This window comes from Ixodes scapularis, unplaced genomic scaffold, assembly GCF_016920785.2.
Source record: "Ixodes scapularis isolate PalLabHiFi unplaced genomic scaffold, ASM1692078v2 PGA_scaffold1__304_contigs__length_218370807, whole genome shotgun sequence".
Taxonomy (NCBI): Eukaryota; Metazoa; Arthropoda; class Arachnida; order Ixodida; family Ixodidae; genus Ixodes; species Ixodes scapularis.
In genome coordinates this window covers 205,968,482-206,112,158 of record NW_024609846.1, presented here as the reverse complement: position 1 = coordinate 206,112,158, position 143,677 = coordinate 205,968,482, and the positions used below count along the sequence as shown (strand labels likewise).

The following is a 143,677-nucleotide window of genomic DNA, read 5'->3' as shown; positions in this document are numbered from 1 at the left end:
CGAAGAAAGCCGCTCGCTCGCGCGTTATAGACAAGTGTGATTAGGACTGTACGTTACTGCGATGTCAGTATGATCTGGAAGAAGTCGATTGTGCACATGCAAATCTGACGCTATACTAAAACTAAAGGAAAAAAAACGCTCGTTGGACAGTCGTGCACCTCCTTCCATTTTTCAGTCTTTCTTTTTATGTTTGACGCGACGCTACACCGCCGCAGTCTTTCTTCCTCCTGCGTTTATGTTTTTTGTTTCCTTTTTTTCTTGTTTACTTGACGTTCGAGCCATCGCGTATTTTACTTTGCCTTGTTCGGCTTAGTTTTTACTTTTTTTCCTTCAATTCGCCGCTTACTACCACCGGTTCGTCTGCTACGTTATGCCCGGACATTTGGAGAGCCGTCTGCAACTTTGTTGTTGTTGTTGTTGTTTGTGTTTCTTTTTTTTTTTTTTTTTTTTTTTTTGCCGTCTGAGATATTTTTTTATGTTCGCCTTCGATTGAGTTTGTGATCCGAAGTCTTTATATGTACTTTTAGATACTTAATAAATATATTAAAAAGTGTAAGCTCGTTATACACTTCTATTCTGATTTTATTTGACTATACGCGGTCACGTCTGCTATGGGTCATCGTTGGTTGATCAACCGGCCGCCTTTCGGCATACTCCAGCGCATAGTTGGAGATTGCAGGCTTAGGCTTGCCATCTCCACTGCGAAAACAAGTTTTTGGGGTGTGGTGGAAAATCCTTCTTCCGCTTCCCGAAGACCGAAAAAATGTGAGTAATTAAGTTAATTCAAATTAAACTGGAAGAGCTATCCAAGTCTGGCTTCAAAATCGTCACTGACGCCTCAACAGACGAATATTTCGCCAAACAAGAGTTCAGCTGAAAACGCACTTGAGGCTGTTGATCGACGCTCGAAACAAGGGCACGGTGTGCAAGGATTGCCTGGGCATGTACGTCAACAAGTACTGGAATGTGAACTGCTGCGCCAAGCCAGCAAACAAACAACCTGCCAAAGTCACTGGGAAAAGAAATGCGAAAGCAGAAAAAGGTCACACACTGCTAGCACGTAGCTGATTGCAGCGTGCGACTCTTATTTACCGGGCAGTGTGAGCTGGACTACGTTTTTCGTCTCCTCTGTTTTGTTCTTAGTTCCCACCAACACCGCGAAAGCAAATAAACAAACGTGTAACGTGCAGCTAAAAAAAAAAGTGAAGCTTTTTTTTTTTTTTAATAGCTTCGTCCTGTTGCTTCCGCTTTTTTTTTTTTTTTTTTTTTTGTGTGTGGACTTAACATTAACGGCAAGCACCGCATGCTAAGTTACAATGCTCCTACCGACGCCCCGTGCGGCGCGATCGTCGTCGTTGAAGGAGATCTTTGCTGGGTGAATTGTATCTTTGTATCATCTGCTAACTTCTTTGTTTCATTCGCCGTTGTTCGCGACTGTGCCAAATTTATTTTTATTTTCGTCTGGGATGGGGACCCCATCTTTTCTGGAAAGTTCGGAAAGTGTTTCACGGTCATTTTTCTCGTTTCTTTTTGTTTTCGTAATGCTGCAGAGGCTGGTGCGCTTCACTTGCTCTGATCATTTTAACATGTTTGCGCACGTTTTAATAATCACTTATTCAGGCAAGAAATTGTGACAACGCAGTTTGTAACGGATAACCAGTAACTTCTTACGAAGTAGTTTGAGTAGCTAAACGCCTTTTTTTTTCCGCTTCCCAGATGCGCTTCAAAGGCGCGTGATACCCCTGAGTGTCGTTTGAGACCTCTAAACAAACTGGTCTGTCTTTGTCTATGCGCGCGTTGTTATTTGCTTGTCGTTGCAGTTGCGATCAGTGGCTTCCGCTTTGCAAGCGGACTGACCATAATGAATTTTTTTGCTGTTGGGGTGACGAAACGGGGCACGCAAAGCTCGACGACGTCGAAGATCCATTGCGTCGTCTGCTTCCGTAGGCTCCGAGTCCGCCAGAGGCGCCACTGTCACGTTCGCCGCCGCGCGTGGTTAAAGATCCAGTACAATTGAAACGCGCACTCGATGTCATCGAGTGCGCGTGCAATTGCACTGGATCTTTATACAACCGCGTTCGCAACCGCTTTGCGAATTCGGATCCGCTTCCAGTGTGAATGGGCAGTTAGTGCCAGCGTAGCAGAGGCTACAAGAGTGAGCTGCGAGCTTTCAGCGTCTCTGTCAAGCACGCGCGCTCGTGCAGTGCGAGCATCGTTCAGGAGAACGCGCTTTTGCGAATAGCTTCGGCTTCGCTATCACGTAAAGTGAAATATACGTGCTCGTGCAAGCTATGAAATACAGCAAAAATAAAAGGAACGTTTAATGGGACGCTTCGGCCGCGAGCTGCATAATTTTTTTTTTTAGACGTTTTGTTACCGCGTATAGACCCGTTGCTCTGGGGCACGTGGCGCGAACGAGTCCGGAAGCGGAAGACTTGCGCAAAACGCGACCATGTTACAGAGTACTAGAATACTTGGGTAGTGTTGGGACCGGAGCGGCTCGGCAACGGCAGCTCGTGAGGGCGCGTGTATTGACAGTTCGTGGCGGCGCTGTAGTCGAGTTATCCGGAAAACCTCGCGCAGCCCGCTTTTTTTTCTTTTTTTTTTTTACTTTGAGCGGTGCACCTGTCGGTACCACGATTTTATACACTCCGTTTCACCTTATGTTGTTCCGCAGCGGAGGCTAGAAGCGCGAGCTCATAGCGTTGGGAGCTACTCTTACCGCACGAGAGCTCGTGCCGCCGAGATGTGCCCTAGAGCAAGGAGCTCGCGCTTGTAGCCTTTCCTGCGGTACAACACAAGGTGAAACAGAGTATAGGGAGTATTCACTGGCGGCCATAGCTGTGTGCGCGAATGCTGAGCGCGTGCTGATGGCGAGCTTCCACAGTTCTTTTGCAACGTGCATTCCGCACCATCAAGAGCGCCGGTCTTAACAGCCTATTGATGTGAGCTCGTTCTGAGCATGTGCTCCAAACAGCACCCACAAATATGGCGTCCAGTGAATACTCCCTATAGGGCACATAAAAAGAGTTGGCATTTTCAAATATATATTTTTTTTTTTTAGGTAAGCAAAGGGTTGAGGAACGGTTTAATGGGCCATGTTGCAGTTGCAGCTTTAAAGGGAGCCATTATTGAAGGCCAACCCAATTTAGAAACTTCGCGAACAAACAACGAGCTTTGAGCGAAAGCAACAAGGCGCTCGTTTTTGTTGTGTTTGTCCGTCCCTTCTCGTTTTCTTTCTCAAGCTTAATTATCTCTAGCAACCCGCTGGTTCTGTCCTTAGACATTCATCGCTAAAATTTTGCCTTTCTTCGCTTACTTAAAAAACCGCGCACTGAAAGCGCGAATGAGGTTGTGCTGATATTGATGCGTAAAAGAATGACACAGTGGTTTCTGTCCCCTCGTCACTAACTCGACAGCGTGTCTTCGGTCGACTTGCCGGCGCCACACATCAAGACGACTAAGTCACTATCCTACGTATTATTTTCATAACGCGGTTTCTGAATCAAGCGAAGAAAGGTAAACTTTTACAATAAATTTCGCGAACCTCGTTGCTTTTTCGCGGATTGTCGAAATTGTGTTTGCCTTTAATAACGACTAGTTTTAAAACTGCAATTGCACCATGGCCAATTAAGCCGTTAATAAACAAGTTAACTAACAGATTTTGGTTAATTATTAAACATTGCAACGGTTATTCACCCATTTATTGTCCACCGAGCCCTACAGATATAACGAAAGACGGCATATCTGCCACACCTTTTTTTTTGTAAGCTATGTAAAGTTCGGTAAAGAATAAAACAAAAACACCCTGTATGCCTGCGTGAACCAGATACGCCCCCTGTGGAACCATGGGTCTTTCCCTTCGAATACCCTGCTCAGGCGAGACTTACCTGGTTGTCAGAAAGCAGCTGTCGGTTAAATGTATTGTTATGGGCGTGTAGGTCTCAGATGGTTTACCCTCAAGAGGATAATGCGCTGCATATTGTAACCATGTTTCAATGCCGTGCTGTAAACTATTACAACTTTTTCCTTGCCTGATCTACGTGTGCTCATGATTTCTGCTCAAAATGATGTAAAATAGTTGCTTGTTTTCTTTGAATCTTATAAAGCCTTACTTGTTCAGCCCCCGTTTTCTCAGTTTTTGGACTTAAGTTCAATGTTAAAACAAGTGATAAAAATTGTCACGGCTTATAAGCCATTTCTTACAAGTGAACCTCGGGTGGTCCTCGGATGGTTGTGGCAGCCACGAAGAAATAAAAGATTCTCACTTCTTTGCGACCGTCGGTTGGGTGGTTCGTCTCATAAATGAACACAAGAATGAGTGACAAGTGAAGCGAGCTAATAAAGGTCAAGAAAAAAAAAAAAGACGGGCAGAAAAGAAGACAGAGAAGTTAACCTGGGGTATTAAAAGATACTAAAACAATATCGGACTTCAGTATAGGCCGTTTCGTTTCATTATAAAATAAGGTAGAAAAAAAAAAAAACTGCTTCTGAGTTTTAGATATCCCTTTCAAATATCTAATGTTCGACCTTTGCGACCAAGGAAATGGGCATTTCATTTAAAATGCTCACCATCCGACAAACGGAAAGTCGCAGCTAATTCTACGCTGAAACAACTTGCTATCCGCTTCTTTAAAGTCGCATTTTTTTTTATGTAAAGGAAGGGCAATGTAGCTTGTACCGTGCAATACATTGAAGCATAATGTTGCTAACGATCGTGCCGCAGCGTAATTCATGCCGCGGTACGACCACTGGCAGGTCGTAGCTGTATCAGAAATCTTATGTGCACTCCACCAAAGCGGCACCAAAGATTCATATTTTCGCACGCACACACCTTCTGGAAAAGGCGCCGGTGTCGACACCTGTCGCGATCAATACCACGCGCTTCAGACGAGCCCCTCCGGTTCCAACACTACCCAAGCATTCTAGTACACTGTAACCATGTTACGCTGGCTGCATCATCCGTGTGGCGCTGTAACGTTCGATTTTGCACGCGCCAAATTTGAATACAAGCACCTGTCAGCACCTGTAAATGCGCGGTAACAAAACATCTAGAAAAGTAAAAACAAAAAGTAAAAAAAGAACAGAATTATGCAGCTCGCGGCCGCAGCGTCCCATTAAACATTCCTTTCATCTTTGCTTTCTTTCATAGCTTGCGGGAGCACGTATATTTCACTTTACGTGATAGCGAAGCCGAAGCTACTCGCAAAAGCGCGTCCTCCTGAACGATGCTCGTACTGCACGAGCGCGCGTGCTTGGCAGGGACGCTGAAAACTCGGAGCTCGCTCTTGTAGCCTCTGCTACGCTGACACATAAAATGGAAAAGAGTAGAAGCAACTCCAGGGGGGAGCGGATTGATCCATATTATAAACGCGAGCCAAATATTTTATTTTGCTCGCCTGGAGCGCTGCTCAAAACGTGAGAGCTACGGGCCTATCTAGAGATGCTGGCAGATGCTCGTATTCGAACGTGGCAAGTGCAAAATCGAACGTTACAGCGGCACACGGATGGTGCAGCCAGCATAACATGGTCGCGTTTTGCGTAAGTCTTCCGAACGCGCTCGCGCCCACTGCCCCAGAACAACTCGTGTAGACTGACCCCGCGCCATGTGGAGTCAGTGATGTCAAATCTAACATAAACATTAAAAAATAATATAATAGCCGCGTTTGATTTACCTACACCTTCTGCACCGGTGCAGAAAAGTGACGGGCGGTGTACTTCCGGTCGTATCTAAATACACATACCGGAAGTATAGACTGCCCTACACGTTTTTGCACCGGTGCAAGCGGTGCAAGTAAACCGAACGTGGTTAATGCCATACTAATATTATCGCGAAAACTGGCGAAAACTCTTGCCGTTGTTGATCTATGTTGGTATATTTAGAACAAAATGAGAAATTACTTTTGCTGAAATTTTTTTTTCAAATGTGTCCAAACTTTTTGGAAAAATAACTGGTTTTCATTCTTTTTTTTTTCTATTTTTGCTTTGGAAACTTTCGAAAATTTTGCATCCCTAGAGTCGGTGACAGTTTTAAGGGTTGTTTATATTCCGACGTTGAGCGCCGTGAACGCAGCGTAGCGCAGAACGCGCGCCTTTCATTGGCCGGCGACCAGGAAACTTTCATTGGCCGCGACCAATCAGTAACAGTGCGCGCTACGCTACGCCGCGCCCGTCAACGTTACGTTGAAGTATAAACATACCTTAAGAGTAAAATGGAGCTAGCACTGTACTCTGAATCTGACTCTAGTGACACTGTGCCGTTATCGAGGCTACATGCCACGGATGGTGCATTGTGAGGATAAATCGTGTTTGTGTTCGTCTTGAAAATACTGCCGAATGCGCTAATGAATAGGTATATGCCCCGTTCCATCTCTGGAAGCAAACGGCGGCGGTAGCAGCGAAGCACTCGCTTATGGAATGTGTCTTACGCGTCCGGCGTGACGTTGTCGGTACATGAACCAAACGCGAAGCAGTGAATTTGATCAAGGGTCTTTAGGTTGGGATGCTAAATCTCTCTCTTTAACAGACACACGCACGCACGTACATACACAGAAACGCAAAGTCACACAGGCACGTACACGCACGCGCAAGCGCAAGCGCATACACGCACACACATATGTTCAAAGACGTGTTGAGAGTTTAGTATACTATATTGTGAAGTAGTACCCAGCCATGGATGTCCCTTCATACGTTGGTTCAATATGTTCCAGAGGCCGAACACGTTGGAAACTTTGAAAGGCTTTGCGTCCATTTAGTCCAATGTATCTTGTAGAGCTTATAGTTTGGTCTACAGTGAAAACTGAATAAACAAGAACACGACCTGGCTGCCGAAATGTGAAAATGAGAAACCGCGAAACAAGCCGTTGAGGTTGTGAATAGAAGCCTACCTTGAATCGCGCGCTCAGGAAGCAATACCGACGCTATCGGACCTTCGAAAACACTCGCTACAAGTCCGCACTTGCCGAATCTAAACCGCACGGTGTTTCACTCCCACATTCCAACACTTTCAGTACGTCGGACGTCAGGCGTAAGTGTTGGTAGCCTTCGGATGCCGATATATTTGTCGCGCCGTGGTCGACGTAGAAATCCAGAGCAGGCTTGTTCCAGTTGAGCACCTCCCAGTTGAGCACGTCACAATCCTCGCGCAGTCCGTGCTCGGCGACGGATTTCCAGAGCGCGCGGCCGATGCCCTTGCGTCGATGCTGGGGACGCACGTAGAGGTCTTCCATGTAGGCCACGCGTTCCAGAGTGTGCACTTTAAAGATGAAGAAGTAGAGCACGTACCCGACTACCTGCTCCACGTTATCTGAGGTCGTTATCGTCGCCAGGTTGACGCAAGCCCAAGGCTGTTCGTCGCTTCGGGCTTCATCGAACAGGTCGTTTGCCAGGTCCGAAGCCCCGATCTTGACCGAGTCGATCATTCGTTCGTAGTCGGCAAGTTCGCGGATCAAGTCCATTATCGAATCGCAGTCCGTGCGCTGAGCGGGTCGAATCTTGAAGGTCATTGTGGTTATGCCGACGTCTGACAAAACGTCCGCTGAAATATTAAAAAAAAAAAAAAATGCTTCAATGTGGCTACAAGGCACTGGCACGCCAACCGACCTAAAGGTTACAATCACGAACGGAAATGTCTGCCACGTATCTCATACCAGAGCTCCTATCAGTTTCCTTCCCTTATCGCGCTTTCAGTCCACTTGAGCGCTTCTCGAGCACTTGTCGCAAGCAAAAAAGCGCCGAAAAAAATTTTTCAATAAACATCAGTAGAGAGTGCGCCTTGTCCTGTTTCCCTTCGTCTGTGTCCCTGTATTTTTTCGGCGCTTTTTTGCTTGCAATGAACCAACTGGCCCAAATCTCCACTTCACTTGTCGCACCCGCGTTAGTATTGTGGATTGAAAGGGGGAGGGGGGCGATCTCTCGCTTCTCCCAGCGGCGGAGAGCGGTATCACGCTCGCCTCCGTGTCTTTCTCACTCACTATGGGTGAAGATTTTCGATTGTCAGTAACAAATTTGATTGTGTGTCTAAAAACACGGCGAGAGCTTGTAGTCATCGCTCTCTAATCCAACACATTCAAAGTTGGCACTGATACATTCATCTTATTTCTATTAATGAATGTAGGATTCATGATTGTCTAGACTCCATACCGAGCGTTTGTCCAGTCCTGGAAGGCCGACGACAGTGACGCCTTAGGTCGCGTATGGCGCCAATGGTATCGTCTCAAAGTCGACAGCAGCGCCACAACTGCATTGCTGCTTCTGCGTGCTCCATCCGCTATTCCCAGCGCTAATATCTGCTGTAGGAGGCTGGATCGCGGATCGAGGCTGGTCTTGTTATGTTCGAGCGAGATCACCAGCAGCCATCGCTCTGGGAAAAACGGGGAAAGCTGCTATTTCTTACCTTAGTAGGTTGTTCTCGACGATGCAACTTTTTTGTGCTTTCCCAGAATGGCAGTGAATATTCTGGGCACAAAAAGGAAAAGCGGTAGAATACCAGTATTTTTTTTAATAAATGTTTTGTGGTTGAAGGTCGAACGTTGCCACTTTGTCGGACGTAAACTGTGATGCGGTTCAATGAGACAAGGGTTGCCGTGAGCCAATGCGGTGTCGTTCGTGATCTCGAAGTCATCAGATCTTAGCAGATGATAAGCTAGAAGGTCTTTACTGGGAATCCTAATGATGGAAGTTTAAGGAGCAATAAGGAGTGTGGCAGAGTATCAAAAGTTTTTTGCAAGTCTAACACAATACAGTCAACCTGATCCCCAGAGTCAAATGAAGAAAAAACATCATAGGATAACTCGACCAACTGAGTGATACAACAAAAGCCTGTTTTAAATACATGTTGATATCTCACGAAAAAAGTGCTCGATTGTAAGTCGCGAAATATATTACAATATATTATATTCTCAAGTGTTTTATAACACAACCTGGTTGGAAAAATGGCTCAATAGTTCAAAGCCTGTGAACGAGGACTATTTTATTAACTGGGACACCATTCACCGTTTTTCATTCTAAAGGCAGTTTCTCGAATGATAAAGAAAAACTGAACGGGACCACAAGATATTTAGCGATAATGGGTGCACCAGGTTTTAAGGTATAAGAAGGACAGCATGCAGTCTGGCCCGGTGGCGAAGTTTGCTCTCAGTTCGGACAGAAGTTACAGGAAGCCCTCATAGAAAACTAGAACGTCTGGCATTGCTTCAAGAATACAAAACTTTGCTTCAGGAAGTGCGGTTCTTGCGGGTGCGGAGAAAACAGACTGAAAGTAACTATACTGAAACAGTCAGCTTTTTCAGGTTAACGACGTTTCGCGAAAGAGGTGTTTTCGCGGCAACCAACTCTTTGCTGCTTTAATTTTCTTTAGAAGCGAATAGACATAAACAAACAGAATAATTGCCCTTAAACGTTATTGTAAGAACTGAAGGGACCCGCCAAAAGGCATAACAAAAACAATAAAGTAGGTGCTGCTTGCACATGTGTGGTTACTGAATTCGTTCGTGCAGCTAATTAAAAGTGCGGTATTGAAAAAGTGTGTACTGTTGCTATGTTGAAATATGAAAAAATGAAGTGCGTTGAAATGTAATTTTTAGAAGTTAACAATTATTTTAAAAATAAACTGCAGGCGATCTGGGGAATGTTTATCATAAAATGATAAATCCGAGACTGGGGCACAAAAAAAAATGCAAAAAATACAGTACACGAAGGCACAGCTACCGTCTAAATCAAAGTGTACAAGCTTTTAATCGTGGATTTTCGTAGCAGAAAGTTTTGTTTGTTTCGCCGACCAAATTTAATGCTGAGTTTGGTAACAAATGTGACGACGTGCAGAAAACAGGGTGCAAACGTTTTTCTTCGGAAAAAGCTCATGCGAAGCGTAAATATCCTCACACGTACACTTTGTTGCCTGTCGCCTTTTACAGAGGCTTGTGCCTCTGTAAGTGTACTTTGCACTCTAGCATGCAAAGTTTGGTTCTAATAGACCGATCTCACCAAGCGTTCGGCGCATGCGTGACGCCGCCATAACTTTAGTTCACAGGAGGCAGGCAGCAGTGCACAAGACGGCTCGTGCCGCCTCATGCTCCACACGCGCATAGCTCCAGCGAGGTTGTCGCACGTGCAGAAAGACTAAAGCTCCCTCGATGCCTTGCGGCAGCGGGAGATCGGTCTATTGCCCACATTGTATTCTAGTGTGTAGGGCGTCGGGGAAGAAGAGGACGGCCGAGCGAGGCGCGAGCGGGGGCCAGCCGGCGAAGAAAGAGGAATAGCGTGCTGCACGAGGCTGGGGACGGGCAGGAACGATAGATCCGTTCTGGCCGGTCTGGCCCATGGCGAACCCCGGAGATTTCCACCAGCGAAGTTCTAATCAGAACCGGCGGAAGCGGTGAACCCTGATCATATCAGCCTAGTCCATGGCGATCCCGAAGTGGTTCCGCAGCGAGACTCTGGCTGTGATAGCCCGGAACAGCTAGCCTACGCAGCACTGGCGTGGGAAGGACGATCCGCCGGCCTAGACACGGACTCCGACTGTGAGCTCTGAACGACGGGCGACAACTAGGAACGGGACTGACGGCTCTCGAAGACGGGCAACCGGAATGTACAATAAACCCATTCGCTGCCTTCTCGTTGTGTTGTGTCACTTCCTGGGAGACGAGCGAAGCACAGACCGATCGGGCGGCCACAAGTAGTGAAGACAACTCAAACTGGTGTCCAAATGACGACTCTAGAATATTCTCTAAACACTTGAACCTATCAAGGCTCCCGATGGTCTTAAAAAACCGCATAAAAGAACGAGGGACATGGCACGCAGGGAGAGAGAGAGAGATGTTTTTATTTGATGAGGGGTTCGCCCGCTATGGAGTTGTGCTCCTGAGACGGGAGGGGAAGGGTTGTGAAGGGTGAGGGGGTGAGGGAGGTTTCATGATGATGGTAGTGACGTCTTAGATGAGGCTATGTACACCGGGCCCGACTCCCTGATATACTGTATCAAGGAGTCGAAGATGGCTTTCCTGTGCTGAGGAGTGCCCGTTGGATTGGTCCACTCCTCGAGCGTCGTAGGCTTGTCTACGCCCTGGATCTTGTCCAGAGCATCATTTCTATGATGCTGGAGGCCCTTACAGGCCCAGAGCAGATACTGCAATGTTGCCTCGGCTCCTTCCGAGCAGCTCGTGCACGTTGGGTCCATATCTTTTTTCAGTCCAAAAAATACTAGTTTGGATGGTGTAAGTGCAGTATTCGTTCTTATTCTTCGAATCCTGACGGTTTCCCACCGACTGTATCCTACCAGTATGTTGCTGTCTGTCGGCGGAAGCTGGCTGCGGAGGTAGGCCTTTCTCTCCAGTTTGGCGAGTTCGGCCCGTTCCTCCGGGTCCATTGCTTCCGCCTTCATCTTCTCCCGAGAGGTTGAGCCTGGTGCGGAGTGAGTGCTACAGGCTGTCTCCGCTGCGGCTCGGTGTGCCCTCTCGTTCCCGGGTATGCCACTGTGTCCGGGTAGCCACTCGATTGTAAGTATGGTGCCCATTGTGCGGAGCTCCACTGCCACTTTCTTTATTTGCTTTACCGTGCGACTCTTTGTTCTGCTGCATCGGCACGCACGAATTGATTCTTGTGAGTCCGTAAACATTCGTGCCTTGCCTGGCTGGGTCTCTTTCTTGAGCACGTCTTTCACCGCCGCCAAGATAGCCCTCAGTTCTGCCTCTCCGATAGAAGTCCCTTCGGAAAGTATTTCGGTGCTCTCTTCATTTCTTCGTGGATCGTACCACGACGTAGTCGTGGCGTCCTCTGTCTTGGCGGCGTCCGTGTACCGTAACTCATCTTCTGTCGCGTGCGTTTCGCACCAGCTTGCGTGTAGTCTGGCCGCTCGAGCCCGCTTCCCTTGGTTGAGAGTCTTCGGCATGGGTTTGTGGTCGGTGATGGTGTTATCTTGCCATGGAGGCTGCGGTTCCTCTAGCGGGGGCCTGTCTCGCATGTCGTATCCTAGAATTGCTAGGAGCTTGCGTCCGTGCTCTGTTCTCTCGAGCCGTTGAAATTGGGCAATGTTCTGAACCTCGGCACGCTCTTCGATAGTGTTCATCTGGGCTTCTTTCCTCAGGTCTTCTATAGCTGTGTATTTTGGAAGGCCTGTGACTGCCCTCATCAATTGGTAGTTCAACCTTTCAAGTTGCTTCCAGTGTTGCCTGGTCAGATTGAGCCAGTTGCAGCAGTACAATGCTTTGGGTGTGAGTACTGCCTCCGTTAAGATCCTGAGAGTTTTCTCGTCAGCGCCCCAGGACTTACTCGTGATCTTTCGGATGAGCTTGAGACCTTGTGCCCACCACTTCTGTAGCTCGGGTATCCACCTTGTGGTGCGCGCCGTCTCCTCGAAGGTGACTCCCAGTATCTTGATGTGTGGGCGTCTACTTATTTCCTGTCCATTGAACTCTAGTCGTATCAAGTCAGCTATTCCTTTCCTATGATCCCTTGGTCTGGCCACAACCATGTACTGTGTTTTATCCGGTGATGGCTCCATCCCAACTTCAAAGAGATATCGAGCACGCAGGGAGGCAGGTGCACACGGGGACTGCTGAAATCGGGGTCGCCGCCGCTCGCAACGGCCCGACGGGCAGACTGGCCGCCCAATTAACAGAGACGCCGCCGCTTGTGGTGCTGAATGCAGTACTCTCGTGGCGCCGCCTGGCAATTTACCTTTTCCGAGAAGAGTTCTGCGCACGCGCGAGCGCCCGATGCCAAGCGGCGGAAGTCGGAACGAAAAATCGAGGAAATTCGGAAGTAGGCTGTGGATCAGCGAGTAGAACACGTAACTGCAGCATATATATAATTGTGTTACACAAAAAGATAAAATGGACGGAAAGAAAAACACGACGTTTAGGTGGACGCCACGGATGCCCCTCTTTAATGTCGCGTTGGGCAGGCGCCGCTGCTCAGAGAGCGAAGAAACTGGTAGCGTAGCTCCCCTTATCGATTGGTAGCGCAGGTAGGTCACTTCCTCAATTTTTAGTTCGTGCAGCCACCGCCTGGTGCCGTCGGTATGTGGAAAAGGTCCATTGCCGGCTGCCTTATGCGACGCAAAAGCCCCCAAGCATATCGCGCTTGCGACGCCACCAAGATACAGTAACAATTTATTTCACGCACGAAATGCTGTAATTTTAGAAAAAAGCAAGTTTTTTGGTTCAGAGTAGCTTTTTAGATTTGTTTAAACATGAGAATGCGACGCCTGCGGTTGACCGGTCGTGTCCGCTTGCGCCGCCTCGGCAAGAGAGGTCTCGTGCACTTCGCCGAGAAGTGTTCGCGCGTCGCAAGCATCAAGTTGGCGGTGATCGTTGCCAAACCGAGTACAATGTCGTCCCGTATTGAAAATCGCAATCGCGAGGATGGCGCCGACGTCGCACTCACGACGCCGCCAAAGCAGTCGCCGACCTACAAGCCGCCATTTCTCTTTTTAACTCTGCTCGTCTTGGCTTTGGCCAACTTGTCATCCCGAATCCTCCTTGCAGAAGCTCAAAGACTCTTTGCGTACGCACGCTATTTCCGAGAAATAGCGCACTCTAAAATTGCGTACGCAAAGCGCAAAACCTGATTTGCGTTCGGAGCATGCGCAGTGGCGACGACGCTATTCTTTGCGTACGCCAAGCTTTAGCGTGCACTATTCTAAAACTTCCTATTTAGGCTCTCGGAGTTTCGTCTTGCGACGCACCGCGATGGATACTACGAGCTAGACGAGTCAATCTACGGATCGTAGCTTTTTTCTCACAAATATGAGGGGAAAAAAAGACAGCATGTGTTGCAGAAAGGCTGTCCTCTCAGGTCGGCCCACTCGTGTGAATCTGACGTCACAACTCGGAGCGCTGCGGCCTTCATAGAGTTATTATAATGTACGCTGGAAATTTAACTGGCGCTAGGCGCTAGTGTTCTGACACAAATTGTAGCAGACGACAGCCAATCGAGAATTGACTTCCGCTAAAGCATTTCGATGGGAAAAAGTGAGTGCATGCTCTCCCTGCGCTCGATTATAAGAGCAAATATCCCGAATAATTCGTGCGTACTAGATAGCTTGGAACATTTCTCAGTCATGCAGACGAAAGAATAGGTCAGTTACGTTGTTTTTCTTTCAAATTCATTGCATTATAAACAGTGCTAAAATGGCTTCGTGCATGTATGTGCACTATTGGACACTGTTAGCGCGAACACGACGTCGGCGATTTTCAGCATGAGGGATATACGTGCCAAACAAACGAAGGACATCTGGAAACCAAGAAAGACGGCATGAACTACGCAGTAACACTGGATCAGTAACTACCCGTGCATGTACGATGTACGATCAAAATAAATTGAATGCCCCGTAATATATTCTGATATTCAATAAGTAAGTACCGCTTTATTCTTTCTGCTCTATGTGAAGATGTTTGTCCTACGTTCAAAACATCACCCGCACGCTCGAAATCTTCCAAAACAATTGCCCGATAAGATCTCCCCGGCCTAAAAAACAATTAAAAGAGACACCTTTCATAGCCCACTTACTTCATTCTTTGCGTTTTGAACGGTTTTATCTATTCATAAAGGTGCACGACGGGGTCATTTTTATATAGAGGCAGGACTGGCATATTATCAATATATAAGCGTCACCGGAATGCTGGCGAACCTTGAACACACTCGATATTCCTTTCGATTGTTCTATTGCTTAGAACCCTCGCTTGTTTCTACACACCTGTTGTGGAGCAGAGGTTTGGGTCTGAAATAGAGAAAAGTTAAACACAGTTCACTGATGAAATAAAAATGCGTTAACTAAAGCAATTCCACTTTTACAATGCTAATAAAGGTACATACTATTCGGTACAACCCAAATACACAAAGTGTTCTATGTTATTTTCCGGCGGAGGGACAAAATGCACGCGCCTGTTCCCATAGGAATGCACAGGAGCACCGCAAAAGTAGACTGGTTGCTGTCTGCTTGAATCGGCGTCATTAAAGTCGCATAGACACTTAAAAAAAAAAAGTGCTAGTTGAACCTTTGGCGTACATTTTAATTAATAACTCTATGGCGGCCTTAGCTCAGGTGGTGTTGCCACAGCTGCACTGCTGTATCTATAATGGTTTTACATGAATGAAAAAAAAATTGCATAAAAACATTTATTTTTGAACCGCAGCGGCTATCTTCACTTTGGGCATCCACTTTATGTGTATTTTGTCTTTTCAGAAGACATGACCTCACGTAGAGGCCTAACACCACCAGTAAACATCATTAAATGTGGAAATAGTTTATTAATATTTGTCTCGAACATCACAACGCAAGAACTCTTTAAACGTGGTCACAGTGGATACTTAACATGTACAGTGTTTTCATCAATACAAACACGATAAAGTTATTCACGTACAAAATGCTACAAAATAGCAAATAATACAGTATAAATAAACTTTAACAAAAATCAATATTTGAAAACACCCATATCGTGAATGTGACTAAGAAGGACGACACTGAATGAAAAACCGTTCCTGACAGATTTTTTTTTATTCACAAAATAATAAGCATTGTCGAGTATACATGATGGGGAAAACAGCTCAGAAAACACGGACTACGAAGAAGAACACACACGACAGGACACGACAGGCATTGTCCTGTCATGTGTGTTCCTCTTCGTAGTCCGTGTTTTCTGAGCTGTTTTCCCCATCATGTATAATGTCAACCAACTGGCCCAGTTCTCCACCTTATTATTGTCGAGTATAACATATGCGCACAGTCGCACATTCTACCTGAGTACTTTTCTTTCTTTCTTTTTTTTTTCTTTTTTTTTTAATAATGCGGGTTTTTTTTTTTTCTGTTTTTTTTATCCTGATACCGCTGCTTTGTGCTCAGCATACGGGCTCTTGCCTCCAAGTTATCAAACAGAGGTTGCAATGAATTGACAAATCCCTCCAAAGAGATCAGCAAGTCTACAGCTGTTGAAATATCCAAGCCTCGCCTCTGGAGCGCTATGCTGGTTTTGTCAAAACGTCCCAAGATCGCACTCCAGAAAGTTTCCATAAAATCTGTTTCGAGTTTCGCCAGTTTCTTGAAAAAAGAACGCGCTTCGTTTCTATTGTTCCCATTTTCTTTCTCGTTGTTCGATATCGACTCAAGGCAACGCTGCTTTTAACCTAAGAGGCAGAAAGGAAAATGTTGAAGGGAAGAATGCAGGAAAAATCAGCTCTGACAATGTACAGCTAGGTCACAAAAACAGGACATAAGAAAGGAAAATGTGTTTGACAGTTCACTGGGAAGTTCTTTACTGTTCGAGACGAGAACGGGAGTTTTGAGGAAGAGGACGTATAAGGGCTAAAATTCAGGAGACAGACAGCAAGTCAAGAAGGTAAGAGAAACTCCCCCCAGAAGCGTGATACGCCCATTTCAAATCTCTCCGCAGTCGAAATAATAGTTCACTGAAAACGCCCTTTGTTCCGCTTCAATGGATAGATATTGGCTACAGAGTGATGCCCCAACTTGTCTCCGACCCCCACTTTTTAAAAAAGCGACCTTTGTATATTCATCGCAGAGGGAACCGAGCCCCTGAAAGTCGTATTCGTTTCTACCGGAGGGGGAAAACTTTAATTTCCCTCTCGTGGCTTCCACAACGCTAGGTCAAAGTCAAAAGATAAGGCAAATATTTACAGGAAAGCAAGACCCTCCTCTCGCGTTGGCCGCGACATCACGGAAACGATGGGACGCTAATGGATGCGGAGGTGGCGGAGGGATATATGAATCCCATTGAGGGGCCTTTGCCGCCACCGTCTTCACCTGTAACTTACTATGGATCACTTGGTTTTGAGATGCACGGGACTTCGCCCCGCGCGCGCCCCCCCCCCCCCCCCCCCCCTTTCCCCCCTTCCCCCGAAGGGGAAACAGATTTGGCCGGGGCTTTCAGTTTCGCGGGCGACGATGAAAGGACGGAGGAGAAAAGGATTACAGTCACAAAGAGAAGATTAGAAGATTGGTAGAAATTATCGAGGATCAATTGAATGATGTGCAACTAACCAGCACAGCTGGGGACAAGCGAAACAGAAGAAAATTGGGACTCCCTCCCGCGTGGCTCCGGCCCAGAGTCTCAACCAGCAGCGTAGACTTTCCATTTTCCCTGAGGGGGCAGGCTGAGAAGTTCTCCGGTTTGGGAGGGGGGAGCTTTTTCGCGCAATTGTTTTTACACCGGCAGTTATCAGTAGCTTATTTTAGGGGGTACATATATTTTACAGCGTATGTATATCGCCATGTGTCCGTCGCTGTGTGCGTTATTTTGTTTACATTCCACAACTAAGCTCGTTACATGTACGTAAACAGCGTCTCGGTAGGGATCATGGCCCGGGGAGGCTCTGCCACCCCCCGGATCTCACCAAGGGGGGGGGGGGGGGGGGGGGGCACGAGCCCTGATACCCCTCCGTAGTCTACGCCTATGGTCTCAACCCTGTCCCCCAATGGGTCCGGTGCTGGGGTAACGCCGACAATGTTTGACCAGAGGAAAATTGGTGACTCCCTCGCCGGGGGAAAGAGGCGGGGGTTGACGTTTTTAGTTTTTTTGCCCGATCCCCCCGAAGGTCATCCTGGTGATATCCCACACTGGCTGCCTATTGGTCTTAAAGGGATACCACAACGAAATTTCGGCGCTCATTTTTTTGTTCCATAGACCTTTTTTGCGTACTCTCGTCCCCAGCAACCTAATTGGCGTATCCGGTATGGGCGACGAAAAAATAATCCAACGTTTCAAACTGCAAATAGTAGAAAAATTAAGGGGAGGCAAAACGAGAAAGTGTGACGGTTAAGCTTAGATCCTAAATGCCTTCCATTGGCGTGGCAAAGGCAAAACAATGTTTTCGCCCATACTGGAAGTGACGTCAATTCAAGATGGCGGCGCACTTGCAGAAAAGGTCTATATGTGTTCAAAAGAGCAGTATCACATGGAACATACCAATATCTTGGTAAAAAAGTCTCGAAAAGGAATTTTAAAACGAATTAAACGATTAGCAAAGAGCACCTGGTGGATGTCGCTAACGCCTCGTTTGTAATGCTCGTCTAGGAACCTTGACAGCTAGTGACGGAGGTTGTCTCGTCTTCGGCCACGACGAGAGAAGGGGGGAAGGGGGAACTCCCCTCTTCCCGAGAATCCCTTTTGTGTGTCGCAGAAGTCGCTATTGTCCCCCTAGAAGATTATAGAAGATTAACCCGTCACTCAAAATTCGTACAAAAGCAGCCGCTTCGGTGGCTGGAACGACTAGGCCATCCTCTCGACGTCAGCCTCGCCGTAGCTTTGCTCGTCTTGAGTCGACCTACGTCACGATTGCGTTGGATGTCACGTGCTCTAAGCTGGGCCTTCTCCGAGCGCTTGCCAGAGTGGGCCGTTTATAACGAAAAATACAGCCACCAGGATCAAAATAAAAAAAAAAAAAACGTTCGATTGTCAGTTACGGATATTGTGGATCATATTCAACCTATTTTTGAACACGACGGGAATATTTCAAATTTCGTTGAAGTATCCCTTTAAAAGGGTGGGATGAATCATATATGTTTGTCAGTTAGTTAGTTAGTTGGCGGTACCTAACCCCTCTGGAGACAGGGGAGTCTGCAAAAGTTAAGATTGCCGACACAGGTAAAAGTTTTAGTTTCTTGTTTTGTTCTAGCTTTTCCCACTTTTGGGACACTTTCACTGATTGGCGATCGCGCGCAGCTCCTTTCCCATCCGAAGGGAATGCGCTTGGTTGCTATCGTACCGTGGGCCCCTTCCCCGAATCCCAGCATTTCGAGAATCCTCTCTGGTCACCCAGGGCGGTCGACAATGGTTTAGAGCAGTGCACCACAGCAGCACATGGGGGACGTCCTCGCTTGACTGCCCGCACAGAGGACAGGCCGTGTCGTTATTTCCGAAGAGTTGGGCGAGTCGGCAGTTTGTCATCAGCGCTGCTACCCGTGCCTGAAGCAGTAGCCCGCCTTCATGGTCCCCTCTGTAGTGTGTGCAGGAGACGCCTCTAACTTGTGATGCGCGTAGATGCTCTGGAGGCTCTGCTTTTTTATCACCGCCTGTCTCCAGGCTTCAAGTTCAATCGCGTTCACCTCCTGCGTCACAGCTTTGAACCATCCTTTCTCCGATGTGGCCTTATGTCGCTTTGCCCCTTTGCTGTAGACAGAGTCGAGCCTGGCGTCTGGCGATGGTGTTTGACCAGTTCGTCCTCTTCAGACTGGTCTCTTCAGACTAGGCTAGGTGGCGCAAGCTACCGCCTGTTACAAAGGGTATAGCCATTAACATCTATCTATCTACTCATCCACTCAGCAGCGCGCTGGGCGCGCTGCGATCGTATTCGATGTCCTAATTCGATGTGAGTGGCGGCAAGAAACGGATGCATATCGGTTCTCAAAATTAGCGGTCGCTTTTCGCTGTTCCATTATGCACCGTCGCTCAAAATCGCCCAAGTGAGTTGCTGAAATCAACCGCTTTCTTCAGGCCGTATTTACCCCGGGATTGAGAGGCGCGATGCGCTTACTTGATCCCTCGATCTTTCCGACGAATGAATAGAGTTTGTGGTAACGATTCCGTGTTTGAAATAACCGTGGTATTTCAGAAAAATGACGGAACGTACGCTAACCAAGACCGATATTCATAAGATGGTACAGCGAATTCGTTCCAATAAAACGAGAGAATCGCTGCGGAAATTGGAGGGTGCAACCGCATCGAAAGAAGCAAGCACTGAGGCAAGCGATCTTCGAAATTCTGTGTTACGGAATGGAATATCCGCGTTGGATGCATTGAAACGTTGCTTTCGCTTACTTTCGTTGTTAGGATCTGGACAACGGGGAAGCCAGCAGCGGCGTGAGCGTGTGTATCTTTCCCTGCAACAATCCCATCGAACAAGTGATCGCGGAATGTTTCAAGCACGCCAAGCACGCTCGAACTGCAGCGTCCCCCGAGACATCGCAGTGTACCGCATCCGAAGAAGTAACTGACGTCTCGTTATCGGCGTGCGAAACCCTTCTGGTGAGTTTCGCGTTGTTTTTTCGTGCAACCACCGGTATGTCCCGCGAACAGAACGGACCAAATATAATGCCGGAAGATCCGCGATATTCAATTGAACTCTTTCCATTTCAGAATCAGATTTCTAAAAAGATCGAAGAACTTCAAAATGAGATGAAGTTGTACCAGACGCAGAACGAGAACCTGAAAACTTTGCAACAGCAGTATCACCAGGCAAGTGTGCATTCACCCCAAAGCTAACAGTGCGGTGGGAGCTATCTGCTTGTCGGACCTCCCTTTTATCACCTGACACTGCCCCGTGTTTGGGTAGAGCCACAGCTTCCACTGCACTACCAACTAGGGGTTGAACGAAGTGTAGTTTGATAGTCGCTATTTGGATGCCGCTTCCTAATTGACATGAAAATGGCTGTTTTATTATTTCGATGCCTCTGGTCAACCCAGCAAATATATATTACGTTGAATGGCATAAAGTTCCCTGTCAAAAGAAATAGCTTTAGGTGTTTTAGTTTGGTGGACATTGCACCATCCACTAAAAAATGGTAAGGGCATGTGCCAAGACAAATGGGATTGGAACAGTTTGAGCCACCACAATGTTATTTCGATTTCCCCTAATTGTTTTGCGATATCTGGCACAATTCAGAGGGTCTCTGCTAGCTCTGTGGCAATTTTCAAAAGCAGCTGCTTTCTGTTTGTCCAAATGGCAGAGGACTCCTCTTTCGGAGAAGGTTACTGATGGTGTTTATTGTGGTGACCTTGAGTGTTAATTTTGATGTATGAAATAAATTTGACAAATAAGATCCTAAAACCTCAATCGCACCAAGATGCGTTGCATTCCTTAAAGCAAATGTTTTACCACTTTCTCTGAGCAGACTGCATTGTCACAGGGGACACTTCCGTGCTGGTCTTATGGTCCTCTAGCTACTCAACCTATGTCAATGCTGATCCCTGTATGACTGGACAGATACCGAGTATGCCAAAGCTGAAAATATCTCAACACCTGTTAGAGAGTCAGCTCTAAATGTTGTACGCATAATGATGGCAGGCAGTTAGGCAGTAAACATAAGCATCGGAGGATAGTTTACAAAAAAGAAATGCAAGAGACACGGCGAACCGTGACGAAAAACACGACTAAGACACATTCGCCACGTGTGGAAGGCCGAGAGGAGCAAAAAGTGATGCTACCCAATGGCATTGACGTCGCACGATTTCAGAATGGTGCCGTCCATGTTGTAATGTTGCAACTCAGAAATAGTATCTTGGTTTCATTTTCCAGATGCTAGGTGACCTCCAAAAGGAGAAGGACGCGTTTGAAGCACACAAGCAAAAAGAAATGCAGAAACTGAAGGCCGAAATTGACGAGGAAAAACGAAAAATGAGGTAGGTAGACACGTGCGGCCTTTGTAAGGCGTCCTTTCATTTTCCTATACTGCCGCGCAGTGCTGCTAGACTCGAAATTTATGGCGTTATCTTTCTCTCCGCTGCTCAGACTTCAGAAGATGCACAAGGAAGCTCGCCAAGTTGTTGTCAGGGCCAAGCCAAAAGCAGCTGCACCTGAACTCCCCAAGAAGGTTGGCGATTCCCTCGCAGCTTTTGGGGTGTCAGCTTTTGGGTTGTCCGCACAGGACACACTTTTTGCCATGGACAGCATCTGTTAGACTAAGGCGGAGGCTTTTCTTCCGGTTCCGGTCTCTTCGGGACGTTTTTTGCCAAAGGGAAAGTCACCCTCCGCTAGCGTCCTTGGACGGAGCCTTGGAGCGTGCTCATGACGTAGGGCAGGTTGATTGAAGTGAGTGAAACGGGGTACCTCCTTCCGTGGGAGTTCCACAACTGAGGTAATCTAGTAACGTTGGTTGTCAGTCCTCACCCTCCCAAAAACAAGAAAGGGAAGGAGACGACAACAAGTATGCGAGGAGGAAAGCCATGCTGTTTGTGTGGTTGATATTCTCACTGAAAACATACATGCGCACTGCAACGTTCCCACTTTTTGAGATGCGTGCATGCTTTTTCTGCCATGCTCGTCATAAACTGTGTCCTGTTTTGGACAGCCCTTTATCGGCGGGGTTGTTATTCTTAAACAAATGATTATCGCTTTTATAGAGAATTTTAGTTAATTAATTTATATATATTGCTTTTTGTCAGTGCTAGTGGTTAGAAATAGCAGTTTAGTAGTGAACGGTAAAAAGAAAATGATCACCAACCTTTCTGTCCAAAGTGCTATACTGTAATTTCGGGGAGTGGAGAAGAGGATATTGTTTACTGATTTCCTAGCTGGTAAATTGATGTCACGTGGCCCGACGTTAGGGTGCCAAGTTCAGGGACGTCGGGCCACGTGACGTGATGTCATGGTGTCAAGTCGCGTCATGTGATACCATGACGCATGGCATGGTCGCATGACTTGACGTCGTGGTGTCAAGTTGTGATATGTCATCACACTGCCTCAATTTCCCCACTTAATTCAGCGGGAAAATGAATGGATGGATGTACGGACAAATTTCTGGGAGTAAGGGCATCCGTTAAACAGCATTTTATGTTCTAAAAACCATACCTTTTTGTTTAGGTTAATGTTTCTCACTTTTTTGTTAGATTGTTTACAGAAATTTTCATTCCAGTATGACCTTTATTTCACGATGACCCTTTTAGTGGCTATTATAATCACTTTCGTCGACCAACTGCAAAATTGGCTTTACAATGAACAAAAAACGACGAGCTCTACCAATCCATGTAATGGGAAGCAACACCCAAAAGCCAATGGTAAGAAAGGAAGCATTGCAAATAAAAGCACCGAGGATTCATTCCTTCAAACACCAGGCAATGTTCATGTTGTTAGTACAGTCAAACCCGTTTATAACGAACAGCAGGAAACTCTACGATCAGTTCGATATAGCAACTAGTTCGATATAGAAAAACCATTTACAACGAACTTCCACGACGCGTTCGTTGTAAGGCGAGAGCTTTTCTTTATCTCTCATCTCTTCGGTTCCAAATTGTAACAAAACGCTAAAAATGTTTTTTTTTTTTTTTGCATTAGTGCAGAGTGTGTTCTTTTAGCTTCTCTCCCCTTTTGAGTCAGTTCTCTTCGTAGGCATCCGCTTTGGGATGAAGTTTTTTTTCTGTGCGTGCGTGCAGTGTTTTTTTTAGCTTTCTCTCTTTCTAGGTAGCTTGTCTTTGTCAATTTTGTTCACGGCTTGAGCTTTTGGAATTTTCTTTCTTTCCTAGATTTTTTTTTTTTTTTTGGTGGGGAGGGGGGAAGGGAAAGGCTAGGAGACGATTGTTTGCACGTTTTTAAAAGCTTTCCCGTGGGGAAAAAGTTCGATATAGCCAATATGTTGTTCGTTATAAAAAGCACTTTTTATATGCATTTTTATTTACTTTTTCGTGAGTTCGATATGGACAATATTTCGCTGTACGTGGGTTCGCTCTAAACTGGTTTCACTGTAGTGTATTGATGATAAGGTTAGGGATGGCGGGCATTGCACTAAATACATATTTTTTCTCACAGGCACCGGACGTCGAAGCCAGTAATCAACTACAGAGGAAGCTGACCACAGTGACCAGCGAAAACACCCGCCTCAAGGCCAAACTCGAACTTGCGGAGCAGGACAGGGATACCCTCAAGGCGATGGTCAAGCAGCTGGAAGAACAGAGGCTCTCTCTGCTGGACAAGATCGAAAAGTCGTCGGACGTGGGGTGCTACCCTGGCGTGGACAACCTGGCGGCGTCTCCGCGAAATGGGGACTCTTTGGGTCCCCATTTCCAAGTGGAGAGAGACCTTCGATCCGCGCAGGAGAGCGCGCAGGGTGACAGCCTCTGCAGGGAAGTGAAACCCGAAAAGAGTGAAAGTTCCTTCGACCTCGCTTCCGAGATCTGCATCCGTGAAGGCGTGGCGAGGACCAGCGACGGAGGTTCCGACTCTGTTCTGTACGCCGCCACCGTCGTCGCGCGCCTCTCACTCGACAATGCGTCGGCGATGCGGGCGTCGAGAGAAGCAAATTTGCCGGCAACTCGCAGCAGGAATTTTTCCAGCCCCGTCTGGAACGGTGACCGTTATGCGATGGAGCGGGCAGAGCTAGCCGAAGAACGTGCGGTGAAAGAGAGCGTGGGCGGGGCCTTCGGGTTTGCCGCCAGGGACTTTGTGACCTCCCGAGACAGACTTGGCGTTGCAGGATTTGGAAGTTGCAGTTACCTCGGTGATGTTTGTGTCGAAGGAGAGAATGTGAGAAACAATCTGAGCAGTGAGATCGAAAAACGCGTACGCTTCGAGTCGTCTTCGGTCTTTCAGCGGGGCCAGGAAAGACTCGACGACGCGACCGCATTTGGCAGTCTTCAAGCACCGCCGAAAAACGCGTCGTGCGAGGTGCAGGACTCCGTGGACTTCCTCAACACGGTGACCAAAACTGGGATCATCACGAAAGAGGTCCTGAGAGGCGTTCCCAGAAGCGGACTGCTCGGCCTGAACGCCTCTCCGCAGCGTTGGATGTCGTCAGAGAGCTTCGGCGTCAGGAACGTGTTGAGGCAAGGCGGAGGTAAGACGGTGCCCTCCTTGATGCCAGTTCATCGTGAAGGAGAGCGCACTAATGGTGTTTTGGCAAACAACAGCGTTTTGGACGAAGACTCGAGCACCCGGATCTGCAACTCCGGAGTCTGTCCGCGAGCCGACGGGGCCAGAGGAAACGACATACGGTTGCCCGTTTCAACAGTGACGGAAGCTCGGGAGGCGAGCGACAACGTTCGCAAACAAAACGCGATAGTCACAGAATTGGTCGCAAAGTCGAGCCAAGAATTTACGTCGAACATGCCTTCGAGCGTACTTAAACAGCCCGGAGGGACGACGGTTGGTACTTCCGGAGCAGAACTGAATCACGAGTTTGGAGTTGGCCACGGCGAGAACGGGCCGCAGCACCCGGAGAAACCAGGAATTTCCACCGAGGAGGGAGCGTTGAGCCGCAAACCCGAAGGAACTAGGCTACACAGGCGGGTCTCGGCTGAAACGAAAGAACTTGATAGCGGCGCAAGTTTGGGCTCTAAGATCAAAATAGGCGAGCGAGTGAGCGACGAGCACTCCGAAGAAGGAACGACCCAGGACCTTCGAGATATTCTGGAGAACTTGGACCCCAATGGCACAATTCAGGCCCATTGGAAGGTCCCCGACCAGACACCTTTGGAGAAGCTCCCAGATGGGGAATCGGCAACCCGGCATTCTAACGAGGGAAAAGTGGGTTCTTCGATGAAAAAATACTCGCAGGTGAATGCACGGTCTCTAGACGCTTCAAAGACATCCAGAGGAGTCACAGCGGCCAGGAAATCGCAGTCGGTCCAGATTCGGTCGTCCGCCGCGACGCGAGAGAAGAGCAAGGAGGGGAATTCCAGCCGGACGTGGGCCTTGGATTCCAAGGGTCACCGGATGTTCCTCACAATTGTTTCCAAGGAAATTGATCCTTTCACCCAGGTGATAATTTACACCTTCCAGAACGGGGACAAGAAGGACTTGTATCCTGATGGTAAAGTGGTGAGCTTTTCTTCCCATACGTAGTGCCACTTTTCTGGTGAGGAGGGTTCCGCATTTTCGGTGTGTACCGTTGGACCCCTAGAAGTAACCCCTGGGCCGGTTTTATTCACATTAGGGAAAACTGAAAAATCCTGAATTAGAGCTGTGTTTAATGGAAAGAAAACATTTTCTGCAGTTTTATTTTGCATTGATGGAGAGCACAACCACCGCTGAACTGTCTGTGGGACTTCCTTGGGGAACCACACCATTTATCTCGTTTCCTGCTCTTGTTGGTAGTGGAACATTTTTGTGGTATATTTCCCTGGAAGTCTGGGAATCACCTCTTCGACATAGGCATCAATAATCACTACATATGATTTTCGACATCCAAGATAGACATAGAAAAATGTCTAATAAAAAATAAACCCGAAAAAAAAAAAAATCGAAGTAAAATAAACCCTGAAAACACGGAACCCTAGTCATAAAGCGCAGATGTGTGCATTGTTAGGGCTTTTCTAATGTCTCGTGTAACATTCCTTTCTAGGTGTATCATTATGCCAAGAGCCAGACAGTTCATACAGTGTACCCTTCTGGAAAGAAAGAAATCCAGTTTGCAAAGTAAGCCATGTTATTTCTAATTCACTTTATCATAGCAACTGCCATTGAGTGCAAAAGTCTTATTTTGAGTTATACTATTTAAAATATGTTAGGTATGTCACTGCTATAGAGGGGGGTTCTTTTTCAAGGTTTTACGGTGTGTTTCTTACAAAAAATAGTGAAAGCTACACTAATGCAGTCTGTGTAGATTAATTATGTTGCCAGGAGGATAATCATTATAAGTCAGTAATTAACTAAAAGTTTGTTAATTAATGTTTTAATCGTTAAAGATAAATATATGGTTCCAATTAGAAACTTGCTGATTGTCATTGAAAGCCACTGAATCAGTATACTTTAGAAAGACTTGTAGTGCGTGGGAGGCACGGTAATATGTCAAAGTTATTACTCGTCGAACAGGTGCAGGGCTGGAGGTGCGAAAGCACGCTGGCATGGTTTTCCCAGTTTCTTATCATCCATGTTTTCTAACCGCCAGCCTTGCGCCTGACAAACTTGATGAACAAGTTTTATTTAATTATTTGACTTATTGCGATACTTAGCCCCTATATTATGACCCCCTGGCCATATAAAGCAGCGGAGCTGACTGCCTTAGTGTAGCTTTCACTGCATTTTTGAAACAAGTTTGTGACACAAAAAATAAAACACCCCGTTCCTGCTCTGTCTAAACAAAGCAGAAAAGTAATCAAAACTGTTGGAGAGAAGTTGAAAGCGGCCTTTCTACCAGCCTCGACTAATACTAACTGGTCCCAAACGATTCCTTTTAAGAACTGCTTAGTGCGTCTGTTACTTGAGTATGTGCTTTTTAGTGCCAGTTGTTTCTCAATTGGAAATTAAACCGATACAGTTGTGCATTGAAACGCCCAGTTTTGATAAATGTCTTCACGAAACCTCTTTCGATGGTTACACTCGACGGTGCAGTGGTCAGAGGGAGCTGCACGGGAAAGACGGCAACATTGAGGTGACATACCCCAACGGAACCATTCGCCGGGTGTTTAGCACCGGCGAGGAGGAACAGGAGGCCCCAGATGGCACGGTTGCTCGGAGACTGAGGGACGGCACCGAGATCGTTCACTACCCCAACGGGCAGAAGGAAGTCCGTCATGAGTCTTACAGGGTGGGCAGTCCTTCTTTCTCACTGAGGCTTTCGAAGGAATCGCGGAATAAACCCGCTAAATTACTCAAGCTTTAAGCAACTTTCTGCGAGTGCAGTTGCACATGCCGCATGTACTGGCGTCTGCAACAGTTACTGCTCCGGGGCAGAAACCTAAAACAAACGGATCTTTGCCAATGCCTCTTTTTGTGCTGGTTATACTGGTTAGGCGAGTGCAGGCAGCATGTGTGCCCACATTCCCAGCATATTCTCTTTGGTGCTTGAATAATTTTGCAAAAGAATTATTGCAGGCAATGCAGTAGTCGCAAAAGTTCCTACCTTTGGTATAATGTTGTGTCACTGCTGCGTTTCTAAGAAACATTGCTTTGGAGGAAATAACTGGAAAACATTATGTAAGCTGAAAGTCTTGTAAAGACTCTCTTTGCCATCTAGGAACATTGACTCTCGATTGAGAAAGTGGTTTCTGGTATACAGGGTGCAGCCGGTATTTGAGAACAAACACATAAGTAAAGCAAAAACTAACTTATCCTCTTCAAAAATCAATGTATTTGCACCAAATTTGGTAGACAGGTCTCCCGGTCCATACTCTCGAAAGTCATTCAATAAATCCACCATTATATGACTTCGTAAGCATGTTCAAGACTTAATAAGGTGGTCCCGATTGATGTTGGCCATCACATCTACAATGGCAGCCTTCAATGAGGCTTCGCCGCCGCCAATGAGAACGAACGCCGCGCCACTCAAGCTCTAATAGAGCATTCGGTGCATACGCTCTGAACCGGAAAAAAAACAAAAAAACACGCACACACAGATGCTTTTAGCATTTGGGTCTCCCCCACTGTGGAGCCTCCCCTAACCCCCCAAACAAACTTCACAAACATTTGCGCTAAAATAAAAAAAAAGTAGCGGCCAGCTTGACCTGCCTTGTAGACTTGAATGCAAGGCCCGTTCCCGGCTCTTCACAATTGTAACCATGAAGCTCGAGCCCGGCCTGTACCTGTGCAGACCTCCAGCTAGACCTACGGGCCACGAGGCAGCCTGCCTGCAGGGAGTTTCGCGGAACACCTCTTTCTCTTTTCAAAAAACAATTTTTTTATAAATGAGTTTTTATTTTTTATGGTAAGCCATACCTACATATTTCAGTCGGCACTGCAGTCATATAAGTTGAGTGCATTTGCACACAGCCTGAACCACCCCGGAACAGAAGTCCAGGGCGGTTCAGGCTGTACTCGGAGGGGTATCATGGTCGCACCCCCGCGCGGGTAGAAAAAATTCTATTGCTACTAGGTGAGAGCAAAGGCCACACGAAGAGCCACCCTCAGCCCAGCCATAGCTTATCAACTTCAGGTTGCTTTGCAGTAGCCCCGATTGGCTTGCTGGGATTGTCGTTGACAATCTTCTGGATCTGATCGATATAGTTCACTGTTTTAAAGGTATCCGATTGTCGACAATGCTCCTTCTTTTTTAAAGCTGTTTCCAGACTTTAAAAACAAATGATCTTGTGATTTTCATAAAGGTGATTACCTCTGAATTGCTGGTGTTGGCGGCAAGATTGTCGAGCGTGGCAAGCGTTTTCATTTCCTGCGTGTGGCTGCATCCATCTTGAGTGGAATACTAGATAAATGACGTACGTGCTGCGAGTTATGAACACTTTTAATTATTGTCTGAGCATTTATGATACACCAAAGGTGAGCTACAGACAAATGTAATTATTGTCCGAGCATTTACGACGTGCCAGAGGTGTGTTCTCAAATACCGGCCGCACCCTGTGTGCTTTTTCAATAGTACCGTTGGCTTCAGTTAAGAGTACTGGTTTCAGATCGTAAAACCTGATGTAAAGAATTGATTACTGGTGCATTTGAGCATGCGACTTGAAGGAACAGGTGCATTTAACCAAAAGCTAACTCAGCAGTTGAAATATTGTATGTAGCACTGGGCCCACTTACTTAGGTTTAGATTACAGACTTAACTTTTTAGCAGCAGTTACTTTCTCAGAAATTTATTGAGTATATAAAAATTATTGCAGCATGTTTCAGAAATCTTAATTGACTGTGAATTACTTGATAGTTTTGCAAACTGCTAAGAAATTACAAAGATTTACATGAACAAATCTGGAAGTCATATTGAAGGCATCATTGAGGCATTCTATTTAGTGTCAGGATTAATGTGCAGACCCACATATTTTTGTTAAATTTGGAAGTGCCTGAGGCTTCATTTGTACAACTTACCTGCCAAATCTTCTAAAACCCAAGTTTATGCAAAAGCCATGAAATATTAACCCTTTGAATGTAGCATTTACAGTAGACTCTTCTAACCAAAACAGTTTCGCATGTCAAACAATCAACAGTTGCGAAGTGATTTTTGCAATTCTTGGATTGAGATAACTTCTTTTTTTTGAGCCTCTATTTTTTCAATTGCAGAGCCGGTCCTACCCCAATGGTACTGTGAAGACCATATACCCCAGTGGAAAGCAAATCACAAAGTACTCAAACGGCAAAGTGCGTGTCAAGGATGCCAACGGAACAGTGCTGGTCAATACATCATCTTGATAATCTCTCGCCTCAATTCAATTTATTTTAGAGGAAAAAGCTGCAGTAATGTAGCTTGAGAAGGCCCCTGCCCCTATGTGCTTGCTTGGCTTTTGTAATTAGTGCAGCATGTTAACTTTCCCATTTTTAAAGAAGTGTCTCAACACACCTACCATTTGATCAAGTAAAACTTAGAGGCATGCAAATATACAATTTTTTATTGCGAATCGAAGATGAATATTAAAGATTGGCTGCAAATCAAATTAGAACATTTTCGAACATGAATATCTTACATTTAATGTGAATTGAGCCCACATACTTAAGAGGGGACACTGGCTATAGATTGAGCTTCTGAACTATTCAAGTAATCAGAAATAAATTTGCAGGGGAGATTTAATGTCAGATGTAGGTGTACTGTGCCAACTTTCAGCTCTAGGACAACTTTACATACCTGCGTAAGATGCGTCACTCCTTGTTAAGAAATCTATAATATGCAGATGAAGCTATTAAAGGAGCTGTGCAACGATATTCGATTGGGATGTTTTTCTCTCTACACGAGCTTACTGGCACACCTGGGACTCAAGGATACTCACACGCAACGCCATTGGTGAAGAAACTCCTTTGTTGCGGTGTAATTTCAAGGACAAAAGCGATCATTTTCATTCAATCTCTCCTTTGCAAAATTTGATGACGTAACTCGGGGATCGGAGTACACCCAAGTGACGATATTTGAATGCGGTTCATAGATTGGAGCCGAGCATTGCGTGGGCACTCGACTTGGGCTCGTGACAATTGCTAGCTCGAGAAGCATTCGGGTTGTGACCCTTGTCCAATCGCTGCAACGACGACAACAGCCGAGCCATAACAATGTCTGGAACTCAGCGCGTGTCCTGCGCTTTGCCAACCCAGCGCGTGGCTATGATCAACACTGGCGGCATATAATCGGCTCCAGATCACGTGGCCGCTTGTTCTGGCTGCGAGTTGAGGGGGTGAACGCTGCTCGTTTTTCTTAAATTTTTTTCTGGGACTTCCATTGCGTGGGGTGAAAAACGAACGCGTGTTTCATAGGTCATTAACGTTAGGGATCCGTTCTAAGCGGTATTTGTGCACAGTACAAAAATTGTTGCATCGCTCCTTTAAGCACCATTTTGACCGCTTAAATATAAAGTGGGGGATGTCAGATTTTGGGGAATCTAGTTTTTATAGCTCAAATGTAAGTATTTCAGGAAGAGTTTAAGAGGGCGCGGTACCTCTATTTATTCGTCCGTTTCAGCCACCAGATGGCGCGCGGCTCGAAACGTGGTTGAACGCGCAACTTCTAGATGGCGCCAGTATCGAGGTGTGAAAAGGCCCGCGTTATCCGCTGCATGAAATAGATCCCGAAATGTGCCGTGTTCTCCCGGCGGAGGAAGTTTCTCCCTCCCTCGCGCGCGCTTGGTATGTACGCGCAATGGCCGAGTCCGGCCTCTGCGCTGTGTGATGCAGTGGGTGGCGCTCGTTTCTGTTCGGAGGTAGGAATAAAAATGCCGGTCCCCTTTTTTGCGACGCTCGTTTCTATAGCTTGTTTTTCTTCTTCTTTTTTTTTTTTTTTCTATCTCAAGTGACCTACAGTACTGCCTGTTCGAAATCGTCCTTTGCGGTGAGCGATTGAGAGTCAGGTTAGCATTTTATTTGGGTCAGCACTACACGTTCAATGGAGACCTCGGGCGGCGATGTAAATATGCATTGCTCCCCAAAGTGTGTCCGAGGTGCGCAATGACAATTGGAAAGGGTATTGAAAACGCGCGACCGTCGGTTGGTAAAATACGTGCGTTAGATTCACTTATTCAGTCTAATCATTTTTGCCAACGTCTTTTATCTGTTTCGACAAATGACATGGTCGAGTCTATTGATAACCTTAGCTAGATTGGACGTACGGAGTGTCCGGGCTTTAAATAAATTTGCTTCGTTTATGTGAATGAATAACTGTTTTCTCTTTTCCGTGCTCGGTGCTATGCAAAAATCGCTGAGATGTTATGGTCGCTCAGTGTGGCGGCGTTTTGCACGCTGACTCGCTATTGCATTCGCTGTGCACAATATGTGTTCAGATGGAATGTGCCGAATCGTATTTCCGATCGATATGATAGATTTACTTTGCTACAGTGTTAATTATATTTTCCTGATTTAAACTGGTTCGTCCCTGATCTGAGCCTAAGTTCAAATTCGAAGGGCAGACAGACTTAGCGTCGTAACAGCCGTAATGCGCAGAAAGAAATTAGTACCATGAAAGAAAAACAAAAGGATACGAGGTGGCTCAGTGTTATAGAAGCAATGAGTGTGCAAAGGATGCCATCGTACGTGTTTTTTTTTTTTTTTTTTTTTTTTTTTTTTTAACTCTCCGCATCGCTGGGAAACGCTCAAGGTACCAGCAAAGACAGCGAGCTGGCGTGAAATTTCCATCGAGCGGAAAACGAGTGTCATTTTTATTTCATCATGCGCTTTCATTTTGATATGGCTCAATATGGGCGCGAAATAGTAACAGGTAAGGCAACAAAATTTAGATGTTAGGTCTGGAGCACCGCCATACTCAGCCGTGTTGGGGGCATCTCTCGCGAGTCAATACGGCAAAGGTATTGCGCGTCGAACTGTACGTGAGAGTTATCCATTTCAGCGAAACCTTGATTTCGCAAAACTATTGTGGCTCGAGTCGTGGCTTCCAGTACTTGGAAGCCACGAGCGCGAAATAAATGACAGTTGATTTTGAAGGACAATCGCGACGTGGAAACCCATAAAAGAGAGTCCCGATAAGACGAGAGCTTCCCCTTCTCTTCAGGTGCGTGGGTTACGCTCTCAATCCTGCACCTGTGGTAACACTGCAGGCTCCTAAAATCGCTTTGAAAACGTTCCTGATCGCAACTTTTTTTTTTTTTTTTTTTTGTCGAGGCGCTATTTTTTTTTATTTTTTTTTATTTTTGTCTACCTTGATACCCCATCAGCGCAAAAACTACCATAAACTAAAAAAAAAAAAAAAAAAAAAAAAAAAAAATAGTGGGCATACAACGACAACGCACCCACTGGGACCCGAGTCAAGGCAAGAACAACTAACTACTAAAAGGGGAAAAAAATCATGTTCGCATACACAGACAGAACGCCTCCATCGAAAGAAATGAATCATGCGCTTGTTCTGCCAGTCTCGTTGTGCGTCTGTCAAAAGCCACAAAGGAGGAACACAATCAGCGCCTATACCACTCCCCTCCCCTCCCCTCCCTCCCTCCCTCCCTCCCCCCCCCCCCCCCCCCCCCCCCCCCCAACCCTAAAAAGAAGAAAAAAAAGGTTTCTTGGGCGCGCGCGCGGTCGCCCAAGCGATGACCTTGGAAGGGTATGCGATTGTAGTACGTTTGTCCCCCGGTTGTGCCCCTGTCTCAAATGCCACGGTCCGTTTCTCCCAAGTGCCCGTCTTATCTTCCCGAGTATCAACTCCGCAGTGATTCTGAATCATTCCGATGCTTTCCAACGTTGCAAAACTGTTAGACGAATATCTGCACAGAAGTATACACTGTTCGCAGAACTATCTACGGCGCTAAGATTCAAAAGCGCCGTGTTGGATTCGGGAACTCGTGTAGGTTTAGCTCATTGTTGGAACATTCTTATTCGCTCGATGAACTCCACAAAACGTGTAAATATTAGAATGAACTTTCCAGAGAACGATAGTTGTTGTCGGGGTTCCAGGCGACCGGATAGGTCGCAATTATTGACTGATTAAAAATTTTATTTCATAATCACAATCGTATCATCAAGGGCACACCATTTCCTCATCACTTCTTCTACGAAAAGAGTTGCTGTATTCGTAGCACACACAGACGGAAACGGTTGAGACTGTGCCCAAATAATATCTTTTTTTGGCAGGTACTGCGCAGCGATTACACACAATGCCTCTAACATAAACATGCTGCTCCACATGTCTATTCACAAGATGCAATACATCGTTCTCCCAACTTCGTTGAAATGGGCATGAAAGCGCGTAACCGTCACTTTTTTGAAGTTCTACTTAGAGGTGAAATGTTTACCGTAAAAAGTCGTTAATTATTTATTTTTTTCCGTTCCACTACAAAGCTCGATTCACTTAAATTTTTGTTTTTATATTGTCTCTACAGCACTTTTACGTCGGTACTTTCGTGTTAGAGGACATCACATAATGTGCGAAAAAAAAACAACAAAAAAACGGTAGGATCGATGCTGCATAGCCTTTTTTTTTTTGTGGACATCAAGAAAAATAAAAGATAGTAGTTGTCTTCACTTCGCACTGCATGTTTTAGCACGGAAGTTCCTATTTGGTTATGATGTCTTTATTTTCTTAAAAATTGTATACAGTAATTTAAATTACCGAATTACAAAAACGTCGAAATTGTATAATTGCTTTTCGTTGGGACGCCATGACGACAGCGACACTCGTGTTCCCTCGTGGTTTTCGCCAGCATTTCTACGATGAATTGCCAGGATCGCGAGATGCAGCAGCGTGACACTCCGTCTTCTGTGACGTCATTTGTTGCACTTCGGGACCACTTTTGATGTATGGCCAGCATAAGACGCTAAAAACACCAGTCGGAGACGCGCTGCAGGCGCCATAGTGCTGCTCCTAAAAGTAGCTGTCACGTGCTTTGCTCCGCGACTGTGATTCCCTCACAGCAGCTCTGACTGAGGGTTGCCAAAATACGGTGAAACGGAGTAGAGACAAAACAGACCGGAAACGAGCTGCCAGCATACGATAGTCAAACTCCAACAAAAAGGATTAGTTTCTTCCCAAGCTGGACGACATTTACCGGGCATCTTTAGAGCTGCGAAGCTCAAAATCACGCGTACTCATAAGATTTTTTTTTCTCGCGTGTTTGTGATTTTTATGATGTCCTGCAAGCAAGAAAAAAAATATATATGGTGAAGTCACTCCGAGGGGGTACCGATAACTGCGAGCCACGAACATGAAGGATTCGCTAACATCCGTCAGGAGTGTGAACGGTAAATCGTCACGCAAACATATTCTCACAAGCTGCAAATATTTATTTGGCTTAGCAAGTAGAATACTAGTATACTAACGACATGTGATTATTGTACACAAGATACCATTTCTCGGTTCTTCAAAACCATTTCCCTAGTCTGAACGGTTGCGCTACGGGCCGCGGCTAGCCGTGCCCTCGATAGACTACGGAGCTGCGTTGTGTCGTCTGCTACTGTACCGCCAACAGGAGAGCGATAGCTCTGTGTGCTCCACAGATGCGTGTTGCGGTATAACTCTGTACGTCTGTCCTAGAGGAAGACAAAAAGATAGGCTCTGTGACCCCCTCCTAAGCTAACAAAAACAAACAGAAGTATACTCGTTTGGACTGAAAGGTTTACAAAATAGTGACCAGACATTGGAAAAGCATATGTCACAGAACTTGGTTTATGAAATGGCATCATTGTTTCGAGCAAGAAATCACCTGCTCACCACTGGGACGATGAAATCGTCACTATTTATTGCCTCAGGTATATTTGCGCTCATGAAGAAAAATCTGAACACATCCTTCTCCCAAAGTCCTATGTCGAATAATAAACACTTTTTTAAACATCTATGCACAAATAACTCATTTTTTTCTACACTTGTATATACACGTTAATTAAACGAAGTCAAACCGCATTTTTGATTAGATCTTGATGTCTACACCAACTACATTCATATTTTTTAGGGCTTTATTGAACGATAACTTCAACTATAGTTAATGGAACACGATGGCTCGATCTCAACAAAAACCTCAACGTGCGAAGCTTCCACAGACGGTCGCTTGCGAGTATTCTCAATGTGAGATTTCAGAAGCTTTCGCTTGCCATAGGGAGCTTGCTTTCGACTACAGCACTGCACGGGCCCGGAAAGCGCGGAGCGCGCTGCTGTGGGGAGAGGTTGACTTACAAGATGACGTGTTACGTGGTCACGTAAGATGGCGTCATTTCGTGCAGCGTGATCACGTAAGATGACGTCATTTCGTATGAACTGACGTCATCTTACGACAACACCAACAACATTAGTGCCGTCCGGAACCATTGACTTTAGAAACGCGCCTCTTCGCTTGAAGAGCTGATGTGCGTTGATTGTTATTTGTTTCTTTTGCCTACTACAGACCATTCAAAAACTCGCCTTCTGGGTGCCACCAACTTCGTCTACTGGGCTGTGAAGCGCGTTCGAGCGTGCGCAATACCTCTCTAGGCCGAAAGATTGTACACTGAGTATGCGTTCACAGCTCAATGACTTAGGCATTTTTCGTCAGGATAGATGCTCCCACGAGAAGAGCGTAATGGATATGTGAATAGAATTGGAAATTTGAAATGTTCTTGTCCAATCGCATTTTTCTTTGGTTATCAACGCTTTTTAGCGTCATCACAAGACGTTCAACCCATAATACACTGGTGATTAAAAAATAAGCACCGAAAAACATGCACCGATTTTCGCTCAAAAATAAACACCGGAAAAAACATACCGTAATCATTACCCATGTCACCTTTTTGGGTGATATGTGAATTTCCAGAAGAACAGCGAGTTATCACCCTCCCCTAGGATTACCCTGACTACAGAGCAGGCGACCCGTTTTTCCCCGCGTTAGATTGCGGTGATGACGAACCGTACGGAGGTCACAGGACGTCCGTGAAAAATAAAAAGGAGGCAAAGACGATCTACTCTGTGCACGCTTCATCCCCGATTTCCACGGCCCCAAGGCCGAAGGACGTTTGTGTGAAGGATAACATTAAAATAAAACTTTGCGTCAAAAAAAAAAAAAAAAAAGCCCGTTTTTAAAAGAAAAAACAAGTAGAAACAAGCACAACGCGTTGACGGACCGCGAGGTTGTGGAACACCTCGCGGTCCGCTTGCCACAGGACGGTTGTCTTCGACCCATAGCTCCAAGGTGAATTTGCCACTTGCGAAAACACGGAGACCTACCCAGCGAGAACCAGGAAAGCAAGACACGCACACTGACGCCTCGGCGTGCAGAATGAAACAGGATACGGGCGCGGAATGCGGCCGCGGAAGAACACCTCGCACAGTGCCGATCCGGCCGATCTCCGGACGGACGATTTCGCATTTCGTGGACAGCGAGCGCCACCGCACGGGAGAGAGAGGTACCTTAAAAACGACGAAAACAAGCACCGACACCTTGGTTCTTTATATTTGTTGTAGTTATGGAACAAATCGACTTACATGAAAAATTTGAATATTATTCGATTCCGTAATAAATTTAGAAGACATTAAGCGCAATACTGCTTATGTTTGAATTTAGATAATTTTGTAAATTCGCTCCGAACGCAAGAGTGCCGAATTAGCCGATTTTGACCATTTTCACGATTTTTTAAAGAATATAATTAAATTTATGATGAAACATTTGTTGCGCTTAGTGTCTCGATAATGACTCAATGTCTTTAAAGCCGAAATTTTCAAGAAGATCTGCGCAGCCGTTATTATGTGAGAATTTTTTTAATTTGGTGAAAAACCTCATGTATTCTCTATGGGGCTCTGAGGTGCGCCCCCTCTTAAAATATGAGATGCATATCTGTCCTATGTCAATTTTTGAAAACAATTTTTTTCTCAATGAGGAGTTTAATTTAAAACAAAATAAAGTAGATAGCCCAATTCCCCCGTAAATTTCAGTTCAGAAACATCTTGATTGTGGTATCGGAATACTTTTTACCTCTGAACAAAAGATTCCTTCGTATGAAATTTGCAGCAAAAAGTGGAACTGAGAAAAATGCATTCAAACTAGGGTTGTGCGAATATTCGAAATTTCGAATAGTAGTTTCGAATAATTCACTATTCAATATTCGCTTCGAGAAGAACTGCGGTATTCGCGATTGCGGCGGGTTAGCCCTGTTGAGCGTGCTTCTTCCCGAGCACCGGTGCACTGCGGAGAAGCAATACCCGCGGAAGCGAGCTTTGCGGGTGTTGCTTCTCTGCATTACATCAGAGCTCGGGAAGAAGCGCACTCAACGGGGTAACCCACTGCGATAAACACTTGGAAAAGTATGAATATCGCAATTGCGTGCTTGGAAGAAAAGCATACATTCAAAGCGGGATGGTGCACGCGTGCTGGCTGTATGTGAAAATAAATGGAAATTTCGTGAATGTTTATGTCTACATTGTAGTAAAAGTTTCAAAATTAAACTGACTTATGCAAGAACTATGTTAGGCAGAGATGTCCTTACAACCTGCATTCATCATGCGCGATTCTTTAACTCGAGATTAAAGAAAGAATATTTTATATAGCAATATTCGTAAATTCACTCAATTGGGTATAGTTAGCCACCTCTATAGGATGCATTTTGTCAAATCAGTCATCTATTTGCCATCCCAAGACATCAGGCCTTCTGAGGTCACAGTTCATAAATATCAGGGTGTCGAACCGGAACCGAACCGAACCGAAACTGAACCGGTATTTTTTCCGGAACTGAACCCGAACCGTTATATTGTTATTGCGATGAACCCGAACCGGAACTGAACCGGGAAAAAAAAAACGGTTACCGGCTCATGTCAAAACGGTTCGGCCACGCGCTGTTGACAATCAATGTGCTATCAATGCCATTTGTTTTTTAAGTGCCAACAACTGACACACACCTCGCTTACATATTTTTCTTCTCCACTCAGTCTTAGGAATATAAACGCTGCATCCATGAATCTTGACAAACGCTGCATCCATGAATCTTGACATAGGAACCAATATTGCGCTGGTTGCGGCTTGCACAAAAAAAAAAATTAGAAGGCTGTGCAAAAAAAAAAAAAAAAGAAATTGCGTCACAGGATTTCATTTTCCTACAATCTCGTAAATCCTAAATGCTGCTGTGTGCTCATTTCATAACACGTTTCTAGAACGCGCGAGTACTTAAAGCTTGCTTCCATCGGAATGAGAAAAGAAAAGGCTGTGGAGTTTGATAATAATGCATCCGGTTTCGTATAGGCACTTAGAAGCTAACATATTTGTGAGACAGCGAACTCTTCCATTTTAATATTTATCCTATAACGTCCTTCTGGCGTTGCGTTCGGTGAAGTGTTTTTCGTATTCTGTATCTTGTTTAATGAAAACTTCTTTAAGGGTCTAATTTGAGTTACCGAAGGCTAGTTCAAATAAAGAAAGCTGTACTTTCTCCCCACTGTTCCTTCAACTGCTTACACGCCGAGGTGGCGGGATAGTTAGCGAGTTCTACTTGTAAGTGGGTTTGTAAGGAGGTCGCGGATTTTACAGCTACTGCGTCGGACCCAATTGGATGAAGTCCGAATGCGTAAACGTCGGTGAGATAACCTTTGAGTGCACATAAAGAAACCATTCCTGGTAAAAATCCCTGAACCTTACACTACGATATATCCCATTTCGTATGTGCTGATTTCAGATGTTTTATTTGTAATTTATTTTGATGTTGCAATTTGTCATTTATAATTTCTGAACCGGTTCGCGAACCGGTTCAGCGCCCCAAACCGGTTTGCGGATCGAAGTAATCGAACCGGAACTGAACCGGAACAAAATAAATTTGCCTGAACCTGAACCGTAACCGAACCCGTATTTTTTTCGGTTCGACACACTGATAAATATATAGAATAAACTTGGCTTATCAATGAACAAGTGGAAAAACCTTCACAAGTTTAGCTGGGCTTTCGTCTAATTAAGCATTATGGAATGGCAGTGAAAGGCATGAAAAAACTATTCGATATTTGAATAAAAAAAATTCGGCCAAAATCGCAATTCGCTTCAAACTCAAAGTCCACTATTTGCACAAGACTAATTCAAACATTGAATTCCTTTACTTTGTTATTGCCTCACAATGTTGGAAATATTTTATGTCAACATAACTATTTGGCAAATGGTTATCAAATTTAGTGTAAGGGTGTATAATTAGTTTCTAAAACCAAAAACATTAAAATGCTTGTCGTCCTACAACCCTGCATCGCACAAATTTTCTGTGGCTTCCATACTGTTCAGGCGAGCAAATACTGTCTGCTCCACTGAAGAGGCTCTTAAGGAGGTCACAACGATCAAACACGACTTGAAACAGAACGGGTATCCTGCCAGGTTTTTGAACAACACGTACAAACAACTTGAACACAATGAAACACCCAACACACAACGTAAAGACAGGGGACGGGACAACACATCTTTCAACAAACATTAATTGTCATTCCTAACCAGGTGGATGTCCACCGAACCATTTACTTTCAAGATGAGTTGGGTAAAACATGGCAAACAAAGCAACAATTATCTTATTCATTTGACTAGTATAACTTCAGCTTTTCTTTTCCGGTACTGTACCATCAAGCGTCGAAGCAAAATGTTCTCAAGACCATCGAGCCAGCCGAGATGCTCCGACAGGTTAGCCGTTTCCCTCCCCTAGCACGTCGGAGCAAAGCAGCAAAGTTTGACACAAGCACCTCGGTGCAAGGCAGCAAAGCTTGATTCCAGAGCGCCATTGCAAAGCAGTGAGGCTTGACGTGGGAAATGGAAAATTCTAAAGACATTCGACTCTATCAATTGGAGCGCACTGGTTCACAATTTTCTAATATTCGGACAACTTGAACAGTTTGCGTTGTAGAAGTGTGCTGCAAATTGAATTGAATACCGAGCACTATTCACAAATTATTTTAAGTTTCAAATATTGGCATGCCTCTAGCACAAATATAAATGAACATGCAGCCAAATTGAGCTTCGCGAGTTGTCTTGCAACATGGGCGAAGCAAGCAAGTTGAACTTAGCTTGTCTCTAGAGTAAAAAAAAGATTGGGTTGTGTGTATGTTTATACAGTCTAGAACTTGGTCTGCCTCCGAGGGCGACGAGTCTCCCAGCTGTAGATGAGACATTTAGCCAGTGCGGTACAACCGCTAGCCTGGGGTCTTTAACGTTCATCCCGCAGTAGTGATACCCGACCGCACGCCGGTACACCGCTCATCCAGATCGAAGCAAGCAGGGGCGGGGATCAAACCCAGGATCCTGGGTTCTGCAGCGCGAGCTTTCGCTCCACGTGCTCCGAGCTGGTGTGCGCTGGACCACTCGGCCACCGATCCCCCTCGTCTCTAGAGATACAAGTTTGTGATTGTGTATTGCAACCTATTAGTATTAGGCTCGCTTTTATAGTCTTCCACAGCTTTGTACTTTACAACACACCTTCAAAGTGTGCAGTTTGTAATGCCTCTAAAGGACTACTTCAAGGAAGTTCCTCTTCGCCATTTTGGCTCTAGTGAAAATTCACGCAGATGCTGGTGGTGGTAGCAGTGGCCAATTATAGCACACATGTACACACCATTGGTCGCATTACTTGTCTTGTAGCATGCTTCCACATGTAGGATGACAAGACGTCCCGTTTTGGACAGGACAGTCCCGTTTTAGAGGTGCATTCTTCCCGTCCCGCCATTTCTTCTCTATGGAGCTTCACGTCCCGTTTTTGTGGGAACATGCGTGCATAGTTGCAAAATGAGTGCTAAGCGACTGGAAGAAATATTAAGGAATACATTATACATTTCATAAAAATACACTTAAAAATGTTACCTCCCATACAGTAAATTTAGAGGTCTTTTTGTGTGCTTCCATCTCGGACATTTTTTTGGGACACTCTCTATATTACTTATTTGTTTTGCTTAAAAATATAAAAAGTCGCAAAGAACTTCAGAAAAGTGTGCATTTGTACAGTAAACTAAATAGTAGCAGAGCTTGCTTCCTGCATAAAGCACTATGTACCGTGCCATGATGGCCACGATTTTAGTACCTTGCGTACAACACTACACTTCTATCTAACCCTGTGAATAAATTTTCTTTTATTTCTAGGGCCAAACATTACAGAGCTAAGACAAGCTGCAGAATACCCCTACATGTTCTAATCAGAAGGAGTAGGCCAAAGGATAGTTTATTAGCTAGGAATTTCAGTGAACCCTAGGGGCAAAGGAATTCAACTGGCACCGTGTTGATTCTCAAGTTTATTTATACGTTGATCTTCCATATTTACAAGTCACTAAATTTCAACATGCCGAGGAAATTCTGAGAACTCCAGAGAACAAGAGATAAATATGTGCATAAACCTTTCATACACTCAAACCGTATTTGGTAGCACTTTGCATACAATTGTGGACCAATGAACATCTGCCATGAGGCCACAAGGAGCAAACTGAAAGATTGTGCAAGTTAACATAGGACAGGCGTGATGGTGTATACTAATAGCTTGGCTGAGCCCGATTGCATCGAGGCAGCACCAGAGCGCAAAGTTCAAAACTGTCACCTTCAAATGCTTCCTGTTGTGCCAAACACACTGGCTTGGCATAATCGTACTCACCTGGGAAAAGGTAGACCCTCCCAAATGTGCACACACCGACGAGATAGCCGACCGAAATCCAACGCAACCCACACTCGCGTTTAATTGTGCGGATGGTGTCTGGAAGTGATTGTGGCATGTAGGTTTGCGTTTCCTTCGCTATTCAAAATAATCAAAACAAGACTACAGCAGACGTACAGGGCGGTCAGCTTTTAAAGGGGACACCGGAACGCGTGGCCGGCGCTCCCCACTGCTCTTGGCGCAGACGCAGCGGGCTCCAGAGGCGGTGCATGCAAAGCGTCGTCTGCAGCTGCGCCGCCCTTTCGCTCATTGTGCCGTACCGTGGAGTAGCAGACTAGGTGTGGCAAGAGCTGCCTCGCGCTCGCTGCGTCTGTGCCAAGCTTTCACAGGCGCCAGCAGCCGGCGCAGCGAGGACCACCAGGGACCGCTCTGTACCTAGGCTGGCATAATTTAATATACAACGGATTTCTTCACTTCAATCCTACACAATGTACATCTAAAGAAAAACAGAACAGTTTTTGCTCCAGATTTGACCTTAACAGAATCGATAAACTCTCGTTGTATACGAGGGAAGACCGGAAAACATCGTGACAATGACTTTTGGGGTATCAGATTCATTCAGCTCTCGGACACTGCTTACAAGCAGTGTCCGAGAGCTGCCTGCAACAAAAGCTGCAATCCCACTGCCGCGCTGTCAACGGACAAACGGGGGGTCGGCGCGTGACGAACGAAAGGCGGAAGTGACGACGGCAGGTGGACGCAGGTTCCTCCGAACCAGCCGTCGTAGCTCTTGGACGGAACCGGGGAGGTCTATGCAGCCACGAGCGTTTCTTCGTACATCTGGCGCAGCTCGATCTTGGGGTGGTTCTCGAAGAGCGCCGCCCGGTTCTGCACCTCTCCCTTCTTGACCCAGTGACAGTACACCCTGAAGGCACATCCGTCGATCACCTGCGGAGGAGCCAGAGAGCCCGTCTCGATTTCGGCGGCAAACCTCGACCAGCTACCGCGCGTTTATGAGTGGAGTTTCCTCTTTTTGCCGTTTATTGTTCTTCGAATTCGAGGGTATTTTTTGGGGGCTTGTTCTTTTCCCGCAGATTTGGCGTATTTTAAAGCCTGTTTTTGGTGTTAAAAAACCCGCGTTTAGTGGCGCTTGCGTCGAAGAAAACTGGACACGGCAGTGCAATTCCACAACCTCCGGGGAACGTGCGCGTAACCTGAAAGCTTGGAAAGCATCCCCTGCGCCGGTAAGAGAAAGGAGCAGGACAGGGGATGTAGTTTCCGAAGGAAACAGCAGCCTCGGAGACAGTTTGGAGCAGACCGTGTTTCGGGTCAACAAAAGTAAAGGGGTCTTTGCGAACCAGTGTTGAAAAATGTCTAACCATACTAACTTCACACGTGTCTTGATTTTTGTTTTACTTTAAATACATTCATACATTGGAATATATCCTTAAGTGTATTTTTCGAGGAAAGTTCACTTGGCTTCCGAGCACATTTCTCCAAATTCGGTCAGCAAAATGTGGCTTTGATAGTACCACCAGGCCAATCATCACGAGCCTCTGCCGGCTTCTTGAACCAAATGTTCAGCTGCTTTGTATTTCTTCACCAGTAATAAAGTTAGTTCTTACTCCATTCATTTTTATTGCGTGCCAGTAATGTCTGGCTGGAATGAGGCACTACCCACAAAAATGGTATTAAAGAATATTTTTACCTTAAAAGTACATTTGTCTAATGCAGTTTACGTCACATACCTACATTTGACCCAATGTTTTATTTTTTTAATTTTTTTTAGAGCTAGTATGTACAGTAGCACGCCATAGTTTATGTTGGAAGTGACTGTAACAAAAAATATATAGTACATGCTTTAGGAAAATGTAATAGCCAATAGCGCTTTTGGGTGCCCATAATGTAGGTGAAAGAGGAGGAAACTTTTGCTCTACAATCAATTTCACATGGAGCTTCACGATCGCAGGCAACTACCACATATGGTACTCGAGTATCAGTGGATTTCTTTTTTGGCACTCCTTGTTTTAAATGTCAAAGAATTTAAACACAATAATGGGTAATGGATGCTTACCAAATTATCAGAATTCTTTGTCTGTACCCATGACAATGTCACGGTGAAACTGACCTTTTCCAGAAAAGCTGTTGCGCATGCGCGAAAAAATGCTAGCGCCTCCATCCAGGCTGAAAGCAAATAGGCCGCGCGACCTTTTTTTAAACCTACAATAACTGTTGTGGAGCCATTTTCTGCGTCGTGGGTTGCCCTGTTTCTGATAACACCAGCGAACTATTGCCAAAGGCTGCAAGAATGAAATTCACGGGAAGGAGAGCGCCTAGTATTTTAGATTTCGGTCAGAAAAGTGTGTGTCTTGCAAAAAGAGAAGCTTGGATAGCTACCATAAAGAGAAGGAAGTCGGGCGGCTCACTGTGACAACCAAAAGAGCGCTACCGGACCTGCAGCGTATTTCATCACGGGCACGTCGACATTGTAAGCCTCTGACAAGTCCTCCGTGCACTGTTGAGCCTCATTTTACAACCTTTCTACAGCCTCAAACCCGAAATTTCGGAGTCTTTGGCGCTGGACAACACGTGGCGTGCTGCAGCTCGCCAATCACCAATTGCTCTCCAACAGTGAGAATCGCATTGTGTGATCCTCGCAGTTTCTTAAAAAAAAAGCGCAAAAAGTCGGAATGATTGAGTTCTAAAATTAAAGCTCGTTCGTATGCCACCATAACTATCTCTTTTCGGTTAGCTGATGTAATGACAACAAAGTTCCCGTGATGACACGCTTTTTCACGTGTCCCATTGATTTTGTTGTCGCCAAGATTCAGTCTCTGTTCACGCGTAATGTTGAAGAAAAAAAATTGGCTGAAATCACTGCTGCTGCTACCTGGATTCTCGAAGAAATGCGTGAGCATTTTGCACAGCGGTTATGTTTAATGAAGCACGGCGAATGCAGCCTCTCGGCACTTTTCGACGGGGTGAACATTCCTAAATCCCCTCATCTCCCTGGTGCAAGTAGAGCAGTTCTAGCGTGTGCACGAAGGATGTGCCTGTGATGCATGTAGAACGACAAAGCCATTTCATTGTGCGTATTCATTCACCGCGAACGTGCGTTTAATCCTGCGGCGGATAGATCATGCACATGGCCGGCCTGTGCAATGTGAAGTACGCCACATAAGCCACCATTTTAACGTTATGTACATGGCGACTGAAGGTCAAATCGAGAGTGGTGCCGTTGCGCGACCCGTGCGCGTACACAGGTCTCCAAACCCGCACCCCGCCCGCCATCTGTCGGCGCTTGCAGAAGGCGTTTCCTAGCCAGTTTCCGCAGCCAGCGCAGCTGTGGCGCCATCCCGTAGCGACGTTGCAAACTTTAGTTAGTTCAATCCGGTCCAAGGCAAGGGCACTAATGTAAAACTGCTAGTACTGAGCCAAGAGCGCGGTAGCATTTGTTCTAGCTCACATTGTGGGCCATACTACAGTCCTTTCCGAGTTGCTAGAACGCTGGCTATTGCCCCTCACCTTGCGAAGCGTCTTGATGCGGTAAGGGTCAGTCCTCGCCAGGATGAGGCTCAGCGGCTCCGGCGTGAAGCGTAGTCGCCGGATGCGTACCAGTGCTCGGATACACAAGATGCCAAACTGGAGAGGGAAAACCAATTACATTTAGTGTGCCTGTCAACAAGACTCTACGAGAACCAACCACTGTAATCCAATCCACCATTTTCGAAATAACTTGTACCACTTGGCAAGAAAACTGGGTTCGAGGATTCCCAGAATGAAACAATGTTCAGCCTCAGCAAGGGGATGGAAGAAGCTTCTTTGAACAAACTTGGGGGTGAAGATAAGCCATAATAGGCACAAAATGAACAATGTGGGACCTCAACCTAGGTCGCTGCAGCTGAATGGATGAACACGTGCTCAAGTATTTTCGTACCAGAACCTCCTGAACCAGCAATTTCTAAAAATGGTGGATTAGACATTGCCTCAAGAGCATTAAAACAGTTAAATAAATACCTGGTGTGCTCAAGAAACACTAACAGGGCGTTTTTCATCACATAAATGAACTATGCGATTCACCGCAGAGCACAGAAACTGCACCTGGAGGACAAGGCTAGCAGTGATGATGAGATGCAAAGTTTAGACTTAAAATGTTCCTTGTATCATTAATCCTACAAACATATTTAAAAGTCTCAGCAAAAAGGTAGAATTTTCTCCTAATAGCACCTTTCCTGGCCCATCCCTTTTTCTCTCTGGACAAAGCAAGCAAACAAAACCTGCCACTTAGCATGTAAAGCTTTTTTATTTATGTGCCGAGATTATTTCTGCTTCATTTATCCAGCTATATATTCACACTATCACACTGTATTTAATGATGTACAGCTGAATTATGCAATGCAAGACACGCATATATTTTCCTTCCACACACCCAGTGCTCATACTTCGTAAACTCAATAAAAAAAAGTGTGACTATCTGAAAAACCTGCATACCACAGTGTCTGTGCAATTGTCAACAGATGCTGTACCATCTCTTGGCACTTGCTATTCTTACAGATTAAGTCTTGGCGGTCTCCTGCTCAGTTCTCTCATTATTGAGTGTATAAATTTTTTGCTATGCCCTACGAGCAAAACTCAACCCTGCATAGTAGAACTATGACACTTCACTGGATGGCGTCCACAGCAGTGAAGATTGGATGCATAAGTTTTTGCCTAAATGTTATCTGTGCCAACAATTACAAAATAATTTTCTAAAGAATTTGCATTACAGGTAGCAGACATACGCCGACCATTTGATACTGCAGCTCAGAGATGGCACTAGCTTTCAGTTCTATGGCCTCTCCGTGTTTGCGACTCCAGCAAAACAGACGCCACCAAGCGGGAAAACCGGGAACCAGCCGGACCAGGTCGCTCCGCGCCCCTCCGCGTCTCTGGTGGCTTTCGCGGACACGTGTAGTCGGCGCGGTGGTGAACAATCTAATTTGACGAAGGTCCGAAAATTTCTCAAGTTTGCCTGAGTGTTCATTAGTGTGGTGAAGCCTCAGTAGATTGTTTCCTTCCATCACGTGTTTGAAAGACCGTTTACTCCACAACACACGATCGCGTCCTTTCAATTTCTTGGATGGAGAGAAATCACGGAAAAACGTTTTGATTTCTTGTCTGTTTTGAATTACACTCAAAGTTACGGCTACTTAGTAACTGATAAGTGGTTTCTTTATAAGGATGTAGAACAGTGAACTGAGGATGACAGATGAGGTGTTTCACTGGAGAGGACACCAATGTTGCAGTCAAGTGAATGGGAAGGTTCGATAGCTGCTTTTCTTGAGTTTGGTTGTGTTCGGTTGGCCTCAAGTTTGAGCCACCCACACCGGTCGGTGCGTTGGCTATTCATCTTGGCTGCTTTTCGCTGGAAAAGCCTCTGGACCACACTGAAGGAGTTGGGCTGATTTCGCAATTACTTGATTCAGGAAAACCTGCTCGCTGCCAATTATGAATGAGGGAAATTATCTGTTTTCAAAAGGTGGGGGACGAGTCCCGCAACGTTAGAAGCTGTCACGGCATTTTGATCTATTGCGCCTCCCAATATTTATATTATACCCCCGTCGAGGCCAGAAGCAATATGCGTCTACATTGCTCAGGTTGAGCGGCCACAAAAAATACTCATTTTCTCCATTCAGGATTCCAAGCAAAGTTCAATGCAGAGAAATTCTGCGTGAATCTCCGATGAAGACTCTCTTCAGTTTGTCTCCCTGCTACCGGCTAGAACCATTTGGCTGAGTATAAGTAGTATCTCTCTGTCTGTCAAATATACTTTTATTCAGCAATTCTCTTAATAGCTAGTCAACTAAGCTCATATTTGAACCCGAAGAATACACTAATATCGCTTTAGTGGGCCATAGTACGTAGTATAATTCATAACCCTCTCGTCAAAATGACTTCTCGATTGCTACTAAAACCTGAATTGAAATGCGAGTATCAGCTTCTTAGTGGAGCGCCAGCGTGTTAACATGCTTCTTGGCTCAAGAAGCCCTTGCTTAATTTTCGTAATTTTCCTGCAGCCTGTGTTGTCGACCGAGTAGACGACTGGAGCTGTTTCTTAAACGCGGATACGCACAAAAGCTAGATTTCGCGGACAGATAAGTCGCATGGTCGAGGCATGCGAGTTAGCTGAAAATTACTATCGGAGGAACAGTTCTGTAGTCATCGCCGCGTTCCATAGATGATCAAAACGGATTAGTATATTACCATCTCTCCAGAACCCATAATTTCGGTTTTGAACGAAATCTCCGAAACAAAAGTTTGACATGGAAAAAACAAAAAAACAGAGAAAACAAAACTATGCTTTGCAAGTTTATGTGCACTGGCTACACTTAACCGTCTCAGTTCAAATACACATAAAATCGGGCATTAAACAAAAGAAACTCTGTTAAATTGAACGCGCCACCTGTTCAGGCAGCCCGGCCGAGTTGACGCGACCTGGACTCAGCCGCCATGTTTGTTTGGTAGTGGCGCCCCTATAGGTCGCCGGAGTCGTGAATAGAAACCACCTTCACATCATTTATAGCTGGCCTTATCTATGAATTGGATGTTGAGTAGAGGGCTTACGACTGCCAGTGACCGGTGAACATCGACCCCTCTGCAATACTGTCGACACCGGTTATAATGAAGTCAGTTATAACGAAATAGCGGCTACAGTGAAGCAAATCACGATTTCCCATTCCCTTTTACACTTCGTTATAACCGAAGTCGGTTATAACGAAATAGCGGATATAGCGAAGTGATTTCCGATTCCCGTTGACTTCGTTATAACTGGGGTCAACAGTACGTAATACGGAAAACCATCAAATATTTTTATGGGCAGGCTGCGTACGATTATATTCTACTGTAGTAGCAAAAATGACTTCATTATTTCTCTGAGGTATGTAAATGATGCTACCATATGGCATACAAACAAAGCGCAGCTGTGGAGGCCAGAAAGGTGCCATAGCATGAAGAAATTAGCTGGCAATCAATAAAACATGCCTTACCTGAAAGGTTTTTCTGGCATCGAAGATTCTTTTCTGAGTTACCTAGAGAACAAAGGGAACCGGCCTTAAAATCTTCCCCACGCACCAACCCAAAGTTAGTTTTGCGTGTCCAGTTCTACGGTTACCGCCGAGCTATTGAGGAGGTCCTTCTAGCCCCAGCTACAGTAAGCCATACTATACCGTGAAACTAGGATACTTACGGCTTCGGTGGGCACGCCTACACTAGCACGTTTCTAAAGACATTTTGAAAAAGAAACAGAATCGAAAATGAACACGGGCGTCAACGGTTGTATTGAGCAACTGAAATAAACCCAGAACGTTAATCATCGTCGCGAAGGCACCGTGCAAAGGGATGGTGACGATGATTATCGGCGTAGGAAAAGGCACGACACTCACCACAGCCTTGAAGAAACTGTGTTCCAGGGCTCCCGCGGCGTCGATGCGGGCAGCAGGATCCACGACCAGCAGCTTGCTTATCTGACAGACAATGAGCGAGGAAATCGGTGCATCTCAGTCCTACGGATAATGGCGGGAGACTCGGAATGTGTAGCACGTTTCGAGGCGCCTCGCGTTAGCGCGACTATGGTGCCCGGAACGCGTCTCCGACTGGTGTGTTTACCGCGGCCAAAAAAGCGGTCCCTCGATTTCCGCCTAATGACGTCATAAAAGTGTTTTGCTGTCGCCGGTCGCGACCCTTGCGGCGTCCCAACAGTTGTGGTATATATGGCAGACGCCTGTTCTGCTACAGGACGCTCTCCAATGCGGCAGTCCACGGGAGCTAAAGCAGCCGAAAGTTGGGACGCCTGAGACGCCGTGATGACAGCGACACTCGCGTTCACTCGTGCTTTTCGCCAGCATTTCTACGGCCAACCACCAGGATCGTGACAGGCAACAACATGACACTCCGGCTTCTGTGACGTCATTTGTTGCCACTTGGGGACCACTTTTGATGTATGGGCGGGATAGGACGCTAAACACACCAGTCAAAGACGCGATCCAGGCACCATAGAGCGACCCGGACGTGGTGTCGCGCGACTCGACGTCGTGCAAACGCCTTATTAGTTGCGAGACATGATCTCACGGCGTCGTGCAGGGACATCGCAACCCCGAGGTTCAACCGGATCGGCAGACCTTTTAACGCTCGACAAAACTGAAGGAAGTTTCGACCTACAAACACTGTTGCCCGTCCTCTGCAGAAAAATTTTTGAATTTCGGGAGGCACGTATTTTACAACTGACTTTATTTTATATGGTAGTCCCTCGTTACAACAAAGTTAACGGGATGGCGAAAAAATTCGATATAAGCGGTAATTCAGTAAAAGCGGGAGAGCCCGAAAAACGACGACAGCAGCCTCTAAGGTGGACGGGAACACTGCAGAACCCTTCGACCATATATTTAATCGCACAAACCTCGGTTGTGAACAATTTGCGGCAGCTTTACTGAGGAGTAAAAGAATAGTCAATAAAAGTTTGCCGATAATTTTATCCAGGCATCGTTTCTCTCCTTGAACCGCTTCGGCATCACAAGAGCACCGTCACCACAGCTGCACACCACTTTGTTCCGAAGCAGCCGTAAGATGTTTCCTTCTGCAGCCGTCGGTATTTCTCGTGGTGCCTCTCTGACGTCTCTTCGTCTTTACCTTGGCCGCACACGAGGTCTACGAGCACAAAACGTGTGGCAGAAGCAACGACGGAAATGCCTGCAACGACAAGTGCAAACGAACTCAAGTTGTCCTTGGTGACTTCACCAATGTGTTCTCACACACTCTAGTAGAGATTGTTGCATTTCTGGGAGTCGTGCGCTGGCTCAGCAAGCTACGCGTGCGTGAAAACCCAACGTGCACACAAAGCAGTTGGCGATTTTTTATCATTGACTTGCGAGTGCGCTTTCTTTTGCAGGAAAAACTTTTCTTGAACCCGTCCAGTATGTCTTGCTAGTTCTGCAAGGTCGTCGACATCGTTGAACAGTTGACTCCAAAATGTCGAATTTCTTGGCAATTTCGGACTTGGGCCGACCACCTTTTTCCACCTCACAGAACAAAGCGAGTTTCAGTAAACACTTTCATATGACACATGTTTACCACGTTTGCGCAACGCAAAGCGGGGTGGCTGCGGCAGCACGTGTCGCGGGCTCCCAAACGGATGATCTTTTCCGGGCTCCTTCGCTTCCTTGACCTGATTCTGACGAGAGGCCGCGGGAACCATGCGTACCGTCGGAACATGGACACTGTTTCCCGGCTGCGTCGGTGCATCGGCATCAGAAGCGGCACTCTGTCCTCCACCACCCGCTTGCTCCGTTTTTTATACAACGTTTTCCCAGTTTGTCGTCTGCCTCGGTAGAAGAGGGGAAGTACACAAGGGGACTCCACGCACTTCTGTGTAGGCTCGCGTGCTTTCGGCACCTCGGCCTTTGTAATAGGGGTGGTTGGCTGTTGACACCCTTAAGATAATCTCGTTCAAAAAGCATGAATTTTGCTTGGTACCCCATTAAACGATAAAAAAGATTTCATTATAATAAGGGACTATTGTATCTTATAAAATGATTGCCAATGTTTACACGGTATTAAAGTAAACATATGTACTCCCAATGCTTTGGTTGGTTTATGAAAAATATTGCGACTTTTCTCCTGCCAGGTGGTGTCATCTCGTTTTCAATTTTCACGCACCTGCACAAAAATTGAACCTTGACAAAATTGCACCTCGGCAGGTTACAGACATCCCTAGTGTCGCATGACGGCTGTCATGCTCATGTTGTCAAGTGAATGCTGTCCGCTAAATTTGTTGGGACACGACAAGTGTGCCAAGTCAGGCGGGCATGCAACGGTTTTTCGCGACATCACATTAAACCTTCCTCGGGGATCCCAGCCCTGAAACCCATTCAGTGCTACAACCTTCCGTTAAGAACTGCCTGTTGGTCCTCAATGTGACTAGCTCCTGATGGGGCTATTCACATGATAGGGACTTTAGAAAAGGGGGTTCAGGCCCTTGTCCAATCTGAGTACAGGAACGTAATAGACTGTTAAAATGTAGATCAGCGCCAGGCAAATGTTTTTCTAGAGACATTTCTCCAATAGTTGTTGTTCTTTTAGTGAAACCAAGCCATGTGTGCATTAAGCGTCCAGTAGTTACATCACTATTTTGAAAACTGAACAGTTTGTTGCAATGCAGAACAAAACTTTGAAGCAGTACTTCGGCCATACCTGGCAAAATCATACAATGAGTGTTTTTGGGACGGTAAATCTTGGCGGAATTGTTTGTGTATCGAGACTCGCACCACAACTTCCACCGAGAATGCCATCAATTGTCGCTATGGTCACACGGCCGCTTACGCGAGCCAATGAGAGTCGGGCCCACATGTGGCTACGGCGGCGACACTATTGCAATGGCCACCGGAGCTCAGGGTGTATCCAGTCAACACAATCTGCTAAACACGGCGAATGAGACATCACCCAGTAACTTTGGCAAATGGTCACTTTTTCACTTCGGTCTTTTCCTACGTAGCGGACCCAATTATATCTACAATGTTAGAAGTCCTCCTGCACTACACATGGCTTGCACATGACGTCACTTCTGATGACCTCCAGAGAAAAGGGGAAGAAGGAGCTCCCCTCTTATCAGGATCCTCCTTTGTGCCTCCCAGATTTGCACAGGCGTCGCTATTCTCCTCCCAGAAGATTAGAGAAGATTAACCTGTCACTCAAAATTCTTACAAAGGCAGCTTCCCTCTCCTCCTTTTACATGGTGTTCAAAACTATGCGATGTGACGTCAGTGCAAGGAGCCTATACAGCCTTCTTGAATAGTGCTGACGTGGCACTTGCGAGTCGAGGTGCGCTGTACGGACTTCTGTCGGGAGAGGTTGTAACGGTGTGCTCTCACCAGGTCCTTGGGAGCCTCGGTGATGTCGTCCCATTCAGGGCTGCAGAACTCATACTTTCCTTCCATGATGTTGCGAAGCATGACCATCTGCTTGCGGTGCCAGAAGGGAGGGAAGCCCACAAGCCTGGTGGACGCGAAGAGCACCGTCAGCTCACCACCTTTGTTTTAGAGCGCAGCTCTTAGGGGCCCGTTTCCAGCCTGAGCGGCGTCGGCGTCAGCGTCGCCGTCGGCGTAACCGGGGGGGGGGGGGGGTCACGTGACCCCCCCCCCCCCCCCCTTGAGGTCGCGTGACCCCCCCGGGGTCACGTGACTACTCGCAGGTGACGTGACCCCCCTCAGTACCCTTCCCTACTCCTCCTCAAGAGCTGCGCTCCAATTCGGCGTTACAGGGATTTGTAAACGGCTTTCATTTTTTCTTCCATTGTCTGTTCACCCTATCAGCTGGCAGTGCTGTGGAACATAGGTTCTTGTTGGGCCAATCATACGTCGATCTTTTGCCACGTGATCACCGTACCAACATGCCGAGAGCGTGGTCGGGCGACGAAACGTGGCTCCCACAGCACTGCCAGCTTTGGGGTGAACAGAGTACAATTCAGGCTGGTGACAGATACAGCCTGGACATACTTGCACCAGAAGCTCGGGGCTTCTATGCTGGGGCTGTTTCATAGGTCACAGAGTCTATAGGGGTACTGAATACGAGATTTATGTATACTAATTACGCCAACCTTTCGAAATTTGGATAAAAAAAAAATGTAGGAGTTAACTTTTTTTTTTTTTTTCTTTCGTGCACTTGGAGAAACAATGTTTTCATCTTTCAAAGGAACAGTTTAGTTTACATTTCAAGCATTGAATGTAGGGTTCACTCACAATGTGTACATGATGACTCCACAGGCCCAACTGAAAATAGAGTAAACATTATTGATACACTAGTTATCGTCGGCACAAAAAAAAAGAAGCTCAGAGCAGTGTTGCATCAAAGGCTTAAGAAGGCATTACCGTAAAATTTCCAAAGATGTCCCACCCCCAAAGGATAACCTGTCCCTATTTTGGCCTCGATTTGCTATTTTCTTATAAACACCCAAAGGTAACCCACTACTAGTAATCATAGTGTTGGGATCAATGACAACCTCGGCATAAATGCAGGCTAGTTAGCCATGGCCGAATAAATGAACATTGCTGCCTAGAAAGTACAGTTATCTTTGCTCCATTGTCCTTTTATATGATAACAAGTTTGTTGAAAAAACATAATCTAAAAATATATTTTTTTATCAATTTTTCTCGATTGCCGATTGAAAGTTAGCCCACTTTTTTATTTTCACCCGATTTGCTCTCGATACTAGGTGGGCTGTCTCTCGGGATATGACGGTACCTGGTAAAACTGCTACGCCTTGCGTTTAAAGAAATATTCAACTTAAAGAAAACTTTCAGTCTTTCCACTTTGGTGAAGAAGGAAGAGCAGCAAAGCTGTAGCTTCAGTTCTCGGTGGTGGCTTTCCAGGCGAGCGATATGCTCTTCTTTCGCAAGACAATCTGAAGCGCTTGACGCAGTGGAACTTCAGGCGATAGTGGCCTCATGGCGGTTGCAAAACCATTTGCGCTAGTGCACACATTCTTCAGCTTCAGATTGAAGCATCCGATACCATCCGATTGCTTCACACAGCTAACAGAGAGAGGTTGTCCGTACATGTCCACTTGCTTGTCGTAGCCCGTGGAACTTTCGTACATGGAGGACTTGAGCAATTCGGGTGCTAAATACCCTGGAGTCCCACAGAGTTCTGCAAAATGAAAGGGGATATCCGACCTTCAAGGTAATGTCCCTCAATGAATTCTGACCTTCAGTTTTTTTGTGGTTGTATAGTGGTGTATGCTATTTATACAGCTCACTATTCAGAAAATAAAGCAAAAAAACAAACATATATGAAGTATTTCACCTTGATATACGGAAAACTCACCACAGCATCAGGAGGACACATTTTGGGTGCCAATTGGTCGTTGGTCTCACATTGCACATTTCAGTTCATACAACACGTCAGATAGAGGGTGTGCAAGGTATTAGAGAACATGACTTCAGGATGCGTAATTTCTCATACTCTTACTGCTCTCATACTCTTACTGCTTCTCTCTACACACTTCACTTTGCCTTCGACTGCATCTATGTCATCTGTGTAGTGTATACATTTCAAAATGGCAACTTCCGGTCCAACACAAAAAATTAAACGTCATGCCGCCCTGGTCGCCTTGGCCGTCGCCGACCACAGCAATTTGGATACAGCCACCTTCTTGAATGTGTCGAGGTCTTTCGTTTACGATTTCGGGATCCGACGGGAACATTAGAAATGTGGCCAAGCAAAAAAAAACACCCCCAGCGTTTAGATGTTGTCGGGACGTCCGAGTTTGTCCAGCCGGTGCAGGACATTGTGAACAATGATCCAAGAAAGTCAACGAGGGCCATTGCTAAGCAGCTCGAGGTGGCAGTATCGATTATCATGCTCACGGTACATGAAGACCTTAGATACCGTGTCATCCGGTCCAAGCGCCTGCTGAACAAGCTCAAACTCCCCAAAGGACCGGACGTGCTTCGTTTTTGTTTTTTTTCTGACGAGAAGAGCTTTGATTAAGACCAAAAGGTGAACAGGAGGAATGACAGGTGGCTCCGAGCGAACCCCGAGGAGGTTTCTACGGTCGTGTCGACAAAGTTTCTGTCATCTGCTACGGTCCAAGCCGTCACAAGCAACAGGGGTCACGTTGTGCCGCCGCACACCATTCACCAGGACCTTAGGGCAAACTCGAAGGCCTACATCGAGACCTGGCGCTGTTGTAAAACCTTCGATAGAAGGGGTGGCTCAAGGTCTCTGCCACACGATCTGCGCAGCCCAAGATTAGCTGGCTGACAATCTCCACGACACGACCGTGTCACCTCCAAGAAGTGGCCCCTTAGCTCCCCAGATGTAAACCTCCTGTAACATTATGTCTGGGGCATCGCTGAGAGAGATATCAACAAGCGACCCCACAACCCAGAAGAGTCGCTACAGACTGCTACTGTGGACGACATTAAAAAATGGAAGCCGTTTACAACTCCCTGTAACGCCGAATTAGAGCGCAGCTCTTGAGGAGGAGGAGGAGGGAAGGGTACTGACGGTCACGTGTTCACGGGGGGGGGGGGGGGTCACGTGACCTGGGGGTGTGGTCACGTGACCGCTAAATTTAGCGGGGAAATTTTCCGCTAGATTTAGCGGGGAAACTTTTCCTCTAAATTTGGCGGGGAAATTTTTCCGCTAGATTTAGCGGGGAACTTTTTCCGCTAGATTTAGCGGGGAAATTTTTCCGCTAGATTTAGCGGGGAAATTTCTCCGCTAGATATAGCGCGGAAATTTTCCCGCTAGATTTAGCGGGGAAACTTTTCCGCTAGATTTAGCAAGGAAATTTACCCAGAATGCACCGCGCGGTTACGCCGACGGCGACGCCGCTCAACCCGGAAACGGGCACCTAAGAGCTGCGCTTTAAAAATATATGTACATCAAACTTGCCATCAGCATACCATGCTGACCAGCTGAAGGATCTCGCATAAGCAATTTCAGTGACAACCACTCACCAGTTAGAAGCTCTCCAGGCTGGATATGAATAGCAAATCCAAAGTCTGTTATTTTGACATTTAAGCTATCATCCAACAAGATGTTTTCAGGCTGAAAAAAAAAAAAAAAATAATGGTAAAGGAAATGTAAACCGGATAACTTTTCTATTCCCCATGTAATTATATCTCATTGGGATGTATGTCACTGTAACCACTGCCGTGACAAAGTTTAATTTCTCCTGTTCTGAGGCTTGGGCCATATTGCAGCACCTCATCTGCCCAAATAAGCCAAAAAGGCTGGCTACACTAGTCCACGTGATCATAGGGAAAAAGAAAAGGAAGACCCCAGATGGGTTAATTTTAAATGGCTGTTTTTGAGCACAAAGAGTTTTGAGCCCGGGTAGAAAATGTGTAGTTCTGGATATCCGCACCCGCTGAAAACACAAAAGTATAATGTGTGAAAATACACTGTGTGAGGAGCCCTTGAGATTCACAGAATATTATCACTTGAAACATGGCCACCCTGTAGATGAAGAAGAAACAAAAAAACTTGCCTTGAGATCCCGATGGACAATGCCTTGCGAATGAATGTAATCCAGTGCTTCGAACAGCTGCTTCATAATGCTCCTGCAATACGCAGTTTGACGCCATCTCATAAACTGCTCAAAATGCAAACGATTCGGAAATTGACCGCGAATTTCTCACTTTGTTTTCTTTTCGGACAGAGCAACAACCGTTGTCAGGTAATCAAAGAGTTCACCTTGGCGGCATCTGCAAGAAGCCGCCAGTACAGTATGAGTGTGTAGGAATGCATGGAGGCACTGCGGTAGCCTAGTTTGAGTTGCATGAACAAAGGATTTATAATTTAGGCCCACTTCAGATGGGGCACTTTCTCTCAGCAACTGGAAGATGCACTAAAGTGGTTTCTGAGATGAACATTTTATGGTGGTACTAACGCTATCTACAAACCTAAAAATTACGGTCGTGCTTGTCCCATTTCCCTGTTAAGAAATGTTTAAAGGTCGCAGACACACCCTTCCTCTGGGCGAATTCCCCGCGTGAAGCGGTCGACAAAGACGTGAGCGCGCGGACGAATCAGCGGAGTGGTTCCGGATACCTAGTAGTCCCAAGCTGTCGCCGCCCTGGACAAACTATGTTTCAGCAGTCATGTGCACGTGATGGACATTCACAATATGACGTCATTAGAATAAGAAATCCTTCGACAATCAAGGGCGTTTATACTCCAACGTCGGCGAACGCAACGCGAGTCAGCGCAAGCGACGTGGCAACAGCATCATCTCGCGCAGCACATTTCCTCTTCCCGGTCGACACTGGAGTCGATACAAATAATGCTATTGGTGTGGGTGGTTTGTCCTTGTCATGCTTTGAAGCAGCGATTTGGGGCAGTGGTTAGCAGTTCAAAAACAAGAAAATGATGGGGAAAACCAGTGCACACCAGCATTCATTTTCACCGAAATGTCGCACAAATGTCGACGGAAAAACAAGAAATCCGCAACATCGCGTCCGTCGAGACTAGCCACTTGGCAGGTTCGCCAGGGTCGTGTCAAATTGACTCCGGTGATTCCGCCAGGACACTTTGTTGGAAGCTATGCATTTGATATTCCATGGCTACCTCCTTGTAACAGATGGCCAGTGTGCTATCACTGCAGCCAGCCTTTCACGTGGACTCAAGAAACTAGCACGGAAGACAGCATACGATGCCTAAATTACGCAGTGTATCGCATTCGAAATTCCAGCCCACTTTATGGAGCCCATATAAGCAACACAGGATTCCCCGTATTCATCGCCCTACCGCTACTATCATTTACAAACTGAGACACCCCAGTTGAACATTTCTGTCCAGCTAAATAGCGGATGTTTCACTGGGCTCGCCATTCCCGTAGATTCGACGGCGCCTGTTGTTTCGATCGAGAACGGCCTGCGGCACGTCTTCAAGCTTCCAGCTTTTGCCGGCACAGCGTGCAACGTGCGTGTGAGTCTAGTGCAGTAGGCCTACAAAGTGTGTCGAGGGCAGCGCATCCTCGAAGCAGTCCACATCCACGCACACACTCGCCCAATTGATTGCACAAACTTTAAATATACACACCAACGCAGGAACATGATAACAGCACATGACACATGACAGGTTCAGATCGCAGAAATGAGTGTCTCGCACACTCCGAGTGACCCCGACATCCAGACTACCGAATGCGGCGCTCGTGCGAGGGCCTCTGGGAAAGCCACCGTGGCCGGTGTGTGGGTTGTGCAGCTGGCTTTTCCGTCCTGAACTACGCGGACACGTGCTGGGCTACACTGTGCAACGTCGCGTTGCAGATAAGGCTGGAGTAAAGGCACCCGCTTGCAGCCAGCGTCGGCCAACGCGATTGAGTGTGTGCGCTTGTCGACGTCACGACGCACGACGCCGATGAGTAAAGCGCGATAGAGACGAACCACGACAGCCTGTCGTAGCTAGGTGGTGTAAGCTACTGACGTCATAAAAAATATGATTGATATCCATCCATTCATCCATGCACCGGATGGAGTCAGACGGACACATCACTCTGGGTGAGGCAAAAGACGAGGAAAAATATAGTTCTTTGGTCTCGAAGAGAAATTTCAGTATTATGCCGTTTGCACCATTAACATTTTGCATCTCTGTCGAAATACAATGCAAAGGGTACCCAAAAATGGGTATAATAATACTAATCGTAATCTCCATTTGTAAAAAAAAAAAATAGAACGCAAGAAAAAAGTGTTTGCATGATTTTTATTACCGCAAGATCAGTAAGCAATATTTTAATTTGGAACTAGATTTAGACGTTAACTGACACCTATTACACAATATAACATCAAAAAGATTTTTTTCAAAAAGCACTTCAGTGCACCTTTGTCGTTCCAACAACAGCAACACAAGCCACCTGCGTTCATACGCAGCAACCGAATTGCTACAATTTGCCACCATCATCATTAAATTTTAATTTTCTTGCACTATCTAGGCACAGTTACGTGCTATAAACATGTTTTTATATCTTTAAATGGCGTTGAGAATACTAATGCATCTTCTTTTGAACATTTATTCCCTAAAAAAATCCATTAAAACCACAATCAATTTAAACTCAGTCTTTAGCTGCCATCTTTGCCACCACAGGGGTGTTTATTGTGAAAATATTGCGTTCCTGACTGGCTGCTGCCGCTTAGAATTGTTCCCCCGTTTTGAGCGAGACTGAATCTCAGCAATTCAAATTGCAGCACGAAGATCTAGGGAAACCTAGGGAACAACTCGCCAGCAATGGAGAAATTGCTGGGAAAACTGCCCGCTCTAAAGCAGGCCTTAGGCCCGCTTCAGACGGAGCAATTTCACCCAGCAATTTGACGTCGCAATACCAGCAACACCGGCCGCCCGCGTTCACACGCAGCAACCGAATTGCTTTGACTTGCTATCATCATCATTAAATTTGATTCTTCTTTAACTATTTAGACGCCCAGCTACGCGCTACAAACGCGTTCTTATATCTTTGAACGGCGTTGAGAATACTAACTCATTTTTCTGAAACTGTTTATTTCCGAAAACGATCCATTCCAAACCAGAACTAAGTCTTTAGTTGTCCTCATCACCATCACAGGAGTGTCACGTGAAAATATTGCGTCTCCGATTGGCTGCAGCCGCTTCAACCGTCTTCGAATTGCTCCGAGTTGCTCGCTTGTTCGAGGCGGACCCGATCTCAGCAATTTGCGTCGATCTAGGGAAAGCTAGGGAACAACCCGCCAGCAACCTCAAAATTGCTGGAAAAGTTGCCCCATCTGAAGCGGGCCTTAGGGCGTCAGCTCACCCAATATAATCTAGCTTTTTCTTTTTCTTTTTAAAGGCGCAATGTGTTATTTTTTAAATATTTATGGGCTTTCATTTTTTCATTAGTACTGAAGCTACCCTATATGCTAACATAGAATGTACACTACATGACAGTCGGTGCAAACACAACATTGGTGCTTTTAGGCATTTTATTTATACAGGGTAAAGTGGAAGACTCATTTTGGCTGTCTACAACACTACCTAGCAGTTTTCATTGCGACCTTTTAGCTGTGAGAGCATATCAGGAAGCACTGGGGACTGCATGTTTCTGCTAACTGTGCCACACTCTGCACTATACAGTCAAGTTCTCCATGCCCTTGCAAGTTGCACATAAGTCATCAAAATAAGGACACAACAATGGTGACGTTTGCAAGCTTTATGACTCAAAAGCTATGGGGGCCATTTTGTGCCGGTAAGGACACAAGGGAAGATCTCCAAAAAGCGGTTGGTGACTGCAGGGTGTAAAATGTACCAGCTGCCATTTAAAAACCTCAAAGCCCCAATGTGTTTTTAAAAATTGTGATGTTTTAAGAAAACTGTAAGGTGGCAAAAAATTGTCATTGAGCCATTTTCCAAATACTTTTTCAACACTCAAAATTCCACCGATGACCAGTAACAAAAGACGGTAAACACTTACAGCTCTAACACCAGAAAGATGAATGTGGTGGACTCAAACACGTCGTGCAGTTCGACTGGAAAACCACAAAAGTAGAAGAGTGAACATGTTGACTTCTCACTTATCACAAACTTTTCAAGACGGACATGTGTAAGTGGGCAACCATGACAAGGCACTGAACAGGGGTAATACGGTTTGCATGCAAGTCAGCTTGCATGCAAATTGTGTGCAATTCATGCCTACTGGCCCGAGTAGAAAGTAGGGAAACAGCTTTGTGGACTACCTTTACCTAGGTATCTAGCATTTACCAACACAACTATCTGCGACACTTCCACCGCGCACAAATACACACAAACGCAAGCTTGTGCATATTTGTGAATCAATGTTGTTCAGAATGAATCTGCAAAACAGTGGCAGCTCGTTGCAACTTTTGTGGCCCTGTATTCTTGTACAAAGCCGTGCATGGCAGAATAGGTTGTACTAGTCTCGTTTCTCTGCTGTTTCAGTCTGCCTTTCAATTAAACAGTTGCGATCCTAGAACATTCTATGCATGACGCCCCATGCTCACCTTCCCCGTCTTACGGCTTGAGAGCAGTTTCAACGTGCCCAGTGTTGTTGTAGATAATATCAGAAATGAGCATGCATTAAACAGTTCCCAAACCCCTTAATTGCGTCAACCTTGTGTTTTGTCTGTTTGTAATTTTTGTGAATGTGTCTGTGTGTATGTACCAATCTGGGCTACCGCTGATTCTGTACACAAAATCAATAACCACATAAAAGCATAGACACCAGTGGCACATACTTATGTATGGATGACCTGCCACCTTGCGGAGAACTTCAATCTCCCTCTTAGTTGCTTGGTAAAGACTAGTTGGCCCGGCGCCTTCGGTGTCCGAGCTGATGTCTATGATCTTGGCCGCATACTCCCGCCCCGTTTCCTTGTGGATGCATCGTCTAACTGTACTGCTGACGCCCCTGAGAAACGTAAAGGAGAGCGTCATCGTAGTAGAAGAACGGTGCACATGTTGTCTCTATTTACAGCAATGCCTACTCATAAATGCCCATTTAAACTGATAACACCTGACAAACATGCACATTTTCCACTGTGGTGGGACTGAAGACACTAGACAGATACAGAGGCCTGCATTTATCTCTAGTATATGTGGCTATCTTTGTTTGTTCACATTTAATGCTTAAGGTCAATAACCTGATAAGGTTACACCTTTCATGACTCTTCTTTTGTAGAAGAGCATGTCACAGATTTAATTGGCATATGCTGCACTATTTTACTGTTCTGAAGGCTATTCTTTATAACTGTTTACTATAAAAAAAAAGGTGAACTTGTGAGACATAGGTGGATAACACCCTAGGAGTACACTTTCAAACGGTGAAGCAGCACCATAGCACACGAAATCGCAACTTCAGGCTTTAGCAGCTTGCGCCTGACGTCACACCGCGATGCCCCGCCCCCGATCGCCATTGCTCCGTACCACCGGAGGACCTACAAAGTGTAGTCGACGGCGTGTTTCGTCCGACCGTGACGTGTTTACGCAGTTTAAGAGTGTAGCCTTTTTTTTTTTTTTCTTTTGTTGTGTGCGTTTGTTGTTTTTCGCACAATTTGCAAACAAATCGTTTTAATCTATTTTTACCAGCGCCTATGGGCTAAATATGCCGTCGCCGGAGGAGCAGACGTTGCCGCTCTGCGGAGATTACTTTGACGAGCTTGTTGGGCCTACGAGAGCGAGATACGCGAAGAAGGTGGAACTCTGCGATGGCGAGGATCCCTACAAACTTTGCGTCGGCGTGGACACGACATTCGACGCCGTCTTTTTCCCTAACATAACTCGCTCAGCCTCGAGCGCTGCGACTCTAGGCTGAGCGATCTCCTTCGTCCGTCTAACCGAGCTTCAAACTCGGCGCCCAGTCAGGGTTTGTGTCATCGAACAACTTAGAAGGAGCTCCTGTAAAACAAAGAAAAAACGCCATTCGCTGACGCGCTCACGTTCGCGAAACTCGGCGCAGCAGACAATGCTGCGCCGAGTTTTACATTCAATGTTGCGACAGCAGCCGGGTGAACGCGTCCCAAAAACGGAGAACGACAAAAAGCATTTCTGACTTGTAACAAAGTGCTCGCTGCACACCCTGTGTTTTCACAATGATCACCAACTCGCCCAACTTTCTACCCTTGTCTGTGTGTTCACGTTCGCGACCAGGTCGGCCCTGTTAATCTTCGCAAACCACATGCTCCTTCGCTTCTTTGACAGTTTGTGTGTCCGCCGACACTGCCGACCTTCGGCAGTTTGAAAAATCTCACATTACTGACGGTGTTATGATCACAACGCTTGTTGCCCTTAGTCCTGTTTGCACAATTAATAACCACACATGCAACCATTCTACGTAGCGAAACGTTCGCTCAGCGAGGCAAACTGACGGCAACTCCAGTGAACTTCCTATGCAGCGATGACGATTTGGTACGGCGTAATGGCGACGGCCCTCCCAGCATGCAATTTTAATGACGTAGGTGCAAGGCATGTAAATGGTGGTTCTTCACTCGGTATTTTCTCTTAATGTATCTAAAGTCTGTGACAGGTCAAGAGCAAAGTGGAAGCTCCTCCCACCTCTTTCCACTATAGTAAAGCGAACGCGGGAGAGGAGCTGACCTCCTTTCCACGGTTCGCTCCGCTGAAGTGGAAAGGTGTGGGAGGAGCTTCCACTTTTAGGGGTGCTATGTTGCGCTTTTTGGATTCCCAGGAGACTAGGGAGAAGGGAGTGACGTCAACGACACAGCAAATGCAGATTGGATATTGACAGAAGAAAACGAAATCAACACCCAATCTGCGTTTGCTGTGTTGTTGACGTCACTTCCTTCTCCCTAGTCTCCAGGGGTGCTATGTTGCGCTTTTTGCACTCCCAGGAGACTTGGAAGAGGGAAGTGACGTCAACGACACAGCAAACGCAGATTGGATGTTGACAGAAGAAAACAAAATCAACACCCAATCTGCGTTTGCAGTGTCGTTGACGTCACTTCCCTCTCCCTAGTCTCCTGGGAGTGCAAAAAGCGCAACATAGCCCCCCTGGGAGTCCAAAAAGCGCAACATAGCACCCCTGTCACCGGCTATAGTGTCCCCTAATTTTTTTTTTCTCTTACTAGGAGTGATCGATAGTTGTTTTCTAAAAGTCAGCGAGTGAAGCGTTTGCGCCTTACCTTCCCAGGATCTCTTTGGGTTCGTACTTGGCATAGAACTCCTTCGCCACATCCTTGCCCGGCAGATCGTCCTCTTGCGTTCGTGGGTGGACCATTTCACCTCTTTGTTGCTTCCTTAAGCGCTAATTTACCTGCGAAGATAACGATTACATATATTTGTCCGGTAGTACGGTCCTGGAGCGATCAGCTGAGTGTTCGGGCTGGCTTCTTCTTTTTCCTTCTCCTCAATGCTCGGTAAGAAATCTTATGTGGGTAGATTGTGATACCACCCGCGAAGTCAATGCACAAAGCCAAAGGAGAAACAAATCATAAAAAAAAGTTGTACGGCGAAAGTTCCCTGGAGCTAGCTTCGCGTGCCGAGCAAAAATGAGCACGGCTCAAAGTCGGTCGGTGTTTAGCAGCCACCACATTTCGGGCTCTTGGAGCATTGTTAAAGACCCAAATATAGCGCGAATCGAGGACAATGGGTCCGACCTCTAGCCGTGACCGTGAAAAAAAATAAGGCGAGAACTTAATTGGCGGGCTAGAAATTAGTTGGCCAGCTGAACGAGGAAGACTGGGCTGTTTATTTTTCTCTTCGCACACGCTGCCGAAGAACGCAGCTGCACGACTGTACGGGAGACAGAGTAAAAGGGAAAGTCGAGCTGTGACGATGTAGTTACCTTGAGTAATTCGGTGCTCTCAGATCCGATCCATGCTATTTTTGAAGTTCCATCGGACGAGGAGGCCCCTGATCTCGGGACGACAACAAACACGCACCGCATCCAGTCTCCCTGACGAATGGGTCCGTGCGTTTGAGAGTAGACGCAATAAAAATGAAAATATAAACATAAATGGGAACACTATAGGACTGTAGTTTGGTTTTGCGCGTGTAGATGGCGCAAAGCGCTCTCTCTCTCTCTCTCTCTCTCTCTCTCTCTGCCTCTCTTGAGTCGCGCATGCGCAGATGTCCTCTAGGCATGTTTCTGAAATGGAGGAGGTGTCAGGTTAATATCAAAATTTGCTTTTAATTAACCGGCAGTGCCTAACTAACATCGAGCTAACCCCGCTTCACTAACACACTGGGATAACCGTGGATTTTCAACTTGACAGAAGAGGAGGTGCCATTGGTATGCGCGAGCTGTCTAAATGTGATTGAGGACGACGAGTTTCTGCAGGCCCTTCACACCGAATGGCACACCGATTGTTTTAGGTGAGCGCATTTCTGATTCACAGTAATCACGCTCTGTGCGGGTTCTTGCGCGCTTGAGTTTGGGGACGATCAGACGGCGTCCCAACAATCCTGCCAGACCGTACGGTACCGGGAAATTGGAGCGGCAACTTTTGTGTCTGTGTGTGTGGGGTGGTTCGCGTTTCGCAACCCCGCTCCGTCCGTCCTAGCTTTCTGTGAATCGGCGTACGCTCTCGAAATCAAACTGTAGGGGAGGTCGCATAGCAGAGTTGTTGTATAGCTCTCGCTCGCTCACTGTCAGGTCTGTTCTTTTATTGTGCGTCTTTGGTCATTTCTCTCGTCGAAGCAAAGTCGCTTCTTGCCGAAGTGCCCGTATCCCGTCTTGTATCGGGGCGCCCACAGAAGAGGGGCAACTCGGTTCTACCTCAAAGATTACCCTTCTTCCATCTTTTTTTAAAGCGAATATAGTTTTGCATCGTACGAATCGATCAGCAGGAATCAGAGACCTAACTGCACATTGTTCTATTATACAATAATTGTGTTGCACGGTGGACGGTTACTTCGAGCATCCATTCCCTTTAAATTGGCCCGTTGAAATGCGGCCAAAGCGATTCGTGTTTGGTAGCGCAGCATTTTCGTTGAATTTTTATCTATCATAATAAAGTTGGGTTAAAAAGCAAAGTTGCACTATGTGCGGAAACGCATTTCGCGCTACCACCCAAGAGCTGCGTAGATTTGTGAGTCATCTCGACAGCTTTATCGATTGGGAAGTTCTGTCGTCGAACCGCGGGTTGATTAGCGGAACGCGTCAAAACGCCAACCAAGATTGTTTTTTTTTTTTTTTTTTCTTGACGTATTGTGTACCGCATTTTACCATCTATCTTCCCTTCGAAGACACCTTTTTTTTTTTTATTGATTAATGGATACTTCATTTATTGGAAGCCTCGTAGGTGTATAACAGCTAGCTCTCTTTTGTGTAGTACATCATAGAAGCGGATTAACAATAGAAAATCAAAGTAGCCAGATATCAAATTCTGTACGGAAGGCAGAGGTGAAAATGAAGATCACGTGTTCATTTTGGTTTACGTTCCATACGCATGAAGAGCCTCTGTTTTGTTGTCAGCAGACTGAACATTATATCTACAGATCCATACATACGAAGTTGACTCATGTGCATTTTGTCGCCCTGCAGGAGTGCAGATCAATGGTTAGGTGCTATAAAAAGCCTGAATTTTATGGGACAGCAAGTTCCGCTCTGTTTTGTGCCAACACGTGAATGCAGCTACAGCTTTAATTCTGGCACGCAGACGATCCGTGGAGAGCATTTATCATCTTTATTATCATCCGTGTTTTCGGTTTGGGAACCAGCTATGTGGGTAGAAAACGAAGGAGAGGAGGACACTAGAGTGTGCAGGGACGTCGGAACACCAAGATGTGGTTGGAATGATCAGCGGGTAGACACGAAGCTTGCCGCCTCTGTCTCTGCTCACACTTCGAATGCGAATGTGGACGCCGGCATTTGACTTTTGGATGCGTTCAAAGAGTGAGCAGAGACAAAGGCGGTTAGCTTTGCGTCCACCCGCTAATCGTTCCAACCAGGGCACTGTGTTCCGATGTCCCCGAGCACTCTTGTATCTTCCTCTCCCTCAGTTACTACCCATACGATCTGGGACAGGGAAAGAACCCACTAGAAGCTCGTTGCCTTCTGCTGGGCTTTGAATGGTAGGTTGATTGGGGTTTCACGGTACAAGGGCTACTACGACCAAAATGAGCCATGCCAGGCTTTGGCTGTGCAACAAGCGTTATCAAAGTCAGAAAGCTTGTGCTCGAAGTGGAGCATCCACTTGCTTCTTAACCTACCACCGACTATAGATGCTTTTATGTTAGAATGTTTACGGTGGTTGTATAGCTTTTACAGCACCTGCTCGGTAATGCGAAACAAAATGTGGAAACATTTGGAGCTGAACTGATGGGCAGTTCTAGCAGTTTGGGGGTGAGCTTTTGGGTTAGTCAGTCTATCTGCCATAAAAAAAAAAAAATTATGTGAACAGGTTGTAGGAACTACACTTGGTTTCACTTTACAATGAACTGCGGCGTACGCTGCGACCCATCAGAGCCGATCCAGTGCTGTGAACCTATCGCGTGATTCCGTGCCCCTTCCGAAGGTCGCGCGACAACCGCACAGCATTAAATTGGCTCTGATGGCTGGTAGCGTCTGCTGCAATTCATGATGCGGTGAAACAGAGTGAAGGCAGCTAAAGTTTCAGGTTGAAATGAAGCATAGGGGGTACCTACTTCCAACAAACTGGGGTAGAATTTTCCCATTCTGCACCATAGATCCTCTCATTAATACGAGTCCCATAGCAGCCTGAGCAGCAGCTTTACCCACTCTACACGTTATGCCTTCGCAAAAGTGCACTGCGTGACACTGTTAACACTGACGGGACTTCGGCGCTTTGCTGCAGTTTACTTCGAAAGAGTATTTACTGTATTGACCACTTAGGTTAGTAGAACTTTCCACCATTATAGTGGTTTTGGTGACAGTCCTTAGATACAGTGAAACTCGTTTAGAACGAACCCACATACAGCAAATTATTGTCGATATCGAACTCACGGTAGACTTTAATGAAAATCCATGTAAAAAGTACTGTTTATAACGAACACCATATTGGCTATATCAAACTTTTCCTCCCCAGGAAAGCTTCCCAAAATGTGCATACAATTGTCTTCTAACCTGTCCCTCGACCCTCCCCCCCCCCCCCCCCCCCCCCCCAAAAAAAAAAAAGTAGTAAAGAAAGAAAATCCCAAAAAGCTCAAGCCGCGAACAAAATTGACAAAAGAGAAGCGATTCAGAATGGGAGAAATCTAAAAAAACGCTGCACGCATGCACAGAAAAGAAAAAAAAAAAAACTTCATCACTAAGTGGCTGCCTGCATGCACGCAAAAAAAAAAACAACCTTTTTAGTGCATTTTTACAAGGTGGAAGCGAAGAGATGAGAAAGAAACAGCAGCCCTCGCCTTACAACAAATGCGTCGTGGAAGTTTGTTGTCAATGGTTTTTGCTATATCGAACTGATCGTAGCGTTTCCTGCTGTTCATTATAAACTGGTCTGACTGTCGTTAGAGAAAAAGTAGAGAAAACTTGCCAAGCCTCGTTTGTGCTAACAGTGTCATGGACTGTACATTGTAGGTATTTCGTTACTTGGCTTAGAAAGGTCGATTAAAAATAGTAGACGTGATTATAGTTACTCCCATGGTAACATGTCTCATGCAAGAGAGAAAGAAACATCAAGTACAGGTGTAGCATAGGCTGTTTTCAGAACCCACGCCTCACTTTAAAATTGGCGCCCCTCCCTACCTTGGATGAAAATTTTACATCACTACATCTAAAATTTTCATCCAAGGTGTGTTTTAGTGGTACTTTGCCTCGTGAAATTTCAAGGCACGGCTCTCTCACTGTAAGAAAGTGAGACAAACACCCTTGCCGTGGCCAACGACAATGCAGACAATCAAGTTAGTGCTTGTGGCGCCGTCTCTCCATAGGTTTATGAGCAGACATTGGTGAGGTCTATGCGCTGCTCCTGTCGGGAGATGGTGCTACAAGCACAGTCCTAAATAATTCTAAGATAGCAAGGGTCTTCGTCTCAGGAGTTACGCCTTGAAATTTCACAAGGTAAAGGATGCCACTAAACTACATCTTCAGTTAAAATTTCAGGTTGCTATAGTGTGAGCGCCAATTTTTCTAGCCGATTTTACAGTCAGCCTGAGTATTGAAAACTCCCTATATATGAAACGACAGTGAATGTGCAGGGGAGCTGGTTATAGCTTATTATGGTGTTTAAAACCCGAGACTGTGGTGAGGGAAAAAATAGAAAACTTTGTATTGGAAGAAAAAGGCACAGGAGATGATGTCTCAATTGAGACATCTTCTCCTGTGCCCTTTTCTTTGAAGTTTCCTATGTTTTCCCTCACCACAGTCTCGGGTTTTAAACATTATGAACCCCTATACATGTTGCAACATGACAAATGCAGGAGAGAGACTCCCCTCAAAATATGTTGGAAACTGGGCAGAGCTTTGTCTTTGTGGCCACCAATCTTGAGAAGAGGGCACTGAGGTGATTGCAGGGTGTCTAGCAAACAGGAAGAGCGGATATAGTTAGGGAAATTTTAATTACCGGGAAAAATCGGGGAATTGTTAGGGATATTGTCAAAATTCGAGCCCAGTCTTAGAAATACATTTAACCGCCGCTACAGTGGTCAGAGAATTTCACCTGAAATTGTCAGGGAAAACCTGGAAAAGTAGGGGAATTTCAAAGTAACAATTTGCTAGACACCCTGGGTCGATAGATCGGGTGAGGGCCTAGCTTCCACCGCGCTGTCAGCTTAGGAGTGAACGAGGTATAATGCTTCTCTCTTTTCGTGATGTTAGAACTCGGTGTGTATGTACATACTGAGTGGCATGGTGGCACCATTCCTTCGCTAGGAATTCGTGGGTAAAGCCTCTGCCATCCTTTCATTGCAACAAACAAACCTTTTCTTTTTTAAAAAAGGATGCATTTTCTTTGTCATCATGCTATTACCATGAATTGAATTGGTACAAATGTTCGATTTCAGGAAGGGAATGAAAGTAAAGCTGGTTCAGATGTTTGCCCCTTTCTCTTATGTCTAACTACATCCACTACGACGTGAGACGTTGCATGGACTTCGGTTCCCATAGCAACTTATATCAGCATCTCATTGTAAGCCGTCAAATGCAGCCATTTGTACTCAAAACGCAAATATCTGAATAAGCCTACATGGAGGGTCCTTTGTTTCTGAGTAAAACCCAATATTTCTCAATAATTCACCCTGAACATGTTTCTTGAGAATTGGGTTGAACCCGATTTTTCCCCGAATAAGGAAATGGAATTCCACCATTTTCTAAATTGTTCTGTTCTGAGAATATTTTCTAGGAAAGAGAAGGGCTGGAGGAACATGTGCGCTAGCTCCAGACCTCGGAAAAGTTTTCTTTGGCTTCAGTGAACTGTAGTGACATAGCTAGAGCTCCAAAATGTTGCTTTTACGTATGTTGTGAAGTATCCTTTGCCCCTCCGCCCTTCTCCCCCTCATCTCCCGACCTTCACCCACTTGATTCAAGTGCTTGAAGATCTTGTCACGGCTTGAAGATCTCAAACCACCCCGTTCAAACGAATTGAATCGGATCCGACTCAGTTCAGTGCATTTATCTAGCGAATCGAGGTGTTTATATAGGACGATTTGATACGCTAACTGTATTCGATGCGCTACTGTCGCATTTATGTAAACATAGCCAGAGGTATTGGGCACATTAGTGCCGAAACATCTAGAAAGCCGTGGTCATTGCGAAGGACCTGAAACGAAGGTATCGACGTATGAATCTCTTATCTGCCCTTTACTAAAATATGCTTACGTCCTGTGGGACAGTCGTATGTGGACTGGTTGAAAGGGGTTAAAAAAAAAGAATCTTGGGTTCATTTATAATTTATATGGCGAAGAATGACATCTTTCATCATGTATGCAGCTTCTGCACTGCCTGAGTTATCATGTCGAAGAAAAGTAAAGCGCTTGAAATTTTTGCATAGCGTAATACATAACGATGCTTGTTCAAACTTTGACATCTATCTTCAGCATAAAGTGAGCCGTGACACAAGACAGAAACACGAGAAACTGATTTGTGAGCTTTGTTTAAAAAAAGATTGTTTAAAATGTTCCTTTTTTACACGTACCATTTGCGAGTGCAACAAGTTTCCCCGCAGCGCGACATGTATTGTCTCATTTGCTACATTTTCTAGTGTAATTGATGAACTTATCTTCACTAGAAATGACTCCAAGGACAAAACTGCTGACTCGTTTTACTGAATGTTTATGCATATTTATTTGCTTTGCTGGCTTTTATTTATTCTGCCTACAACCGTGCCTTAGCCTTCAAAAGTTGGCCGGCATTACCTTCAAAATAAATAAATAAATAAATTATAGACTTTAAAACCACTTTACCCTTTATCCACTTTAGGCAATTTCTTCGAACGAATGATTGTGCTCAAACTTTCTCTTTCGTGCAATTCACGCAGAACCAGAGCCACCACGCAAACAATGTAATTTACAGCGTATTCAGGAGTCATACCACCACAACAGCCTAAAAGAATTGTAAATCTTAGGAAGTTTGGTCAGCCTAGAAATATAGGAATATTCGGGGAAGTTAGCTTGAGAGAGTCGAAAATGTGAGGTAATTTGTGACAGTGATAAATTTGTGAGTACATGCTACAGCACTGCATTTTTGTGTTGACATTGTCTTCTGTATTCGAAAAACCTGGACGCATCTTTCGAGAGTTAATAATAATATGAATATCAATGTAAATTCTAGGCAGAAATCTTGTGAATTTTTTTGAAAACCAATGTGGTCACAGTTTGCAGCGATGCATCATTTTTTATAGCATTAGACCTTTCGTGCTTCATTTAGTTGGGGAAATCCACTAAGATGTCGACGCTTGGACCACTTTGAGGTCTTCAATACAAGATGTCCCATTTGGCTGCATGTTGGATATTTCCCATTTTGATTTTTCGTCCGGTCTTCAGTTATTCGTCGTTGATAGAGGAAACAAACTTCGACCTTGTTCCCTGCACGAGCCCTTCCGTAGCCCATTGGCCTCAGGGATTGCGAATAAAAATGTAAGCGGGGGACCGGCGCAACAAAGGGAGGCCCTGTTTGCCTTGGTGTCAGACTTGCGTAGTGCGAGCAAGAGCGTTGTGCACTGCTCCCATTGGGGTCACTACTCAATGCATGAGCTGTTTGCACTCCCTGGGGGATTGGAGCGAGGACATAGTAGCCAGGAGGGCCACAAAGGACAGCTTTCACTCCTTTGGCTCAAATTTGTTTCTTCAAACTTGGTCCTGAGCTGGGTTCTGTCTTAGAGAGTTTTGTTTTTTCTCATTTCTTTCCTTTCTCTTTGAAACGGGGACTGCTACGAAGGGGTTGAAGCAGCACAAAATGCCGTTTGCTCGGCTTACAAGTGTGGAGAGGTTGTCCGGCTCCACCAAGTATTTTTTTGCTTTAGTGTAGAGCTGAGGGGACAGAATAGGCCAAGGGCTTTATCAAAATAAAACTTGTTTTTTAGCGAACACCTCTTCTTATTTTTGCGTAACTGCATTTATAATAGGCTCATGTGAAATCACTGAGGGCTTTCTTGCTACACACTAGGTTTGTATGAACAATAAAAATGGTGAAGAAATATGTTGCTTTTTGTAGCACCGAGTGGCTTTGCATTCTTTTTTAGTCCATATAAACATTGATTGAAGGATTTATTTTTATGTCCATCGAAATTTCAAAATACACCAATATTTTGCTTGATATAGACTCCTGCAAGTTAAGTATGGTTCTCAAACTTCTTGATGGTAAACATGCGTATACAGAAAATTTTATGGATCATCCATCAACATTTAGTTTCTTCTGCGTGCGATACCGTACTCGGGCATACATTGCTTTCACGTGTTGGGCCTTTACGCAACCTTTTCTGATAAATTGTCTGTTTATTTTGATGAACAAGGCATAGCTCAAGGGGGAGAAGGTTTAAGAAAAGTAATCGAGCAAACTTCGGCCTTCAGAAATTAAACATACAGAAATTGCTCGATCTGTGTCGACGGTGTAGGCAGCGACTGATGATAAATCTTCAAGGGAACTGTGTTTGAAAATATTGAAGAGTGCTTTATGCTGTATCGTAAATGTGTGTGGTTTGCAAATCATCACCTTTGGTATCTTTCATTGTGTTCTTGGTTTTGGAAAGAGATCAACATTTCTCTGAAGTTTAAGCAAGTAAGCAGGGGAGCTGGTTAAGGATAGACATTGTAACCCTGGAGCGAGGGACCTTTAACTGCGTTTAGAGTTTTGTGTCTCTCCGTCCGCTTTTCTGTCCCCTCTTTTCAGGTTGCTTGCATGATGGTGCGCTTGCAGGTGTGCTTGTATTACATAAAAAAACATTTTAAAAAATCTTGCGCATTGAGGTAGAAACTTGGGTTCTGCCAAGTAACCTGGAAATAAGAAGTGGTTTATTTCCCCCTCCTACGATCATAGTGAACACCTCTTTAATGCAGTAGTCAGTTCGTCCATCCATACGCTGTGTTGCAGAGTGCCCCGAGATTTTATGGGACTGTTGTTACTTAACAGGTGTTGTCACTGTTGAGTATTTTCAGTGTTGTCACTTAACTAGCTGGTTTTTTTAAAGCAACCTTGGCGATGTGTCTGATGGGAGTTTGGTTATTGCGAATGCAGGTGCTCTGTGTGCGATGTGTCGCTGAACAGTTGGTACTTCGAGAAGGATGGGATGCTGTTCTGCAAAAGCGACTACTTGTCGAGCTACGGCGAGGCTTGTCAAAACTGCGCCAACATCATTACCGGTCCGGTTATGGTGAGTCGCGTTTTTTTAATATTTTTATTACGGAATGCGTCGCGGGGCTGTTTTTGGCCTTTGGAGTGTAACATCATGGCAAGGCGTTAACCCCTTAAGTGCCAATTTTTGTTTTCCAAAAGTAACCTAAAAGTGCCAGATTTTTTTTTTATTTTGAATTGTTACTCCTCTAGTATTACACATAAAATTTGAAACATTTATCACGCAAAAATCAGCGGAGGCAAAAAAAAAATATTTGCCAACTAATACAAGTGCTGCCATCTATGATCAGCGCTGCAAAACTACTCAGACGAGCCGAGCTCGTTCGTGGAATTGAGGGCAACTGAAAAAAACCACTGGACGTGCTGAGCTCGTCCACGGCCTTTTTAGCCAGAAAGTGGCCGACGAGCTCAGGTCGTCCAAGGCACTTAAGAAGGTAAACAAATCAACTGCTTAATTTAGCAGTAAAATGTTACAGATGGCTCAGTCCATATGCGTGTGGTGACATGATGTCATGATGAATGTCACGTGACACCAATTACACCACCAAGTCACGTGACATCATGGTATTACATTGTTATGTCATAATACCTGACGTCACACTGCATGGTCACATGAACACACGGTTTATAGTGGCACCAACCACGCGGTCCACAGTGGCACAGCTATGTGACTGTCATAAGTATTTCGCATACGGGGATTTTATGAAATATGCCCTAAGGACTGCACTAACATATATCCACATAAATAGGGATTGAGCAAAATGCATTCTGCATAATTCTGTCTTATCGCAGGACTAAGCGGTCTGCAATTTTAGGTATGATTATTGACAGAAGAAACCACTCCATTTATCTTTCAACGCTCTAAGCATGCCGGGCTCGACTTTTTTCTTTTTTTTGGCGAAGCAGTGTTTTTTATTATTGCGAAAGTCTATTTAGGGTGTATGCTGGGGGCTGATGTGCAGACATGAGAACTCGTCTGTTTGTGGCTGTGTGTGTCGATGCCCTATTGTGCAACTGAATTCTTTGCCTTTTATTGCAACTTCTGCCTAGTAGGCTGTAATACAAGGCAGAGAATTGCCTTGTATTGCAACCTACTAGGCTGAAATACAAGGAAATTCTCTGCCTTGTATTGCAGCTTACTAGGCTGCAACACATGTCTTACTGGTGCCTTGTCTTGAATCGCAACTGTGGAATGTACAGGGTGCAGTGATGCAATTGCTGCGCGAAACTGCGCCAGGGGGCTAACCCTGGAACATCCTGCTACATTTTGACAAAATATGGGTAATCTGCGCCAAGCCTGCGCCAAAGGACCAATTTCGGCCGCCTTTCAAAACCGAAACTAAACTGAGTACCGTAATTGAGCACGCGTAAGCAGCCGACCAACACAAAGTACCCTGCATGGATCGTCCATTGGTCTTGCATGGCTTTTCCCGCCGTCTCTCGTCTTGCGCTCTCGTCGTCTCGCATCTATTTAGAGAAAAACAAAAAACATTTCAACGATAGACGCGGACGTGTGCGGTCAGCCATGCCGTCATGCTGTGAACCACGTTTTTGCGCGGCGGGATTTATTTTGTGAGCTGAAGCACTCACTCCTAAAAGAAACGGCCATGCGAAAACTATATTTGGTTCCTGCCTGCGAGTCACCGTGGTCGTGCAACGTCGGGTGTTGTCGTCCCCACATCACTGGAAATATGGCGCTTTTTGAACTGAAACATAAGGACAGCCGCATGTTCATCAAAATTCCTGTTCTTGTTTAAATTATACGCTACTACGAAAATTCCTCTTTAGCTTAAAGACTGCTATGTCGAAGTATTGATTACTTAGGTTTTTTTCGGTGGGCTTTCTTTCAAGAGGATATGACTGCGTTATATCCTTCTAAAAAGAGTCGATTTAGTGGTTTTCCATAACTCTCAGCAAGCTTCTCCTAGTACGTGAAAAATGTGCCGCGAAAGAAAGATGGTGAAGAGAAGTGAGCTAAAGCAAAGAAGGCAATGTCTTCACGTTGAACCCGCACAGCGCGCTTGTTCGTCTCGAGTTCAGTCGTTGCACAAAGGGCTCCAAGAACTTCTTCACCCTGCCTCACGATGTCTTGCATCGATGCATGCACTCAGGTTCTTTTCTTTCTGTGTGTTTAGATTATACTTTGCCTGCCGGCCTAGCAAGCACGCGCCGCTGGACTGTTTCTTGTTGTACGCTGGACAGTTACATTTTGTATACAATTTTGGGAACCAGTTGGCGACGGAGCGGAGTGAATGGTCTCCGCTCGCGCGACGAAACACGTGCAACTGCAAGCCTGCCGAACTTCCCTTCACGTCCATGCGAACATGATTGTACGACAGAGGCACCAGCCGGGACGTTTGCTTACTTTTGATGAAAATCTGGCGCGTAGGGAACCAGTAAAACGGTGGCAAGCGGTTTTCCGGAATTGCTCGGCAATGTCTACAGCACTGTACACTAGTGGGATGTCTCAATGTCTATTTGGCGACATTGAAACGGGCATTCATTACTAGCCAGAGGCAAAGCTAGGCTTGCAGCAGCCTTGCAAAATTTCAAAAAAAAAAAAAAAAAAACACCCACTAGTTGCAATGCATGCTTGTCTTGTGTACAATTTCCCATTGCACTGCAGCAGTTACGTGTTTCATCAGTCGGAGACTACTTCCATTAATTATATTATATAACTAGTCAACCTAATGCTGTGATATTTGCTACTAAGGTGGCCATTTTCAAATAAATTCTGATGTGTGAAGTGTGGTTTTTATCTATAGCGGGTACATGTATCTTTTAAAGGCTGACAACCAGATTCGAGATTCTGCAAGGCAGAAGATCCTCCTCACCATGGGGGAGGAGGAAACAGGAAACGGTGGACAGGGTAGAAGGGGGAGAGGAGGAGCAAGCGAGGGAAAAGTGTAAAGTGCGAACTGGTCGTCGGCCTTTAAAATATGTGCCATGTCATTGGCATTTCAATGTTACATGTTGAAAGACTCCTAGGGGGTCTAACTTGACCGTAATTTGTTTATTGCGGCGAGCAAAGTGCCCTTTGTTTGTCCAGCACTTAAGACAAATATTTTTATTTTTCTAAAAATATCTGTTCCAAATGCCACTTTTGCTGCTCCGAAACACCATTTTGGCTGCTCCAAAAGCCACTTTTGCTGCTCCAAAACACTGTTTCGGCTGCTCTGAGAGCTGCTCCTAAATGAATTAAGCGTATCACATCACTGAGGGTGCAGAAAATTAACTGGTTAAAATGAGTTCAAGGCAGAGTGGTAAAAATGCCATGCAGGGAGCCTCGGGTGCGTTAAACTGGGGGGTGGGGGGCAATGATGATGATGATGATGATGATGATGATGATGATGATGATGATGATGATGATGATGATGATGATGATGATGATGATGATGATGATGATGATGATGATGATGATGATGATGATGATGATGATGATGATGATGATTAGAGGAACAGTTATTTAAATCGGCTTCAAAATTCAAAATTTTCCTAAGGCCCTCTCAAATCACCTATGCACGTGCCTATCAGGAATAAAAACACAGGAAATGATTTGGAGAGCATCTCCTGATAATGGGGGGTGCATTTACTTATGGTGGTTATCGTTAAGGTGATTGGCTCTTTATTTCTCTTGTCCAATATTCAATTGGAAATGAAACATGTTTTTATTAGCATGAATAAATTTGTCTCTATGAAGCTCACATAACTGCTTGAGACCGACACGGGAGGACGATACTTGTTGTTGAGCCGATCTGCAGGAACACAATCTTTGGTTTGCTTTTTGGCAGTGTGAAACACTGTCGCAGGGTATGCTAAGAATGGCATTGTGTTCGCATGATAGATCTGAAGGCAAACACGCAAAATGTTCAGAAAGACAGAGATTCTGAATGGTATTCTTCAAAGGATGCTGATTCATGATGCCATACTGCAAAAAGAAATACATAGAGACGTAATGTAATGATATTCCTAATTACCCATAAATAGCACAAAGGAGAGAAAGATTTTTGTACTCTTAAGGGGGCAGTGCAACGATTTTCAGACTTTGGCCAATTAACTGCGGAAATTAATCTGCGTCACCTATGGAACAAAAAAAACGAATGCCGCATTTTCTTGCGAGCGCTAGTTCTTATTTAAAAAAATGAAACAAATCGAAGGTCGAAGTGCCTCTCAACTCTCCACACCGACTTTCGAGTGACGTCTCTGGGGGTTCACATGGTTTCCTCTTGGGCCCTCTCTTCAGAGACCGCAGCCGCTTCCTCCGCGATTGTCGACTTTTGAAGGATTAGCCTCGTCGAAGGTCGCGGCGAGCGATGAACACAAAGGGCGGTTCGCCATAAGGCTGACGGCAAGTGTAGCAGCGGAGGGGGACAGGATTTGTTGACTTCCGCGTATCCCACAGAGACGCCGTCATTTTAGTTCCCGTAGCCGCCACTGGCGGCTGCAGATCGGCAAATAATTTGTTTTTTTCCTTGCGATTACGCAGCAGAATGGCCGTTTTTTGGGGAAAAATGACGCGTTTTTGGTCACTTGGGCTTGTATAAACAATATAAAAAATGGAAACTGGCAATTCTTTCAACATTAAAACCGTTGCACTGCCCCTTTAATATAAATCACATTTGGTCATCAAATTGCATAAATTAGAAACTTCGCAAAATACTGCCTCGGCACGGTAATGTCATGCAGTCGAACCTTGTCAATTCGAACTTGAGAAAGACAGAAAATTTGTTTGAATTACCAGCACTTTCGTCCCATACGGACGTATAGGATGGGACCTGCAGGTTAGTTTGCATTAAGAGAGTTTGAATTAACGAAATTCGACTGTATTTGATTTTGCATGCACTTGTTTTGGGCCCTCACTTTATACCTCTGTGCTTTATCAGTCATGCGCTCTAGCATTTATTAAACTGCCGTACGTCCTCACATAGGACTGCTATATGTACTGCACAACTTTACCATTTCGACGTCTACTTTTGCTAGTGTTGCGAACATCGCATTTCACCAGAAAACTGGACTGTTTAACATGGTTTGCAAGTGAAGTCATCGCACTATATTATGATGTCTTTACGATTTTTTCTTGCCGAGAAAACGAAATCCGGTGGTGCAAAATTCATGCCGCAAAAGGTTCGCACTCAGTGCAAGTCTTGTGTATTTGAGATACACATTTTTTCTTGGAGTAGCACCGTGAGCAACAGCACAAGCATCTGGCACCATGAAACGTGCTGTCTGGCAAGATTTTTTTTTTTTTAAAGTAGTTTTTGGGTTACTTTTTGTGGTCTGTTCCAAAGATGCAAAGCAGATGCACCTTTTCAACACAAGGCACTCCCCCCTTTTTTCTTTTTTTGTTTGTTTGGGGTGTTAATTTGACAATTATATCTATGTAACCTGTTAAAAGTAATCCTCCATTGCTTTTAGTTTGCACCAAAAAAATATGAAGTTTAAACAAGATACAGAGGTGGTAGAAGCTTGGGGAAGAACTTGATAATGACATTCCTGTGAGACTTAGAGCGGCTGCCAACGTCCGGCTGTCCCTCTGAGACCACTAGGACCTTTCTTTTCAGGTATCCCTCCCACACACACTAGTAGTTCTATGTATCGTCGGATTCAGGAGACAGATTGAGTCCTTTTAATGTTTCTATTCTCCGGGTAAACTTTCTGGTGCAGTTCAACAACAATGAAAACAGGTTTGGGTGCCTCAGTGAGGAGGGCATCTAAAATGAGTCATTCAACAATTTTTGTACTTTCAGTAAATACTGCTAAGACCTAACCCCTGACGTTTATAGCTTGCAAAAAGGCCCATAAGTTTTTCTCCCCATGCAATGGCAGACGCAGCAAAAGTAAAGAAACAGCTTTTCCCTCAACAACTCGCAATGAGAGTAAGCTGTCACAAGATATGACTCTACCGTGTTTACTCGAATAATAGCCACACTGTTTATGAAGAAAACCTGAGGGTTCACTTCTCCGCAGAGCACGCTGAATGCCAATCACCGCGATCGACAACATGACTCCAAAGGTTTACAGGACAGAGATAATGTCTGCGTGCGAAGATACCATCTGTGAAGGTTGCATTTCTATGGAGAATCGTGTTCTCGATCTAATTATTCACTGTTATTTATGCGCAACGCGATGATTGGCTGTATATGTGCTTTGCGGGAAAGTAGAAGCAAGGACATTGTTCATAAATAGTGTGGCTATTACTCGAGTAAGTACGGTAATTATATACTGTAACCGTTCATTGTAGTCAGCTCTGCTATTCTTGTCATGGATTGAACACCAGCCATTACCCAAATGTTTGGTGATACTGATTGTCATAAACCCGAGCTCTCATCTCAGGCTTAAGATAGTCGAGTATGTCACGGTATCATGTGCCTCGGGGTGCGAAGTCGTGATGTCATGTGACGTCACTGTGTCAGCAACGCTAGTAAATCTAGTGACGTCCTCAATTTACGTTGACTCGAGGTAGTGAGTTACGTGAAGACGTCGCATCATGTCACTGGGTCGCGTGGCGCGACATCACTTGGCAACATAGCATGTCTTGAAACCGTGACGTCACATGATCATGTGACACATGATTAATTATAGTGCCAATACAGAAGCGCCACGAAAGCCCACATCTTCTTATACATTTCAATTCTGTACATGATGATTTCATCAATACATAACAACACAACTGGAATTTTTTATTCTCAAATATTAATTTTGTGATACTAAGAAAAAAAAAATACCGTGAATTGTTTTCAATCGGTTATTGTTACATTTTTTTCTGGTTCAATTCCAAGATGGCGGCAAAGATTGCAGTTCAGTTTCGGTTCGGCTAAAAATAATGGTTTGGTTCCCGTTTTTCGGTTAGGTTCCGGTTTCACACTCTGGCCTGTACACTGCTGCACTAATTTATGCTTGTCAGACATTTTATTAACGTTGCTACATAGTAGGATTTCAAACAAAAATTTTCAAGTAACCCCTTTTACGGGCCTTTCTTAAATTGTCTGTCTATTGCCACGACGTAAAACCGGGGGTTTTGTTTCATGTCTGCTTTTTGCATCTGAATGGCATGTCCTTTGCATGGTTACCAACTCACCCATAGCTGAATATAAAATTTATTTTTGCAACCTTTGGTCTAATTTGCAGCTTGTATCATATGGCTGTTTTAGTAAAATGTTTTATTCTTTTTTGTACATTCTTTAAGTCATCCTGAGAGATAAAAAGAAGTGGCAATATTATATTCGTCATGACAGGCACGTCATAGTGCCTATGAACTGGTTTGTGCATGACACACTGACCTCATTTATGTAATATAGCCTGTTTAAATATGTTGTTTTCACTTGTTCTCGTCACAGGAAGTGACGACTAGTGTTGACTGTTCAAAGTTATTTTCTTCTATTGTTGGAGTATAGTGTTTCAGTTATAGTTTTCCTTCTATTGTTTTTTATACACGTATTATAGGCCTAATGGGCAGTATTGTTTTGGTTCTTTTTTGCTTTCTGTTGTATATTTTATGTGAACTTGGGGACCTGTACCCCATACTTGTGTCAGCCCCTGTTAGGGGTGAACAGTACTCATAAATAAATAAATAAATAAAGCGCGGCTACCTTAGCCTAGGTGTGAAATGCTGTTCTGATTTTTGGAAGTTTTGAGTGTCAAGTGGCTTGTCTGTTTCATTCACTGCAGGTTGCAGGGGACCACAAGTTCCACCCCGAATGCTTCTGCTGTGCTAGCTGCAATGCGTACATTGGTGACGGCGATTCATACGCCCTAGTGGAACGGTCCAAGTTGTACTGGTGAGTCTGCGTCTGGTGGCAGACCATCGCACCGGAACGGTTAGGGCCGATGTTGATCGACGAGTCACAAGATTTCCTCTTTCTTTTTGGGGGTGGGTGGGAGTTGGTTGGTAGGTTGGTTGTTGTTCACCCTTTATTTTTAAATTTAGCTCCTTGTTTAATCTTGAGGGGGAACACTGGTTTTGGAGCTTTTTTCTTTTTTTTATGACCGAACCCGGTAAAGCTATATTACTTCACCGCGACAGTTTGTAGGAGACAACCACCCTTTACCGATTCCCTGAGCGGATGACTCGAACGAATTTCCCCGTTTATTTTGTTTCACTTTCGCCCGTGGATTACACTTCATAGCAGACAAGCCCCGTTTTTCGTTTGTGTTAGCGGACAGACCGTCTGCAAATGTCGTCGTATCTCGCTCCTCGGGAGCCAAGCTAGATCTCGAGACGACCAAAACGGGGCCCCCTCTCCCCGTCGTATCCCCAGCGGCTCTTGCTACAAGCACCACATGAAGCCGCTGTCGAAGCACACCGCCCTGGGCAAGCAGCCCCACAGCATCCAGCTGCTGGAGATCCCCGTGGGAAGCACCAGCGCCCGCAGCATCAAGCTCAGCGCCCCCTGCTTCGGGATACACGCCGGGGTACACATCGCCGAGTAAGTCCCTTTTCCCCTTTCTCGAGTCAGTCCGCGAGATGGACTTCCGCAACAATCGGTTACCGCGGCATTTGGTCCCTAAGTGGCAACGAACAACGTCGCGGAAGCCGGAGAGTCACGCCGTCGGAAGTTGCAATCCCGGTGGTTGGTTGTAGAAGTCCCGGCAAAGAACGGAAGCAGAGGCTAGCGTCGCCGTCGTCGTGGCATCTTAACTCCCGGCTGCGAAAATTTCCATGTGCAGCAGAACACTACTCCAAAACCATTGTGGAAGAATAGGATGATACAAGTTCGAAAACAACTGCGTCTTATACTAAAAGGTTTCCCCCTCTTTGGCCAATAGACCTTTTGCCGGCAAGCCTCCGCGCATGCGAACGGCCTCTCCTCTGGCTGTACCTCCCGCCATCGCCATTTTCGGAGCGCCTTTCTTTGTGCGTATTTTGTCTTCTTTGCCACCTCTTTCTCGAGCGTTGGTTGTGTGGGGTAAAGCTCTGCACGGGGCTGGGCCCACCCGAAAGCCCAAGCTGGGTAGGACAGATTGTTCCTGGCCCAGGCTAGGGTTGGGCATAAAAACACTTTCTAAAACGCTGAGAAGAAAATGCTAATGCATTGATCGTTTAGATTTGAAAGAAACGATAAAAGCTAAAGTGCAAACTCGCTACGACGCCACAAAAAAAAAATCTTAGAAATAAAGAAAGCTGTCTTGAACTAAGAAAGCCCACAAGAGGATACGGAGACGAATCCTGGAGGTTCCATCAGCATCGTGGAACAGCTGCCAGCAGGCAAGAAAACCAGGGCAATCCGGTCACAGGAGTCAGTACGATTGTCTTTCCCTTTTCTTTTCAAACTCTCGAAGTAAGAAAAAACGCCCTCTGGCTACCAGAGATAACCCGTGTCTTTTATATTTGTGTAATCTTTCGAAGGTTCACCATGTGACTGCGACATGAGGGCGTCTTTCATGCAAATTAGGCCAAACGAACCAAATGCACCAGTAGCTTTGCAGAGCAGTTTTGTATTTAAGAGATGAGCCGCACATCTTGGCCTTTCGCCGGGCCGGGACCGTGCAGGGCTCGAGTGTGGGGCATAAAAGGCAATGAAAATCGATACAGCAGCATGGTGCCATTGTGTTTAGACAGCCAGAGGCAAGTTGGGCCGCCCTTCGTTCATAGTTTGCGGACAACCCCCAAGATGGCACTCGTTGCTGGGTGAGGTCCATTTACGACTGATATAAACATCCGACGTCATTCCTACATCTTTTGATCTTTTTGTAATGACTGCAGAATTGGGATTTTCCACGGCCATTACAAAGTTTCAGTTTCAGTGACAGTTTTTAACATTTTTTTATGACCACTCCTATGGTTCCCTGAATGAATCTAGTAGTATTCCCACAAAATGAATAAAAACTTGGCAGCAACTCTTATTTCTAAAGTTTCATAATGTGGGGAAAGCAGCCTTAAAAGGCAATTGTTTAAATTTGTTCAGAAGATGTTAAACATTGCATTACATTACGGTGTCACAAGGCCCCTTGACATCACGTAACCAGACATCATGCCACATGGCGTCAGTGTCAAGTCATGGTGTCGCATCACACAACACCGTGACATGGCGACGGGGCGTCGGTGTCAAGGTGTGTTGTCACGTGACATCAGATGACCTGACGTCTTTCAAAGTTGTCATTTGGTGTGACATTGCATTACGCCACAACTTGTCATCCAACAATAATCGGACCGGTTGTGCCTTCCTGCCCTGCAATTGGCCATGCACGGACAGAGACGGGCAGACATATTTTCAGGGTGTCTACCAACCGAGAATTCTTAGGGATTTTGTATAGTCTGGAAAATCTCAGGGAATACTCAAGGAATTTGTGCTTCTATCAGGAAATTTTTGAAATTTTTTTTTAAAGTGTTACAGATGTATTCTCACAGTCCAAAATTCTTGAGATATCAATGGAATGGGTCAAACGTACAGTCGAGCCCGGTTATTTCACACCCGTGTATTTTGAATTATTGTTTATATGAAACAGTCAAAACATCCCCTAGAAAATCACATTGTTTTTCTGTATCATATGGCCCATAACTCCCATGGCGAGGATGCTAGATGTAGCAAACAAAGACGAAGCATGGCAGTCCTTCGCTTCTCCCGGGGTCGGATTGCACCGGGGGGGAGCACATAGCTCGGGTTCTGGGGCTGGCAGACCGCCAAGGATATGCAGCGAAAAAGCAATTGTATAAAAAAAAAAAAAAAAGCAATAAACAAAAAAAAGTGGAGGATGGCAAAAGCAAGGGGAAGGGCACCCACGCGTCTAGGGAGGGCAGGGAGTGCTCCCTGTTGGAACGGTCGTTGGCCAACCGCAAGAGGGAGACATGGGAGCCAGTGATACTGGAGGCGCGGCTGGTGCGGCAGCAGGGGGGACGGTGCAAACGTTACGTGATTGTGATTGAGACGACAATGCGGCGACTGGAGAACTGGAGAAGGAAATCCTGCGGGGAGAAGGAGTTCCTCATTCCTAAGGACAATTAATGGCTAGGATGCATATGGAGATCCATACTGTAGTTTCTGCCCGTTAAGAAGGCAATAGCCTACAGACGCAAATCCAAATCCAAATTGCACTTTGAACGGCTTATCTTTGTTTACCTTTTTCTTTCCCCGTTATCGCTCCCGTTTTTCTTTTAGAGCGCAGCTCTTAGGCGCCCGTTTCCGGCTTGAACAGCGTTGCCGTCGGCGTAACCGTGAGGTCTCATGACCCCCCTCCCCCCCCTGAGGTCACATGACCTCACGGGGGGGGGGATCACGTAAACCTCAGTTTACCTTTTTTTTAATATTTTATTCGCTATGAATTTTGCTAACCACTCCGCTTTGTTTTCTTTTTGAATCTAGTAAAAGTTACTCGTTACCATTAAAACTGCAGTATGTCGTTCTTTTTATTTTATAACAGGCTTTTTAGAGAGTGACAGCATCTGGCGACATGGTGTCAGCCCGTCTTGACCTAAAACAAAGTTTTGTGTCACTCAGGGAATTTCACAAAGGTACTCGGGGAAAACTTGGAAAACTCTGAGAATTGGAAAATGTCATCTTGGGAGACACCCTGGTTTTTGAGAGTTGTTGTTTCCGTCATTAAGCATTTCATTCTTGAAAAAAGTTAAATTGTTGCGCGACCATGCTGTTTTGTTTTTGGGGAAGCCTAGTAAATCTGACTGATGTTTTGTATCTGCAGCCTGGACATGAACCCTGACCTCATGTCATTGCACATTGGGGACAAGATCCTGGAGGTGAATGGAACTCCCCTCAAGCATCAGTCGCTGGAAGAGGCAAGCACAGTTTTGAAGGCTTTACTCTACGAGAGTTAGAAACTGCAGCAGGGCTAACATCATCGGGCAGTACCATCTTATAAATAGGGTCCCATGTTTTCAGGGTTTATTTTGCTTTAAATTCGGGGTTTATTTTTTAAACTTTACACGTGACACTTTGTGGGGTACATCGGCATCGGCGTTCGTAGCCGTCCATCGTTGCTGCAGAGATGGATAGACCCTTCTCCTCTCCTCGTGGCGCGAGGAGAGCAATGTGGATTCTTCTTGTTGCCCAAGCTGAGAGAAGAGGGCGGACGACCCGCCAACAATGGCGCGGAAACGAGGAAGCATCAGCGGTGCCTCTTTTTTTTTTGTCCGCCAACGACAACTTCAAGACATACATTTTCAAACATTACTCGCATTTTACGAAATCCCTGTTTGGCAGTATCCAGTTGCTACGCGTAGTGTTGGAGGGTTTTACATATAAACTTTCACAGTGTTCGATTTCACTATAAGATCTCAACTCATCGCCTCGCACCTTCCTTCTCCGCAGAGCTTTGTCTCGTTTATCCGCACGCGTCCACCTCTCCGCTCGTTGCCCATCGTCGACATTGCCCCCTCTCTCCATCGTTCAACAACACCGGGAAAACACGCGGCTTCTTCCTTCTCAATGACTAGTTCGGCGGTTGAGGGGATCAAACCTGCAGTGCAATTAATGCTAACAAGTGGGATGGCAAAGTAGGCAATGTCTTTTGATGGACGGACCACGTTAATCATTGTACAATATTTGCAGTGGCACGAATGCAAATAAAGTGTAAACGTAAGGGCGCAACTGAGCTTGTGTTTACATTAGAACCTCAATAATTCGATCTCAGTTTATTTGAAATCCCGGATAATTCGCAAAATTTCTACGGTGCCATGACTTCTCATGAAAATGTGAGCGCTCCGCGCATGCCTATACGGTTAATTCGCCGATTTGGTCTTCCAGGTTCAATTTTAGTCGCTAGGTGGCGCCAATTGGCATCCAGATTCGGTAGCAAAAACAAACCGACAAGCACCAGGTGCCAATCTCCACATTTTGCACCATTCTCAAGAACCAAGCAAGGATCATTGGGGCGTAGAGCAAGACACACTCTGCAAAGCGTTAGCGGATTTGATTGCCTGCATACCCGAACATCGAAGCCGCCCTGAACCTGGCTCCAGAATGCCGCCGCAGCAGACCTTCCTCTCAACGGCACGATTTTGCGAGAGAAGATTATCGCTTTAGCTTTGAAATTTGCACATGAAGAATTCAGGTGCAGCAACGGATGATTTTCCCGCTTCAAGGAACGGAACAACTTGTCATTCCTTACGGTGTGTGGTGAGAGCGGCAGTGCGGTCAAGATTGTTGTCGAAGATTGGATAAAGCACACGTTGGGTCCACTTCTTTGCAAGTACAGCGCCGAGAACATCTACAATCTGGACAAAGCAGCTCTTTTTTTACAAGGTGCTTTCTACAAAAACATTTGCAGCAAAAGACACCGACGTCAAAGGTCGGACACGGCCAAAAGATAGGACCACAGTCTTGTTCAGTGCAGATTTGACGGGCGAACACAAGCTGCCCCTCCTGGTCCTAGAAAAAGCAGAGGAACCTCATTGCTTCTACAATGCTTGGCTTCCCCACCAGCCAATGAACTTGTCCACCAAAACAACAAGAAAACCTGGGTCACAGCAGCCATCTTCGAAGAATTTGTGCGACTCCACGATTGCAAGTTTGCAGCAGCAGGACGAAAAGTTGTTTTCGTCGTTGATTACTGTCCGTGCCATGGTGACATTCAGAACCTCAGAGCGATCAAGCTGGTCTTCCCCTTACCGAACATGACATCCATCTCGCAGCCAATGGACCAAGGTGTTATTCTTTATACGCGGAAGATCTATTGCTACCACCTTCTGAAGTGGATGTTGCTCTGCTACGACAATGGCAAGGTCTATTCCATCGATCTTTTCGGGGCTATATGCCTTATCGTGTATGCGTGGAAACAGGTGAAGGCAGAAGTTATTAAGAGGGGCTTCGAACACGCTGGATTTTCGAAGGAACTATCGGCCGTGGAGCAGGAGGACACCGCCAGTGCTAGTAATAGTGTTGTCCCTGGGATTAACGATGAGGGAGAGGAGCTTTGCTCGCTCATTAAGGGGGTACACTACCCAGAAAACTCTGAACTTCTGAACCGCTTAGTTGATTTTAATCATATTTGCAGTGGAAGTTTATATGAGTGGCAAGGTCATCCCTGCCAAATTTCATTGTCCTATGTCAATTCTGAAACTTGTTACTAATGTTACAATATGGAAGTCAGTGTATTTAGCAAAACTATCGTTTTAAAATAAAATAAGAATTTGTGATTTTTATGGGTAACATAGTCATAGGAATACCTATAGTACATACCCAGCCAGTTATTTTGCTATTTTGCAATGTTTGTCATAAGTATAACTCTAAGTAGATTAACATTTTTTTTTCATGTCTGGACTTTTTTTTACAAATGTAGTTTTTTTTAGCATAAAAGAATGTCAAAGTAGAAATACTAACTAGCCAGGCATGTTCCTCACAAAATTCTATCCCAGAAAATCACTTCAGAATATTAGAATCGGTCTCTTTCCTCTAGCTTTATCGAGCTTGTGTATCCTTGCGATCAATGAGCAAGATATGCCTAACTTAGGATCGAGCGCATCAAAGATATCCTTCTTGGCGATGGTGCTAAAGGTGCCAAGGAACACACTTAAAAGTTGTCATATTATAGTTTGGTACAGTATGAGGGCTGCTCTCAAGATGTAAAGAAATGAAAGTCGCATTGTTCGTTTCAGGGGCGGATGCAGGAATTTCCTAAGGGGGGGTTAGGTGTTGGCCAGTGTACCACATGTTTAGGAACCCCCTCCCCCTCTCCTTCGTTTTACACCCTAAATTTGACACATGCAGAGATCAAGAGGGGGGTCAGGACATCTGGACCCCCCCTCTAAATCCGCCCCTGGTTCGTTTACAATGAAAGTGCTGGCTTTTATCTGTTGTAGGAATCACTTGTGTTTTTCCCCATGCGCCATCGCTAACAACGATGTGCTCGACGCTCCTGCCGCAGATCGAGGACCTGATCAAGTCCACAAACAAAGTGCTGCAGCTGACAATCGAGCACGACCCCAGCAATATCTCAAGGTGTGCGGCCCTTCTGTGTCCACCACGGAGGAAAGCCCTAAGCGACAAGGAGCGCCGGTACAAGAAGAAGGTACTGCGTAGCTCTTGCTTCCACTCTGTTTTTTTTGTCTCTTGCTATTGCAGCGAAGCTGTCGTGCGCTAGGATCCGGGAAAAAATGGGTCCGCGGATGTTGACAGATAACTCCCCATTGGTCGCGGCAAGTATGAATAAATAAAAATAAAAAGGGGGCAACCAGTGTGAGTCAGCCTTCTTTGGCATTATTGGATGTGAGGTCCTGATTTCTTGTTATCATCTTTAGGCATCGTCCTCGAGGTCGTCCTAGAAGTCGTCCTTGAGGTCGCCTGAGAGGTTGTCCTTGAGGTGGTCCTAGACGTCGTCCTCGAGGTCGTCCTAGAAGACGTCCTTGAGGTCATCCTAAAGGTCGTCTTAGATGTAGTCCTTAGTTCGTCCTAGACGTCGTCCTTGAAGTCGTCCTAAAAGTTGTCCTCGAGGTCGTCCTTTAAGTCGTCATTGAGGTTGTCCTGGAGGTCGTCCTCTAGCCATCCTCAGACATCGTAAAAATAACAGCTTCGCTGGTCCTCCTCCTTCACATGAAGTGGAAGGGCTCTGCAATTTCTTTGGTTTGTTGCTTTTAGTTTTGAGGGTTTACTGACATGTATTGGCAACCCGCGGACCCCAGAGGTGTGAGAACTAAAAACATATTTTTTTGTTTGTAAAACATGACTCTGTCAGTTTTCTTTTTTTTTTTTCCTTTTTTATGTGCATAGTTTTTGCAAAATTTAAGGCCTAAGGGGGGATTTTGCCTTCTCAATTAGTTTTCGTCACAAAAACTAAACGTCATGTTTCACCCAAGTATCCAGTGCAATTGGGAAAACTTTAGCGAAGAATAATCTGTTCACTCCAGTTGGCGTTGGCTGTGGGTGCTACGGAAGTAGCAAACCAGGAAAGGAAGAAACCCCCATAGCCAAAAGCCATAAAGGAGGAAGAGAGAGAGAGAAAGATACGACTTTCCTTTCTATGGAAATTGCACTTACCAGGAACAAGGTCAATTACCAGCAGCAAGGGACTTTTCTGTGCCATTGGCTGTCGCCAACGACTCATTCATCGTCCCAGATCACCGTGCTCCAAAAACCTCTGGAGTGCTGACACCAACCATCTTGGCTGCTTTGGACATTGCAGGCCCTGTGGCGGTATGGATGCTGCAGCAACGGGTGTGTACGTATTGTCCACCATTCATTTGACGACACATTTGCTGGCACAAGAAGAAATCGAAATGGCTGCTAAAGGTCATGCTGCTGCTCAAGCTGAGCTTAGTGCTATGTCAGCGACCAAGAGAAAGTTTCAGGCCATGCAGCCTGATTCAGCAGCCCCCACTACTTCATCTGCTACAGATGCAGATGCGAAGTTCTGCTTCATCCGGATGGATGTTTTGAACACTCTGCTCTGCTCCACACTGTGCAAGCATTGTTTGGAACCCAAGCTAACAGTCCAAGTGAGCACCAAGCTTGGACTGGCCACAGTGGAGGTTGTGTGTGCCGTTTGTGGCATTGTGTCTTCTGCTTGGGGTTTGCCACGCCAGCAAGACTCCACAACTTTTGAAGTGAACATTCAAGCCATGATGGCCACCTAGGAAATCGGGAAGGGGCAGACAGCTCTCCATGATCTCTGGGCAGTGATGAATGTTTCCCCTAGAGGCCTTCATCACAAGACTTCTCTGTGATGAAGAAGAAGACTTTTAAAGAGCCGCAGGCCCAGAACCTGGACGGGTTTTTCGCAGAGCCAGCTACTGCTGTAAAGGTAGCGTACGAGGAGATCGAGAGAAGTTTTCTGCAAGGACGTAGCTGTGGTGTTAACGGTACGTGGCACAAGTGTGGGCATACATCTTACATTGGCGTTGGATTGGTGATCGAATACCACACGGTCCTCATATTGGATGCCGTGGTGCTCTCAAACCTGTGCCTTGGATGTCAGATGGGACCACAGCCTGGAGACAAGGGGTGCGACAACTGGCACATACCACATATGCCAGAAGAACACAGATGAAAATGAAAGTAAAAGAAAGAAATCGTAGAGCCCTTCCACTTCACGTGAAGATAAACGACCAGCGAAACTGTTATTCTTACGTCTAGGACGATGCCTAGAGGACGACGTCTAGGACGACCTCAAGGAGGACTTTTAGGACGACCTCTAGGACGATGTCTAGGACAACCTCAAGGACGCCGCCTAGAGGACAACTTCTCAGATGACGCCTAGAGGACGATGCCTAGGATGACCTCGAGGACGACGTCTAGGACAACCTCAAGGACGACGCCTAGAGGACGACCTGAAGGACGACTTCTAGGATGACCTCAAGGACGATGTCTAAGACGACTTCTAGGATGACGCTTATAGGACGACCTCTAGGACAACCTCAAGGACGACGCTTAGAGGACGACCTCTAGGATGACCTCAAGGACGATGTCTAGGACGACTTCTAGGATGACGCCTAGGACGACCTCGAGGACGATGCCTAGAGATGATAACAAGGGATCAGGACCTCACTATCTAATAATGCCACGGAAGGCTGACTCAGGCTGGTTGCACCCTCTTTTCCTTTTTATTTATTCATACTTGCACGACTAGTGGGGAGTTTCCTTTCAACATTCGTGGACGCATTTTTTCCCAGATCCTAGCGCATCACAGCTTCGCTGTAAAAAGAGAAAGAACTTGCTTCATGGCGAGGCGGCGGCGCATACGAAAGGTCCCGGGAGACATCTGCCAATAGATGTAACGCGTAATGGCTCTCTCAGCTATGACACCAGGGCAACTACTACAGAAGTGGAATTGGGCACCCTAAGCTCTGGTATAGGCTAGCTGTATTACTGGTAGTCTCAACTACAGCACATTTTTTGCCAGTTAGTGAGTTCATTGTAGTGCCGCTATATTTGCAGTTGTGTTCAATGCAACTGCAATTTTTGATACACCTTTGCCAGACCTGATTCTGTCTACCTCTGATAAAGGTAGCCAGCACCTGGGCAATAGTTCGGCCGCTGTTGATTTACGAAGCAGAGAAAGCATGAAGGCCCCTTTTCCAGTCATGATTTCTCATTTTTCATAGTGAGAGGCTCCGTGTTGAGATTATGGCGCTTGATAAAGCTCGAGCCACCTCGGTGGCTTCGTCACAGAGCGCCGTTGTGCGGATCCCCAGTTGGTGGGTTCGAATCTCTGCCAAGTTGCCTGCATTCTGAAGAAGGCTTGTGCGGAGAAAGCGCCGTATAACTGAGATTTCGGTTGCGCGTCAAAAGATCCCCAAACGGTCGAAGTTAGTCCTCAGTCCTGGGCTGTGCCAGACGCCCTTTAGTGCTTTGGCACGTAAAACCTCTAAATTTGACTTTTCTTTTTTTCGGTAAAATGCCGGGTAGGAGGAGAGCAGTGGTAGCAGTGGTGCCCGGTCGCGCCAGCTCAAGAGGACAAGTGGAGTCCGAGAGCGGTCTTCCTCCCTGCCTCGTCTGCTAGTCAGGTGAGCACGGAGACTGAAGCACTGTTGAAAACGGATCTTCAAAAGATGTTCTTGCAGGCTTGGCACGCGAAGGGAGGACTGTGCTGAGACGAGCATCAGCGAGGGTTTTTTTCAATATTGCTGGTTTTATGTTTTTGAAAATCCTACTTCATTGCTCAGAGTGGAGGCCTTAGGTAAATGTACACAGTGGCTGCACATTCTCGGTGGATGTGCCGATGGCACACTGTCGAAATATCTGACGGGGTGCCTGAAACGAATTTGTCACTCTTCTACGCACGGTTATGGACAGGGCTCGCTGTGCTTTTTCTACGTAGAGCTTCGTAATCGAGCGGCAAAAACACGAAAACCGATAGACGAGTATATGTCAAATTCTCTTGCCTTTTTGCAAAAGTTTTTAAACAGGTTTTGCCTCTAATAATAATTGCGGTCAATACCACAATTGGAACGTGACCCGTCGGATCATAGATAAAAAAAAGTTAACAAATTCTAGTTAGTGGTTCTAGTGATTGTGGCAGTTATGCGCCCATGAAATGCCCGCCGAGCCCGACGCACATGCAGTGAATATGGTATCGATGTAGTGGTCACCCTCTTCTTTTCGAAAAGATCCTTTATATAATAAAAAGACACCCTGTGTATTTGGAGTGTCTAGAATTGGGTTATTATCGCATCACTCAAGACCCGAGTTTTTGTTGACACGCACGAAAAAGCCACGGACCCTAGCCATGAACAGCTTCACTGTGAAAGAACTGGGCTGTTGCAAAGAATGTGCGAGTCAAGAAATGCAGTGGAGTGATGCAAAGAGCCGTAAGTGGGTAAACAGCAAAAACAGAAAGAGGCAGACTCGACTAGGCGACCTTACTTGTCACGTTGGGCGGCCAACCGCATCTGGGCAAGAGCAATAAACATTTGGACTCAACGGCCGTGAAGGCGATGCAGTAAACGGGAGGTGAATGCTACACATATCCCTATTGGAGTTTAACGGCACCGGCATTCTTGAGTGCAAGAGCCAAGAACTCGCATTAACCGAGAAACTGTAAACGAGGTTCTAGTGTACTTTGGCATGATATCCTATGTTGGCAGTGTTCTTTGGGGAGATAGTGGTGATGCCGAGTACGATAACAGTCTCCCAAAACCACGAACGTCCAGTGTTGTGCGGTAAACTAAACTTTCCTTTTTAGAAACACGTTTTTATCTTTACTGCAGTTGCCACATCAGTCGTAATTGTGACGGCCGCATTTTTGTTGTCGTCACGGTGGCCAGGCTGGCGGTTCTGAGCCCGAACCCCTTGCATTGCAGTGACCCCGCTGCGTGCAGCAGCCAGCCAACGTACGACCTGAGTCGTACCAAGTCGTTCCGCATCGAGCCAAAGAACCAGAGGATCTTCCGGGCGTCCGACCTGGTGCAAGGGAAGCTGCTGGGAAAGGGCTTCTTCGGCCAGGTGTACCTGGTGCGTACCCGCCTTGGCGCTCGCCCACCTTTCTGGGTTTCTCGCAGACGTCCGCTTCCGGCAACGCTTTGAACGAGCACTCTTCTTTCATACTCGTGTTTTTGTGTGCTCCATCTTATCGCGAATCGGTACCGACTGGCCCAGTTTTCGACACTTTTGTCGTCTACGCTACACTACGTGTGTGCTGTGCCAGGCACGACCCGAACCAGCTAAGCATTTGGACCATCCACGTCGCACGCTTCACCTTAAAGGGACACTGACAGGCTATTATTGCTCGCCAAGGTTTTTACAGTCGACTCTCATTAATTCAAACTCTCTTAATTCAAACTTGCGAATAATTCAAACTAGCATGCAGGTCCCATCCTATGCATCTCTATGGGAGGAAACACCCGGTAATTCAAATTCTGCTTTATTCAAACAAATTTTCGGTCCCCCTCGAGTTTGAATTAACGAGATTCGACTATATTTGTACATGACGCATGAGAGCCCAACTACCCACACCACAATTTGCGGCTCGAACTTCGTTCTCTTTTCGCCCAAAAACCTATGATCAAGAACTGGCCGGTTTGAATCGCGCTCATTCTCTTCTCTGTGGTCACGTGCCGTTTCCTATGGTTTAGAAACAACAACCAAAGATAATCAAAGTCGTGGGTCATTGAACACACATACTCAATACTAAAAATAAACAGAAAATATGATACCCATTTTTTCTGGCTTCAAAAGAACTGCAAAAACGTTGATCAAAAAAAAAAAAAAAAGTTGCACAGCTACGTGATTTTTGGCAACGCTCTCCTCCCAATTTTTTCTTCTTCCTCCCCAGTCCAGTTTCGGTTTCGAGCAGTTGCGTTTTTTTTTTTACTTCATTAAAAATGCATGTGACTTTGTGGCAAAATATTGATTGGGTAGTCATCTGACACTATGTTAAATTGCCTGGCAAAAAGATAAAAACAATTTTTGGGGGATGTCAGTGTCTCAAGGGTCCCTTTAAGGACAGTGCCACCCTGAAACAAATAATATTCTTGCGAAGAGTTTCATTTCACGTTTAAGACTCCATCCAAAAGCTTTTTCGCTGAAGAAGTGAGTGTTTTGTGCTGAGAAAAGTGTACGTAGTTGGACTGAATCTGAAGGAACAGTGTCGGAGAGCTGCGACGTCGGAGACCCCCAGAGTCGCTGGAAGCCGCTTCAGTTTTTCCACTGCTTGTGACAGTGTTTCAATGGTCGTAATGCTTTACTGCCTCTCAAATATTGTGATGTTTATTGTGGTTGCATGTGACTGAGGGAAGTCTCGAGCAGAGTGTGGAACTAGAACAAAACCGAACCGATCAAAATTTAACTTTGACATACTAGCTTTGAGTGTCCGGTGCTCAGCAGCTGGTTCTTTTGTGGAGGCCTTATGGGTCGCTGCACCTTGAAATGAAAAAAGGACTTAAAGGGACACTGACAGGGTATTTATGCTCGCCGAGGTTTTTAGTTGTACGTGACATATGAGAGCTCAACTACCCAGAACAGAATTTGCGGCTCGAAATTCGGTTTCTTTCCGCCCGAAAACCACCGATCAAGAATTGGCCGGTTCGAGTCTCGCTCACTCTCTTCTTCGCGGTCACGGGCCATTTTCTAAGGTATCGATGCGACCACCAAATTTAATCAAACTCGTGGGTCACTGAAGGCACACACTCAATATTAAAAATAGAAAAAAATATGAAACCCATTTTTTGTGGCTTCTAAAAAGCTGTAAATACGTTGAGAAAAAAAAAAAAAGTTCCACAGACAACCGGAAGCATTCTGCGCGTTCGTCGTTTCGCGTATCGTGGGACTCGCGGGGACGGCGATGGCAGCGGACGACGGGCGTGGGACCTCTATTTCAGAACTGTCGTTCGCGGTACCGGCGAATTCTGTCTACCGTTAAAAGAGACATTTGGGACTGATTAAAAGAATTGGTATTCATCCCGTACGACACGCCCGGCCACCAAGCCGATTTGCACGAAGACGTCGCCGAGCCGTCGCTCCCTTCTCGTGGCTGAAGACAACGCTCGCGCAAACGTCAAGCACGACGTGTCTACTTCGAGTTGAATATGCACGCATACAATTTCTTTACTAGGTGCGAATGTCCCCAAAGCGTGGTGCTTCCCGACTTCGACCCGGGAGTGCTTTTGCTAAAGAAAAATCGACAGGAAACTTTCCAACTTACAGTTTACCGGCTGAATTATTGCTAAGGAAAGAGATCCACCAGAAACGAGATGCCCCAGTAGCTCAGTGGGAAAGACGTCCGCTTTACACATGGTAGAACCGGGTTCAATCCCCCGTGAATTTTTTTTTTTTTTTTCAAACATTTTTTGATGTTTACATATCTTTTTCTTTTTTTTTACAATCATCACTGAAGAAACAAACAAAAAAATAACAAACAAATGTTGTGGACGATACTTCGCTGAATTAAACGGTATGGGATTTCCGTTTTGACACCTGCGAACTCAATGTAATCACTTTCCACAAAATCCAAGGAGCATATAAATCAGGTAGCGTCCGCTTTCCGAGGTGCCCGTAAATGTTCTACAGGAATTGCGGCCAGCCATTGGTCCCGATCCCGTTGATCTTTCGGAAACTCTGTCGCACAATGCCACTTTGTTTCGGATGCAGGACATGTGAGCCAGCTCTTCACGCAACATCTTGGGTTTATTCTTTTCGGAGCCGATCATGGAAATTCACCACGGGCACTCACTACTCATCTCCAACTCCTCAATGTACAAAACAACTCATCTTGGAGCACAGAACAACGAGCGGAACAAACATAACTGCAAAAGAATCGCACGGCAAGCACTTCCTGCACGCCGCATCGCACGCCGCATCGCACGCCGCATGTCGTGTCGTCTGCTACCGGAGAGGAGAAAAAAAAAAAAAAAACGCACGGTCGGGTGTAGCCACGTGACTTCCGCCAGTCACTCTCTTCTCTCCACTTCTCCGACCTCCGTCGGGTTTCGGTTTCGGTTTCGAGCAGTTGCGTCTTTTGGCTTTATTAAAGAAATACGCTACTCTGTTGCAAAATATTGATTGGGTAGTCCTCCGACACCATAATGAAGCGCCTGGCAAAAAATAAAAAAATTTTTTTGGAGGGTGTCAGTGTCCCTTTAAAAAATGACCGCATCTCCACGTGGTGAATGATGTTGATTGGGGCGAAGCTCTGGTGGTGCTGATGATACTGATTTTTTGAGTATTTGACCGCAGCACCCTCTCGTCTATAAACGTCGAGCCAATGCATGCAAAGTTTAACGCGATTATATACGCATTTGACCGCAGCGCCCTCTCCTGTATAGACGTTGAGCGGCTACATGCAACGTTTCATTCATGACATCCCCAGCTCTTAAGTTACTACCAGATCTCAGAGCCCCCTACTCGTCTTGCAGTCGTGGCTGAGTGGTTAAGGCGATGGGCTAGAAATTCATTGGGGTCTCCCTGCACAGGTTCGAATCATGTCGGCTATGCAAACATTTCTTTCTGTTTTTAAGAAGACAGATGGGATGGCAATCGATGTGAGCACGGATTCCGCACAAGGCTGGATTCTAAGAAGCTTCGCCCCTAAAAACTTTTTTTGAAATCGTGTTTTTTAAGATCTACAGCCACTTTTGACCTTGTCATCATGCTTTTTTTTTGTTAGACTCCTCAAGGGGTTAAATAAGTCAGATTAATTTTTATATGTTGATTAAGGTTGAAAGATGGGCTAGTTGGTACATTGTTGGGTGGAAACGCTGAACAAACAGGGACAAAAACGTAGACAAGACATGGCTCAGTCAAGATTGAAGGTTGATTAGAAAAAATATACTATTAAGGGCCACCGTCAGGTCAAAATGATATTTTTTTTTATTATCAGAAACGTTTAAAAACTATGCCTGGACGCTGCCCTCAAGATACGGAACTTGGGAACTCGGTATTTTTTAAGTAAAAAACAATTTCCCAAAACTGAATTAGAAGTTGCCACGCGATCTGCCCCAGTGCAGTGACTTCAACGATTGAGTCGTCCTGCAACTCGAATTTCTCTCGCGCCTCCAAACCGTCCACACTCGGAAGTGTCGTGTTTGCCCACGTCCCGCGATTGACTGCTCTCTTCCATGCGTGCCGCCTATCGCTGCGAGCAGGTGACGCTTCACTCTTTCAGTTTGAAGTTCTTTTAAGGCTCTTTCAGCGATCCCAAATCCTTTGAAACGGTGCGAGGTCCAAAAGAATGCGCAGTGGACTTTTGTGAGTGAAGTGAGGGCCCACGTCGCGCTGGTTCTGAGTGGAAGGCTGCCCCGGCGCAGTCCCAACCGAAACCGGGGGGTCAAAGGCGACACCTGGCAGCGGCTTAACTGAGCGCAGGAAGTATCAAGAAACGGGAAAAGTGGTGGAGGGGGGGGGGGGGGGGGGGTGGTTACCGTCTCATAATCGTGCATTCTTCCTTGTTGCCGAGGCCGTCACTTCCGGTCTCGGGAACGTTCTGTTCCTCTCCGATAAAGAGAGAGATGGCTACGATACGTTCCGAGTCCCCTGTTTTATGGCATAGGCCTTTACAACCGCGCGCCCGTACCGTCCTCTGTTTGCTCCCAGAAAACGGGCCGACGAAAAGGGCGAATATGCTCCGACATGTATAGCCATTGAATGCTACGAGTCTGCCTCTCTCTTTGCCACCTCCCCCTCGCGTTCGCGCAACCGGTTCTTGATGCAGCGCCCTTTGTCCAATATATACTTGGCTCACACGAGAGGGGCACAGAATAGGCTTGTCCGGTTGCGCAGGGGAAGAAAGGTTCCGAGCGCTTCTTGGCACACTGAGTCTCGGTTTGTGTCGGTGTGTTCACTTGATGGCACGTTGCGTCCAACTCGAATGGGCACGAGAAGACCAGTTCTGTATTGAAGCAGAGAGCTACTAGCTTTAGATGGTGCCCGGCATTATGGTAGTATGGTATTGTGGCAAATTTCCTTTGGCCGAGCAGGCTTCTGGATGCTCGCACCCTCGACGATGAGTTTTTTTAAGTGTAAAGGCTGTTAACTGGCTCTTTTTAGTCGAGTGAGCTGGCCCTCCAGGCTGGAGGCCAAGAGATCATGTCATGGCCTGTGTGTGACCTTAGGGTTGGTTTGTATAGATTTTATTTTTGCGTTAGCATGACAGAGAAATGCTGACGGCTTCTTTCTGTGGCCAAAACAGTGGAAAGGGAAGTGCACTGCATAGAGAGGACATAGGCAGTATCTCATAGTGAAGGACAAAGGAGAGGGGGAAATGGCATCACGGAGTGGAAGCCAATGTGCGTGTGGGAAACCGGTGAGCAACAAAAGCAATGTCGGGTAGCGGATGCCGCTGCTGAGCTTGCAAGACGAGCGAACGAGACGGAGGAGCGGAAGCAGCGCCAAACTCGTCTGGCCGAAACGCGGCGCAAGAAGCGGCAAGCCGACGCCGGTGTGTGTGCGACAGAAGTGAAGATCTATTGTTGCAGTGATGGAGGTGCTGCGTCATTTGCGCCAAATTGCGCCATGAACGAAAGTCTGCTACATATTGTACCAAAGCGTCATTTTTGATCAAAATTGCACTATACACCAACTCAACTCTCCTACGTCACGCCGCGGTGGTGGCGCGCCGGACGCACTTCCGGTCTGTGGTGGTGGGCAGAAGCCGCCGTGCCAGACATGCATTCCTGTGTTCCCTTGGAAGAAACGAGACAAAAAACCTGCTTTCTCGTCAAAATGCTGCAACGGTGGTTGTACCAAGAGAGTCTGGAAAGGTTTGAAGATCAGTTTTCATGTGTTTTTGCCCCCTCCGTTCGTGCGAGAACGTGGATAGTAGTCGTGAAAAGGGCAAACCAGACGCTGTCGAACTACGATTGCGTGCGCGGGCAACACTTTGTGGTCGCCAGATGTATTTGCTTTGTTCCAACATAAACGAGAGAAAACCGCCAAGTTGTCCGAACCACCCACGGGTTCAGTGCGTCTTTAAATTCACACGGCCGCCTGATCGTTCGATCTTTCGTCTGCTCTTTCAAACGTCCGCTTTTTGTCGTCTGCTCGTTCAAACAAAAGCGGCCCGTAGACCAAACTTTGACCCGGTGATTGCAATAAGAAGTAATTGCAGACCTCAAAAGACTTAAGTAGGCTCGGTGTAAAAAGTAGATACAAGATGTTGATCATTGGTACCGGTGGTCATCACCGACTTGTTACGCTTGGTCTGTTCCCGCTTCCGATTTTCAGTATCGACGTCGATCATCGCCGCTACCTTCTACACTTTTGCAACACGAGCGACGTCGCTACCGAAAATAGCTGGAAGAATCTCATCATGGTTTTGGCGTCCATTTTGCGGCGTTCATGCGAATGAATCGTCGAACCTCTTCTTTGTACCTTTCTATTTGTGCGCAATTTTAACCATGTTCAATCATTACCAACTCGCCGAACTAACCACTTTACTACAGAATGAATCGTCGCACGTCAAATTTTTTACGGAAAGGTTAGCGGCGTAACGAGCCTTGATAATTTCGCTTAAGCGATCAAAGTGGTAAGACATTGCGATGAGGACGTAGAATCGACAATTTCAACGCGAAAAAGAGTTGGCAGACTCACACAGACGCCGACAACGTGACATTCGAGTGGTTTGTTGACGCGGGACGCGGTGCTTCTTGCCCGTACCCCATTACGCATGCGTTCGAACTGTCGCCTGCTCTTTCAAACTTGTATGCTTTTTGTCGTCAGCTCGTTCGAACGACAGCGGCCTGGAAACCAAACGTTGACCCGGTAATTGCGATAAGAACTAAGTGCAGGCCTCAAAACACTTTTGAAGGTTGGTTGGGGTAAGTAGGCTAAGTGTAAACAGATACAAGAAGATGTTAATCATTATTGTTACCAGTGGCCATCACCGACTTGTAATGCCCGATTCTACTTGCGGTTTTCAGTATCGACGTCCACCATCTCAGCTACGGTTCACGCTTTTGCAGTCCGAGCAACGTCGCGTCTGAAAACAGCGAGCAGAATCTCATCGTGGGAGTCAGTCTTTAGCGCCCATTCTGCGGCGTCCACGTGAAATGAATCGGCGCACGTCACATTATTAACGCAAAGTTTTGCCTCGTTAGTTTTGCTGAAGCCGCTCAAGTAGTCGGACATTGTTAGGAGGACGTAGCATCAACAATTCCAACGCGAAAAAGAGCACGGGGACTCCCACCGACGCCGACAACAACGCAATTCAATGGTTTGTTTATGGGCGACGGCGGGCTTCTTGCCCACCATCCACCGCGCATGCGCGGCGCCGGTGGCGTCCGCTAGGGGCGCTCCGGTTTGTTTGTAAACATGAGTTGGTGTATAAGTGCACCAGGATGGGCTTAAAGCGAAATATAGTCAACTCTCAGTAATTCAGACCTTCTGGGGCCCGAAGAATGTGTTTGAATTAAAGAAAGTTTGATTTATAGAAAGTGGGTAAATAAACATCTTTTCTAAGGCTATAGTAATACATGACATGCTCTTAAAACAAATTAAGTTTATTTACAGTGTGGAAGGTGCATGTAGATACTTGTCTAGAGTTGTTTGCACTTTTTTAGTAGCAGACTTGAAAACTAAGGTTTCAATAGCATTAAGGGCTAGCAAATGTGAGTTGGCTTCTTGCTGACTCTGCAGAAAGCGTCGGAGTCTGTCAACTGCATCCAGTGCCTCTGGAGCTGTCACTGGCGGCTTCTCGAGGGCAGAAGCAACATCCTCTTCATCACTTTCACTTTCAGTAGCCCGAATTTCCCTGACAATATCGTCCAAAGTTGCCTCTCTACAGGTGACAACATCATCGTCCGCTGCAGCATACTCTGCAAGATCAACATCGAGGCCATGTTCCTTCAAAGAGCTGAGCACTGCATCATGGTCTTTGATATCTTGCATAACCTCACTGTCGTCGGAGCTCTCACCGAGGCATTGTTCCTTCAAGAATCCTGCATGGGCAAAGCAGTTAGCAATGGTTGTGGCCCTTACATCACACCATGCTGCTGCCAGCATGTGAACTGCACACAGAACGTCAACAGCATAAGATTTCTCGTTCTCCATACATACTAACATTCGGGAAAGCACCCGAGCATGGTACAAAACCTTCAGGTTTTTAATAATGCCCTGATCAAGTGGTTGAAGGATGGAGGTTGTGTTCCCAGGCAGGAATTCCAAAGTGATTGCGTGCAAGTCCTTGACTACACCATGAGCAGTGCAGTTGTCAAGCACTAGCAAGGCTTTTTTGTTCTGTTTCTGTAATCCCTTATCGGTACGGCGCAACCACTTCTCAAACAGTTCTTGCGTCATCCACGCTCGGGCGTTAGCTTCATAGTCTACTGGCAAGCTGCGGATGCCTTTAAAGCACCTCGGCTTCTTAGATTTGCTAATAACTAGGAGTGGTAGTTTATGACTGCCATCCATATTTGTGCAAAACAGTACCGTTAAACGTTCTTTACTTGCCTTGCCACCCGCGCACTTTCTGTTACGAGGCCGCAGGGTCTTATTTGGCAGACACTTGAACACCAGTCCGCACTCGTCTGCGTTGTAGATGTCCGCTGGCTGGTAGTCACGCAAGATTTCTTGAAGGCGCGTTTCCTGCCAGCTCTTCGTAACGTTCGTGTTGACACCCGCCGACTCCCCACTGACGGTTTTAAACACCAGATCGTGGCGCTTCTTAAACTTGTCGATCCACCCATCACTGGCGGTGAAGTCGACAAGGCCCATCCGAAGAGCCAATGCTAGACCTTGTTCCCGAAGAAGGGGCCCACTGATCGGGATTTTCGACGCCCACGCTTGATGGCACCACATCAGAAGCGCCTTCTCCAGCTGAGGGAAGTTTCCTTTTCGTAGACGCTTTCGGCTTGGTGTGAAGTCCTCCGCCTCCTGGCGCAATCGGCTCTTCGCCTTTACGATCGTCGACAGGGTGCTTTTTGAAACCCCAAATTTCGTGGCTACATCTGTCAGTTTAACCCCGCGCTCGATATCTCCGATCGGGTCCAATTTTTCCTTCAATGTTAGCGCCCTGTACGGCCCACGCCGCGCCATTGCGACAAAGTTTCGGATTGCTATACGGATTATGGCTTCGTCTTTTCCAAAGCCGTTTGTAGCCAGGCATAGGTTGCCAACAGCGTGTGGTGAGAGCAGCAAGAATTATTTTGGGGCCCGATTATTGTTCGTCGGTATTTCAGGAAGAAAAAAAAAATTAATAGGGGATGAAATTCTAGCGATAGCCGATTGAATACGAAACAATGTGAAGTTCGAATTATAGAGGGTGCAGCTCGTATTATCGAAAGAAAATGCTATAGTAAATACAAATGGCCAACTAAAACTTCACGTTTTGTTCGATTTACCGAAAAGTATGAATTATAGCTGTTCGAATTACCGCGAGTCGACTGTATAAAAATAATTTAATATTGGTCGGCCCTAATATTCAGAAAAGTAGAAGGAAAAAAATGTTACGAATATATTTCACGGTGTCTCTACTCACCGTATTATTTGTTTTATCTTAGGTTTGAGCACAATCGAAAGCTCGAATGCATACAACATCGAACATACATACTAAAAGCGCGAGTCACAGGGCATTCACCGCACCCGATTGGTTTAGCCAATCAAAAAGCACATAGAGAGAGATGAATGCCATGATGTCGCGCTTTTATGCCGTTCAATTTGTCCCATTGGCTTGTAGAGTAGGCGTAGGCTGTAGTGTCGGCTTCAGGTGAAACAAAGTATAGGGATTCCAGTCGCCAGTCGATCGTCGACATCGTCTATATCAGGGGTTCTCAAACTGGGTTCCGGGGAACACAGGGGTTCCACGAGCTGGTCTCATGGGTTCCGCGAACACTCAAAATGCCACCCCCCCTCCCCCAATCCCCCCTCCCCCGCCACAGGCTGTGCGGCAGGACCATGCAAAGCGCCTTCATCTCACTTTGTACTGACATTGCAATTGATGTGGTGGGGATTTATGGGAAGCAACACAAGCGAAATTGCCTACAATTGTGCATCTGTCGCTTCTCGGTTGCCAAATACAGAGGAGGGGGGGGGGGGGGGGGGGAACAGTGTTCCGTGGCAGTTTTTGAGGCTTCCTGGGGTTCCGTGGGACCAAAATGTTTGAGAACCCCTGGTCTAAATTACCAGACGATGTCTGCCAGGTCAGGACTAAAAGTCTCCAGAAAACTTTGCAAAATAGTAAGATGGTGGTATGCTGTGATCAGACAGAACCAGGATCTTGTGCTCCTGGTGAAATCCTTCGATTATCATGTCTGCCAGATGTCTTCGTGCCGTGACTGCTGAGTACCGCGACACTTGTGCCGCTCCCGTCAACCTTCACTACATCTCATCACACCTGAGCGTGCATGCGTCGGGCTTCACCGCCTTGCACCGGAGTGCTAGGAGCAGCGGCTGACCTGTTGGAGGGTTAGCTCATTAGGCACGGAATTAATTCTCAGGATTATTACAGATCAACCATCTTTGTCTTTATTGGAAATTAATCTCTAATAATAATTAAAAAAAGAAAACAGCCGAAAAAAAAATATAAGACAATGATAACCCTAGAAAAAACATGGGTCTCTATTCAATAAATACGGTAGTTCTTGTGCAGCTGTTGAATAACGAGCAGTCAACTTTGATTTAACTCTAGTTCCGATGCCGCTGAAGAGCAGTGTCACATTTAAAGTGCAAGTGTAGGCTTTATAATATTTTTCAGTGGTTGTTTTTGTAGTTTATGATGATAGAGTTTTGAGTTTGGCAAGTTCATAAAACTTGGAGGGCGTGTTTTTCCTGGTGTAGCGGATATGCTGGCTTTTGCTTTCATTTTGCAGAAATTATATTTACAGGCCAATTAAACTACCGAGTGTAGAATGGGGATGGGAGAGAGGCTTTGTTGCTGCTGAAGGGCTGGGCTATGATTTAGTTTAGAACTATTTTTAGTGTCCGTTTCAAATGGACCCTGCTCTGACCAGAGCTTAATTTTGAAAAAAAAAAAAAAAGAAGGCTATCTGTTCCTTTTGCATCCTATTTATTTTTAGCGCGAAGTGTGATCAGTAATATGCTCCAGTATCAAAGGGGAGCTGGCAATCATTATCACAGACAAACTCATTTAGATATGCAATCACTTTTTTTTTTTTTTTTTCATTTGCAACTGCTCCAAAAGCATTAAATGCTGCTCCATACGAATATTTTGAATGCTACAGAACCTGCTAGAAAAGGTTCAAATGCTGCTTCCATCAGTGTTGTTGGATCTTTAGGGAATGCCTTAGCATGACCCTTGGGAAATGCCACAGATGGCCTCCTTTGGGAAAAGCTAATACTGATATGCATTGAAGCTAAAAAGAGGCAGCAAGAAATAAAGAAGCCAAAAATGAAGAGAGGAAGGGGTCAGCGTTGGCGTTTCTCAAAGGGGGACGTCTGTGGCGTTTCCCAAGGGTCGTGCTAATGCATTCCTTAAGGATCCACCAATAGATCTTTTTTCTCTGTTTACCATTTTGACATTGTAATCATCCAATACCCCACAATCCCCTATCACTTCCGCCGATCCAGAAGGGGTCCTTGAAACGGCGGTTGGGGACCACCGCTTTAAAGACATCCTGCCTCTGCGGAGAAACTGTACTGCAGCAACTGCGAGTGCTGTCGTGGTCCCTGGCTGCAGGTGACCCACCGGGAGACCGGGGAGGTGATGGTGCTGAAGGAGCTGCACCGGCTGGACGAGGAGGCCCAGCGCAACTTCCTCAAAGAGGTGGCGGTGCTGCGGTCCCTGCACCACGACAACGTGCTGCGCTTCATCGGGGTGCTGTACCGGGACAAGCGGCTGCACCTGGTCACGGAGTACGTGAGCGGGGGCTCCCTCCGGGCCCTGCTGCACGACTCCTCCGAGCCCCTGCCCTGGGAGCAGAGGGTCGGCCTGGCCAGGGACATTGCCGCCGGCATGGTGCGCCCCCGCCTCTCAGCCCTCTCTGTTACAAGGAACCTCTCTACAGTGATGTGATTGCTGCGCCAAGGGGCTAACCCTGCTACATCCTGCTACATTTCGCCAAAATATGGGTAATCTGCGCCAAGCCTGCGCCAAAGGACCAATTTTGGTTGCCTTTCAAAACCGAAACTAAACTGAGTACCGTAACTGAGTATGCGTGCCAGGTAGCGCAGGCGGCCACCCGACACAAAGTACTCTCCATCAATCGTGACATTGTAACCCTGGAGCCAGGGAAAAGAAGGGATGTAGGACAGGCAAAAAACTCCAATCTCAGTATTGAACCAGCTTGCCTGCACCCTTGCTTTAGTTACATCAATCGCCCATCCGGTCTCGCCTGGTTTTTCCCGCTGTCTCTTCTTTCGCGCTCTGGTCGTCTCGTAAATGTCGTCTCGCATTTTTTTTTTTTAAATTTTTACGGTAGATGCGGGCGTGTGCGGACGCTCCGACGCTAACGTGCTGGGTACCAGCCATGCCGTCGCACTGAAACGAAATTAAGTTTTTGCGCGGCGGGAGTTACTTTTTGAGCTGAAGCCCTCGCTTCTGCAAGCAACGGCCGTGGGAAAACTATATCTGGTCCTGCCTACCAGTCCGCACGTTGCTACAGATATGGAGCTTCCTAAACTGAAACATAAGGACCGCCGCATGTTCATCAACATTCCTGTTCTTGTTTAAGGGAGGAGGTGGGGAATAAATATGAAATTTCTTATTTCTAGAGGTATCTGAACGAAATTTACAGAATGTGTTTATAGCACAGACATAAGAGTAACTGCAAAGTTTCATGGAGCTGTGCATATTATTTCTCAAGTTACAAGTATTTATCAAAATCGTCCATATGCATTCCTTATCCCAGGTCTGGAGAATTTGAAAAAGGTAGTAGCGGCGTAAAATTTGTTATGATGACCCCTGGATACATTCCCCAGGGCATAACAGAGCCCTTTTTTTAAATTTCTTTGTTGAAAAATTTTCACGCAACTTTGAATTTTGTGTAGTCAATGAAACCCACATTCACCAAATTTCATTTTTTTATTATAAATTTTTAGTACAGTTTTCTAAAAAAAAGGGCTCTGTTATGCCCTCACAAAGTTATTAGAGAACAGAATAAAAAAGACAGCACAAAAATCCATTCATCAGTTCCTGAGATATCGCTGGGACGAGCAGCCACGACAGTGAAAAAATCCATTCTGAGAAAACGGCACTTGAAAGTTGCACGCAGATTTTCAGCTTTAGAATGACCCTGGCAGAATAGTCAGAAGTGTTCTTGCGCACTTTCTTCTTGTTCCGCCTTTCCAAATTCTCTTGATGTCGTTTGCTGGCCTTGTGCAGACGTAGGGCATCTTTCTCGGCAGCTCGTTGGAGGGCTAGATGGGTCGGCTGAAGTCCCACTGCAACCAATATTTCTGCAGTTGCCTTGTAGCAGCCGGCGTTGAACCTCAACACCGCTTCATGCAGTGCAGTTTGCTGGCATAGCTCCAAGTTCGGCTTGAGCAATATCACAATGTCTAGCTTCTGCTTCGATCTCCTCACGTGTCAGGAAATGCGTCCGCAGATGGGTGCTAGAAGACGCGCTCCTACTTGTCGCGGCAGGCAGAAGACGGGCGCTGGGACCCGCGATCTCGGGAGGAACCACAACGGTCGGCATGCTCGGTACTCCTGGCGTGAGCGGGGCGATGCGTTCTTCCTCGACGACAGCCGATGGCACAGAAAATCCATCACTGGAAGTGTTGACGCAATCATCATTGACGGCACGCCGTGCAGAAACTTCCAACTTCGCCATCCGCACTAACTTCATGGACCGCTTCCGCGCGCCAAACGCGTGCACCGTCTTGTACTTCGAACCCCGCATCGTGTGCGACCACGAAACAGACGGGCACGCTACACGAAACTACTCAAAGAAAGTTCGGAAAACGATCGTAAAGATGGCGAAAAACGAAGTGGAGCTGACAAAGCAAGAGCGCGTGCAAGCAGACCACTACCAAAAGCAGACGACGCAAGCGGCAACAGCAGGAGAAACGGAGGAGGAGAGCGCTCCGCGCGCGGAGAAATCGCGTCCCAGCCAATAGCAGTCGCGCGCTCCCCCGCACGCTCCTCGAGCGCGCGCTCTCTCCAATCGCATTCTTGCGATTGCGACATGGAAGAACGGCGACCACGCCGTAACCACGCGGCCGACGCCATTTTAGGAGCTGGCAAAAAAAGAGAAAGAATTCACGTTCAAAACAAGACTAAGATGGCGGCCGTCGGCCCAACGCGTCGAAAATGGCGAGCGCGCGAAGTTGGGGTTGATTTTGACGTTTGACCGTCACTTGGATGCTATTCAGGCCTCGTAAATAATTGTTTTTAAATATTTCCCCGTTGTATTTGGTGCTGATAATTACAGAGAAGGTAGTTTATGAGATATACAACCGAAAAATAAGGTTTTCTAGAAATCGTCTTTTTCGCGATTTTCCGGTTTTCAAAGCCCGCGTCCCCCCTTAAAACATACGCTACTACAAAAAATCCCTCATTAGTTCGAAGACTGCTCTGTCTAAGTATTGATTACCTAGGTTTCTTTTGGTTGGCTTTCTTTCGAGAGGGACCCCGGTACATGAAAAATCTGTCGCGCAAGAAAGTTGGTGAAGAGAAGTGAGCTAAAGCAAATAAGGCAATGTCTGCAGGCTGAACCCGCACAGCGCGCTTGTTTGTCTCGAGTTCAGTCGTTGCACAAAAGGCTCCAAGAACTTTTTGACCCTGACTCGCAATGTCCTGCATCAATGCGCTCAAATTCTTTTTTTTTTTTTTTTTTGTATGTTTAGCTTGTACCTTGCCTGCCGGCCTTGCAAGCACGCGCCGCTGAACTATTTTTTGTTGCATGCTGGGCAGTTACATTTTACATACATTTTTGGAGACCAGTTGGCGACGGAGCAAAGAGGCATGGTTTCGGTTTCGATCGAACAGCCGTGTCCGCTCGCGCGACGAAGCATGTGCAGCTGCAAGCCTGCTGAAGTTGCCCTGACGTGCATGCGAACATGATTGCACGACAGAGGCACCAGCCGGGACGCTTGCAATCCACTGTTTTACATTTACTTTTGACGAAAGTCTGGCACGTCGGGAAATAGTAAAACGGTGGCAAGCGGTTTCTTAAAATTGCTCGGCACGCGTACAGCACTGTACACTTACGGGATGTCTCAATTTCTCTTTGGAGACATTGAAAGTGGACATTCATTACTAGCCTAAGCCAAAGCGAAGCTTGCAGCAACTTTGCAGAAAGTTTCGAAAAGCAAAAAGTACCCAAAAGTTATAATGCACCTTTTTCTTGTGTGCATTTTCGCATTGCACTGCAGTAGCTATGTGTTTCATCAGTCGGGGACTGCTTCCATTTATTATATTATATCACTAGTCAACCTAATGCTGCGATATTTACTACTAAGCTGGTCATTTTCAAATAATTTTTAATATCTGAAGTTTAGTTTTCAAATAAATTTGAATATGTGAAGTCTGGTTCTTATATATCTATTGTGGGTACATATATAGGTATCATTTAACTGAAGCATTGCAAAATCTGTCATGTCATTGACATTTCAGTTGCATCTTGAAAGACTCCTAGGTGGTCGAACTTGACTATAATTCGTTTATTTCAGCGAGCAAAGTGCCCTTCGTTTGTCCAGCACGTAAAACGAATGTTTTTATTTTTCTAAGAATATCTGCTTCGAAAGCCATTTTTGGTGCTCCGAAACACTGTTTTGGCTGCTCCAAAAGCCACTTTTGCTGCTCCAAAACGCTGGCTCCGATAGGTGCTCCAAAACGGCTTAGGCCAATCACATCACTGCTCTCTAGGGGCCGGGATCCCCGACAAAACTGTCGCCCGACGTCATGAAAAAACCATTGTGTCGCGAAAAACTGCCGTTAAAAACAGTCGCATACCCGCGAAATTCGGCGGGACGCAATTTAGCAGATGGTGCGCACGCGACGTTGAGTGACACTAACATCACGTGACCTGGCATCCAACATTCTTGGTTCCATCAGTTGACAACGTCCACAGAGAGCGGCGTTCAAAAGCGGTTTTTGAGCGACGCCCCTTTTTGTGCGATATTAACGTTTATCACGGACACCACAATAAAATCACTTTCCACCGCGGGCAATATGTATCGGTGTTTCGTCGGGCGGGGCGAGATAGCGTAGTGAGCGCCGCCGAGCGGACGCGCCATGGAAAGACGCCGGGCGTTTTAGGAAGCTTGTCAACTGACTTTGATCTAGTAACGTTGCTGACACTGTGTCTTGGTATGGTCAGGTGGTATAATGTCAGTCACGTAGCGCCATTACTGGACACCGTGACTGTGTCGCATGGCACTGCATCACGTGACACTGTGTTTGTGTCATGCTAACCCAGTGCAGCTGAAAATGTGCTTCAGGTTCTGTGTCTCCAGTCTTTTTCTGCAAGATTAAGATACGCTGATATTTTTTAACGCAGAATGTGTAGTATGGCTGGCTTTTAGCCTCTTCCTGCAATGCATTCCCGTAATGGGACAGCACCGCACGTGTCCTGCATCGGAGCTTGACTGGAACTCATGATCTCACAATTCGAGTGCGTGATGTGTCTGGGTTCGGCATACATAGGCTGCTTCCTGTTGCTTGTCTCGCAATACATTCCTGAATTTTGTGCCTAATGGCGGGTGAATCTGTTTCGTTGCAGTGTTATCTGCATTCCATGAACATCATTCACAGGGACCTAAATTCGCACAACTGCCTGGTTAAGGAGGTAAGCTTGCTTGTATTAAACTGCCATGCCTTATTTCCTCATTGTGGACTTGGTACTCTATGTTTTGTGTCTGCCTATCCTCCTAAACTAAGCTTGGTTTCTGGAGATAAGATCTGTTTACTGGCACTTTATATGTTTCACCATCTAGGTCTCTAAGCAGCTTCTGCTCTGCTTACAGTACTAGAACACTTTCAAAGACTTCATTTTCCTGGTTTAAAAAATATTACAAAAAATGTATCGCTGGGAATACATGTTACTTCATGGTGACGAGTGCATAGCATTCCACTCCCATTTGAGAAATTCTGTGCCAATGATATGTTTCCTGAACCCACACTGCAAAATTTTTAACACAATAAGCCTGCAGAAATTTTTTTTTCTTTTACTATTTCTCTTTACTTGCGATGAGCAGTCTATTTAAACTTAAGGTCAACCTTCTGTAGAGAATGGATGTCTGTTCTCACAATGAACTGCTTAAACCCTTTGAAGGCCGTACATTGGAAAAAAAACCATGTATTTTTGCACACGTCAGGCATGGCAGCACACTTAAGAAAGCCTAATAAAAAACAAATTTGTTCTTTTTAAACCACTGAGTCCAATGAACAACAAAAATAACGTGTGCGACACTTTTTTCATTTTCAAGTAAATAAAAGTAGCAAAATTGCCTTTTCAAGGGGCTAAGAAATGTTTCTGAAACTTTAAATATAAAAAACATATATATTCCAACTAAACCTATAAATAGTTGCATTCTACTCATTCTAAAGTATATACATGCCAAATTTGGTTGTGATATGACAATATTAAGAACAAAAATTCTTGTGCACAAAGTTGGAAGACGCTTCAAAATTACATAAAAAGAGAAACACATCTGAATGTTACCATAGATGTGTAGCAGTGCTCTTTCGCAGTGCAGAAAATAATATTTTTCATAATAAATATCCGTGAGAAATTAAAGCTACAGAAGACCTCGGTGGAGAGGATACGGCTAGGCCTACTTGTCAACGTAAAAGTTATGGTGGGCGACGTCGCACCTTGAGGAACCACGCGGAGAAAAATGGCTCAAATTTATGCCGTTCTGGGTTGCCTGGAGGTCTTCAAATGCGTATTTGACTATTTTCGTTATTATAACCAGCACTAATGATTTTTACACATCAAATATAAAGATTAAAAAGTATTAAAACATCATAAAAAACAAAATCTATATTTTTTGGGGGGAAGTATTGTCGGTTTTAAGAGCTATTTATCGGCAATGCTTTCAACGAGTCAACATTGGGGAACAATATTCTGTTAGTAAGAAAATATGAACAGGAGTGCCACAGAGATCTGTGCTATGACCAATTCTTTTTTCTACATACCGTAATATCCCTAGTCATCCCCATCCCACTTTTTAGGCCAATATAGATTTCCAAAAAAACACCGAGTCATCATCCACCGCCTCAAACACTCCAACGCTGGCTCCGCGATCATTCATTCTACCCCTATTCGAATGATGCGGTCTCCGCTGACCTTACAGTTGGAGAATGTCCATGACACAGTAAAATAAAGGAGGGAATGACACTTTTCTTTGTTTATAAATTTCCTCCGCGAGCAACCTGGAAGTTTCAGTATATTCCTGCGAAAAGAAAACAATGGAGATAACAAAATAAAAGTTTGTTTTGCTTACAAAAAAATCGTTCCGATAAAAAAAAAAAAAATCGGAAAGAGAACACAAGGAGTAACCTGTTCAGGGATCGCGATGTATATCCTGAAATGTAACCGCAGAGTGTAAGGTCAAATTCTGTCTCCGCCGAAGTAAAGGGGTGTCCAAACAGGATATAGTTCAGCCCACTTTTAACGAACGCCGCAGGAATCTAAAATTGGTTCGCTATATCCATTTTTCGCTATATGTGAATTTCGAAGAAAAAGCGAGAAATTAGCTGCTTCAGCATGCTATTTTACTGCTCTCCAGAATAGTCGTCGATTTGCGACTGTACGCACCGCGTAAGGACGTCTTCATGATCGCCTGCTTGATTGCGTCGAAGTGCGGGAAAAGGTTTTGTCCAAGTCCGACCCGCTCGGCATCACTGAAGTAGTCTCGGAGGGTCTGCGCCGCGGCGAAAGCCGTTCCGGCGGACACCGACTTCTTTGCAGAGTTGTCGTCACTCTCGTCACTTTCGCTACCTGCCTCCGCATTGACGGGGCCAGAGTTCGCGAGGGCCTCATCGCGAGGGCTTCATCAGAGGAGACGCTCGACAACCCTGAGACGTGAATGGACCTTTAAGTTGGCAGTAACGCCCTGGTTCATCGGCTGAAGCTTGGCCGTGGTGTTCGGCGCAAGAAGAGGATTTCCACCGCATTAAGCAACAGATTGATTTGATGCACGCCATGCGCGCTACAGTTATCTAGCAGAAGCAGCACTTTCCGTTTTTTGCGCGCCATGTCATCGTCAAAGTCGGTCACGGTCGGCAGCAGTAGGTTCAGTCAGGTAGGGTTTTGTGTAATCTGTGTACTTTCGCAACGAGGCTTTGACTTTCGTGTAGGTTCGCCAGATCGGCCAGATGGCGAAACGGAGGAGAAAAAACGCGGAGCGGACGGGAACGGTTGAAAGCCCGAAATATCTTGCACGACGTGTGCAACGGTGCACGTCACGCATACTGCGGAGAAGACAACTTACGGAACTGCGCAAATTCCTCCCTTGCTCGGACGAAGCGTGGCGGCCAATGAATACTGAGCTTTATGGCGAATTCAATCCTTATTAGTGTGTTATACTTGGCTGGTTAGATGCTGATCTTGCTACCTTTTCAAATTAGTCATTTAATATCAATACTTGGCTGACAAAATAATTTGATTCATTGTTCTAGGCACTGCTAGGACTGAGCGATGTTACAGGAGCTTTTGGCCCGACCGATGGAGGGTATGGCGTGAATGAAGGCTACGTTTGAGAGCGTCACAAAATCAACACGACATCTGTCACAACACACACGGCATGCAACAAGTGCCACGGAGAAACTCACTTGTAATTCCAAATTCCTCTTCTATAATTTCCTAGTGGTTGTTCTTAGCGTCTTTATCTAGGTAGTCTGGCTGTGTCATGTCATATAAAAAGGGTAACAGTCGCACAGTTTCGAGGAATTGCTTCATTGGGAAAGGCATTGGGGGAAATGGGGATAGCAAACGAAACAAAACAATGCTACATTCCTTCGGAACGTGAGAGACGCGCGGAGAACCGGCTTGCGCGTTGCCATGGCATTGCAACGTCACTATCTACGCCTCCTCCCATTGGCTCCTCTCTTCTGTGGCGAGGAGTGGCGAGCTCTGAACCGTGCAAGACCGGTTGGCTTGGCAGCGCTGTCCGTCATATTGCCAAAGGCGGAAACTGGTTTTGGTCGGCAGCCCGCGGCGGCCAGCGTCGTGTGGCAAGCATCTGCGACGCCAGTGTGGTCGTGTCTCTAGACGTCACCCGATTGGTGTCTGGAAGTCGTCCTCAAGGTCATTCTAGAGGTCGTCCTAGAAGTCATTGAGGTCATCCTAGAGGTCGTCCTAGAAGTCATTGAGGTCATCCTAGAAGTCGTCCTCAAACTCCTAGGCGTCATCCTCAAGGTCGTCCTAGGTGTCGTCCTAGAAGTCGTCCTTGAGGTCGTCCTAAAAGTCATCCTTGAGGTTATCCTTGAGGTCATCCTAGATGTTGTCCTGTAGGCGTTGTCTTTGAGGTCGTCCTAGAAGTCGTCCTTGAGGTTGTCCTAGGCGTCGTAAAAATAACAACTTTGCTGGTCCTCCATCTTCACATAAAGTGGAAGGGCTCTTCAATTTTTTTTATCTGGAACTTGCACATTGAAACAGTATGTAAAGAACTAGCATATTTGGTCTACACTTAAAACCAGACAGTATTTTTATTGCTAACTCTTAAGATCGATCTAGTACTACAGCATTTTTGATAGTCACCTTCAATGTGGTGTGAAATCTTGGGGGTTCACACACAAAAGTTGTTTTGCAGCCGGTAATGATGCTTCAAAAGCGAGCATTGAGGATAATATCATTTCCAAGTTATAACTCGTTGAACCTCATTATTTCAAAAACAAGTAATGCCATTAAATATACTAAGAGACTACAAAACAGTTATTCCAGTGCATAATATTATAATAAAACTCCAGGCCATCAAATATATTACAATGAGCTACTCATACGAAATGCTTTTATGAATTATTTCAATAATCTGGCGTATAGGTATGCATGTGGTCAACGCTTAATGCAGCACAGTGGTACAATGCTTTGGAACTCATTAGGCCCCCCCAAGAAAAAGCCAACCACTGGGGCAGGTTTTTTTGGGGGAAAAAAACTCCCGACTGCGTAAGGGTTAAAGGCACGGTAAATGTACCAGCCGGAGACACGTCCCGGCCACCCTGGCTGGGAGGATTGACCGGCAAGGAATGTGGTTGCAGGACCGAACGGCAGTGGTGGCAGACTTTGGCCTGGCCCGCATCATGAGTGACCAGCCGGGCCAGCCATCGGGGGGACGGCGGTATGCGCCGGGCAACGCCAAGCGCAGCCCGGTGGCCGCGGGGGTGCCCAAGAAGCAGGAGCGCAAGAAGCGCTACACGGTGGTGGGCAACCCCTACTGGATGGCCCCCGAGATGATGACGGGCAAGAAGTATGACGAGAAGGTGGACATCTTCTCCTTCGGCATCGTCCTCTGCGAGGTGGGCTCACGTCTTTAGAGTTTGAATGCCATTGGATTGGAAAAACCCTATGTGTCGTAAAACGGCTAAGAGGGCCGTGCCGCTACGACGACCGTGTTGCTGCGCCGCTTTGATTGCTTTCGTGGCGGCAAGTCGCCATAAAGGCTATTATGCTCTTATGCATGCCATTGTTATAGCGTAGCCCTCGGCTGTGCCACTATGATAACTGTGCGAGTATAGTGGTTGGGCCTCTATGATGGTTGTGGCACTATGATAGTCGTGCCACTATGATGGTTGTGTCACTATGATGGGTGTGCCACTGAGATGGCTGTGATGCGATGCTTCTACGATGGCTTTCATAGCAGCAAGTCGCTACAAAAGCTGTGCTCCATACGTGCCATCACGGCTGTACAGTCCTAGTTATGCTATTGTAGTGGCTGTGTGTTGCTGCATTGCTTTGATTGCTATTGCAGCAGGAAGTCGCTATGAAGGCTGTGCTCCTCTGCATGCCATTATAATAGCATAGCCCTGGGCGTTGCCCCTATGATGGCTGTTTGAGTATAATGACTGGGCCTCTATGGTAATTGCACCACTACAGTCGAACCCGGATATATTGAATTCGTAGGTGATTGAAAAATAGTTATATATATATCAATAATTTGATTTACAAAAATATGTTAAATTAAGCTCGAGTTGAAATTTCATGGCGTCTCTGCTAATAAATACCGAAGGTCGCGACGACGGGAGCTTACCAAATTGAGCATCCAAGAGCCACTAAATACAGTAGAGCGTATTTGGCTGAGACCGCAAACACCACCGCGCTTACACGCGTGCCTAGCCTGGACCCCTCCACACAGCATAAGTGGCAAAACATGAAAATAATAAGTTAAAAAAAACAAAGAAAAAACTGAAAAGCTAGACACATAAAAAAAATCTTTTGATCCATAGAAAAAAAGTTAAGCAAGCAACAAAATTAGAACACTCACTAAATTCAAACAGCAAAAAAAAAAAAAAAAAAAAAATGGAACCAAAGCAATAATTGCAAAAGAAAAAGGTCAATAAAGATCAGGCGTTTAAAGTGCGATTGCACAAGCCGTGTTGTGGACACACTCCACTTGCTGACTTATTTTGGCTTATTTTATTTTGGGGCTAGGGAGTCGCGCAACATCAACAGTGTTCAGGGAAAGGGCGCAGGCTACCGTTCCCACGGTGGGCACTCCCTGCTCTCCCTACAAGTGCGTGCGTGCCTTTCCCCTTGCTTTTGCTGTCCTCCACCTTCTTTTTTTTTGCCGGTTCATTATTTCCCTTTTCCACAACTGCTCGTCTGCTGCGTATCTCCTGGCATTTATACTCGCTTGGTGGTCTGCCTGCCCCGTAAGGCAAGCAATGTGCGCGCTACCGGCCACTGCTACGCAATACTGCTAGGATGACTTCATAGGAGCAAGCCGCTATAAAAGCTGTGCTTCATACATGCCATCACGGCGGTACAGTCCTAGCTATGCTATTCTAATGGCTGTGTTTCTGCTTTGCATTGCTTGCTATCGCAGCAAAAAGTCGCTATGGAGGCCGTTCTCCTATGCATGCCATCTTAGTGGCACAGCCCTCGTAGCTGTGCCACTATGATGACTATGGCTGTGCCACCATGATGGGTGTGCCACTATGGTGGCTCTGATGCAATGCTGCTATTATGATGGCTTTCATAGCAGCAAGTAACAGTGGAAGCTGTGCTTTTTACGTGCCCTCACGGTGGTTCAGTCCTGGCTATGCTGTAATGATGACTGTGATGCTGTGCCGCTATGGTGGCTTTTACAGTGGAACCCTGAAAATACTCGACTTTCACAAGACGGCTCGAAAATGTTGTATGTAATCCGCGACTCATACATTTCGAATAACCTGAGAAACAATGAAAATCTTCGGTCCTCGGCTCGTTTTACAGAAATATGCGGAACTCCTAAAATTACTCCTATGCTATTAATATGCCGGGCTACAACAGAAATAAAGCTATGACAGCAAATTCAGCACGAAAGTAAAGGGAAAGAAAGGAATGCAAGCACATGTTCGTGTCCTCCTTGTCCTCGTTTTTTGTGCTGAATTTGCTGTCATGGACTGCCAACCAACCCAGTTATCAGCCCTAGTAAAAAATAAAGCCTTCAAATAAATTAAAGCTAATATCAAAGTGTGCTGCACGGTGTAAGGCTGAGCTCCATGGAGCGAACATGTGGCGAAGAACCGAGGAACTTTGCCTGGTGGCGCGTTCGCTTTGCGCAATGGCCACTCTTGTGACACCATGTGCAGAGCGAACGTGGCTGGGCGATATTTGTTGCTTTTTTCACTTTGGAGGCGTTCAACTTTTATCCCAGTTTCTCATGCGTGCTACCAGATGTCGCCACGGTCGTCGAGGCCTTCAGTATGAAAGTTATGCATGCACCAAGAAAAGCGCTTTATGCAGTTTAGGCTGGTGCTGATCTGGCAGTCCAGCTAGTTTAGAAGCCAGAAAATTATACGCTCGAGACGTCCTCAAGGCACCCGCGAAAAAGAGAAACTGAAATCGCTTTTTGTACAATCCTTGCTTTACAAAAACGTTCCAGAAACCGGGACTCATGATTAAAAAGCAAATACCTCTGACTTATATAACAATATCAACAATTTAAAAGTAGCCGTTTCGTCTTCTATATGGGAGACATCATCAGTGCAGCCTAAGAACAACCCGACTAGCTACTAGCAACCAAACGCTTGCTTTGCCCTTCTCTTCATTCGTAGCACTGGTTCCAACAACTTCTTCGTCCATGGCAAGCGGGAGACATCATCGTAGACCCTTTCCGGAATTCAGTGCCACCTGGTGACTCAAATGGCAGTTTAACCTTTACCGTAATACTGGTGGCAATGAACCTGAGGTCTGCAGTATCTTATGGGGCACCGTCACTTTCGCAAGTCAACGGTAAACGAAAACGCACGCTTCACTGTACAGTTCTTTTTCAATCTCTCTCAGTGTTGATGGCGAAAAGGATGTAACCAGTCAGAACAAAGCGCCAGCCCACATAGAGAGCCTCAATAAAATTCTATACATCAAGGGGTTTGAAGCAGAGTGTGTGCTACTAACAGATGGAGTGGGCCCGAGTTAGAAATAAATGCTTACGCAGCTCTTGCAGCCAATTCCTGCTTCACGCCGCGCTGATGTCTAAAATGTATAGGCATCGAATCATCTGCTTAGGAGTATCTTCAACTTCTTCCTTCATCACTAAACAGAAGGCCGCCATTAATACTGTAAAACCCTTAATGTTTGCGAGCCCTTAATTTTCGCGAATTTCGCAAATTAAAATATTCGCGGAATTTAAGGGCACGCGAAAATTTTGATCCTTAAGAGTTTCAATGAGGGCGTCTGCAATTCGCGAAATTTAGTGGCGGCGAATGTGTACTCTGTGACCGATTCGCGAAAAATAGGGGCTGCGAAAATAAAGGGTTTTACAGTATAGCACATTTGCCATTTTTCAGATGATTATGGTGATCAAAGTTGCCAGACTGAATTCCGGAAGGGGTCTATTATGGCCCTTGTTTCAACTTCTTTTTCGTCCATAGTACCGTAAAAACTTGCATATAATACAAACCTGCATTAATACAAAGCCAATTTGAGGACAACGAAAAAAAAAAAAAATTGTATTTGCATATAATACGAAACAATTTAAGAACCATGAAAAATTTTCGCATAAAATACGACCCAGGAAGATTTAAGAAAAATTTTTATTTGCGTCGTAATTGGCCCTTAATCACTGTCTTCACATCCATCTGACTTCTTGTCTGACGCCTCCTCCCAAAGGCAGTCGTTTTCAGTGCCGTCGAGTGCATTAGAAATCCCGCACTTCTAGAAAGAGCAAGCGACGAATGTGCGTCAACGCAGTGAAAACTTGGTGCAGCGCATAAAGCGAGAAACCCAAGGTCGGCTTGCCAAAGTTCTCTTGCAGCAGCTCAATGTTTACGGCGAGGTGCTGTTCACGTTGCTCTTTTACACCATTTTTTGGGCCTTGAAAGCTTCTTCTCGTTCCGTTGCATGCGAACAGAGCTTGCTTTTGTCGTCTCTATCCGCGGATGCTCCCTTCATTTATGGCAAATTGTTGTCCGGCAGCACTGTTGCCGATGTCTTCCGTAACCAAAACAACTTTTCTTTTGAAGGCGGCCTAGCAGTGGCGTACCAACTTGTTTTTGAGGGGGGGGGGGGGGGCAAACCAGACCCTCTCCCCTCCAAGGCCGGGGGCGGTGCCCTTGGTATCCCTTGAGCGCCGCCGGCTAGTGTTTGCCCTGCTCAGTGGTGGCGGTTTCAGAGGGAGAGAAGGGGGGGGGGGGGTGCAAAACACATGCCTTGCCCCCCACTCTGAGAACTGGGGGGGCAAGCGCCCCCTTGCCCCCCCGGTTGGTACATCCATGCGGCCTAGTGTAGTTTTCGCGCCGACACCATTGCCTAGTCTGACTGTGGACGGACGGTGGCGCCTCGGACATTGTGATTTTAATGATAATGATAGCTGTTTTGAATGCCATATTGCTTCGAAACCGAAACTACGTCAAACGGCGTTAGATCGCGCCTCAACGAAGCTGAAAATTGTTGGGACCCGTGTATAATACGAGCCGCAAATTTTACATGGCAAAATTTGAAAAATAAACGCTCGTATTATATGCAGGTTTTTACGGTAGATGTGATGTTAAATGAAAAGTTATTTCAGGATGTCAGTGTGCACGTCGGGGGCGGGGCGTGGGCGTGGTTAGAATTATAGGCGGATGGGTCGCTCGAATACACCATGATTCCAGAAATCTTCTGGGGCCCCACCATCGTTCACGTGCCAGGGTCACAGCGCTCGTGAGGTCAGAAGTGTGACCAGTCAGCCAACAATGGTCCACCTGTCCAGTTTTTGATCTTGTGGCATATGTTGCCTTTTCCGCATCTCTTCTGTGCTCTTTGAGGCGGGTACTCCGTTTTTGGCCGGTTTCTCCGATGTAACTCTTGTCACAGTCCTCACAGTTCACTATGTACATACCACTTTGCAACTCAGGAGGGGTCCCAGGCGAAAAGTTTCAACTGGGACCAGTTGGTCCCAGTTGCAACTGGTTTATGGAACAATTCCCAGTTGCAACTGGTCCCAGTTGGAGTCGTTCAACTGGTCCCAGTTGGAGTTGGTCCCAGTTACAACTGGTCCCAGTTGGAGCTGGTACCAACTCCAGCAACAATGAAACTCGGCACAAAATGGAAGGTTGACAAGACTTTATTGTCAAAAACTTGGAGAATGAAACTAAATAGGTTCGGTGACGCACACGCTCCGGGTTTAGCCACTTGCTTGCGACGGTTGAATCGCTTTTTCAGAGGTGGTATTCATGAGATGAAGGAAGATCGGCCGCTGGCGTCTGTTAGTGAAGACGTCCTCAGCTTCTCTTCCCATCGCGTGAAGAAAGGTGCTCACCCGTGATGCCGCGTTGCGCAGGTGAAGTCCTGATAAGATGCAGTAGCGCTCCCACCGTGTAATCTCTGTCACAACAGTCTAACATTTTCGAGGTAGGCCTCCCGCCATTTTCGCCATTGTGTTCTCCGCGGCGTGTTCTCTTCCGTCCGGTCTTTGCTGGGTGCCCTCCAATCGCTGAACTGCATCTTTCCATCCTCGAAGTTCACCGCCGCCACCATGATGTGTGTACAGTTAGGTCCAAAGAAGCGCAGCTGTAGTTTTGACATTTTCATAACGACACCAACTTGGGCGATGGCGACGCTTCTCTTCTGCGTCCGTCCGACTCCGGCGTCCCCGGCGTCAGCATAGGCAGCGCCATCTGTCGACAGCGCGTACCACTAATTCGCACCCGCGTGCCACGGCGGCCGACTAGCTCTGATTAGCCAAAAGATAAATTTATTTATTAAAAAAAAAAATACTGTAGGTATTTAAATAAATGTTTTAATATATTTTAATAATGCACTAAATGTTCATTTAGGTGAACACATTTTGTCACTAATTATATTTTCCAATTAAAAAATTATTTAGTTAATTAAAATTTTTATATTATTTTTATAAATATATAAATGTACCCCAGTAATTAAAAATTCCCTATTTGTATAAATCTAAAAATGTTAGTGTTTTTCGTTTTCTTCATTAGCAAAGGTCAATACACCCCCAACTTGTCCAAATTGTTGCCCCGTGTGAACTGGGAACGGGAAAGACATTTGAAGTTCGACTGGGAACCGCTCCAACCAGTTACATTCCTAACTGGTCCCAGTTCACTCCATTCCCAACTGGGAGTCAAACCAGTTGACTCCCAACTGGGAATGGTTCAAACCAGTTGACTCCCAACTGGGAATGGTTCAAACCAGTTGACTCCCAACTGGGAATGGTTCAAACCAGTTGACCCTTCAGCTGGCCCCAGTTGGACTCCTATTGGTCCCAGTGGGGACCAGTTAGTCCCAGTTGCTTCCCAGTTGGGACCAGTTAGTCCCAGTTGAAACCAGTTGAGGTGCCAACTGGTCCCAGTTAGAAATTTTCGCCTGGGGTGGCATCCTTTGGCTTAGAAATGAGGTCACATAATTTTATATGGTGTTTGAAAGTTGTTTGTATACCTAATATGAGGAGGGACCGGCAAATAGACTCTGAGGCACCTTTTACATAAGGGATGGTCACCACACCTACTTTGTAATTATTAGTCGCTTTTGTTCTTCCTTGCCGCATCTGTCTGTGCGTGTTTTTAATAAAACACGCACAAACCTGGGTGGGGCCCCAGAAGATATCTGGAATCATGGTGTATTTGAGCGACCCATCCGCCTGTAATTCTAACCGCGGCCCCCTCCCCGACGTGCACACTGCGATCCTGAAATAACTTTTCATTTAACATCACATCTACTACAAACAAAAAGGTCTTTCCACTTTGGTGAAGAGCATCGGAGGTGTACTATGTGTCGCTGTCGCTCATAGATGGTAGCTGTCCAGAGCATTGTTGAGATTTTTTCTCCACGAACACAAAAATGGACAAACTAACCCTTGCCAACTCTGCTAAAAAAGTCACGTGCGTGCGTAAAAAAAATTTTTTTGCATTGCGTTTTTCTGTTATTTTTATATGATTACAACTTTGATTGTTTTAGACAATAAAAATAAATATGACCTTTGGGGTGTCAGTGTACTTTAAGACTACTTGTAATTGTGAATTTGGAGTGGCTTACTCAAAGTGGAGTGGCCAATGGAAAAGGCTGCCTTGAATTAGCAGAGGCCACGGTTTTGTTTGTTTGCAATACGACTAAACTTGCTATGTTTTTATCAGTATGTAAAATCTTGAAATGCTTGTGCTGCGCACTTCTCTGAAGAACTGCCACATATAGTGGAAAAATAATGTGCTGTTTTTTTTTTGTTTTTTTTTTATTCTAGTAGCTAGTTGTGTGCCACTAGGATAAAAACATTATTATTTACCTTATTGTTTCTTAATGTAGCATTAGATGGGATGCAGTGGCGATTCTTAGTAGTATGTCAAGATGAGGAAAAGGAGCTTCCTCCTAATAAAAAGTTGTTTTGCAATATTAAAAAAAGTGTGGAGCCTGAGCTTCCAATTAAAAGAAGAAGACGGTTTAGAAAGTTGCTTCCTCGCGACGTTTCATTCGTTGGCGTTTTGACCGCCGCAGATCATTGGCCGGGTGCAAGCGGATCCGGACTATTTGCCGAGGAGCAACGATTTTGGGCTCAACACGGTGGTGTTCAAGGAGAAGTTTTGTGGCAGCTGCCCAGAGCCATTCTACCTCATCGCCTTCCTCTGCTGCGACATTGACCCGGAGAAAAGGTGATTGCAGGCATGAAACCCAAGACGGTGGTATCAGCCATGCATCCCGCAGAGCTGTTTGCGTTACGTGTTCCACCCTTTGGTAGTGGAGACATAGGTTACATTCTGGGGGGGCCTAAATGTGTTTACTGACAATATTTCCGACAACGTTTGATATTAAGCTTTCCTGCTGCACCGGCGACACAAGAGTTTCTCTACCATAGTTGTTGTTATGGGCGTCACAAAGTAATGCTTCAAATATATGTCTTAAAATTATATGGGCATGTAAACACTCTCTTAGACAGATGTTTATTTATTTATTTATTTATTTTCTGATGCTGCGCTTGGTGCACATACAGTAGAAACGAAAGGCATCTAAAGATTCAGTAGGAACTGCAAAAGCTCTTTTAGGAGTAATTAAGTCATCTGAGTAGCTAAACTCGTGGAGAAAAATATTCTTCGCTTTTTGACGTAGCGGGAGGAGTGACCAAAAGAACGCCGCAAAGTTTCCTCCTCCCTGCACGCGCTCAACTTCGCAACTTTTGACAAAAAATCCCCCGCGATCCCTAGGCGGTGCACGAGAGCACGAGACAGCGCGGGGAGGCGAGCATGCACGCCGCTTGCTGTACGTTGTCTTTGAGCTCTCTAGTGCCGACAATCTCGTCATGCCTCGCCCATGCGAAAAGCGAAAGCAGACGACGAGAGTTTGTCTGCTACGATGTGGCATTCGCACAGCAGAACCGAAAGAAAAAGTTGGTTTTCTGCTCGAAATCGCGTCCCGCGGGCCACAAACCCAAACGCGAGCTTGAATTGTAAGCGTCTGATATTTCACTAAGGGAGGAATTGAGGACCCGTATTTTATTTGCAAAATTTGAGTCGCTTTGTTGCCGTACAGACGCTGAAACCTACCAGTGAATGAAAGGCCCAGGACAACCACAGAGACCACGAGATCTAGCATCATTTGTGTGCGGGTGAAAAGTGGAACATTTTTCGACAAAGTTCCCACAGCAGAAACCTGTGACACATTCACTCGGCGTCCGGGAAGGCTAAACATGGAGACGTTGCCCGAGGCTCACGCAAAGTCATATTTAAACGGGAGCTATCTTGCCCCGTCGTATTTTGTTTGAGAAAGCTCTCGTTCTCAATGCCCTCACCAGGGAAATAAAAAGTCTTACGAAACATATTTCTAGGTGTTCCAAAGAACTAAATTTAAGCCGCATCCTTTCAGTGGTTCACTAATAATACTATGCTTAAAACAAAGCAAGCTCTTGCACATACAGTGCAATCAATTTTCTCAAGTGTATGCTGTTTTGTAGTCAGCTGGTTTCGGAAACTTACGCCGTCTGTTGATATTTCTGGCAGCCGAGTTCCTTAATTGGAATTCATCGCAAATATAAGTTACACGTTGCAGCAACCAAAGTTTATAGGTAAACGATGACAGCGACTGGGGCGCTCTCGCATGCCCACCCATCACGTCGAACAAAAAGGCGCTAGTTTCGGTTTGAGGTTGGTACTTTTCTACAACACCTACGGCGTCAGTACCAGTCTGCACTCGGTGCATTCGGCAAGTTTGTTCGGGGCCTGTTATCCGTGCAGCATTCCGCGGGTGCAATGCATTAGAACTCTCACAGTGCAAGTCTGGATCGCGGATCGGGAGCCCGTCACTGGCCTCACTGGCGGCCATTGCTTGACAACAGGCAATACGCCGCGTCCTCTTCTTCGTGAACGGAGCGTCGATCGCGTTGGAGCAGTCACCGTCGTTGTGGTTAGGCTTTGCTGGCTGCAGCAAACGTTCTCCACTGACATTTTCTGCCTGGGTTTGCGTCGCATTTCTTGAAACTTGCGCTTGTTTCTGTACCTCCCGACGTGGAAATTGTGATTTTTTTTTTTTTTTTTAGTGTTGTCTATTGCAAATTGAATCCGAGATACGTAGAAAGTTCTGCTGTCCAGGTCAACGGCCTCTCGAAGACGGTGGATATTTGCGTAAGCTTGCAATTTCTTTAGCACCTCGTTTCTTCCTAACTTTGGGTGAGAATATTGTTTTAGAGCGCAGCTCTTAGGCGCCCGTTTCCGGCTTGAGCGGCGTCACCGTTGCCGTCGGCGTAACCGCGCGGTGCATTATGGGTAAATTTTCCCAAAGGAACCCGAGGTCCTCCCGAAGGAACCCGAGGTCCTTCGGGAGGACCTCGGAAGGACCTCGGGTTCTTTCGGGAGGGCCTTGGGAGGACCTCGGGCTCCTTCGGGAGGACCGTGGGAGGGCCTCGGGTTCCTTCGGGAGGGCCTCGGAAGGACCTCGGGTTCCTTCGGGAGGACCTCAAGAGGACCTCGGGTTCCTTCGGAAGGACCTAGGAGGGGGGGGGGGTCACGTGACGATGACGTCATCAGTGATGATGACGATGATAATGCGGATGCCGATTACGTCATTGGCATCCGCATCGCCGTCGTCATCATGACTGATCAGGTCACGTGACCCCCCCCCCCCCCCGAGGTCACGTGATCTCCCAGGTCACGTGACCCCCCCTTCCGAGATCAACTGATCCCCCCAGTACCCTTCCCTCCTCCTCCTCAAGAGCTGCGCTCAAATTCGGCGTTACAGGGAGTTGTAAACGGCTTTTTTTTTTTCTTCTCATAAAACTAGAATGTCCAAGCATAATAAAGCGAGCAAAAAAAAAAGACAGTTTTTAAAATAAATAGTTTTTTTTTTTAATTTACATCTTCTCTTAATACAGACATCTGAACTAATAAACGAAATTTCATGTCACAATAACCTTTTATTGCTAAGTTATTGAAGTTTCAAATTTGGCCTGACCGGCCGAGAGGCTCTGCTGGCAACACTGAGAATGTGACGTCGAATGTAGTAATCTGGGGCAGTACAACCTGTTCCTGAAGGTGTACGAGAAGTTTGATAGTGTGAAATGAACGCTGGAGAATCTCGTGCCAGCAAAACGAAACTGAACTCGCACAATACTGCATTTTATAGACCGCCCACTCGACATGGAGGTTACGGTATACAACATGTTGCACAACCCCACGGGAGAGCATGGCAAAATTTGAATGCTGGTCTTGGCATTGCCTTCATTTACCTTTTTTTCAACAGTTATTTTGAATTTGAAGATAATAAACAGCACGCTGAAAGGACTTTGATATTCCGAAAACGCGTTTAGTTGATTAAAGGGCAACTGCGGTCTATACTTTCGAGTTTGGGATTATGACTGTTTTTAGTGCAGTCAGCGTCCCTGAATTGCAAGGTGTAATTTTTTCTCGTTATCGTGCGTAGTTTTAAAGATATCGACGCCCCAAAGTTTTGTTTGGGGCGCGGCCAACAAAACCGAAACTAGCCGCTCGAGGCCCCGGCAACTCTGGACATCAGCCGCTATGTGAACGTGACGTCAGGATCGTTCTTGTTCATTGAGTACGCAGGCCGAGCGGTACCTACTTCTGTTGCGCTAGCCGTCTAAAGATAGGAAGTAAGCTGATTTTGTTTTAATTCTGTATACGTAGTGTTATCCAGCATATGTAGCAAGAGTTAGTGCGTATACCCAAAAGCTAGCGACTGGAAAACCTGTGAACTCGTACGGTGCCGTACTTGGCGGCCGCCGCCGTGCGTGCACTATGCCGTACCCGTCGCTTGTATACACAAAAGCTAGCGACTGCAAAACGAGCGTTCGGTGCCGTACTCGGCGGCTGTGGCCGTGTGTGCGGTCTTCCGTACTCGTCGCTAGGCCTAAATTGTTATCGGGGCTCCGTGGATGGAGCGGCGTTGCTCTATGCCGCGCTGCCAGTGACGTACAGTACTGGGGGCCCTCTCGCTTTCGCGCGGCGGGTCAGTCCGAGACACAAAGCTTTGAGGCTCTCCGGCGCGGGCCGCGGCGCCCGAACACACGTGTGCTGGGCTATGTGCGTCTGTTTTTTTCGTTCTTTTTTCCTTGGGCGCGTAAAAGCCGAAGTCCAAAGTCCACTCGCCGAACAGCGTTCACCCACACCTCCAATTTCCGGTCCGTTGGAAACTTGTGAAAAAGCACCTCCATGTTGCACAGCGGGTTGTTTGAGCATCCCACAGCGCTACAAGTTGCACTCGGCATCTTTCGAGGAAGGGCTGGGCAGTCTGAGGCGCACCGAGTTGCTCGCTAAAACGAGTTTTGGAGTCCTCGCAAGCAAATAAACAAAAGGCTATACCGAAACTACACGGGCTACAGATAAAAGTAACGGCTAAACACGCCAATCACAAGCCGAAGTAGCAGTGGTAGCGGCTCACAGAAGTGCACTTTGCGCAACGCCCGGACCGGAGAAAAAAAGAAGAGAATGATACTGACGTCACGGCCCAATGTTGCTTTAGCGATCGGCAGCCCGCGGCGGGTCGCATTTTTATTATCGGCATTAGTTGAGAATGTGGCGTCCCACGGACATAATATTTTGTCTGGGGTCGTATTTTGTGTCACTACAGCGATACCAGTAATTTATTTCATTTTGAGTTTCGGCCGGAGTTGCCCTTTAAGGCAGCTCGAGGCTGGCAGCGCGTGACAAGCATTGTATCTCGTCGTTCCAGGCCCTCCTTCGAGCTGCTGCAGAAGTGGCTGGCAGGCATCTCGCTGCATTTGCTCGTGAACAGCCCACTACCGCAGGAACTGCTCAGCGACATTGCCAACTTTGCGGGCATGCCGTCGCCCGGATCCTCTCCGTCGGCCGAGTCCACGCCGGAGTCGCTCACTCCGCCCGAGTGCCGACGTTCCCCACTGCGGACCATCAGTGAGCAGGCGCTGGACTCTCCGCGCTCTTCCTTGGAGCTGGACTGAAGCCTTGCTAATGTTCTCGTCGAGTTTTTGTGTTTTTTTTTGTTTTCACCTGTTTTTGTTTGTCTGTGTGTGTGTTTTTTTTCTGGTGTGTGTGTGTGTGTGAAGAGAGGGAGATTCTTTCCGTTTTTTGGTTACAAACTCTCGAGTGAACTTTCGAAGGGGGTCGAGGAAACGCCCGTGAAGAGTGCGCAAGGGTTGAAACGTCCGGAGCCGTGCAGCTCCGTGGTGATTGGCGACCCTCGCGCGGTCTTCCTTTCTGCATTACAATTTTTTTTTTTTTTGAATAGTGGGCCAAAAGGGAATCTATACATCCCACTTGTAATTACTTGAACTGATTCCTGATTTTATGGTTTTCATCGTTTGTCTCTGCCTTTGGTCTCGGATCTAAATCCCCTTTTCTCATTTTTCGAAAAAGGAGATAGGAATTTTTTTTTCCTCTTACATTTGGTTGTTTGGTAGGAAGTTTTAAATTTGATTTTCTTGTCTGCATATCATGTCCAGACTTTTGTAATATACGAATGAGGAAAACAGAACATAGAACATAGAAGAGATAAACATGAATGTCTGTCGTCTGTTTTTGTCCCCTCTATGTTCTGTTCTCATAATTATTAAGGAACAGACCAACAATGCCAAGCTGTTCTTTTTGTCATTTTTTTCCCCTAAAGCTCTCTGCCAAATGCCAGCTAAATTTTGTAGTGTAAACACACAGAAACCACATTTCCAGTCTTTAAATGTGCTGTGGGGGCAGAAAAAAAATTTTTTTTTTCTTCAGGTAATATTTGGTTTGTTAGGTTGTCTAAGCATGACATTAAAACCTCTAAGCGGATGTGGTGCCATTTAAGGTTATTTCATTGATATTTTAAAGATGATTGATTCTACAGTTAGTGCAGTCTTTTGATTTGCCTTTTTTCCGAATGATGCGTTTTATGGCTCACTTCAATGCTGCAAGTACCTCAACAGTCCATGCATGGTCATTGGGAGGGACAGAAGGATTTCTTCTTTTCAATGCAGCCTAAAAGCTGTTTCATGGTTCATTTAGGTTTACTTTAGCTGTGTGGAGATAGCACGGGCCAACTTCCTTGTAGATGCAAACAACCCTGTGGTAGCTTTTCTGCTAATACCTAAGGGCAAATGAGGGTTTAGAAAGTTTTTTTGTTTATTTATTCACATAGCTTGTCTATTTTTCATTGGAGGTATATATTTCTTAATGCTGATTTTTAGACTGAAATTAGATATCAAATATATTTCCTAGGGTAGATAGCGATGTTGAACGTCCTTCCTATCTTGAAGGTCATTAGAGTGATCTCTCGTTGAGAAATGCTTGCTTTTGATTATTTGTGGTACTTTCCAAGGGTCTGGCATATTTCATAAAGCAATAGAATGTTAAAGCTGATATCTTGTTTTAATAAATATTGTATTTTGAAAAAGGAAGAATGGACAAAAACTGCACCAAGTTACAGCTGATTAATTTTTTATCCTTCCTGTTTAACGTGAGAACTCGAACTTTAAGCCACATTTCAGTTACTGCAGAACACAACAATATAGTACCAAGTTGACCGAAGTCTGTTCCTGATGACGTTGTCAAGACCTTGTAAAGCAATGACATTTTACCAAAAAAGAAATGAAGTTGTGAAAATCTCATTTGAAGTGTTTGCTTGCCCTATGTCAGGCCCTTTGACACTTATAACTTGCTGGTTTTTTTTAATAGCGAGGGACTGTATTGAATTTTTATATCTTATGAGGAGATACTCTGAACCTCAAATATTGCATTTTGAAAAACACAATGAACAGTGTTGCAATTCTTTTGCTTTTTTTAATAGCCACGTCCTTTCTTAACAACCTCGAGTTACTATGCGTGCCAGGGGTGTTGGATTCTAAGCTCTGCTCCGTTTACTGTTTTGATAGAAACTACTAGGACATTTTGAAAGCATACGACATCTTAGAAGTGCCGCGTTTCTGGTTGAGCACTCGCACAAAAATCAAAACGCCCGCGTGGTCGAATGGGGAGTGAGAAATGACAGGGATGCAAGTCTGGGAGTTTTGCGGGTCCTAATCGTGTTTTTGTACAAACTGTAGAGTGACTCAATGTTGACGACCATTTGGTCAGCATTTGTGCCTAGATGTTGGGATGCAAGATTCCATTGGAAGAAGTTCTTCTTTTCAAAATTGAAAGTCAAGTTTGATTTGCGTCTTTTTTCTTTCATCTGTGCAATGCACATTAAGTGAGGCGTACCGCCTGTTTCCATTGATTTTGTCATTCCGTTTTCTTGTTTTTTTTTTGTTTTTTTTTGTCACCTGTCTCATAGTGAGCTTTAAAAGTGCACAAGGGTCCATGTATATATTCACCCTGCCTTCATTCTCCAAGTGTAGCAGCAGCCTTTGTTCTTCCCAAGAGTGCTTTTGAAATGGCCAAAGACACTTTTGAAGGGCAAGTTTGGAGTCTTCACATTCTACTATAGTGCCAGGAATCTGTCAGTGCTATACCTGTCTTTATCATTCCAGCCCTCAGTGGATGTGAGGATGAAAAGCAAAAAGTTTCTATATTTTATGTGCTTTTTTGCAAATAATTTATTTTTTGTCTATCTTTTCTAAAAAGCAGTTACCTGTACATAACATATAAGTTATTTGCTCTATTGATTGTGTCTGACTGTACTTATTGTATGAGCTGTGCTGAGTTATTTGTATGTGTACTGTTCTTTGTTTTGTGCATTCTTTTCCGAGTGGAAGCATTGTTTTGCGTGATTCGCCACCTGCAAATTTGGTGGATTTGGGCATGTCATTGCTCTCTTTATTATCTCGGAGCAATACTGGCCTTGGTTTTCGATGTCTCACGGGCAAGAAGTGCTTTTCTATGGACTTGGTAGTTGAAGCTCATTTTGTGCTTCAGGTTGCTATAATCACGACTGCATGCGAGTTGCGGAGTAGCACTACTTTCTACAAACATTGATGAGTCACACATTGTGTAGCTAAAGCTATGGAGGACATCTTCACTATTTTTACATGGATTCATTTTCCTGTAGATTTTTATAATTTTTTTTAAATTTTATGGTATATAATTGAGAGCAACCAGCACATTTTGGAGTTGAATCTCGTAGCTTGGCCGGAGTGGCAAGAGAAAAAAGTATGGCATGCTATGATTCTCGCGACAGCTGTTGTAGGCCATTCAGAAAGTTATAATGTCGAGGCTTGCTTGCCACGTTTCCGGTGCCCGAGTGCGAGAAATTGAAGCCAGTCTGTACGAGATTGAGACGTGCATGAGAAACCTTAGCGGAAGCTCCTTATGTAAAATCCAGGATGTCTTGACAATTGATTCGATACACTGCCAGAGAATGTAGTTACAGGCAAAACCTTGAATGTCTAGAAATGTGAAAAACAAGACAAATCTTGAAGAATGTATAGAACTTTCAAATATCCTTTTTAGTTTCTCGGCATGTGACGGGCATCCTGTTGCCTACTTTGCACCTTGTGGGCTTTGTATTGGCCAATCTGGTGTTCAAAAATTAGGAAATCAAAAGGTGAGCCCAGGTTCTCCAGCAGCAAATTGCAGATGCGATTCACTATTGTGCAAACCCATCGTGATTTGTCAAGGTGTTCAAGTAAAGACACCAAATGCTGCATGGGAGTTACCCATAATTTTTTTTTTCTTGTGTTGTTTGATTGGAGGAAGTTCTTTTGAAACATTGCTATCCCTCAAGCTGTTTACATTGATACCGATCAACTCAAAGTGTTGTCACTGATAGGATATCTATGCATGTGTTCAAGAGAGGCTCGATTGTAATTGCATAAAATTGCGTCTGTTGGTGATACTCTCACAGTTGTTTTTGCAGCACAGTATGCATAAGGGTAAGGCATACTTGATAAAATGAAATCAAAATTTAAAAATTGCTGTTTCTTTAGTTTCTTTTGTGAATCGAGAAAAAATTGTATGAAAATCGTCTTTATTGTCTTGGCATTGCGGTCAATAAAAATGTCTAGACTGGAGTTAGTAGAATTATGATGTATTCATTGATAATTAGTCACAAATGTCTCATTTCACCCCGACCCCCGGTGCAAAACGAGACAGCTGATGGTGTGAAGTGAGACACCCTATCAAACAAAGTTGTATTGTTTTGCCCACAATGGGGGGGGGGGGGGGGGGGGGGTGCAAAGAAACGAAAGCGGCAGCCATAGCACGGTCGCACAATGCAGGTGGAATGGTGCCGTCACGTACCCAAGGACAAAAATGCAATGTGGTTAATTCTCATTGCTGCCAGGGTTGACGTCGTGGATGCCCCTGACGACTACCACCAGTGATCCTCGAAGTAAGTGGGTAAGCGCGGTGGAAGTTCCTAAGACCATCCATCATTACACATAGAAACTGGATAGTGCCAAAGTGGGATTTCGCAAAATGCGAGAAATGTTTGGAAATTTCTTTGAAGCAGACGACAGGAAGATTTTATCAAACGCCGTTCAGATTAATACTACAGGAAACAACCGAAAATACATGGGGTTGGCAGGAGACGTGGAAGTGGTGCCATCTCTTTGGGAAGAGTGGTCAACTTGGTGCCGAAAATTGGATTGCTGTCAGTCGTGTTCCATTGTTTTCCACCCTTACACTATCGTTAAAAAATACATAGTTGGCGATTAAAATTGAGAAACGCTTGGTTATGGCACTTTTGTATTAATTGATCTATTCCAAAAATTCATATGGAAGTCACAGTGCACGGAACACACACACAGCACGCACAAGCACAGTATTCAGTGTTGGAGTGCATCGGGAAGTTCGGCGGGCAAGCGGTATCCGAGTTGTCCAAGTATTTTTACCAAGCACACCAGCGCCAAGCGCATCCAGATGCCGAACCAAAGTGTAATCAAGTACGAAAATGTCACATTCAGGCCGGAATCAAAAATGCCGGTTCCGCCTAGACCCGAAATTGGGGCACCAGCTTGTATCCAGCCTGGAACCGCGCATTTCCAACCCTAATTTTAAACCCAGGCGGTGCACCGCCGGAATTCCCGCTGCACTCACCACTGGACTCTACAAAAGAATTTCATGTTATGACCTTAGCCGTTACAACCGAGAGATCGTCGCGATTTCAGACCCAGGCAGACTGGGTCTGAAATCGCGACGATCTCTCGCTTGTAACGGCTAAGGGCATCGCACGAAAGACTTCTGTAGAGTCCAGTGGGGAGCGCAGCGGTAATTATCGCGCCGCACACGGTCGTCCAGGCGTCGTCGCGTCGTTATTAAACACAGTGCACGGAACACACACACAGCACGCACAAGCACAACAGTATCCAGTGTTAAGGCCAGTTCACACGATGCATTTTTCTCGCGCATCTAGTGTCGCGAAACGTAGTTTCGCGAAATGGTTGCGCCGTCTGAACGAGTCCGAAAAGGGAGCGCGCATCTAAAAAAAAGTTGCGCGCACACCTCGCTTCTGGAGCGAGCTTTTGCTGAAACTTTGCCGAGTCCTGTCAATCACTCTGAGGGCGCCGCCAATGGCCGCTCAGAAACGCTATCACGTGGCCTTTGAGGGGGGGAGCGAGCTGTTTGAGAAGACCACTTCACTGCCGGTGTTGTAGCCGAGCCAAATCCGAAAAAAAAAACCGAAACCACGAACGATGGATCGATGGATACTGCCGGCGCTTCCGCAAGCACGTCAAGCACCACTGAAGAAAAAGTGAGCAGCATATCGGAAAAAAAATCCAGCGATGGACGAAGACGTAATTGGTGATGATGATAATTCGCGTCTATTTTTAGTCATAATTAAGAAATAAAACCTTGAGACAAGGAAACAAAAAGGGACGTACACAGTACCGTCTCAAAACCAGCACAGCGTGCAGCTCTCATTTACTTCCACAACAGTCTTCTTCTTTGTCAACCTCCATCCAAATTATACATATTCAGCAGTAAATAAAGTAAATGGCAGTAAATGGCAATTCAACAACTAGTAAATGAAAATTTAAGAGTAAATTAAGTAAGTGGAAGTAAATGACAGCTGTATGCTGTGCTGGTTTTAAGACGGTGGTGTGTTTAAGCGCCACTTTATGGTCAACACCCAAACTATTTTCGCGAGTCTAAACGTCATCGTTGTTGCACGTGAAGTGGTACGTGTGAACGAGCACATTACGCGAAACTTGAGTGTCGCGAAACTGTTGCGCGCCTAAAAGATGCATCGTGTGAACAGACCTTTAGAGTGCATCGGGAAGTTCCGGCGGGCAAGCGGTATCCGAGTTGTCCAAGTATTGTCACCAAGCACACCAGCGCATCCAGATGCCGAGCCAAAGTGCAATGGATTCAAAGCCGAGGTCAGTGGGTATCCATCCAGGGCAACGATGGGCGCGTAAGTATCCGTGCGCCCGCAGCGCGAACGTCGCCGCCGGCCGGCAGTCCGACGGGAGCGGAGAACCGAAACCAACCTCCGGACACAGAGCGAGTTGCGCGGCCCGAACACGGATGGCGCCACCATAGAGGTGTACAGCAGCGCTCGCGTGGTCGGAGGCGCTCATTACTAAAAACTAAACAAAACAATAATGAATCAAACCTCATTCAACTTTAGTTATGACTGCATATTATTTTACTAAATACAAATTACGTATTCCTAAAAATATAATATATTTTTTTAAAAGTTTATGTCAACATCTCGCTCTCAAAATTGTGCTTTTTTCTGTTTTTTGCGTTTCTAAAACGAAACCGCTGCCTATGCGCATGCGCGCTTGCGCTCTGCGCGTTCTGAAACCAGTGGGCCGTTGTGGAGGCGTCCGTGGGTCTGCTCGGTGCTTTCGCGCTTTCGCTCGCCTTCGGAGCGTCAAGCTTCGGCGCCTCGATCATCGCATTGCGCGAGCCTCGAACTTTCGGGCAAGTGGAAAGCTTTTCGTGTCTTTGAACCACCTCATTTGTGCGGTTATGCAAAGTCGTACCCAAGCAGCGTCGGGGACAAGAAGCACCCGTTCGTTTGGATCCCAACTGACGACGGTGAGTTTGAAAGTTTTCACCCCAATTGAAACTTTTCCTAAGCTGATCTTCCAGCCACAAATTGCACCATTGGAGGGTTTTGTACTCTTTTAGGTAATTGAATATATCGTTTCATTTTTTAAATTTACAAAATGTCACCGTGATTTCATTGCGATCTACCCATTTCGGCGAGCGTTCTTAGCACGGTTTTGTGGATGAAGACCGTCCTGCAAATATTTTACGATCTGTAGACTGTTGGCGAAATATCACCTCCTCTACCTCTCGTCGATCTCGTTCACAGCAGTGTCGATACCCCGTCGAGTAAATTGAAGTCTCTATATAAATATTCTTCGCCCAGTTTTATAATATTTCGGAGTTCACATCCTCCAATATCTGCCCGTTTTTATTAATGTATCTCGTGTAGATTCTTTTACAGCCCTGCGACTCGTTTTTTCACGTTTTATTTCTTTCAAAAATAAATAGAAAGCTGGATAGTAAAATAATTTTAAAGACACTTTTAAATTTTTGAAAGATTTACGCATAGAAAGGCGGAATGCAGACAGCAGAGCTTGATCGCGAGATGAGCTATCCGTCCTTCCATTTGCAATTCTTTTAAAAGTTTTTACACCTCCCAACGCACTCCCCTCAAAATTAAAACTCGCGTTAGGCATTTTTTTTTTTCGTTTGTTGCAGATAAAATAGCATTATTTGCATTTTTTTTTTCTTTTTATGTATTCATACAGATTCTCAAGGCATGAAAATCACTCCAACAAGCCTCAGGGACAGGGAACCCAATAGACAAAAGGTATGTCCGTGGTAACTTTTTTGTGAAGTGCACTTGATTGTTTGCCAACCTATCAAGCTTCCTGAATATGTAACCATCAGCATGCTAGGTTTCGCCGTAGTGATCTATGCAGTCTAATCTACGATCAACTGTACTGTAAAACGAGAGTGGCTGGGGCAAAGAGAATTACAACAAAAACAAAAGCATAGTAGGAGCAGCCCTCTGCAATATTTCATAGCCCTGTTTCTCTTCTGCAAGTGTATGTGTTGTGACGAGACAAACTAATGTGTTCTTACATTGTCCTGTGCAGATCCTGGGAGGATAGAGAACACACATACAGCAAAAATTAGAAAGAGCAATGAAGTGGCTGGCCCATCCCATGGGCATCATAGGATCTCGATGGCCCACACCAAGAAAACCTGGTTCAACTCGTGGTTCAACTTGACGGTGCAAGCGACAGGTATCGGAAGCTCATCAAGAGGCCAAGAGAATTGAGAAATACCAAAGTGGTCTACAGAGAGCTAGGTCTACATATTATTAAGTCTCTAAAGATTTTGGTTCAAGTCTGTAAGTAAGCAACGAATAAGTTTGCCCGAATTACAATTCATTGTGTTAACTGTTTATTTGCATGGACCAGTCAGAATGACACGAGCTTTCAACTAGGCTTGAAATCTTTTGGCTGTGCTTCTTAAGACCCTCGAGAGGCAATGTTGTCCACTGCGTCAGCAGGTTGCTCTTTGCACGATTTTTGTGGAGCAAGATCATAGACTAACAGAAGCCTCTGAGCATCCACTTTGTTTAGACACGTTGTTAGCCTGCTGGTGGCCAACAACCTCTAGGCAGTTTTCTTTTTAAAGTGGGAGGGCGAGGGGGGGAAATATCTGTTGCTTCGAACCAGTGATTCCAGGACCTTTGGCAGCTAGAATTCAAACTACGTATTTGGAGAGTTTCACTCTTTAAGATCTCAAGTTCGGGGATGGGGGGGGGGGGGGGGGGGGGGGGCGCGGCGCTTATGACAAAATGCTGTATGGGGGGAGGGGGGAGAGGTCCTAGCAAAGTGGAAGATTTCGGGGGCGGGGGGGGGGCAGGCCCCATGGGCCTCCCCCCTGGCTATGTGCCTGCCTCACCAATAGGGCTGTTTGCATACAATTCTCCGGCAAGGCTGCATATTTACTTTGCACCGGGTTTGCTTCTATGTAACACATATCAGAAATTATGATTGTTTTCATGTCACGGAAACAGACATTTCTATTTGCTGTTACAATATTCTCTTTTTAATATGGACATCCCCAGTTTCCAAAACAATTCTCCATAATGTTGGTCATCCATAATCTTGAAGAATAAACAATGAAGGTGGTATGTTCTTTATTTTTGTCATCTGCAACTGGGAAAGGGAAAGAGCTGCAAGTGATTCAGGCTGGAAACCCCTGGAAATTGTAACCATTGAGTCACCATTGTCATATCTAACAATTGTGCAGCTCTGGGTAAATTCCGTAACCGAAGAGCTTTACTAAAAAGCGCGACAGGACAACGAACACAGAAGGAGACACAGACACAGTGCTGTGTCTCCTTCTGTGTCCGTTGACCTGTCGCGCTTTTTAATCATTATGAATCACCAACTCGCCCGACTTTCTACCCTCCTCATTCTTTTTTGCCACACTAATATATTTCCCCCCATTTTTTTTTTCATTTTTTTTTTGCGTTTGTCGTTACAGAGGCCAAAATAAAAAGATAAAAAAAAACATGTATTTATCCGTTTCGCTTCCAAGCTAGCTGTCCATAGTACGTACTTCGTGTTTCTTTATTTAACGTGACGAGTTTGAATTGTATGGGGACACATATCAGTCCCCGAAAATATGGCATTTATAGCGGCGTGACCGAAACGATCGACCACGTTAGCGGGACACGTTAGCGACAACTAAGGCAGTAATAGTTGGTGGGCGCCGATAGCCTTTCAAAGTGAAAAAGCTATGTCATGTTCGCGCTAACAGTGTCGCACATTGTATCTTCACTTAGCACCTCTTGCTAACGTAGATACTGCGCTCATTATTAATTTTTTTCCGCATAGCAACGCTTGTATAAAGTAACAGTGTAAATTGTTTTTTCTTGTCATGGAAATGACTGAATAAATGCGTCAACGAGTGCGAAAAATGCTGCATTTGTTTCGATTCCCTGGAAGACGCGGACGACAAGTAACGGACTGTCAACTGCTGGACACAAGGTAGGCAAGCATAACTTACAATTCTTTGCCATAACACGTGGTATGGCACGCGCGGACCGCAAATTTCCAAACAAAACCTACCGCGGTACCGGCGGTACCACGGTAGGGGGCAGCGGCAGGGCACGGCGGAAGGGCTGCGCCATGTTGGATTTTGAGCGGCTTCGTCTTCGCAAACGGCTAGAAAGCCGCTCCAGCTAGCTCGACGGCGTCAAAAGTAATTAATAAAACATTAGCGCTTCAATTTATGAACATAATTATCGTCGCTTATTTTAGTTTCGCAATTTATTAATAGGGCAATGAGGCTTCGATTCGTTGCAGTAATGAGCGCCTCCGACCACGGAAGCGCTGCTGAGCGCCCAGTTTTCCAAGAAATCGACTCCATTGGGTCAATGGGAGTGTCCTGGCACTGCCGAAACTGTCGAAGCGCTGCCGCTGACTGCAACAGACAATGAATGCAAGGTGCGCGTCGTCACCAAACACGGTGCACGGAACACACACACACAGCACGCACAAGCACAGTATCCAGTGTTGGACTGCATCGGGAAGTTCCGGCGGGCAAGCGGTATCCGAGTTGTCCAAGTATTGTCACCAAGCGCACCAGCGCCAAGCGCATCCAGATGCCGAGCCAAAGTGCAGTGGGTCGGCAGCTTCACACTAAATAAAGATTCAAAGCCGAGGTCAGTGGGTATTCATCCAGGGCAACGATGGGCGCGTCAGTATCTGTGCGCCCGCAGCGCGAACGTCGCCGCCGGCCGGCAGTCCGACGGGAGCGGAGAACCGAAACTGTCGAAGCGCTGCCGCTGACTGCAACAGACAATGAATGCAAGGTGCGCGTCGTCACCAAACACGGTGCACGGAACACACACACAGCACGCACAAGCACAGTATCCAGTGTTGGACTGCATCGGGAAGTTCCGGCGGGCAAGCGGTATCCGAGTTGTCCAAGTATTGTCACCAAGCGCACCAGCGCCAAGCGCATCCAGATGCCGAGCCAAAGTGCAGTGGGTCGGCAGCTTCACTTTAAATAAAGATTCAGAGCCGAGGTCAGTGGGTATCCATCCAGGGCAACGATGGGCGCGTCGGTATTCGTGCGCCCGCAGCGCGAACGTCGCAGCCGGTCGAGCGCCGACCACCCGTGCGACGATAGCGCAGAACAAAACTAAACTGACTCGGAGTCGGAGACAAAGCGACGAAGCCAGGCCCGCGCGCGGAGAACGCCCGCTCGCAGCGCCCGCGTAGCGGATGCGCCTGTCCCTAACACGTGACATGCGAGAGACCGCAAAGTTCTCTCCGCCAACCACCCCTCCCTCCCCTCCTCCAGTCACGCATATGCGCGCCCACTGGCTGGAAGCAGACCCTACTGGAACAAGGGGAGCAGATCGGATTCACCGATCACCGTGCGATACCAGTGCGTTGCGTCTCACTGGATCCGACTGGTTACACCCGGAATCGCGCTGATCGGAACTGTCCACAAGTTTAGAGCCCCGCAGACCCGAACTGGAACCGCTCCGATCTGACATTTTCGTACGGGACGACTCAATGCGCGTTTTTCTTTTTTTTTTCTTTCAACCTTTGGCGCAACATATACAAGATTTTGTATAAAACGTCAGTGCCCCAGTCGAAAAAAAAAAAAAAAACTCTTCGCAAGCAACATAATCAATACACTCTACTTCTAAAGGCGCGCGTCACGCAATGTTTCGAGTAGTTTCCGAGGAAGAAATTCAAACTTGAATCCAAACTCCCACAGTGGAAGCAAATACGAGCGCCAGCACGCTAAGGGGTATCTTTAGCGATCATGGGTTTCGCAAAACACACCGCCTAGCTAGGTGGTACCAAGCCGCCACCTGATTTGCAGAAATCAAGCCTTGCCCACCAATTTACGGTAGAGGAGGCACCACCAGTGCCTCCTCTACCATCTTTGTTCAGGCCCCCGCTCTCTGGAACTCTCTGCCAGCTAATGCTCGCCGAGCCCCTGACGTGGCAGAGTTTAAAGGGCAACTGCAAAGTAAAAAAGTGTTTTTTTTTTTAAACAGCCTATATCCGACAAGCATGTCACAAAACAAATCTTCCGCGAAAAAACAAATTTGTTCTAGCAATATTTGCGCTGCAGGACGTTATTCTCGACATTTGAAACTCCCGCTCTTTCGACGCGCTCGGAGTGGCTGTTATACGTCACTCCGTGACGTATAATACCAACTTTGTGGCGCGCGATTTAAAACGGACGAAATAGCCGCAAACTGAAATCAGTCTCGCGCAATAAATATTGCTGTAAAAAATTTTGTTTTTGCCGGAAAAATTGTTTTGTGACATACTTGTCCCAATTAGGCTGTTTAAAAATACACTTTTTTTCTTTGCAGTTACCCTTTAAAGGGATACTACAACGAAATTTCGACGCTCATTTTTTGGTCTGTATGTGTTCAAAAGAGCAGTATCACATGGAACATACCAATATCTTGTTAAAAAAGTCTCGAAAAAAAATTTTAAAGCGAATTAAACGATTAGCAAAGAGCACCTGGTGGATGTCGCTATCGCCTCGTTTGTAATGCTCGTCTAGGAACCTTGACAGCTAGTGACGGAGGTTGTCTCGTCTCCGGCCACGACGAGAGAAGAGGGGCAGGAGGAACTCCCCTCTTCCCGAGAATCCCTTTTGTGTGTCGCAGAAGTCGCTATTGTCCCCCTAGAAGATTATAGAAGATTAACCCGTCACTCAAAATTCGTACAAAAGCAGCCGCTTCGGTGGCTGGAACGACTAGGCCATTCTCTCGACGTCAGCCTCGCCGTAGCTTTGCTCGTCTTGAGACGACCTACGTCACGATTGCGTTGGATGTCACGTCCTCTAAGCTGGGCCTTCTCCGAGCGCTTGCCAGAGTGGGCCGTTTATAACGAAAAATACAGCCACCAGGATCAAAATAGAAACGTGCGATTGTCATTTACGGATATTGTGGATCATATTCAACCTATTTTTGAACACGACGGGAATATTTCAAATTTCGTTGAAGTATCCCTTTAAGGACTTGGTGCGGAACCTGGACCTGAATGTGTAACTTGTATAACCCAATTCATTCTCTATATCCACCTATACATGCTCATCATCATCATCATCACATCGTTATTTTAGGTTTTTTATTTTATTTTTAACATACAGTTAATATACATACCTCAGGCTCTCGGCTATATGATCAATGTTTAGCCAATAAACACCTTGAACCTTGAAAGCTCCCTGATATACTCACCAAGTGTCTCGCTTGCCCGCCCACCGGCCTCCGGTGGGACTTATGCCTCTGGGTGAGTTCCAGCAATCGGACTGCTCGCTCAGTAACAGGTCGGTTCCGGGACTTCCTTGGCAAAAGCTCGGGGGTCATCCAATGCGGAAAGCACATGTGCGACAAGGAACCGCACACGTTCGCTTTCACGCCGACTGCACACACAAGAAAACGTCATAAACGCTCCGAACAGAAAGGACTGAGTAAATAAAACAAACAGGCGAGCACTCACGAATTAGACTCAAATCCACAACTGGTTCCATGGGTACGCCGGTACCTAGGACCAGAGCCGTATATGGGGAGAGTTTGGTCAGTCTATGATCTCGCCGCCGTAACGGTCCCCTCCCAAGTGAGCCAATCAGCACGCGGCGTAGAGCGAGAGGCATGAGCGCATGCGCGTGAACTCTCGGCTGCTCCCAGCTGAGTGCGGAGGGCCGCCATCTTCGATCATTCTCCCGGCGGAATGCGTGGGATCGGCATCAAAATCTCGATTATTGCCTTTTATATCGCTGGCTCTGGGAAGAAAATGACGTTCTGTTATTCCTCGATGGGTTAAAAAGCTAATAAATGAAGATTTTTCGGCGTATGGCCACAAACTTTTATTCAGGCGAAAAAGAAGTCGGCCCGTAGCAGGCGACGCGTAGCCTCAGCAGTGCTCTTCTCCGACCAGTCTCCGACAGCGTTGCTAAAAAATGGCGGTCGTCTCCTCTCTGCTCCCTTCTTTCTCTCTCGCTCCTTCGGCGCTCTCCACCCTCTCCACCCTTTCATTTACTTTTCTCCCCTCCGGCGCCTTCGTCGCCACACCCACTGGCCAAACTCTCCCAATATACGGCTCTGCCTAGGACACTTCCTTTTTTAAGGACGTTCTTCGAGTTTATTCCTAAAGTCTGAAAACGCCCGCTCGCTTTGTTTTTGTGTTTTGATACGATGGAGATGCGGCGATAGTCGTTGCTCGTTGGTTCCGACCGTTCCGATCAAGCACATTTGACGCAACGTAAACGTGCTTGTTTTAGTCGACTGAAATTAAAACTTTCAATTACAGAAAGCTGTTTTGACATTTATACAATTACTTGTATTAAACCAGGTCAGTGCCTCCTAGATAAGTTACACTATGCCTGTCAGCTTCTCTCCAAGACGTGTACAGGCCCGATGCTTCACCTCACAACACGCACGTAGAGCTAGGTAGCACCGCCTGGCGGACGTTCGTTTTGTCTATTTTTTTAGCATTTTGTATTTACCTTATTACTGAAGCTACATCATATATATGTTTTTTTAACAACATGCCGAACACTGTTCTGGATGTGACCGCCCTGATTCAAACGAGTTTCGCTGAGACAAAATACGAAACTAGCACGGCCAGGCTTCGCTTTTGCAGCGCGAACGCGAACAATGGGCGCGTTAAGTTAGTGAGCTCCAGACTCCGGCCATCTGCGCTCGAGCGCGCGGGTTCGGAGCGTAGCTTAACGGCACACTTTGGTACCGAGGCGCCATCTGACGCCTATTTGTTTTAACGTTTCCGGTTCCGGCTTTCCGGCGCGCGCTTAAACTAGGCTCCGGTCTCGTCGAAACGTCGAAAAAGTGTTTGTTCGACGACGACTTCGATAAAATAAGTGCGCAATGACGGCAGCAACAGCAAGAGCTTGTATTTGTGCTGCACGCTGTTGGTGCGGCGATTAAAGGTACGCCGAACGCCTTCTAAATTCCCAAAAGCACTAAAGAATGACGGCTGAATGGCCAAATTTATTGGCTCGCTTGATCCTGAAATTGCGGTAAGGTACATGAAGAAATTTGACAAGCATTTGAAGGCTGTATGCATACCTTTCTACACAAGCACCATGCTTTTTTTTTATTTTCCACGATGACGGAACGATTGCACGAGCTGCCAAGCGATCGCCGTTGAAGTATCCACGCATCCAAGCAGGCGCGACTTGCGCGTCCGAGGGAGTCCCTAAAGGCTTCGGCACAAGCACGAACGACGCCGTGAGCTCCGAGCACTGCATGGTAGCGCAGAACGAGCAGCTCCTACCCACGACCGGCCTACCTCGGTGCCGTTCCTGGGTGGGCCGGAGTCTTTCGGACGCGGGGTTCGGTTGGTGCGGTCGCGGTCGGCGAGGTTTGGCGAGGCGAGCACGGTGGCATCCTCGGAGCGTTCGGAAGCGAACTCGCTCGCCAGGGATTGCGCACACCCGACGCCTCTGGTCCAGAGTGGCCCGGCGGCCCGTCCCGGAGCCCAAACGCTTGGGTTTTGATGATTCTTCCGTCTCGTGCGAGACCACCGAACACCGCACCACTGGCACCACCGTGCGAAACCACCGCGAGTAACCGCGAGACTGGCCGCGAGAACGGAAACGCCGTCATCTCACCGGAAACCGAGCTGTTCGAGCTCTCGCACACCATCTCCGACGACGGAGCTCGCGGAGCGCGCTCCGCCACCGTGCACCGGAAGTGAGACGTTGTCGTTTAGTTTAGCTCGAGTGCACTCTGACCGCTGGAGCGCGCTCGAGCGCGTTAACTTAACGCGCCCAATGAGGTAGAGGGGCTTAGAGTGATAAACCGAAAGTTCGGAAGTGGCACCCCCCCCCCCCCCCCGGTTGCCGCCATGTTTTACGCAAATGTGACCACTCGTCACGTGACCTCCCAAGAACCGTGACGGCACAGGTAAGATGGCAGCGCCCAGAGCTGGCGGATGCGAGTTTGTTCGGTGCGCGGCAGCCGTGATGTGCAGCTGCTTTCCGACGATTTCGTGCTTTTTCGTGCTCGCTGACGCAGGTATAATGTGAAAATATGAAGGAATGAGACTTTGTACCGTTTTTGCGCAAGATCGCTCTGGATCACCTGGATATTAACACCTGTGAGACAGCATCAGCCGTATCGCCGTACCGGTGCTCGGATTCGGGATCTGTTCGAGGATCGATAAAACTTTGAGTGGCTTTAGCATAAAATTTTCGCATTCTCTTAGCTTTGATTGAACGTTGGAATGTCTGAGAATCGATGCGAAAGGTATACGTCGCGTTAGGACCTAGGAGAAGTTGTTT

The 143,677-nt window shown here is 46.0% G+C and overlaps 4 protein-coding genes across 5 annotated transcripts; 2 read left to right on the top strand and 2 right to left on the bottom strand.

Annotated features, from left to right (window-relative positions):
• Positions 1-6,625: 6,625 nt before the first annotated feature.
• LOC115318989 (thialysine N-epsilon-acetyltransferase) lies at positions 6,626-7,653 on the bottom strand. The gene has a single exon (XM_029978772.4). The coding sequence runs from the start codon at positions 7,503-7,505 to the stop codon at positions 6,945-6,947; it is 561 nt and encodes a 186-aa protein (XP_029834632.2). The 5' UTR covers positions 7,506-7,653; the 3' UTR covers positions 6,626-6,944.
• Positions 7,654-19,277: 11,624 nt separating this feature from the next.
• Positions 19,278-29,746, top strand: LOC8043671. The gene is made up of 10 exons (XM_040208525.2): positions 19,278-19,417; positions 19,567-19,696; positions 19,785-19,979; positions 20,091-20,189; positions 21,250-21,353; positions 21,463-21,544; positions 23,476-25,482; positions 26,006-26,079; positions 26,995-27,190; positions 29,608-29,746. Exons 1-10 carry the CDS (start codon positions 19,392-19,394, stop codon positions 29,734-29,736), a joined length of 3,042 nt encoding a protein of 1,013 aa, XP_040064459.1. The 5' UTR covers positions 19,278-19,391; the 3' UTR covers positions 29,737-29,746.
• An 11,901-nt stretch (positions 29,747-41,647) lies between these two features.
• LOC115318985 (phosphorylase b kinase gamma catalytic chain, liver/testis isoform) lies at positions 41,648-64,973 on the bottom strand. 2 transcript variants are annotated; one of them, XM_040211933.3, is made up of 15 exons: positions 64,820-64,963; positions 64,158-64,288; positions 61,755-61,927; positions 60,974-61,028; positions 57,192-57,257; positions 57,041-57,113; positions 56,508-56,598; positions 54,600-54,690; positions 53,784-53,813; positions 52,917-53,040; positions 49,437-49,517; positions 49,241-49,273; positions 49,041-49,082; positions 45,541-45,657; positions 41,648-42,963 (listed from the first exon to the last, which is right to left on the bottom strand). In XM_040211933.3, the coding sequence occupies exons 2-15, from the start codon at positions 64,250-64,252 to the stop codon at positions 42,826-42,828; spliced, it is 1,209 nt and encodes a 402-aa protein (XP_040067867.1). In that variant the 5' UTR covers positions 64,253-64,288; positions 64,820-64,963; the 3' UTR covers positions 41,648-42,825. The 2 variants fall into 2 exon arrangements, with proteins under 2 accessions (XP_040067867.1, XP_040067868.1); XM_040211934.3 differs by lacking the exon at positions 49,241-49,273 and having other exon boundaries at positions 64,820-64,973.
• Positions 64,974-65,114: 141 nt separating this feature from the next.
• Positions 65,115-131,423, top strand: LOC8043670 (LIM domain kinase 1). Its single transcript, XM_040208513.3, has 13 exons — positions 65,115-65,349; positions 73,610-73,745; positions 81,395-81,504; positions 81,985-82,152; positions 85,364-85,457; positions 88,544-88,687; positions 92,020-92,117; positions 93,414-93,564; positions 105,176-105,454; positions 110,163-110,228; positions 114,644-114,901; positions 122,511-122,665; positions 127,191-131,423. Exons 2-13 carry the CDS (start codon positions 73,662-73,664, stop codon positions 127,435-127,437), a joined length of 1,854 nt encoding a protein of 617 aa, XP_040064447.1. The 5' UTR covers positions 65,115-65,349; positions 73,610-73,661; the 3' UTR covers positions 127,438-131,423.
• The last annotated feature ends 12,254 nt before the right edge of the window (positions 131,424-143,677 follow it).

Bases quoted from the DNA above. Each gene is read 5' to 3' on its own strand.
- LOC8043670 (XM_040208513.3), top strand. From the start codon at position 73,662: ATGCTGTTCTGCAAAAGCGACTACTTGTCGAGCTACGGCGAGGCTTGT. The intron at 85,458-88,543 runs GCAAGCACAGTT...CTCCTGCCGCAG, and splicing joins AGCATCAGTCGCTGGAAGAG to ATCGAGGACCTGATCAAGTC. The intron at 105,455-110,162 runs GTGCGCCCCCGC...GTTTCGTTGCAG, and splicing joins GGGACATTGCCGCCGGCATG to TGTTATCTGCATTCCATGAA.
- LOC115318989 (XM_029978772.4), bottom strand. From the start codon at position 7,505: ATGACCTTCAAGATTCGACCCGCTCAGCGCACGGACTGCGATTCGATA.
- LOC8043671 (XM_040208525.2), top strand. From the start codon at position 19,392: ATGCACCGTCGCTCAAAATCGCCCAA. The intron at 19,418-19,566 runs GTGAGTTGCTGA...GTGGTATTTCAG, and splicing joins CGTCGCTCAAAATCGCCCAA to AAAAATGACGGAACGTACGC. The intron at 21,545-23,475 runs GTTGGCGATTCC...TTTTTCTCACAG, and splicing joins CACCTGAACTCCCCAAGAAG to GCACCGGACGTCGAAGCCAG.
- LOC115318985 (XM_040211933.3), bottom strand. From the start codon at position 64,252: ATGGTCCACCCACGAACGCAAGAGGACGATCTGCCGGGCAAGGATGTG. The intron at 61,029-61,754 runs GTATGTGCCACT...GTGGTTTTCCAG, and splicing joins GGCAGGTCATCCATACATAA to TCGAACTGCACGACGTGTTT. The intron at 45,658-49,040 runs GTAAGGCATGTT...TTCCCTCTCCAG, and splicing joins ATGCCAGAAAAACCTTTCAG to TTTGGCATCTTGTGTATCCG.